Source organism: Sceloporus undulatus, chromosome 7, assembly GCF_019175285.1.
Source record: "Sceloporus undulatus isolate JIND9_A2432 ecotype Alabama chromosome 7, SceUnd_v1.1, whole genome shotgun sequence".
NCBI lineage: Eukaryota > Metazoa > Chordata > Lepidosauria > Squamata > Phrynosomatidae > Sceloporus > Sceloporus undulatus.
The window spans coordinates 24,712,021-24,854,899 of NC_056528.1; the positions used below are offsets into that span (position 1 = coordinate 24,712,021).

The 142,879-nt window shown below is 45.0% G+C and overlaps 5 protein-coding genes across 10 annotated transcripts in view; 3 read left to right on the forward strand and 2 right to left on the reverse strand.

The window, feature by feature from the left end:
* Positions 1 to 34,640, forward strand: part of LOC121937071 (nuclear receptor ROR-beta-like) — a 37,094-nt gene extending 2,454 nt beyond the window's left edge. The window contains exons 2-13 of one of the 2 annotated variants that reach the window (XM_042479947.1): positions 5,289 to 5,365; positions 12,450 to 12,546; positions 12,935 to 13,179; positions 28,760 to 28,845; positions 29,477 to 29,618; positions 30,228 to 30,641; positions 31,246 to 31,367; positions 31,754 to 31,886; positions 32,408 to 32,515; positions 32,839 to 32,949; positions 33,098 to 33,210; positions 34,066 to 34,640. In XM_042479947.1, the coding sequence (XP_042335881.1) occupies positions 13,173 to 13,179; positions 28,760 to 28,845; positions 29,477 to 29,618; positions 30,228 to 30,641; positions 31,246 to 31,367; positions 31,754 to 31,886; positions 32,408 to 32,515; positions 32,839 to 32,949; positions 33,098 to 33,210; positions 34,066 to 34,227 (1,398 nt within the window). In that variant the 5' untranslated portion in view covers positions 5,289 to 5,365; positions 12,450 to 12,546; positions 12,935 to 13,172 and the 3' untranslated portion in view covers positions 34,228 to 34,640. Of the gene's footprint in view, positions 1 to 5,288; positions 5,366 to 12,449; positions 12,547 to 12,776; positions 12,819 to 12,934; positions 13,180 to 28,759; positions 28,846 to 29,476; positions 29,619 to 30,227; positions 30,642 to 31,245; positions 31,368 to 31,753; positions 31,887 to 32,407; positions 32,516 to 32,838; positions 32,950 to 33,097; positions 33,211 to 34,065 lie in introns of those variants that run through there. The other variant, XM_042479948.1, reaches the window with a different exon arrangement.
* Positions 34,641 to 39,373: 4,733 nt separating this feature from the next.
* Positions 39,374 to 53,552, forward strand: SCAMP4 (secretory carrier membrane protein 4). 2 transcript variants are annotated; one of them, XM_042479983.1, is made up of 7 exons: positions 39,374 to 39,503; positions 42,944 to 42,996; positions 43,982 to 44,110; positions 44,758 to 44,914; positions 47,133 to 47,234; positions 48,322 to 48,439; positions 49,772 to 53,552. In XM_042479983.1, the coding sequence occupies exons 2-7, from the start codon at positions 42,990 to 42,992 to the stop codon at positions 49,946 to 49,948; spliced, it is 690 nt and encodes a 229-aa protein (XP_042335917.1). In that variant the 5' UTR covers positions 39,374 to 39,503; positions 42,944 to 42,989; the 3' UTR covers positions 49,949 to 53,552. The 2 variants fall into 2 exon arrangements, with proteins under 2 accessions (XP_042335917.1, XP_042335918.1); XM_042479984.1 differs by lacking the exon at positions 39,374 to 39,503 and adding an exon at positions 40,803 to 40,838.
* A 1,755-nt stretch (positions 53,553 to 55,307) lies between these two features.
* Positions 55,308 to 87,326, forward strand: CSNK1G2 (casein kinase 1 gamma 2). The gene is given in 14 exon segments (XM_042479954.1): positions 55,308 to 55,577; positions 70,595 to 71,177; positions 76,034 to 76,074; positions 77,273 to 77,342; positions 77,633 to 77,781; positions 77,918 to 78,152; positions 78,840 to 78,898; positions 78,900 to 78,926; positions 79,583 to 79,667; positions 80,342 to 80,490; positions 80,937 to 81,020; positions 82,810 to 82,917; positions 84,853 to 84,959; positions 85,601 to 87,326. Coding segments are annotated over 13 exon segments (1,356 nt in total). The 5' UTR covers positions 55,308 to 55,577; positions 70,595 to 70,990; the 3' UTR covers positions 85,656 to 87,326.
* A 4,462-nt stretch (positions 87,327 to 91,788) lies between these two features.
* BTBD2 (BTB domain containing 2) lies at positions 91,789 to 104,800 on the reverse strand. Its single transcript, XM_042479961.1, has 9 exons — positions 104,253 to 104,800; positions 100,090 to 100,209; positions 98,887 to 99,043; positions 97,862 to 97,967; positions 96,632 to 96,829; positions 95,718 to 95,910; positions 94,260 to 94,347; positions 93,552 to 93,698; positions 91,789 to 93,056 (listed from the first exon to the last, which is right to left on the reverse strand). Exons 2-9 carry the CDS (start codon positions 100,170 to 100,172, stop codon positions 92,895 to 92,897), a joined length of 1,134 nt encoding a protein of 377 aa, XP_042335895.1. The 5' UTR covers positions 100,173 to 100,209; positions 104,253 to 104,800; the 3' UTR covers positions 91,789 to 92,894.
* Positions 104,801 to 107,109: 2,309 nt separating this feature from the next.
* MKNK2 (MAPK interacting serine/threonine kinase 2) lies at positions 107,110 to 140,026 on the reverse strand. 4 transcript variants are annotated; one of them, XM_042479944.1, is made up of 15 exons: positions 139,844 to 140,026; positions 138,165 to 139,736; positions 134,488 to 134,672; positions 129,168 to 129,249; positions 128,853 to 128,954; positions 127,578 to 127,675; positions 122,658 to 122,737; positions 121,978 to 122,051; positions 121,777 to 121,881; positions 121,388 to 121,443; positions 120,660 to 120,755; positions 116,496 to 116,690; positions 116,220 to 116,384; positions 115,708 to 115,751; positions 107,110 to 114,787 (listed from the first exon to the last, which is right to left on the reverse strand). In XM_042479944.1, exons 3-15 carry the CDS (start codon positions 134,533 to 134,535, stop codon positions 114,529 to 114,531), a joined length of 1,404 nt encoding a protein of 467 aa, XP_042335878.1. In that variant the 5' UTR covers positions 134,536 to 134,672; positions 138,165 to 139,736; positions 139,844 to 140,026; the 3' UTR covers positions 107,110 to 114,528. The 4 variants fall into 4 exon arrangements, with proteins under 4 accessions (XP_042335878.1, XP_042335879.1, XP_042335880.1 ...); XM_042479945.1 differs by having other exon boundaries at positions 138,110 to 139,736; XM_042479946.1 differs by lacking the exon at positions 138,165 to 139,736.
* Positions 140,027 to 142,879: the final 2,853 nt, after the last annotated feature.

Genomic DNA, 142,879 nt, shown 5'->3' on the forward strand with positions numbered 1-142,879 from the left:
ATGTGACCCATTGCTCCTCCTTTTGCAGAGAACCCATGTTTCCCGCCATGTTCCTCATTCCCTCCTCGTCTTCATGAGACGAAGGAGGAAAAGAAGAGCGAAGGGTAGCGTTGGGGGTGGCATGCTTCCTTCTAGGAAGGTGGAGGAAAGGAAGGAAAAAGTAATTTCCCCCTCCTCCCACCCCCACCCCCCTTTCTTACACTGGAAAGCTCTTTGCTAGCGTCTCAGAGCCTAATGGAAAAGTCGTGTTGGATTAGCCCAGTCGCGATGAAGACCCATCTGCCCGGGTCCCACAGACGCTTAGGGCCTGGCCCCAGGGAAAGCATGAGAGTGGGCATCCATGTGGAATGGCAGATGTGGGCCAGTGTGCCAGCGCACAGCGAAACCCATGTTGCAGGAAGAAGAAGGGGGCCCGATCCAGCCAACATGGGCAAAAGCTCTTAAGAAAGAGGGAACGAGAAAGACAGAAAGAGATGGATAGATTCCTCCAATACAAAATTAAAACTACAGTCTTTCCATAGCCACTGATTCTTTTATCCACAGATTCAAACGTCTTCAGCTTGAAAATACTCCACACTCACACACACCCCAGTTCCAAAAAGGAAACCTTGATTTTGCTATTTTATATAAGGGACACCATTTTACTATGAACCAGCGTGGCACTGTGGTTTGAGTGTTGGACTCTGGAGACCAGGGCTCGATTCCTCGCTCAGCCATGAAGCCCATTGGGCAAGTCATACCTTCTCAGCCTCAGGGGAAGGCCATTGCAAACCTCCTCTGAACAAATCATGCCAACAAAACTCCATGATAAAGTCACCTTAAGACTTGAAGGCACACAACAGCAACAAATTTTACTAAGCCATTGTATTAAATGGGACTTGAACATCCATGGAGTTTGGTATCCACAAGGGGGGCCTGGAACCAAACCCCAGCAGATACCAAGAACCCATTATACCCATTTGTTGAAGGGCAGTGCAAATTGTAAAACTGAAGATAAAGTAATGCAGTGTCCATCCTCCACTGTATCCTCTTCCCGCTGCGACATGACGGAGATGAAAATGAGGACGGCCATGTGCATTTCTGTTTCCATAGCAAAGTTCCTTACACAAACATCCACCGACTGTGTGCACCGACATGTTGCCAAAGGCATTTCTCCACCAGCTGTGGATTGATCCTGTAAAACCTTGTCCTCTATGTGTGTGTGGCTGTATCCACAAACCAGAGTTTCCTATGAAATAAAAGATAACGTAGCAGACCAGATTTGGCAGAGCAACCCATAGGATTGTGTTGCCTGCGGCCGGGCCTCCTTCGAACACCCTGAGTCTCACTGTTTGGGAACTGGAAATCTGCCTACAAGGGTTGCATTTTGGCCTGTAACAGCATTGTGCTGGAGATTAACTAAGGATTGTTGCTTTTGTGTGCCATAAAGTTGGTTTTGATTTAAAGCAACCATAGAAGTGAGAGACTCCAGGAGATGTGGTTGGTGATTGATTGATGGGATTTATACTCCCAAAATGGAGTTCAAGGCAGCTTAACAGCCTGCTCAGGTCTTGCAAACTCAGGGCAGTCATTCCTTTTCTTATCATCCTTGCAATGGGTGGTAAACAAAATGGCTGCATTCACTGTAGCAACTGAGAGTGTAGCCCTACCCCATGTGGTCTCAGTTATGGAGAAGCCAAGTTATGCTAAGCAACAGGAAATGTGGACGGAAAGTAGGCCAAAGCCCAGAGGGATCTGTAGCATTGAAGCTGGAGCGTTTACATGTACTTGGCAAGGTTCAGTGCCACCACCAAACTGCCTGAATGTTGAGGTTTGAACATGACGACCGATCCATCAGCCACATCCAAAGATGGCTAAGAAAGACTGTTCTTGAGATAAATTGCAGTAAATTCAAGCTGGACATTGGTTGCCTATTTTCCTACCCTCTTCTCACTTTGCCACTTGCTGAGGCTTCTGTGGTCTTGCAGAAAATTTGTGCAAACTTATGGAGGATAAAGGGACAACTGCAGAGGGTATGCAAAGCCATTTTGGCACGGATTTTAAAAAAAAAATCTGTGTCTCTATATATCCTGAAACAACTTTGTGCAAGGACTGAGGATACCCCCCCAACCATTTGATTTGGCAAGGACAGCTCTGATTGATCCTCTGCTGTCCCACTTTCTCATTTGCTTTTAAAATGTCCTGGTTCTTCTCTCCTCTTCTCCCTTTGTTTTCAGCTCACTTTAGTTGCTGCAAACTGAGTTCAAAGTGCAAAAGTACAGTAGTTTATGAACTCAGCAGGGAAAATAGGAGAGGAAGGGCAGAATCTTACTCTTCCCACTTGGCTCAGGCAGAAGCAAACCGCTGCAGCATCTCCTAGCTTATGTGTTCTTCCTCATTCCTAACTTTTGCCTTCTTGCCCACATTGTTTTCTTTCTTGAAATGCTGGAGGGTATGCTTTCTGATGCTGCAATGTGCACAAAGTTTGTTTTGTGCACAAAATTATTACAAAGGTGCTACAAGATCCCTTTGCAGACGGTTGTTAATCTTGTTTGCTGACCTTTTTTTTTAATTTAAAAAAAGAAATCCCTTGGCTCTCTGATTTAATTGACCTGCCTCTGCAATTTTATATCTTTACTTTCTGTTTTAATTGCCTGTTAGATTTTATTGCTGAGGTGTTGTTGCTTTTTAAATTGCTTGTTTAAATGTGTCATTTGATCATTTTTGATGCTGTAAGTTATCCAGAGCAGCTTTGTTACAGAGAGGGACAGGAATAAGGTAAGTAAATAAGCCTGACAGACAGCAAGGTCTAGTGGTCTGAGCATTGATCTACGGAGACCAGGGTTTGAGTCCCAGCTTGGCCATGGAAACCCCCTGGGATACCATAGGCAAGTCACACTCTCTCAGCCTCAGGGGAAAGCGGTGGCAAACCTCTCCTTAGCAAATCTTATGAAGAAAACCCATGATAGGGTCACCATAAGAAATGACTTGGAGGCACACAACACATACACACAAGTAAAATGAAGAAATCCTGAGAGACAATACCACGTAGTGGTTTGAGTGTTTGACAACTCCTCCAGGAGACCAGGATTCGAACCCCTGCTCAGCCTTTTGACCCTGGGAAGGCCACACTCTCTCAGCCTCAGAGGAATGCAATGGTGGCAAACCTCATCTGAATAAATCTGGCCAAGAAAACCCTGCTAAAAGTTGGAATCAACTTGCAGACACATAACTACAAACCTCTAAAATCAGTTCAGCACATTGGACAGCTCCTTTTAAAATCTGGAATAAAACCAAAGGGAGATTTGCCTCATCCCTGGCCTGGAAGGCATTAGCTGCTCTCTGCCACTAGGAAAGGTACTATAGCCCAGTGGGTAGAGCAGATATCTTGTCCTGAAAAGGCTGATAAGCCCCTGAGGATGTTCCCAGTTTTAACTGGCATCAGTTTTACTTTGTTTTTTTCCTTTCTCAGCCCTGTTTTATCCATGCACAACTCTGGCTGATGTGATGGGGAGAGACAAAAAGGAATGCAAAATGGTAGATAGCCAAGTCTAAAATTATAAATGAATGATTCCCAAACTTTGGTACTTCGAATATTTTGGATTTCAGCTCCCAGAAGCTCCAGTCTGGGAACCACAGTGCTAAAGGAACAGAAGTACAGCAGCCATTTTCTCACTGTTATTGTTGTGTGCCTCCAAGTCATTTCTGACTTATAGCAACCCTAAGGTGACCCTATCATAGGGTTTTCTTGGCAGGTTTCTTCAGAGGGGGTTTGCCATTGGGTTTTTATGCTTGAGCGGGATACTGAACCCTGATCTCCAGAGTAATAGCCCAACAGTCAAACCCATTTCCACTTCCTAAAGCAGCTTGGGAATAGGTTCTCCTGTTTTTGGTCTCAATTTTCCATCTTTGCTGAGCATCCTCTCCTGCCTTGTGGTTTATTTTGGGTGGGAAGAGACTCTGTCCAGGCATCAGAAGTTAGGAAAGAAAGAAGTGCCAAGTTTCACAAGCTGCTTAACAGGCAACCGTTCAATTTTGCTGACCCACTAACCCAGAAACAGCGATCCCGAAACTCAATGGGGTCAGCTTGGAGCACGTGATGCCTTGCGGAGAGCAAGGATTGGGCCTGGCTGGTTGTGCAACCTTCCCTGGCTTGTTGGGGTCTCTGTGTGTGTGTCTGTGTGTCTTTGTATGTGTGCACTGAGAGATGGGAAGATAGATGAACCAGTTAAGTAACTGCATGTGTAATCACCCATCTCTCTGATTCTTCTTGGCCTTTCTGAATTCAGAGTGACATATTTCTCTGCAGCAAGTGACTTTCCAGAATTGCAATCATGTTTGGACTGAAAGATGGATGAAAGGAAGGAAGGAAGGAAGGGGGAAGGAAAAGGGGGAAGGAAGTCAGGCAGGCTTGGAGGGAAGGAGGGAAGAAGGAAAGGAAAGGAAATTAAAGGAGGAAGGCAGGCAGGTAGACAGGCTTGGAGGGAAAGAGGGAAGGAAAGGAAAGAGGAAGGGGAGAGGAATGAAAGAAAAAACGAACAAAGGGAGGGAGGGAGGAAGGAAGGAAGGAACAAACCTAGGCCTAATTTGCAGCTTGACACTAGCTCAGTGCTCTGAGGTTAAGGAATTGTAGTTTTGTGAAATATTTAGCCTTCTCTGTCAGAGTGCCTCTCCAAACTACAAATCCCAGAATCCCACAGGATGGAGCCAGGAGAGTTAAAGGTGATTTTGTTTGCTGAGGAATCTGTCGTAATGGGATGGTGTCTCAGAGCATGCCCAGAGTGCCTTTTCTGTATACTTGGAGCAAAGCGTGGTGACACATTTTTCTTGGCGTCTCCAAAACATACAGCCTGTGGTTATTTGCCTTGCATTCTCCAAAGCTGCGAATGGCCTTGAATATCCTGTAGATGGGAAATCCAAATATTGTCCCATGGAAAAATCAGAATCCAAATTAAAACAGAGCAAATATCTCTCCCATCCCACTTATACTCTAATTTCCCCCCCTTTTCTTTTTTTAAACGATGCAGCCACAGTTAAGGTAAATTTTAAGGTCATGTTTTATTGGTATTGAACATTGCACTCGGAGCCCATAAAAGCCAGAATTATATGCAGGTTTTACAAGGAGAAGCAAAATGCAGACATCCTTCAAAATCCTACTTTTGCAACCAAGCAGGGAGAATGAGTGAGCGAGCAAATGAAATCCAGAGTTTGTACTATGAAAGGTCAGGATTGTATGTAAGAAAGTGTACAAGGCTGCTTAGAAATAAGAAATAAAATAATAGTTGCAGCCACTCACTTTCTAACTTCAGGGACTCCTTCTGATCTACGAAAAGAGCATCTGGATCAATCAAACCATGCCTCTCAGAAGCAAATGAGAAGAAAATATGTGAGTGGATGTATCCCCTTCCCCTCTACTGCTGTTCAAAGGTAAACTGCTCTTGCATAGGGAGGTTTTAGTGAACAAACATGACACACAGCAAAACAACAACAACTCTTTAAAGGGGGCATTGCTGGCTGGCTGGCACTGAATATTCTGCAAATGGGGCATTGCTAATTGGCTGGAATGGAGAACCCTGGAAGAGGGCATTGCTAATTGGCTGGCAGCAGTCTAAAATCCCTTTCATTGCATCATTGCTGGAGCCCTGGTTAAGATGGCATCCTTTGTCATCTTCTTTGGCCAACTTTTATTTGCTGGCATATTTTATTTACTTATATCTTGCTCCTCCAGCCATAGGCCTGGTACTTAGTGATTGGAAAGCGGGGAGGAAGCGTCCATTTGGCTTTCAAGGCCCAGCTCAGCAGGTGAGCAGCAAGCGGAGGGTTTGGCTATATCTGCCGCTGCTAAGCCTTGGTGTGCTGTCTTTCCAGCGGTCTGGCCAAGGGGCTTACCAGGCCTAGGATAGCTCTCCCGGGAAGCTTCAATTAGAAAAGCTCAGTGGAGCAGTGTGCTAAGACACCGTCCCTTTCACCCTTCCCAAAGAGGGATTAACCTGGACTAAGGTCATCTAAGAAGCGGGTGCGAATGCAGTGGATGGGGAGGAAAATGTCAGCGTTTCACTGCTGTCGGTGGTGGGCTTTTATGGTGACCTTCTCATTGGGTTTCCTTGGCAGGATTACCCCTGCCAACATTTCACAGGGACACACATGGCCAAGCAATCTCTGACTGCTGTCAAGATGGCAAATAAGGAAGAACTGACAAGTTAGGAGAGGCTGAAGCAGTTTGCTTTTGCCTAAGCCTCCTGGGAAGGGCAAGATTCTTCCCTTGCCTCTCTTTACTTTGCAAGTGAGTTAACTGAGTGAAAACCACTTTTGCATTCTGAGCTTAGCGGAAGTAAACTGGGGAGAAGGGGGTAATGTGGGAAAAAGTGAAAGAAACCAGGACATTTTAAAAGCAGCTGGAAAAATGAGATGCCCGGTGATTAATCCCAACTGCCCCTACCAGTTGGGGATGGACAAAGGGCATGCAGATGCAAGATTCATTCAGAGCTTTGCCACTGCCTTGCTCAAAGGCTGAGAGAGTGTGACTTGCCCCAGTTCACCCAGTTGGGAGAGAGATGGTTTTTGTGGGTGTGCTCCGCAAGTTCCTTTCCCTCTCTGTTGGGTATAGCCCAGTAACTGCTTTGCACCTGATGAACCAGTGCCACTTTTATATTGTATGGTGTTGGTTGTTGTTGTTGTTGTTGTTGTTGTTTTAAATATACCCAAACTATTTTTGGTCCCTGGTATTAGCAGCTCAGCGGGATTATGTCCTCATAATGCCCAGGTCAGCCTCTCTGTTCAGAACATGCAGGTAAGAACGTCGCAAACATACAAATGGACAGAAAGGAGACGAAAGGAGGGGTTTAATACTCTGGTAATTGTAAACCTTTGGAAGGGAATTATAAGTCCATTCTCTTTCTTTCCCCAAACCTTATAAATGTGATTTATTTTTCCACACTGATTTGTCATTTCTGATATATGGCAACACTGAGGTGGACCTATCATGGGGTTTTCTTGGCAATATTTATTCAGAGGAGGTTTGCCATTGCCTTCTACTGAGTCTGAAAGCATGTGACTCACCCAAGATCCTCCAGTGGGCTTTCATGGCCAAGCCAAGATTCGAACCCTGATCTCCAGAGTCATATTCCAACGTTCAAACCACTACACACACTGGCTCACAACAACTGTGCACAAAACTAAAAAGTTATTTTTTAAAAAGCTGCCAAAGTTGGCTTTGGGTTAGTAGCTTCTTTCTTAGACTCAGTGCACCTCACCTGTAAAATGGGACTATTTGTTGGTTGCCTTTATAGTCTTCATTTTTATGCTCATCTGTAATAACTGAGAGGTAGATTGGGATCTTAATACACGCCCAAAGTTACTTTGGGGGGACATTGTAATCCAGAAAAAAGTACCATTACCTAGCTCTTCCCCTCCTCCCAACCTGCTCCTTTTCATTTTGCTCAAGAGAAGAAGTGATAGCCTTGTTTAGATAGCGGAGAAAGCCATGTAAGGCAGAGATGGCGAATTACGTAAACGCCTAATAGGCTTATAAACACAAGCTGGTGTTTGCATTCTTATTACTGTCCTCCGTTGCTGTTGCTTTGGCTCCAGAACCAGGGCAGGATGAGAAAGTACATCGTAAAAGTCTTATTTTAAAGCTTTCCACAGGGACAGCAAATAGTGTTAATTTTCTTTTTTCCAATTGGAGTGAGCAGCTGTTGCAAAAGAGGCTTCTCTGCTGGACCAAAACAACACCTTTTATGAGATTTCATTTAGGGTACACCTGCCCACCTGACCAGATGTTTCCCAGAGTTATCTATGTATTTCTTTTGCTGCTATCCTATACCTTTGCTGATAAAGTTGGTTTTTCCCCCCTTATAAGCCTTTGACCCCAACTCACAGCAAACCTACTTGGGATTTTTGGGTCAAGATTTATTCAGGGGAGGATTGACATTGCCTTCCTTTAAGGCTAAGAAGAGTGTGAAATGTCCCAGGTTCACCCAGTGCAGGTCCTCCTTTTCCAGGACATGTCCTCCATTCCAACCATCTGTCCAGGAGGAATGTCTAGGACTAGGAGTAGAGGAGAACAGAGTTCGAATCCCTTCTCACGCCTTGGTTTTGGTGCAATCTATGGCTAGAAGAAAACCAATTTTTCCACCTGCAATGGATTCTTATGATCTTCCTAATTCTAAGTACTGTACTGTATTTGGTAGAGAGCCAGAATGGTGTAGAGGTTTGAGTGTTGGACTACAACTCTGGAGACCAGGGTTCAAATCCCAGCTGGGTCATAAGTCAGAAATTACTTGAAGGCACACAGCTCGGGCATATAAACTCACTGGGTGATCTTGGCAAGTCACACTCTCTCAGCCTCATAGGATGGCCATGGCAAACCCTCTCTGAAGAACCCTGCCAAGAAAACCCCATGATAGGGTTGCCGTTGAAAATACCCAACAACATATTTGGCGGTTTTTGTCTTGAGTGGGCAAGACCCATTAGCTTTACAAAAGAGGAACAGAGATGAAAACAGCAAGGAATCATTGCTTTGTTTTACAATACAGGTCCAACACAATTTCCTGCATTTTTAAAGAACTCTCTCCAGGGGATATTGTTTAAGGAATATCATAATGAGAGCCTGTATTCAAATAAATATTTATTACTTAACACCACTGGTCCTAAGCCAGCCTACACAATGTGTACGTGTGACAGAGGCAATTTCACCCCCCATTTCTGCTATATATAGGCACCCTCCCTACCCACCGAGCTGCTAAGCGGAGTAGGAGGGTGGAATTCAAAGTTGAAAGAAGATTAAGGAATACATCGCTGAGGACAGGATTAAAAGGTTGGAGGACAGCCAGAGAGGCAGTAATTCCCTGAGCTGTGTGCTTGGCAAAGGGGAAAGGGAAGAGCGGAGAGGAGGGAATAACTACATATCATACATACATACATGTTGTTGTTGTTGTTGTTGTTGTTGTTGTTGTTGTGTGCCTTCAAGTTGTTTCTGATTTATGGTGACCCTAAGGCGAACTTACCATGGGGTTTTCTTGGCAGGATTTGTTTGCCTTCCCCTGAGGCTGATAATGTGTGACTTGCTGAAAGTCAAGCTGACAAAGTCTAGGGGCAACCACCAAAGAGTCCCTGCTTTGCATTGCCATTATATTTGTGAAAATGGTAGGGTTCAAAGCCTAAATGTTCCTTTCCTTTTCTTAAATTTCTCAGGGTCAACTTGCAAACCAATTCCAACTTTCAACCGGATCCTCACACTAGCCTCTTTTTGCAGCTGTTTTCACAAGCCCGGCTCTCTATCGTGAAAATTAAGCTGCCTGTTCTACTTTTCTTTCAGACAAGCCCCCTGAACCATTAAACTTCATTCTTCACATCCTGTAATAGAGAAACAACTCCCTTCCCTGCCATGTACCAAGCAGATGTGGATCTGACGGACAGATGTCAGCGTATCATCCTTACCCAAACCTGATCTCTGTTCTGTCTGGCTTTCTTTCCCCCCACTACTTTCCCCCACTGGCTTTTTTGCAATGAATGCAGCATCTGCCATAGAAAGTGCTATCTCGGTGCTCTTAACCGCGATTATGCTCAAAGTAGGTTAGTGGGCCAGGATGCTAGGAAACCATCGGCGGATCTATTGTCCCAGTCTTTATTTTCACTCCTGCAGGGCTCAGCCAGGACTTGTTATCCACCTCTTTTTCCCCATCTCACCCCCCTGCTGGCTTTGCTTTCCGCTCCAGGGCCCACCACCTCCTTCGCCTTTCGAATCCGTGGCCTGCGTCAACTTGGAAGGTTCTTCTTGTATGAAAAGGACACTGTCCAAGGCACACAGGCGAAGCTTCACACCAGGATGCACCATGCCCTGAAACCTAGGCCTAGGCAAGAAAAAATTGTCCATATTCTGTTTCTTAACCCACAGGGCTGGCCCTACCCTTGGGCACACAGTTGCCAGATTTCAGGGCCTGAGTTATAGCACGATGCCATTATAGTGCAGTAGTTGTGTGCAAACACGATTTGAACTCTGAACTCAGGTTTGCAGCAATGAAGCAAGCAGTGAACGAAGAGGGGGAAAGTGGTAAGAGGGGAGAGAAACCGGGACATTTTAAAAGAAGATGAGAAAGTGGGAGAGCAGAGGATGAATCGAAGCTGCCCTGCTGGATCGGAACAGTTGGAAGGTTTGCAACTCCATGAGGTTAAGAACAATACTAGGGATTGATCATCATTGAGGGGAGTAACAACAACAGCAACAGAAATCGGAATTATCTAGTAGTTCTGAATACAGTGTTGGATTTCTTGGGTTTCTCACTGTGCCATTGGATTCTTAACTAAGCCACATGCGTATGTGGAGTAGATGTGTCAGACCGCATCTCCAGGCCTACCCACGCAAAGAAGTACTTCCCTCTCCCTCAAAGAAGAAGAAGAAGAACAAGAAGGAGTGAATGGGAAAGGAGTGGAAAAGAGGAGGACTCCCTGCCAGCAAACACCCGGGTACTGGAGTCAGCAAAATTTCACCAGACAGCCCCAAACGCCTGGGGCTCCCATTCATCTCCTGCCAGTCACGCACACGACTTGTGCATTTCCAAGGATTTTTATGTGCCTGGAGGGGCTCACCACCCTCCAAACACGCTCACATCCATCCCTTGGATGCCTTCAAGGCACTTGTCCCCCTCCTTGCTGCCTTTCATGCCACGTTTGCAGATTTTACCAACCTCGGCAACGCCTTCAGATTGGACAAAAGAGTATTTTTGGAAGGAAAGGATGATACAGAGTATGTCAGCTAGAGCAGAGAGAGAGCCAGCACAGTGTACTGTAAATGGCTTTGAATCCTGGTTCAACCATGGAAACCCACTGGGTGACCTTGTGCAGGTCACACTCTCTCAGCCCCAGAGGATAGCAAGGGCAAACCCCCTCTGCACAAATCTTGCCAAGAAAACCCTATGATAGGTTTGCCTTCGGATCACTATAAGCTGGAAATGTCTTGAAGGCACACAACAAGAAGATAAAACCTAACATAAGTCACAGTCCTAAGTAATAGAGGGGCACATATTGTGTGTCTCTGTGTGCACTTTTTTGCTGGTTGTATGATCAATGGCTAGCCAAGATAGTGGGAAACATTAACCTTGTCAACTTAGATAGATACAACTACCAAAGTTTTTGTGCTCTCCTCCCACCAATAGGGGGCAGTGTTGAAGTTCAAAAGACATGCCTGAAAAAAAACAGGTAGTTCTCTTCAACAGAGATTGTATTACCCCTACACTAAGCCCAGTCAACCTGCAAGGTGCTAGTCCTCATTGAGGAGCAGCCCCCAATGGAGTTCCACTCTTTGGTTCAATTCCCATCCCTTGTTCAACCTGAGTAGCAAAAACCTTCTTTGAAAGCATCCTTCTGCACCTCAAACATTTTTAGTGAAGGCATAAAAATCATAGAACCATGCTCTCTCAGCCTCAGAAGAAGGCAAAAGCAACCCCCCCCCTTCTGAACATCTTCACCTCTAAGATACAGATCAATAACCGATAGATAGAGAGATAGAGCTCCATGACAGATAGATAGCTAGAGAACAAAGAGGGATAATATGGATTGATTGTTCAAAGAAGGAAATTAATGACAAATAATAGATAGATAGATAGATAGATAGATAGATAATGAGAAAGAATCATGGTAGATAATCAAAGAGATATAAACGGATCAATGAGCAAGACTGAGAAGCGATGAGAGAGAGAGAGAGAGACAGAAATAGATTGATAGATAGAGAAGTGATAAGGGACAGCCAGATAGACAGAGAAGCGATGAGAGATGGACAGACAGATGATAGATCAAAGATAGATGCAGATAGATCAATGATAGACATATAGATACAGATAGATGGATTTAGATCAGTGGTCCCCAAACTTTGGTCCTCCAGATGTTTTGGGCTTTAGCTCCCAGAATTCCTGACTGTTGGTCAAGTTGGCTGGGGCTTCTGGGAACTGATGTCCAAAAACCTGGAAGACTTAAGTTTAGGCATCACTGATCAATGACAGAGATAGATTAATGAAAGACAGACAGATAGATAAACTGATCAGTAATGACTAGGTAGATAAATCTAGATAGGTCAATAGAGAGAAATAGGTCAACAGACAGAGAAATATCAACAATCTAGATAAATACAGACCAATGAGAGAGTAGGATTAGAGGTAGACAGGCCAATAAACAGACACACACGCGGCTGCATCTATACTGTTGAAATAATGCAGCTTGATCCCACTATGGCTCCATCATAGGGAATCCTGGGATCTGTAGCTTTGCAGCACTCTTTGGCCGAGGAGGCAAAAGACCTTGTAAAATTACCAAAGCCCAGGACTCCATAGGATGGAGAGTCAGCACTTAAAGCGGGGGTCAAAGTGCATTATTTCGACAATGCAGACGCACCCAGAGAGAGAGAGACTTCCTATTTATTGCTATAGGAAAGCAAGGGGGTATTTAATATACAAATATTTGCTTTTTTCCAAAAGGAAAAGGAAAAAGTGGAGAGAGGAGGGAAATGGTGTTCCTGTGTCCAGGAAAGGAGAAGGTGGAGAGCTCAGCTCCAAATTCTATCACGCTGGAAAAGTAAGAATGACTTGGATGGAAGGAAAGATGCAAAAAAAAGGATGGAGAGGAAGGGGGCGGGACTAGGCCTGGGGAAAGGGGCGGGGCCTGTGTCAGAATTGACAGGTGGTGGGCGGGGCTCCAGGCAGGCAGATTTGTCATGTGAATTTCCTCATGGCTGTAGCAACCAGTCTTTTGCAGAAAGTAGGTTAGCAGTTTTTCCAAGAGCGCTTGGCACAGAGAGAGAGAGAGAAAGAGAGGGAAGGAGAAAGCAAGAAAGAAAAGCAAGCAAGGTGTGTGTGTGTGTATGTGTGCGTGTGTGGAAAGACTTCAGGAGCAGGAATTATTACCCCTAATAATAATAAATATTAGATTATTAAATTATTATTATTGTTATTATTATTATTAGGCCAGCAAAACTCCAGAAGCCAGGAGGAAGCCCAGAAGATCCTCCAGCTGGAAACTTTTAATATCCAGAAATACCTATTATTATTATTCCGCCTCCTTCCTCCCAAGGAATTTGGAGTTGTTGTCGTTGTGTTTTTTTGCTCCTTCTTGCTGAATTTTTCATGCTGTTCTCAGAAGAGGCATAAAAAAGAAGAAGAAGAAGAAGAAGAAGAAGGGGGAAAGAAAGGAGATCTGCCAAAATGCGAGGTAAGGAGATTTTCTTTCATTCTTTAATTTTTCTGCAATGAAGTCAGAACTGGATCCAGTTTTATTTTATGGTGGGAAAGGGGTACATTGGAAGTTAATTCTCCCAATCCCTTTCCTTGGACTCAAAGGAGACTTTTGGAAGAAAGTCCAAGCCTAGGCAGGTCTACTTGGAAATAAATCCCCTTGTAAACCTTGCGAGAAAGCTTATGCTCTAATATCCCTTTGCGTATTGCAAGGTTGTTGTTTTGATTTACTCAAAAATAGATCCCACAGTAGCCAATGGGGCTTACTCCCAATGCAATTGCAGAAAGAAAAAAGCCCTCCATTTGAACTGGGTCTTCTTCTTTCTAATAGTATCTAGCAAGCCCTCTTTAGAGGTGAACATCCTGCGGAAAAAAATAAGATTTAAAAAATTCAGAAGACAGCTTTCTCTGCTTGAATTAAGGCTGAAAATTGTGACCTATGCTATAAGGGAGTCAAATCACTCTCTTTTCATTTTGCATTTTCAATTACTTTCCTCCTCCATGTATTTGCAACCATAGATCAAAAGGGTTACTTTCTTATTTTGTTATTTTGTCAAAAGCAAGACTAAATATATGGGTTGGTTCATGGGGACAAACCAAACCAAACCAAAAAGGAAAGTAACTTATATTTGAGATAAGAGTGCAAATAATAGCAACAGGGACAATGGATTGTTGGTTATGCAAAGAATGGACTCAAAACCTCTAAAGGAACTGAGGTTTTTCCTTTTGTTTTGAAGATCTGTCCTATGCAAACCGTATGCTGTCAGTTGTGTGTCATAACAAAAGACCCAACAGAAGGCAACAATAATAACTTCCACTACAAGTATGTCTGAATAGATTGAATTTTTCCTACTAAAGTACTGCCCATGATCCGTTTATAGTTATGGATCAAATTCTGTCTCTTTCTTGGTTTTAAAACAATTGTTTATATTGATATTTTCTTACTAATTTTTAAACAGATTGAATGAGTCCTCCCCCCCCCCCCATTTCACCAGAAAACCTCTCAAGGCGACACTTACTAAATGAGTAAACCCCACTAACCGCAACTTACATCTGAGTAAATAGGTTGCAGGGTTGCATGGCAAAATGTTATTTTTCCTCTCCCGCCTCCCTCCGCCCTTGTTATGTCACTGGTGGCATAATCTGATAGCATTTGAAGGCTTTTGTTGTTGTTGCTGCTTGGCATTTAAAAGAAGAAAACTAGATTGGAGAAATGATCCGCTCTGCGTTATTTTTATTTGCGTGCGCAGGAACGAAGGCGCAGGTACGTTGCTTCCAGAAATAAAACCAGAGAAGGAAAAGGGTTTGCACACTTGTCTGAGGATTATGCCACAACATCCCTCTTCTCTTCAGTAGTTATTAATGGGTACTCTGCACATGCTCAAGGGCACTCTTGTCTACTACTGCAGCCTCTAAAGGACATGGGTTTCTGGCTTATGTAGTGAACTGAGATGATTTCGAGTGAAATAATTGACGTGTCTCATATTTTTGAATGCCCTTTTTGGCTAAGGTGCCATTTTCCTCTTTGGTTTGTTGGTTGTTCTTGTTCTGCTTGTCCCCTTTGGGTTTTCCATCTTAAAAGATGGCGGATTAAATATGGAAGCAGGAAAGAGGGAGGGATGGTGGAGGAGCAGGGAAAGGATGCAGAAGCAGAGGAAAGGAACCCGCCCGGAATATAAAATTGGGGTGAAACAGGAGAAAATGGGAGATTAAATGCCAAAGAAATCAGAATTCTCATTTTGAGAAAAGTTTGTTGCTTGCGTGCAAGTTTCCAGAGAGATATTTTGGCAACCAGACCTCCAGGAGAAAAGGAGTTCAGCATATGCTGCATCCATGAAGGCAGAAATGGTTGCCCTCCTCAGTGCCAAAATCCTATCTACACACACACACACAAACTATGGAAAGGATGGGGTTGTTTCACCCCTCCTGATAAACTATATTGTTGTAATCCTGCCTCAATCCACAGGGAGAGCCGGGAAATATAAATAAAAATTATTATTATTATTATTATTATTATTATTATTATTATTATTATTAGGTCTCCAGATTAAACAAAAACATTGTGAGTGATACTCTAAAAAAATCCAAATCTGTTGCCACCTTCTAGAGTCTAGAACCTGAGGGAGGAGAACCCAGAACAAGCTCACATTAATGACATTCAAGTATGATGCGGCAATCTGCTGAAACCTTTCCACTGGCCTGGTGTGACCGGTTCCTAGCCATGGCTCCTCTGCCATCCCTTTGGACAATGGGCCGCCCTGGATCCATTCTTGTTCTGTGGGGCAGACCCCCATTTTGGACCACAAAGGCACCCACATGCCCTTCTGAAAGGCCTGCCATCACTTTCCCCACCCTTCCAATGAATCACACTCCCGGAGTCAAAACCTGTGGCTGAGAATGCTGCATTTATTTTATGTTCCATGTTCCTTCCGTGGCATCAGCTGGCCCATTTTTTAAGGGGTCATGACTTTCGATTGCCAACCAAAAGAAGGGAAAAAGATGCATCTTAAATCATGTTTTACAGGACTCGTATTTTTTACTGTCAAGATGTGGGAGAGGTTTCCTTCCACTCTTTCCAAGCATATCCCCCTGAGCTCAATGGAGGAAAGATGCTTAGACCCGCCATTCAATATCCACAAAAACAGCAAGATCTTTATGGAGCCAACCAAAATGCACATTATGCATGTCGCAACCATGCAGTGTTGAGGCCAAACTAACATCCGTTGAAGCCATTCCTCTGTCTTTTAAAAATGGGAGTGATGCAGGGCTTAATGCGCTCTTGAGGAATGTTTCTCTAACCCCCAAACCTATGTAATTGCTAACCCTCTTTGTGTGTCAGGATGGAAAGGGATCTTGCAGCGCCTTTGAGACATAACTGAAAGAGTGGTGTTGGTTGCATGAGCTTTCGTGGACTTGAGTCTACATCCTCAGATGCATTTGTGTCATTTATAATACTGTCTTGACTGTCTGGCGTCACATAGTTTGCTATCATCTGTTGCTTTGCTTAATCTTGGGGCATAAAGAGAAATGGGTGTTTCAGCTAGTGTCTCTGTCCAGGTTAATGCTGTGCTAATGGACTATGAAAAGGAGATCTGTCCACACTTGAGCTCTGGATGCTTTTCTTCCAAAGGGATCCTTTCTCCATCCTCCAAAACAAGGTTTTCTTTTTAGTGTTTCCTCCATACCTTGTCTAAATTATTTATCCTCCGCCATCTGCCTGAGCATTGCATTGCAATTGCAAATCTCTTTCCGTTCGCATCATCTGTGCCGTTTCAGGTGTAAAGCAAAACTAGGCCATGTTAAGGTTGGGGGGGGGGGGGGTGTCAGGTTTGGCCTTTCCAGTCTACGTATGGAGGAGGTTTCAAACCCCTTGCTTCATCCTCTGAACCGGGTTGTGGCTCTTTTGAGCCATTCACCGATTCTCCGCCATCTTTTGCCTCCTTGGCAGCCATTTTGATCTGCATGCGCAGCTCCTTTGCAGCTGGAAACCTTCAAACATGGCTGCGGCAAAGCGGAAATGGGTTGGGTGGACACTGAGGTGTAAGGATGCCGAAAGAGATGAATGAAAAGGGTCGCATGATAGATTTGTGGATGATGGAGTCTCGGGGGGGGGGGGTGTTGCACACATTAATCTCTGATGTTAAGAAGTCTGGTCTGCAGAAACGGAGGAGTATAATCCAACTTTCACCACAAATGAAGTCAGGCTGTATTTGGTGCTACAAAGGAGGGAGAACCATTGAACATCCTATGCATCCTCCATGCTCTTTCCCCATTTGTATTAGCCACAGCTCCCTTCATTTCCTAAAACAGCCACTTTTTATCCTCTCCTAGCTTCTAGCACAATATCCAAACCATTTTCTTGCAAACAGATACAGCAAAATCACGTCCTGTTCAGGTTTCCGGCTCCTGCCAGCAGGTGGTTGTTTTTTGTATCTGAACAAGGTGGTTTCTCCTTAGCCCCAGTGCTTTTAAAATTGTCCCAGCAAATGCGTACAGCAATGTCAAAACTGCATTCAGTGACAGATGGAAAGTATGCCTCTGACCACATCTGGCTAAAATTTGCTGCAGAAAAATGGACAAACTGGTTAGGTCCATAAGGATGCTTTTGTGTTTGTCTGTTCACATATTGTTTTTGTTGCATGCCTTCAAGTATTTTCGGACTTATGACGACCCTATCATGGGGTTTTATTGACAAGATTTGTTCAGAGGAGATTTGCCATTGCCTTCCTCTGAGGCTGAGAGAGTGTGACTTGTCTAAGCTTACCCAGTAGGTCTCAAGAGCTGGGCAGGGATTTGAACCCTGGTCTCTTGGTGTCCAGTGTGGCAAAGTGGTTTGAGTGTTGGGAACGTCTCTGGAGACTAGGGTTTGATTCCCCACTTGGCCATGAAACCCACCTTGGGCAGATCAGACTCTCTCAGCCTCAGGGGAAGGTCTCTGAACAAATCTTGCCAAGAAAACTCCTTGATAGGGTCTTCTTAGGGTTGCCATAAGTCAGAAACAACTTGAAGGCATAGTACAACTCTCAGTGTCCTAGGCCTATGCTCAGACCCCTATGCCCCATCCCAATTGGGAGTTTTAGAGGCCAACTCCCATGATCACTGACCTAGGGCATGCTGGTTGAGAATGATGGGAGCTGTAGTCCAAAAGACCAGGAAGGTATGGGGTTGGATGTATAAACCTGAAAACTAACTGCTTCGTGAACACAACCGGCCTTCGAATGTTTCAAGAAGATGTTCTTTGGCAGTCTAACAGTATTTTTGTTTTAACTTTTTCCTGCTCAGAGAGTATTGGCGAGGCAGAAATCTCCCTGCGTAAGAAACCAAACATCTGGTCTAGACTCCAGACATTTTAATTTCCTTCTGGACATTCCTCTCTCTCTCTCTCTTTCTCTTTTTCTCTCCCTCCCCACATCATTTTCTGCCTCCCTGCCAGCTTTGGCTGCTTTGCTAGGCTCAGTTATTATCCAAGTGACTGGCTTGCCTTGGAGCTTCCCAGAGTTTGCAAAACTTTTGGAGGAGACAGACAGATAGATCTTCATATCATAAATCAGGCATCATGATTATTAAACCAAATACCAGGACCATTAAATATAACTGCAAAAAATATAGACACAAAACCAAGGTTTTGATGGAGCGAAATTTGTTAAAGCATCCCATACGGTTCCAGAAATTATCATCTCATCTCACTTTTCCGCTTTCTTTATGAAACAGTGCGGTCCAGTGGTTTGAATGCTGGATGACAACGACTCTGGAGACCAGGGTTCGAGTCAGCTTGGTTGAAGAAACCTACTGGGTGGCCTTGGGCAAGTCACATACTCTCAGCCTCAAATGCAAACCCCTTCGCTCTGAACAAATCTAGCCAGGAAAACCCCAGGATAGGTTAGCTATAAGTTGGAAATGGCTTAAAGACATACAACAACAAATGTAGCACGTAATGTAACCTGCTGCCTGTCTATACATACATTTGTATTTTAGCTGATTTTACTTATATGGATTAGCATGTTTGTAGGATTGTTTTTACTAGTCAGTACTAGTACATCAGGACCATTGTGACATTTAGACAACATCTAATGGATGCTGAGTTACTACAACCCCGCCTCCAAATAAGTAACTTTTCCAGTCTGTAAACGAAACTCCTTCTCCTCATTGGCATGTTTTGTAAGGGTAAGAAAAATGTGTGGCATTTAAATAAATAAATAAAAATCTCCAAACCACACAGTTGTGGGTTTGGCAAGCGTTTGTCGCTGTCCCAGTGACCCAGATCTGTCAGTGGGAAGGGGGCTTGAAAGAAAACCCAGAAAGGGCTGGAAAGAGACTGGCAGAAGGAAGGAAGAGACAGACAGACAGGGGGAAAAAAGATATATTCAATATCAGAGTTTAAATTTACACTAGAATTGGCAGCCAGGCAGAGACAAATAGGAGAGAGTTCCAAGAAAGAGATTTTTTTCGCAGGGGATGTCCTGTTGTTGCTGCTGCTGTTGTTTTTAAGGTCTCTCCTGAGCCTAAAAAGGTTCCCCAAATGCCACATTTGGGACAATTTTTTAACAATTCAAAACACTTTGGAAGCTTATGAGGAAGGTTTTTGCTGCACTTTCCAGTGTGGTGGTTTTGTCATCTCCATTGTCGCCATCAACAACAGCAACAATAATGACAAATAATGATTAACTGCATGGTGTAGTGCTTCGAGCATCAGACTATGATTCTAGAGACCAGGGTTCGAATCCGCACTCCAGCCATGGAAACCTACTGGGGGATCTTGGGCAAGTCACACACTCTCAGCCTCAGAGGATGACAATGGCAAGCCTCCTCTGTAGAGACTTGCCACGAAAATCCCATAATAGGATCGCCTTAGAGTCGCCACAAGCCAAAAGTGATTTTAAGGCCTTCCTCTGAGGCTGAGAGAGTGTGGCTTGCCCAAAGTCAAGCCTCTGCTGTTGCATTTGGAAAACTTTTAGATAGGTAAAACACGCCAAATGCAGCCCCAATTAAAAAACCTTTTACTGTTGTTGGAGGTAAAAACCTCAAAGAATTAAATTCTAGTCCCTTAGATTAGAGCAATTGGTTTGGGATTTAGGAAGTTTAGTTTCTAGTCCTCACTGATTTATGAATGATTTGAATTTTCTCTTTAAAGTAACTAAAAAGGAAAGGCCAGTAACTGTGCTGCGGTTACCCTGACACACTACAAGAATTGTTTTTTCAGCAAGTGATGACAGGTTGCTCTTTGAATGCCATACGAAATAACAGGGACAAATTACTGTTAGAAAAATAACTTTTCAGAGACTGAGCCATGCATTGCTCAGCAAGACTTTTTTCTCCTTTTCCTTCAAGGTGGCCACTTGACTCAGCACCAAAGTAACCTCTCAGCATTAAAAACAGGAGCTTGTACGCAAGCAAACCAGTGGAACAACTTGCCTTTGAATCATTTCTGACTTATGGTGACCCATCGTTGGGCTTTCTTGGCAAGATCTTGGCATTTTGGCCCTTGCGTGAACAAAAACCGGCTGTATTGGTCCCCGAATCTTTCTCCAGTACAGGTGGAACAGACTCTCTTGAAGATGGTGAACTCTCATTCACTTGAGGGTTTTAAATGCCTACCTGTCGGGGATGTTTTAGTGATTCTTGCATGGCAGGGGGTTGGAATAGATGACCCTTGGGATCTCACCTAGCTCAATGAGTCTGTGCAAACCACAAAACCTGGAGGGAGCAAAAGACAGACTGTTTTGTGGCAAATTTAAAAAGAGAAAGCACTAGGCTAGACTTAATTGTTTCTGATATGTTTCGGAAAGAAAAAGAAGCTGACTTGAGGCATAAAATATGGCTATTGGTTCAGAGAACTGCCAGAAAATAGTCTGCCAAAGCAGAAATGTTTTTTGGATATATTTTTAAGAAACATCTTGACCACCAGAGTGCCAAATAGTGCAACCTCTGGACATATCAGCTTCTCGAGGAACCGGCTGTTCCTTCATCTCCCATCTTCTGCCATCCCCTTTGGAGTTTTGTCCTCCTAAATCCCCGCTGGTTCCCTCCTCCTGTGGAAACCCAGGAATCCAGGTCCATAATTGCCATTTGCAGCTTCCTTCCCTTCCCTGGGGATGCCCTCCTTCCACCGCATTGATCTGACTGCTCCTCACACATTTTCTTTTTGCAAAGCATTCTAGGTGAAACATTGCCTGGGCTGTGGGATCACTTGGAAAAGAATAGCTATGTATCTTTCTAACTCCATGTAATAGTCTGAGTTTGCTAGAGAAATGCTGTAGGGCCTCAATGCCTTGAAGGCACCAGATCCCATCTGATCTCGGAAGTTAAGCAAGACCAGGCCTGCTTAGTACTTGGATGAGAAACCACCGAGGAATACCAGTAGGCTCTATTTCAGAGGAAGTAACTGGTCCAACTGCCTCTTGAGTCTTCCTTACCTAAGAAAACCCTATAAAATTGATGGGGTTGCCATAAGTCTACAGGCGCCTTGAAGGCACCAATGAAGACCTCTTCTGCATCACCTGCGGATGATCTGAACATTGCCAAAAAGATTCATGGCACTCCCTAAACCAAGGTTGGAGAGTGTAGGATCCTCCAGATGATTCTGGAGTGCAGATCCCATCATTCTTATTCACCCTTGGGCTGTATTTCAGAGGAAGGAACTGGCTAAACCACCTATGAGTCTTCTAGGCCTAAGAAAACCCTCTGAAATTTATAAGGTCGCCATAAGCCAACAGATGACTTGAAGGCACACAACTAATATACTCCTATCTTGGAAACTAAGCCGGGTCAGCCCTGGCTAGCACTTGGATGGGAGACCACAGGAGCCGGAGGCTCTATTTAAGAGGAAGCAACCATCCAAAACACTTCCGAGTCTTCCTTGCCTAAGAAAACTCAACAAAATTCACTTTAAATCAATAGGTGACTTGAAGGCCTATGTTGTGGTGCGCCTTCAAGTTGTTTCCCACTTATGGGTTTCCCTTCCTCTATGGATCTGCCCAAGTTTTAAGACCCTGGGGGGGGGGCGGTTGTAGTGAACAATTATGTGCAAATTTTGTGCATAATAAGTCCTGAATGGCAAAAATTCTCATCAGTCTAGCATTCTTCTCATTGGATTCTCATGGCACTTGGAAAACATGCTTTTCTGACATCTTCACCAAGTATGTTCAAAGATCCTTCCCAGCCCTACTCAAACTTCCCTTTCTCTTTCTTTCTCTGTTTCTCTGCATGACCCACCTCGCAGGTTTGTTGTGTAGCTGAAAGTAAGGAGGAGAGTAACTGGATATATCAAACTGAGTTCCCTGAAGGAACTTGGCAAGACATAAATGTTAACTAAGAAAGAAACAGGAAGCATGCTGTGCTATCAGTTCTGAGTTTCAGGGCTTGGACCTTGTGGGGAAAGGAGGATGTAATTGACTAATTCCATTATTTTGGTTGCAAATTAAAACTGGCTGCACGCTTTCCCTCTTGACACATGCCAAACGTAAATCCTCTTAAGTTGCAAGTGTGCGGAAAGTGCAGCTCATTGTCCATATCTTGCCTCAAAAGGCCTCTTTTGTGCAGAATCCCCAGCAGTTTCTTTTGCAAGCATCCTCTCCTCTCCTCTCGGTGAATTAACTGAGTGCAAACTTCTTTTTAGCTCTTTGAACTCCATTTGTCGCCATTAACAAAAACTGAGGACAAAGCGGGAAGAGGAGAAAGCAAGCAGGACATTTTAAAAGCAGCTGGGAAAGTGGGATTATAGTGGACCCTTGGTATCTGCTGGTTTTTGGTGCCAGGAGCACCTGTACATACCAAAATCTCTGGATGCTCAAATCCCATTAAATACAATGGGGTATTATTATTATTATTATTATTATTATCATCATCATCATCATCAGAGTGGGCCCCTGCTATCTGCTGGGGTTTGGTTCCAGGACCCCGCATGGAATCCAAAATTCATGGATACTCTGAAACTTGTTACATACAAATTACTACTACTACTACTACATTGGGTCCTTGGTATCTGCTGGGTTTTGGTTCCAGGACTCCACATAGATAAAAAAAATCTGTGTATGCTCAAGTCCGATTAAATACAATGGATATTAAAAGGGTGTCCCTAATGCAAAATAGCAAAAACAAAGTTTTCTTTTTGGAATATATATATATATATATATATATATATATATTCAAGCCATGGATGGTTGAATCTGTGCCTACAGGGGCCAACTGTACCTGGGACCTCCCTTGCCAAATTGGGACAGTCAGAGGACATGGAAACCATCCCGCCATGCCAATATGCAATGATGCCCAGCATCCATGGGTACGAAGATCAAAAGCCCAGGTTGAGAAGAGAATCCGGCTTCCTAAAAAAAGAGCTCAAAGTTGGTAGCACGTGGGTGCTGATGCCCAGGGGGTTTCGGAGGAGCAGGTGACGCCCTTACCCAGGCAAAGCCTTGGCATCATCCGTGGCAGGCTGGGCCGCATTCCGGCATGAGCAGCCAAGGGCGTGCCCACCGCCAGCTCATCCTCTCCAAAGCACTTTTCTCATCCCTGCTTCCTCCTTACCCACCATCTCTTTCTGCAACAGCCAAATGGATCTTCTGCCGCTGTCCTTCAGATACTGCAAAAAACAAAACAGGGTGGGAGGCCTATGGCACAGCCAGACCACTGGGCAATTGGGATGTGGACACTCACTTTGGGGTTTTGCTCAGGTGGAAAGACCCCAGGAGGCTGAGTTGTGAGGGCAAGAGCAGTAGCAAGTACATTTCTATGCTGCTTATAAGTGAACTCAGCACTCTCTAGGTGTGTAGAGAGATCTTGTAGCACCTTTGAGACTAACTTAAATAAAGAAGTTGGCAGCAGGAGCATTCCTAGACTTCAGTCTACATTTTCAGATGCATATGCCGGCTAAATCAGGAGAGTTGGAAGGTTTGATTTATTGGTCTTTTTTAGCCCTAGACCTCTCCTTCAGCACCACATTTCAAATGAGTTGAGTTTCTTCACTGTCCATTTTTCACACCCATGTATAAAAATCCCTTTTAGGTTGCTTGGAAAAGTTATTCCTTTTTGTTGTATCACAACTCTGAAAAACTCCTCAGAGAGCAGGATTCTGGAAACCATCATCCAGGAAAGTTACATTTCCAAACTCTTGTTTGTTTGGGATTTTTTTGGGGGGGGAGGGAATGTAATTTGCATCCTTTCCAAGCTATGAAAGCATTTCAGTCTGCCTTATTCTCAATCTCTCTGTTTCTCATTCTCTTTCTCTCAGTTTCTGGTTCACAATCTCCCCATTTCTCATTCTAAAGCCATCCATTTCCCATTCTGCAAAACAAATTAAGGAAAAACGATGATAACTTCACTTCCGAGGAAGCAAGCCAAGTCGAGGAAAACTTCTGCTACACCTTCTTTTGCAGCTTTAGTGCCACAGGATCCCTTGGCTTGCTGATATTTTCTTGGCTAACCTGACCCTATCTCTGAATCCATCTTTCTCTTTGTGTTCCTGTGTGGAAGGAAGGGTTAAATTCAGCTCATGCCCCTGTTACACAAGCGCCTTGTTAAGTTATATTAGAAGGCCTCAGAAAAGTGTGTCAGTAGGACAACATGACTTCACCTGATCTTGACCGACAGGCCTGTCCACTAACGGCACCCGCGGGTGACTCAATGGAGGCCCAATGGGCAAAGGAGCCGGCCGGCCTCCGGATCCCGGTGGTACGTCAGCAATGTGTTTAGCAGATGGTGGTTATATAACCCAGTGTGGTTTGTGTATCAGCCAGCAACGACAACAAGGAGGCGAAGGAGGAATGCTTAGGGGTGAGATTGGCCAAGAGAGAGCAGTCCAAGTGGGAAGGCAGGGAAATTTTGCAGAGGTCATCTTTAATTGCAGAGTTTCGCCTTCTCTCTCTCTCATTCTTGTCTCCTACAGATTTAGATGCAATTCCGCATCTGGTATCTGCATTCTGATGCAAATCAGCATCAGAACATTTTGTGGTCGCTTCCAACTCGAGGATTCTGCGATTCTGTGAGAAATATTGCCGGACGTTTCCGCAGCATCTTCATGCTATACAATTATATAGCAATGGTGGGAGCGTTAAACTGTGACTCCAGAGACTAGGGTTCAAATCCCAGTTTAGCCATGGAAACCCACTGGGTGACCTTGGGCAAGTCACACTCTCTCAGCCTCAGAGAAACTCACTGAGAAAACCCTTAGGGTCACAATAAGTTGGATACTACATGAAGGCACACAACAAAAATAACAACAACGTCCCACTTTAACTGCCCTGGCTAACTTCTATAGGATTTTAGGATTTGTAATTTGATTCCATAGTGTGCGGTAGATAAAGTGGAATTGTAGTGCTATCGTTGTGTAGCATGAATGGTCCCTTCCAAACTACAAATCCTAGCCTACCTCACAGGGTTGTTGAAAGGCTGAGAACCCCGTCAGCCATGTCGAGGGCACTGAGGATATGCAGAATATCTACAATATAGACACTGATGTTTCTAGATGGAGAGGATATAGGTGGCTGAGAGAGTGTAGTCCCTGAAGGATCTAAGAACATTTCCATCTTTTCCCATCCATTCAATGTTGTTGTTGTTGTTGTTGTTGTTGTTGTGTGCCTTCAAGTCATTTTCAACTTTTGGTGACTTTAAGGTGAAACTTCCACAGAGTTTTCTTGGCAAGCTTCTTCAAAGGGGGTTTACCATGGCCATCCTCTGAGGCTGAGAGTGTGTGACTTGCTCAGGGTCACCCAGTGGGCTTCCATGGCCAAACTGAGATTCGAACCCTGGTCTGTGGAGTCATAGTCCAACGCTCAAACCACTACACCATGATGGCTTACTGCCATTTTGTTTGGCTCCATCTTGGGCAAATCTGACTCTCTTTCCAGCCCCCTCAGTTGCAAATTGGGCGTGAGTGTGTTTTGGTATGAATAGCCTACCTCTCTGGCTTGTTGTATGGCAAAGAGGGCAATTATGATACAATACATATAAATTATGCAGCTGTTACACAACACATTTTGTAATAATTGCCACCTCTGCCGCACAGGGTGCGGCGTTCGGATTGTCGTCGTTCAGCAAGACCTTTGCAGGATTGCTGTAGGCTCACTTCCTTGGGGGAGGAAGAACAACCCCAATCTGTCAAAAAAGAAGGGACACACAAATATGACCAAGAGATGGTTGTCGAAACTCTATAAATTATTGAATTGGAAGGAAGGCATTTTTAGGGAAGAACATAGAAAGCTGCCCTCAAAAATGTTCCTTTTTTGTATGTTGTTAACTGTACTGTTTTTAAATATTGTAACCTGCCCTGAGTCCTAGTTTTGGGGAAAAGGAGGGATATAAATAAATATAATAAACAATAATAAATAATTGTATTTCTAGCTCAGGTTTGCTGATTGGCAGCCTTGTGTTGTGTGTTGTGTGCCTTCGTTTCCAACTTACAGTGACCCTAAGGCGAAGATATCATGGGGCTTTCTTGGCAAGATTTGCTCAGAGGAGGTTTGCCATTACCATCCTCTGAGGCTGAGAGAGTGTGGCTTTCCTTCCAAGGATTTTTATGCTCAAGTGAGGAATCAAACCCGGAGTCATATTCCAACACACAAACCATTATGTCATGCTGACTTTCCAAAAAGTCCGACTAATGCTGTGCTTATACTAGGTATAGGGATGTGTTGTTGTGTGCCTTCAAGTCTGCATGTCTGTGTACTAATTGTGTGTCTGTGCATGTCTATATCTCCTCCTGGGAGCCCATTTCGAAGGAACAAGGACAGGCTCTGTTGCAACCTCTGTGGTGCTGCCTGTCAAATGGGCACAATGCTTCCCAAACGCCTATAAAAATGCCTGGCTGTGTCCTGTAATGGAAAAGCTTTCTTTGCAGAGGCGGAGAAGGAAGAGGAGGCCATTTAAAATGGAAGAAATAATCTCTCCGCTTCCTTCTTGGGGTGAATCACCCGCGCTTGACAACAACAAGGCACACCTGAGTGGAAAGTATTTCTTGCAAAGTGGAGGCTGCAATCCTCACTGCTGCTGCTGCTGTTGTTAGTGAAGCTGACTGAAGGGAGACTATCATACTTTGGACATATCACAAAGGGATGCAACTCATTGCAAAGTGGAAGGCAGTTAGAAAAGAGGACTACAACTTCCTCAAGGAAGCCCCATTTGCTTGGATTCTGCAGTTGATGACCGGGAGATATTTAGCCTTCCCTGGGTGCATCTGCACTGCAGAAATAACCCAGTCTGACACCGTTTTAACTGCCAATGCTCAATAATGATATGGAATCCCAGGAGCTGCAATTTGCTGAGATATTTTGCCTCCTCTGTCAGAGAGCTCTGGGGCCACCACAAACTACAAATTCCAGGATGCCAAAGCATGGAGCCATGGCAGCTAACACAGGGTCAAGCTGCATTATTTCTCCAGTGCAGATGCATCGCTGTTTTTAAGCCTAAGTAATGAGAAAATGAGGTCCAGCCTGCCATAGTGAGTGTTGGGCTACCCCTCTGGAGACCAGGGTTCGATGCCCAGCTGAGCCATAAAACCCACTGGGCAAGTCACACTCTCTCAGCCTCCAAGGATGGCAATGGCACCCCACCCCACCCTAATGATCAAACTTGCCAAGAAAACCCCACAATGGGTTCACTGCCTTAGGGTCACCATGAGTTGGAAATCACTTGAAGGTACATCATAACAACAAATAGAAAAATATCTTATATAAACCTGCTTTGCAAGGCAGTGTGTTTGCCCTGAGATTCCTTCCTTCACTCTGAAAACTGGAGAAAGGAGTACCTTGCAGCTTGCCAAAATGCAAAATTTCCCCCCTTCTGTGCCATAGGATGCTGTTCAAATGCAGTGGAAATGAGTTCCACAAGCTCTGAACCATGTTGTTGTTGTGTACCTTCAGGTCATTTCTGACTTATGGCGACCTTAATGCAAACCTATCAGAGGGTTTTCTTGGCAAGATTTGTTCACGGTGGGGAGAGTGTGACTTCTCTAAGGTGGGTTGCCACGGCCGAGTGAGGATTCGAACCCTGAGCAGCAAAACTTTTGTCAGGTTGAAGAATGCAACCTCTTCTTGGGCTTCGTCAAGGCAAAACTGGGCCGGCCCATAATTGTTGCACAGGTGGTTGTGAGTCACTGGGTGAAACGGTCACACTCTTGTGGAATGGGGTCACCATCAGGATGGACACAACCCTTCCACAATGGAAAGATTTGCAGATCTCTGCCACATCAAAGGCAGAGGCTGGTTTTGGTTGTGATGATGATGATGATGATGATGATGATGATGATGATGATGATGATGCTAAGATGACGGGCCACAGAAGAACGTGGCAGGGATGTGGAGGGATGGGTACCTCCATCTCTCTGCACCCCCCCCCATAACAAAAAGCCACAAAACATATCACTATCTTCTAATATATATTTTTCTATCCTTCCTATACTTGTGTCAAACTAAGGCAAGATAACTTGATTTTTAAAAGTAGCAGAGTGCCCTCTCCTGGACTTGGATGGAGCTGCAATATCCATTATTTGTTGAGCACCTTCGTTTCTAACTTATGGCAACCCTAAGGTGAACCTATCATGGGGTTTCCTGGGGCTGAGAGAGTGTGGCTCGCCCAGGGTCACCCACTGGGTTTCCATTTTCAAACAGAGAATCGAACCCTGGTCTCCAGAGTCATAGTCCAACATTCAGACCTAGTGGACTATGACTCTGGAGACCAGGGAGCGATTCTCTGTTTGAAAATGGAAACCCAGTGGGTGACCCTGGGTAAGTCACACTGGCTCATGGCTCCTTTACCTATGACTATTATATAATAACCTGATTATATCATAACTTATAATAACTTGATTTTAAATGTTGTTGTGTGCCTTCAACTCATTTGCAACTTATGGCGAATTTATCACAGGGTTTTCTTGGCAGGGTTTGTTCAAAGGGGGGTTTGCCATTGCTTTTAAGTTCGAAAGGCCTCTAACTCTCTTGCATCTCTGCAAAACTGCAAACGTTTTCATGATTGCTTTTAAGTTCTAAAGGCAAAGGTTTAACAGTATGCTCTTTTCTTCTCTTCCTTCCTTTTCTTCTTCCCCCTTCCCTCCCGTCGGCTTCCTGCAGCACAAATCGAGGTGATTCCTTGCAAGATATGTGGGGATAAATCTTCCGGGATCCACTACGGGGTGATCACCTGCGAAGGATGCAAAGTGAGTTGTGAGAAGGAGAAACTCATTTGAAAAAGGGTAAAGGGAGCAGATGAGTCTTGGAGCAAAGTTGCAATCGCTTGTACAGTCCTGTCCGAAGACACAGAAATAATCCAGTTTGACATCACTAACTGTCATAGCTCAATACTATGGAGTTCTGGAAATGTAGTTTGTTGTGGCACCAGAACTCACTGACAGAGAAGGCTAAACGCCTCACAAAGCTACAGTTCCCAGAATTTCATTCTGAGCTAAGGCAGTTAAAGTGGTGTCAAACTGGATTATTTCTGCAGTGTAGATGTAGCCATGGCACCTGCAATCCTAATCCTAGGGCCAGACAACAAGAAAGATCTATCTTGTGTCCCTATTTCCTACCTTCATGGCCTTTTGTGAGCCATATCATTGCATTAGAAGAGACTTTATGTCACCCCCAACCACCATTGTGGTCAGTATTCTCCTTTTTTATTTATTCTGGGTTGTTCCTTTTGGAGGGGGAAGTTCTGGTAAATTCAGGTAAATTGTTGCTTTCCTGATCACAGATGCATTTTTAGAGGAATCATTCTTGCAATGCAAAATATTTTGTGGGCGATCTCATTTGTTTTCTCCCTATCTTGTTCCCCACTACCCTTCCATGCAGGGTTTCTTCCGCAGAAGTCAACAGAATAATGCTACTTACTCTTGCTCACGGCAGAGGAACTGCCTCATCGACAGAACCAACCGGAACCGGTGTCAGCATTGCCGCTTGCAAAAGTGTTTGGCACTGGGCATGTCCCGGGACGGTGAGTTTCGTTGGAGTTAGCAAGACCTTTGCCTGAGACACTTTTAACTAACTAACTAAACAAATAAATCAAACTTAGGGTCTATCACCATTGTAGCCATGAATAAAACTACTTTTAAATACCTTCCAAAGACGACTAAGAGTGCATCTCTATGGTAAAAATAATGATTTTTCCTATGGAATCCTGAGATCTGCAGCTTTATCAGGTCTTTAGCCTTCTCTGCCAAAGGGTACTACAAAGCTACAAATCCTTGGATTCCATAGGATGGAGCTACAGCCCTTAAAATTGGTCTCAAACTGCACTATTTCTACAGTGTAGATGCACCCTTTTGTCTTATTTGTAAAAGTAGTTTTACTCACAACTACATTGTCTTCTTTGTAAGGTATTCAAATGTAGTTTTAAATACCGAGGGACCACTATAATAATAATGTGTTGTTGTTTTGTGCCTTCAAGTGGTTTCCAACTTATGGTGACCCTAAGGCCTGACATGGGGTTTTCTTGGCAAGATTCTTCAGAGGGGGTTTGCCCTTGCCTTCCTCTGAGTCTGAGAGAGTGTGACTTGCCCAAGGTAGCAACAAGCGAATCCCCTGGGTTTTGTTCTTCTTGCAGCGGTCAAGTTTGGCCGGATGTCGAAGAAGCAACGGGACAGCCTTTATGCCGAGGTGCAGAAGCACCAACAGAACCAAGAGCAAGGCGGTGGGGCCAAGGATGACCCGGAGACCCACTCACGGGTCTACACCACCAGCGTCAGCAGCGGCCTCTCCGACCTGGACGACATCTCCATGCTCTCCGACGGTTTCCTCTTCGACTTCCCCTTGACCCCCGAAGGGAACAGCACATACTACAACCTCGACCTCCTGACCTCGGCCCAGCCCTCCCCAGACCAGTCCAGCCTTGACCTCAGCGACGCCAAACACATCAAGCAGGAATCCCTCTACGAACTGATGCTGGAGCCCTCCCTCTTCCCCCATGGCCCCCTCGAAAACGGTCCCTTGGCCTCGGACGTTTCCATGATGGAGATCGGTGAGTACCCATCAGCATCCTCTCCAACCATCTCAGTTTGGTGGGGACAGTCCCTATTAATCTTCTGCAGTCCTGCATTTTCAGCCGCATTTGCAATGTCCTGGTTTTCTCTCCCCACCTCCATTTTGTCCTCAGTTTAATTGCTGCAAACTGAGTTCAGAGAATGAAAATGGTTTCGGTGCAGGGACTATCTACCTGCACACTTCTTCTGATGTCTTGTTTTGGCCATGTTCAGGTGCTTTTAGTCCTGGCTTCTGCTGGAACATGGCCTTTCCAAATTAGAACTCAGCTCCCAGGCTGATAAAAGCTTCCCCACCTAACTGATCAAGGGCAAAACATTATCAGCTATGGGACTAGACACATAGAAGACCACAACCAGTCAGAGATAAAGTCAGCATTTGCCTCTGTATCAGCTATATAAGGGGTGAGAGCTGGGTATCCTCTTTTGCCTGAGTTTCTGGTTCAAGTTCTGACATATCACCCTTCCAAGGTTATCGTGTAACATGGTTATTGTCTTATGGCAGATCAGGCCTGGAAAGAGAATTTTAGATTTGATGATGATAAGAAAAATGTCCTAAAAGAGTCTGTATGTTATATTCACTAGAGCGCCTAGCCCAGAATGTGGTCAAGTCACACTTGGAGACCTCACAATACACCAGCGAAGAGCTGAAGAGGCTAGCCTGGACACTTTACTCGCAGGAAGAAATTAGAAACATGCAGAACAAGGTGGGTTTTTGTCATCTGCTGGAAACACAAGACTGCCAGAAAGCCCTTGTTGGATGGGACCAAAGAGCCAGCTGGGTCTGGCGTCGCTGCAAATTATGAAGTTGTGGTCAGTCTTGGTTCTATGGGGAAGGAAAGATGCCTTCATTTCTTCCCCCTACAAGCCTAGACCTGCAAGTAGGATAGCAAAGAAAGAATATTTAAAAATATTCAGTGAGAGATTGAAAAACATATTTCTTGCATGCCGGGAAGCACTGTTGGGAAGAATCCTGAACTGATGAGAAACTTTGTAATTTGGGACTCATTCTGTACAAAATTCACATGTAGTTGTTTTGCTTTTCTGCCCAGAAAATGAGGTTGTTGATGCCTTTTCCACCTTTTCTCCACAGAGCTGTGAGGCCATGTGGCAGGAATGTGCTATCCAGATCTCTAATGCCATCCAGTATGTCGTGGAGTTTGCCAAACGGATCGACGGCTTCATGGAGCTCAGTCAGAATGACCAAATCATTCTCCTCAAAGCAGGTGAGAAGAGAGAAAAACACGGAGGATCCTTCTCCCAGTGGGTTTCCATGGCCAACCAGAGATTTGGGGATTCTGGGAGGTATCATCCAGAAAACAGAACTTCTCCAAACTTGGTGCAGACAATGTGTGAGTAGTTGGGATGTAGTGAGACCTAAATGCATCAGCTCTCTACATCCAACTCCTTCTCAAACAAACCCTCCTGCAAAATTAGCTAGTAACAAATTTCCTGAAAAAGATGAAAACAAAAGAGTTCAGTTTGGTTTCTAGACAGTTCTAGTCTGAATGGCCAAACGAAGGAAGACCATTTCGTTGAAACCCTGCTCACGCATGGCATCATGGGCCCTTCCAGGTGTTACTGGACTGTAGTCCCCCTCATCCATAACCAGCATCGCCAGTAGCAAGGAATGTTGGGCATTGCAGCCCAAACATCTGGAAAGGTCCATGGTCTTGAATCCCTGAAGTAATTTTATATTTTTAAACTTTTGTTAACACACTGTCCTTCCTCTTTTTGTCTGCATCAGGCTGCCTGGAAGTTCTCCTCATCCGGATGATCCGCACCTTCAACCCTTTGAACAACATGATGCTTTTTGCAGGAAAGTACGGCGGGATGCAAATGTTTAAGGCTCTGGGTAAGAAATTCAACCAGTCCAAAAGGCATACACAATGACATCTTACCGTATATGATATTAACTTATTAATTTCTTGCAAGTAGAAATTGTACCAAATTACCAAATAGGGTTGCTGTACCATTAGGATCAATCCAGGCCTGAGATTTTTCAGCCCAAAACTAAGACTTAGGAATGGTCCTTGGTGATTCATTTAAGCATCATGCATTAAGTACTAACCACAGTTACCCACAGTTTATCATTCAAGCTGTAGGATCGCAATGGCTGTTTTAGTTGCTGTATCATATTGTTGACCTCCACCGTCTCCATTTTTCCTCTTCCTTTAGGCTGCGACGACCTCATCAATTCCATCTTTGAGCTGGGGAAGAACCTTTGTCGGCTACAGCTCTCAGACGAGGAGATGGCGCTTTTCACAGCCGCAGTCCTGCTCTCCCCAGGTTTGTGATAAGCTGCAAGAGAAAAGATGGCTGGCATCTGCCCAGAATCCCCTGTCCAGCATGTCAATTAGTGGATTCTGGGAGCTGTAGTCCCCAAACACCTTCCAGGCTCCAACACCAACACTGAGCATGGGATGTTCTTTTACAGATCGCCCCTGGCTTTCTGAACCGAAGAAGGTGCAGAAACTCCAGGATAAGATCTATTTGGCTTTGCAGCACGAGATCCAGAAGAAAAATGCCAATGAAGACAGACTTTCCAAGGTAAACAATAGATGATAGGCCACAGAGCAGGCTTGGTGGCTGACTGTGGAAGAGTCAAAAAGGGGGTTGATGTGGAAAGAAATTAAGCATCCTCCTGGGCATAGGTGGATGAATTTAAATGGATCTGAAAAAGTGGGATGATAAAGGATTAATTGGGATTATCTCTGCCAAATTAGGAGAGGTGGACGGTATGCTTTAGGCATTCACATATTCAGGATCTCACCTTCTAACTATCCTGGCTAGACAAGGACAGTCCCAATTAATCCTCTCTCATCTCACTTTTTCAACTGCTTTTAAAATGTCCTGGTTTCTCTCTCTTCCTCCCATTTTCATCTTACTACAGTTACTGCAAACTGAGTTCATACTCTCCATCCCAGTTTGGCAGGGATAGTCCCAGTTAACCCTCTGCCATCCCACTTTTTCAGCTGCTTTTAAAATGCCCCAGTTGTCCTTTCTCCTTCTCCCACTTTCCCCCTTTGTCCTAAGTTCCCTTCAGTTGCTGCAAATGGAGTTCAAAGTACAAAAGTAGTTTGCATTACATTAACTCATCAGCAGACAGTGTCTTGCCCTTTCCAGCAGGCCCAGGCAAAACCAAACTACTGCAACCTGTTTATTCATCTTCATTAATACCATTAATTACATTTGCCATCTTGACCACGTATGGCTTGGGTACCTGTGTCCCACTTTTCTTTCCCCAAATAATCAACGTTATGCTAAACTGTATTTCTAAATGTGCAAGAAATTTTAAGGACTAAAGGAAAACTTCATGATTCGAGCAGAATTCATATTTGGGGAGTCAGTTATTTGCAACCGCCCCTGTCCTTTCTTTAACCTGGCTTTCTTCCGTGTCTCCAGATTGTCTCCAAACTTCCCCTGATGAAGACCATTTGCAACCTTCACCTGGACAAGTTGGAATTTTTCCGCCTGGTCCATCCGGAGACGGCGACGAACTTCCCACCCCTTTACAAGGAGGTCTTCAACTCCGAGCTTCACTACAGTGACCACCGAGAAAGCTAAGGCATGGCCTGAATTCAGAGAAAGAGGGACCAAATTTGGCAAGGCTTATAGGGCCAAGGAGTTGAGGGGAGGCTGAACAATTGGGACCAAAAGGCCCTGTTGCTTCCAGAAGAGGTTTTATTTGGAACAAGGGGACCTTCCTGTCTGCCACTGAATGTAAACGCACCTTTGGAAGACCTAAAAGATTTTAAAACCTGGACTCTTCTTGCCGTACCGGTGAATGTGAAAAGCCCTCCGGTCGCGAGGATGCTGCCACTAAGTCGCAGCGTTGCAAGCCTGTTCCGATGGCACACTTGCTTTCTTTCCACTTGTCCATCTCATCGCCATGCTTGTGTACCACTTGCCGAATCTATGGGACCAACGTCTGACCCTTGTGTGTCCCACAGACCCTTACTAAACCCTCCTCTACCTGCCTCATGCGACACGTTTGTATGCTTTGGGGAAAGAGGAAGATCTCCAAATTGTTAACTCTGGTGTATTTCAGCAACACAACGCTGGATGTGTGAGTGTGCAACCAGGGTGTGTGCAAGTCAAAGGTGGGAAGACAATGTGGGACAAGTCATTTAGGAGAGGAAGCCAGAGCAGAGGAGCATATATGGAACAATGCCATTTTGAATTTAATAATATTATTATTATTTTGCAAGTGTAGAAGGCAGCAGGAGATTTAAAGCTGGGGGGCTGGACCCTCCAATGAAAGAGAAAGAAGAAGAAACTGGTTAGGCTCACGAATGCATTTCTGTCTGAGAAATAATGCTGCTAACTTGAGAAGGAGAAAGACGACTCTCCATTTAGGGACCAAGACAGGATGGAAAACGATCCTCTGATTGGACTCCATCTCCCACCATCCCCATTCCGGATGGGGCCGATGGCTACTGAGATCTGTCAGTATTTGGACTGGGGTGCGGGTTGTTCTAGATTTTTTTTTTCTGTGTTGTGGGTAGAATAATCCAGTCCTTCTCAGCGCAATGCTGGAGCGACATCCACTGCCCTTTGAAGAGAGAGAGATGGATCATGCTACAAATCCATGTTCGGCCAAGGGCACAAAATGTGTGTGAGCTTTGGAGATGATGGCCAGATCTTTTGATTGCAAAAAGTGTGCAAGCTTTGGAGAGAAAGGGAGACAAATCTCTTTAATCACAAAAGTGTAGATGCTTTGGAGGTAGCCAGATCACTTCATCGCAAAAGTGTGCAAGCTTTGGAGATAGTCGGATCTCTCCACTGCAGAAGTGAAGCAAACTGTGGAGGTAGCCACATCTCTTCATTGCAAAAGTGTGCAAGCTTTGGAGATAGCCAGATGTCTTTGCTGTCTTTCTCTTTTTTACACACGTGCACCTATGTACACACACACACACACACACACACACACACACACACTGCAAGTAAATTTTATTGGCTGCCAGGGATGTAAACTCTTCACTTAGTCCACTTCCCATATGCAAGAATGAATCATTTCAAACGTTTGCTGCACACATTGGGTGAAATTACAAAAGGTTTCACTCATTTGTGAGTGATTTTTGCCCCTCAGGATATATTTTATTCATGAAACATTCCTTTGTACCAATTTTTCACACACAAAAAAGCTACATTTTCTACAAAAAAGAACCAGGTCCGCTTTCACACTACTCAGCTATTGCAGTATGAAACCACTTGAACTGCTGTGGCATGGAATCCTGGGATTTGTAGTTTTAAAAGGTCTTTATCCATCTCTACTAAGAGTGCTGGTGCCTCTCACCAAACTACAAATCCCAAGATTTCTGGAGACGGGAGCCATGGTAGTTAAAATGGTGTCAAACTGCATTATTTCTAAAGTGTAGATGCACTCTGTGCCACCAATTGAATTCTCCTCTCCTTGTAAATTGCACTTTATTCCTCTGATCTAGTCAAATGGATCCGGGTTTAATCCTAACTCCAAAAACAGCACTGCTACCGATGAGTCGTATTTGACAATCTCCAATTTTTAATAATAATAATAATAATAATAATAATAATAATAATAATAATTTGTAAATATCCGCCAAATAACTTGGTTGAAAAATGTCTTGGATGCGTTAATTCCCCGTGTTAATTCCTCTAAGGCCACACACTGCTAATAACTACTTGTGCACTTTTCCTTTCTAAAGATATATGCTTGTTTGTTTTTAAATTAAAAGAATGCCGAATACTTGACATTTCCTAAGGATGCTCCTACATATCCTTCAGATTTGTCCCAATTAATCCTCTGCCGTCCCACTTTTTCATCTGTTTCCAAAATTTCCTGCTTTTCCTCCCCTCCTCCCCGTCGTTCTCAGTTTACTTTAATTGCTGCAAACTGCATTCAAAGTAGTTTGCACTCAGTTAACTCAGCGGGAGAAAAAGGAGAGGAGGTTCCCCCCCAAATCTTTCCCTTTTCTAGTTGTGTTTTCCACTAGATAATTCATGATGTCTGTGCCAAACTGCTAGGATTTTCTGGAGACAGATATGCTGACAACAAAGCCAGTATATTGTATAGGTTTGTAGAAGAGAAACACCTTTTGAGGTTTCAAACATCGCCCCAAACAAGAGAGTGATCCTGAGGAGTAAAGCGAAGAGTAGGGAAGGGATTGCACCCCATGAACATTCAAATATCCAATCTACACCCCACAAATATTCAATTTTAACTCTTGACTATTCAGTCTGCAGTCTGCACTCCAGAGGCTGGAGGGCCATCTGTCAATGGGGATGCTTTGATAGTGAATTCCTGTATGGACAAATGGGGTTGGACTGGATGGACCTTGGGGTCTCTTCCAACTCTACAGTTCTATGAAATATTCAATCTGAACTCCATGAATATACAATATTCAGTCTAAACCCCATGAATGTCGAATCTGCACCCTACAAATATTCAGTCTTAACCCAATGAATAGTCAGTCTGCAATCTGTACCCCACAAATATTCAAACTGAACCCCTTGGATATCCAGTCTTCAAATATTCCCTACAAATTTTCAATCTTAACCCAATGAATAGTCAGTCTGTAATCTGCACCCTACAAATTTTGAATCTCAACCCAATGAATAGTCAAATTTCAGTTTTAACCCCATGAATATTTGCAATATTTCAGTTTGTACTCTACAAATGTTCAATGCAAACCTCTCAAATATCCAATCTGCAATCTGCACCCTACAGATATTTAGTCTGAACCCCACAAATATCCAGTCTGCAATTGCACCCTATAAATATTCAATCTGAACCCTATTAATCATCCAGTCTGTACCCCACAAACTTCCAATCTGAACCTCATGACTATCCAGTCTGCAATCTGAACCCTACGATTATTCAATCTGGACTCTATTAATATTCCAGTCTGTACCATACAAACATTGAGTCTGAACCGCACAAATATCCAGTCTGCATTTGGCACCTTGCGAAGATCCAATCTGAACCCCACGAATATTCGGTCTGCAACCTGACACACAACTCTGCCTTTTCCTGGCTTTCCAGTGTTCAGAAAAGAAAACCCTCATAGGTTTCTCGCCCTCATGGCTCAGGAGAAAGAATATGGAGGAACACATGTTTTCCCCCATAATGTTAAGTCTAGCAGAGAGATTTTAGGTGTCTCTGGAAGGAGCGCGGATTCATCTTTTCCCCCTCAACTGACACACATACTTTCATTCTTTCTCTCTCTCCGTATGAACCCAGACATATATGTCTATATATATTTTTAATATATATATAAGTAATGGAAGCTTAAATGGATATTTATCACCTCTCGAACCCTCGCACTGTGTACAAAAAAGAGGACAAAAACAAAGTCGGTTAATATAGTTATTCTTGTGAATGTCGGTGCAAATGAGAAAACCCATAAAGTCGCAGCCTGCTTTTCTTTCTTTCTTTCTTTCGTTCTTTCTTTTAACAAACGAAAACGCTTTTGTGTTTTGAACAAAGCAGAGGAAAGATACCGGAAATGTTTGTGAAACACTGAAACACACCCGCAACACACACACACACAAACACACCCGCAACACAAAACACACACTTGTTTAAGGTTACGGACAGGTGTTTTGTCCCCCCCCCCCCCGAAAGGAAATGCATTTTAGCGTTAGAAATTAATGGACCGCTTCTATTCGCATTGAATGTCTTGTTTGTGCAAAATTGTAATTTCTATTTTTTTAAATGAAGAAGAAGAATAAAAAGAAGGAGAAAAAGAAGAAGGAGAACAAAGAGGTTAAAAAGGACAGGTTTGGTTTTAAAAAACTTGGAACAAAAAGGGAAAAGGTGGGTGGGAAAGGTTTTATTTAAACGGGACGGACTTTGCGGGTTGGTTTCGTTTGGGTTTGTTTTTCCGTACAAATTTCAAAGTAATATAATGATGTATTTAATAAAAGCAAAAGGCAAAGCGAGACAAAAGAAACGTTGGAATCGGATGTATCCTATAGAGAGATAATCTGTATATTGCACAAGAAGACCCTTAACGAGTCGGAAATAATGATTAAAAAGTGTTTTTTTCAGGGCGAATAAAATAAAAAAATTGAGTTTTGGTGTCTTTTTAAATCGTTTCGCCTCTTTTTGCGCCGAAACACACTGGAGAAATAATCCGGTTTGAGACCGCTTTAACTCTTTCTGGCTCAAGGCTATGCAATTCTGGGAGTTGGAGTTTGTTGCTCCGCTCTGGTCCCCACAACAAACTCCAACTCCCAGAATTCCATAGCAAAGAGTCAGACAAAGAGTTAAAGCGGTCTCAAACTGGATTATTTCTCCAGTGTGGATGCAGCCTCAAATGGCCATGGAATCCTGGGATTTATAGTTTGGTGAGGCATCAGAGAAGGCTCAAGGGGCCTGTTACAACTACCAACCCCATAGGTTCCATAGATATGGCACTTAAAGCGGTATCAAACTGCATTTGTCTCTCCAGTGTGGATGCCCCCTCCCTCCCTGAAAGAGGAAGGCCCAAACTGAACCCGAAAGTAGGCGCCTATGTGGCACTCTATACGAAAAAAAGCCCAAGCTCTACGTTAAACTAAACCCGCAAGTAGGCTCCTCCGTGGCACTCTATTCGAAAAAAGGACCAAGCTTTACGTTGAACCCGCTCCGTTATCCAATCACGCGCTCTCTGCTGTCACGTGACCAAAAGGCGGCGCTAAGGCCGCGGAGCACGCCGGGAATGGTAGTCCAGTGTCCCATAGGGCCCTAGAGAAAGGAGTGGCTGGAGAACTACGACTCCCAGCGGCGCCCCGCGGTGCCAGCCTGAGGGCGGCCTCAAAAGAGCAAAGGCCGGCGGCGGTGGAAGAGGCAGATGTTGGGAGCGGAGGCGGCGGCTGAGGTAAAGCAGAGGGCGTTTCTCTTGGCGGGGAGAAGCCTCGTCTCCTTCGGGGCTTCTAACTCGGGGAAGAGCGGGGCTTGGAGGGCTTCGGAGGGAGAAGGGGCGGGGCTTGCACGAGGAGGGGCGGAACCAGCGCAAGGAGGGGCGGGGCTTGCACGAGGGGCTTTAGTGATAATAAACAGTGGTGCTATGAGGCACTTGTGATACACAGTGACACACTTTTCCTGGCTACAAAGCGATAGGGTGCAAGGGATGATGGTGATAGGAGTGATAACCTAAACCCAGGTGCAGAGAGAGAGAGGACGCTTGTGGCAGCCATAATACATGTGACAACGTTAACTCACTTTTCCTGATTGCAGAGTGACGAGACACTTGTGACAGTGGTGACACTTGTGATAGCAATAACCGTTTCCCCCTAATTGCAAAGCGATAGCACACCTGTGATAGGATATAATTGTGATCAGACGCTGACTTGTGACAGGACACTTGCAGTAGCCATTATACATGTGATAACAATAACCACTTTTCCTAACTGCAGAGCGATAGGGCATCTTTGTGATAGGGTTCTTGTCTTAGGACGCTTGTGATGGGACACTTGTGGTAGGGATAGCAATAACCATTTCCCCCTGATTGCAAAGCGATTGGACACTTGTGACAGCGGTAACAGTTGTGATAACACTAACCATTTCCCTAATTGCAGAGCGATAGGACACTTGTGATAACAATAACTCCTTTTCCTGATTACGAAGCGACAGGACACTTGCGATAGTGGTAACACTTGTGATAACAACAACCCACTTTTCCTAACTATAAAGCAATAGGACTCTAGTGATAGTGATAACATTTGTGATAACCAGGGATTTTGGAGCATTTATATATACATAATGAGATGCGTTGTGTGCCTTCAAGTCATTTCCTAACTTATGGCGATCCTATCATGGGGTTTTCTTGGCCAGATTCATTCAGAGGAGGCTTTGCCATTGCCATCCTCTGAGGCTGATCCAGATGTTGCTGCACTGCAACTCCCATCAGCACTGGCCAACCTTGGGGCTAGTGAGAGCTGATGGAAGCTGCAGCCCCACAATGTCACAAGCCACACGCTCTTGAGGCTTGCACTGGAGGCGGTGGTGCGAGAGCCAGGAAGACAAAGTCCTTTTCATGCTGAAGAGGGGAAAAACCAAAGCTGAGATGATGCAAGAGAAAATCTGAGCCGGCAGGGATTCAGGGAAGCAGGAAACAGGATGCTGGGCTAGATAGTCCTCTGGTTTGACCAGGCCCCTGTTTCCTGTTGTTCTCAGATTGCTTGCAGCCATCCTCTGGGTCCAGTTTGATGCTGTGAGTAACATATAATTTGAGTTTCTCCAGTATTTTTCTTCCAGGGAACTGTTTTTTTAAAGATGGTTTGAGCTCATCCTTGGAAGAAAAACATATCCCTCTCTCTGATTTTTCTGATTTACTTGTATTTGAAGCAACATTTATATCTTGTTTAGATCATATGTTCAGACCACAGAGATCATGTGCAGGGATCATGCTCAGACCAAAGAGAAAGGAAGGAGAGAAGAGAAAGAGAAAGGGAGAAGGAAAAAAGGCTGTTGGAAAGAGATATAAAGAGAGAAGTAGACAACAGATGGATGGAACATCATTTGGGCTGCATCCGCACTGCAGAAATAACCCAGTTTGATGCCACTTAAACTGCCATGGCTTCATGCTATGGAGCATTGATTTGCCGTTCGTTGTGGCACCAGGGCTCTCTGACAGAGAAGGCTAAATAGCTCACCGAACTACAAATCCCATAGCATTGAGCCACGGTCGCCTTAGGGTCACCGTAAGTTGGAGGCACACAACAACAACAAATACACTTTATATACACATAGCCAATGTATACAACTTATACACATATTGTAATTTTATACAATATTTTAAAAATAATTTTGTTGCACGAAACATAAGTTTCTGTACCTTGAACCGTCGGAAAGCAAAGGAGCCACTCTTTGCAGCCACCCAAATTGTGGGGTTTGGAGTATTTTGGGATTCTGCTTGACAGCCTGCTTTTCAACCATCGCATGAAGGAGGCTTACAGAACAGAAAAAGATATCCATATTATAATTGTTGTTATTGTTATTTTATTTATTTCTATCCCGCCTTCCCTCCCAGTATAGGGACTCAAAAGTGGCTAGCAAAATTTAAAATGGCACAACCACCCACATCAAAAATTGTGATTGAAGGTCTTAGGATGCACAAAATCCCCCAATTCGTTTACAAAACCGTAGAGACAACATTTGGCTTGGATTTTGTTGTCGTTTCAAGAGCGAACCCTCTCAGTCGTCTCAAATTTGCCTGCTCCTGCTTTTTTGGCAAACGTAGCCGAAGCCAGAGCAAACACTTGCCTCTTTGTGTTAACCTCAATATTTGGGGGAGGAGAGAGTGGTTTTCTTGCCTCTTTGCACAAGAGAGGTTCTGTCTAGTCGCTGGAAAGACTGCTGAAACTGCTTCGGGGCGGATCAGGCATAATAAACTATGCAAATTGTGCAGCTTCTGGGAAGGGGAGATGTGTTACAAAGCTGAGGTCAGTCACTGATAGTCCTGTGTTCAAATTGTTACCATGCACCCTTCTCTCTCCAGAAGAAACTTATACAGTGGGTCTTAAGTATCTGCTGGGGTTTGTTCCAGGATCCCCTATGGATACCTTGGATGCTCAAGTCCCATTATATACAGTGGTGGAGTGAAATGGTGTCCCTTATATAAAATGGTAACATTAAGGTTTTCTTATTGGAAAATATATATATTGCATATTTTCAAGCCATGGTTGGTTGAATCCATGGACAAGGAATATGTGGATATGGAGGTCCAAGTGTGCAGGTACATCTCCGTTAACAAAGCAGACGCTTCCTTGATCATTAGTAAATTTGATGCCAGAGGCGGAAAATAAGAAAGGATGGGGATCGGTTCTTACACCGCAAAAACACAAGCGCAATTCAACACGTCCCAGCAAGCTTTTCATTCAAAAGTAATAGCAGACGCACTTGTGAAATGCAACAACGAGGTCTGGCATGAGTAAACGGAAATATTTTGACATTTCTCTTGAAAGTGTCTCCTACAACGCACCCAGGAATGATTTCCCCTCTTCTTACACCAGCTTCCGTTTTTCTTATGATTTATAGATTGAATGGTAATAGCTGGTAAGACAAGCTTATCTGCTTTCCCATTTCCCCTCTCATGCTCAGAAAGCTTGTCTTTGTTTCTTGCCCATTGCTTTGAAATCTCCAGATATAAGCAGTTTATAAACGTTCAGAAACACTTATGTGCAGCTTGTCCACTTTCTCCTACGGATATCGAATATATTTTAGCATACTGTGTGTGTATATTCCTTTTTATATATTCTCATGATTCCTTGCTTTGTAATGAAGGAGCTCTGCTTCTTTGTGTCATCTCTCTTTCAGGTACAACTCTGTGTGACTTTAAACTCTGCAGAAACTTGAAGAAGGAATGGCAGGTGAGGAGGAAAAACATAAGTAGCTTAATTCTCTGCTGTCCAAAGTGTTAAATTAAGGTTTGCATCAGGTGCCTTTTTGACATCTTCTTCAGACAGAGTTGGATCCTCTGACTAGGATTAGGAAAAGTGGTTTTTTTCAGACAGCTGAGTCGGGGAGATCTGGGATTCTGGGAGTCGCAGTCTGAAAAAACCAGCTTTACCCAGTTCTGCTGTTGGCTCCCTCCATTGAGTTCTGCCTCTCATAGACATGGGGTTTGTGCTCACAAATTCCCCATTATCTGGTCAGGATAAATACGCCTCTTTCTCAATGTCTTTGTGCGTCACGCACGAGAACTGTCAAAAACAAACCCTAGGCAGCTCTGTGTTTCCTGTGTGGATGACTGTCTTCTTCTCGGTTTCCTGTCCCTTTTGTGTTCACTCAGCATTCTCTTTAGACTATTTTATTCTTACAGTTCACCTCTATCCGTTTTGGTAACCTATTGTTCCAAAGCCAGGGTAGGGAACCTCAGGTCCTGGGGTGGAATCCAGTCTTCCTGAGGTCGCATTCAGGTTTCTCCAGATAGCTACACCTTCCTTTGCTATTATACCATCTTCCGGTATTCTGTATCCCCACCCTCCAAAATAAATGTTTCCAAACACTTAAAAGAGTCAGATGCTTCTCCCCTTAAGCTTTGGTTAATGACACTAAAATCCTTACACTAAAACATACATTGCCTGGTAAAGGCATGGAAGACAGATGTTGACCACAGAGTTACACTGGAGGGCCTAGAGATTCCTAGAGAGGTGTGTTCCCAGGTAAAAACATAGTGTTTTTGTTATATGCTGTTTTTCCACATTCACGGGGGTCCTGTGCCCCTAAACCCAGCGAATGTGGAGGGATGAGTGTATTGTACTATATGACTATATATGTGTACACACACACACACATATAGTTTCCACCATTATCCTCCATTCCACTATTATCCTTCTGGTTCTCTCTCCACAGAGAAAGTGAACAATTTCCCACCGCTTCCAAAGTTCATCCCGTTAAAACCGTGTTTCTACCAGAACTTTGCCGATGAGATCCCCATCGATCACCAGAATCTGGTCAAACGGATCTATCACTTGTGGATGTGTAAGTTCAAAGTAGAAAAGGAACTTCTTGTGATGGTAAGAGGGGTTGGGCAATAGAGTCAATTGGCCTGAGAGCTGCTGGGGTTGTCTTCTGTAGATGTCTTCCAAAAAGAGCCTGGACAGCTCCCTTCTAAGGGAACTTTAGTTGGAGATCAAGCACTGAGCCGAGGGTTGAACTTGATGGCCGCTGGGGTTCCCTTCCAAATCTGTAAATCCCATATGAGCCTCCTTATTCTGTAAAACCTTCAGGGGATGGTTTTTCTCTCAGTCTCACCACCTTTGCAGACATCTATAGTGGGAACACTTATTATTTTACAAGGCAAGGGCCTTTTAATGGTGCTGTACTGCTTATATTCTTTGAAAACAATATCTTGAAGTGTTTAAAATGTGTTGTTTGTTTCACGCTGTTTTAATCTTAGCTCTCTGTAGGTTTTTACTGTATGCGTCTCAATTGAAACATTTTCTCTTTTGTAAGCCAGCTCGAGTTCCAATACAGGGAAAAGATGGGGTGTAAATGAAGAAAGGGACAGATGGATATCTAATCTTTTGGCAGTAGCATATTATGTATAAAATATATATTCACATGCATATATATATATATTTATACACACACGTACGTAATGTGATGATGCTCTCTCTTGTCCACAGTTTACTGCATCACTTTAGGAGTGAACCTCATCGCTTGCCTGGCCTGGTGGATTGGGGGCGGTTCTGGTGTCAACTTCGGCTTGGCCATCCTCTGGATCATCCTCTTCAGCCCCTGCAGTTATGTCTGCTGGTTCCGGCCGGTCTACAAAGCATTTCGGTAAATGACACTCTGTGCGCACCCTGCGTCTCCCCTTTCTCCAAAATTCCACCTGTTGCAGGCCCTGGGTCAACATGGCTTTCAAACTCTGGGCCAAATTATGTCTGGTCCCCCCCCCCCCCCGCACTGGAAATGAGTACAGAACCTGCTGAAACTGTAATTTTTGTGGGGGTTTTTTGGGGGGGCTATGTGGCCATGTTCTAGAAGGGTTTATTCCTGACGTTTCACCAGCATCTGTGGCTGGCATCTTCACATAGGCTTCACATAGTCCAAAAAACACACAAAAAACTATGGATGCCAGCCATGAAAGCCTTCGACTTCACGTGCTGAAACTACTTGCACACACAGCCATTTTCAGTACCCCCATTCACCCAAGGCACCAACACCCATGAAAAAGAGTTGAAATTAGCCAAGAATGCGTAGACAATTATTGCTGGAAGTCACATTGCGTCATTTTCATTGCTCCCCACTGGGGAAAGGGCTATCTTGAGACAAAGATTTGCCCCAACTTCTCATGCACATACTCACCCTTGTCTTACAATGAACAATTCACATGAGCCTCAATCATCAATTTGAAGGCACTTATGGCCCACCAGTCTTACAAAATCATAGAACTGGAAGGGGCCCCAAGGGCCATATAGTCCAGCCTCCTGCCATGCATGAAGACGCAACTAAAGCACCCTTAAGAGATGCTTGTGCAACCTCTGTTTAAGGACCCCCAAAGACCACCTTCTGAAGTAGTCCATTCCACTGTCGAATAGCATTTGCAGTAAAAAAGTTCTCCCTCATATTTAGGTGGAGAAGGAGACAGGTTAGGAAGCCTATGCCCAGGACACCAACTTCATCTCCCCAGCAAACGCTGTCAGCTAGGGTTCAGGATCCCGTTTCTTGCCCCATTCAGAAAATATACCTTGTCCTGCAAAAAATGTTGAGGACTCTCATCTATTCCTCTCTCAAACTCCATCTCCTCCTCCTCCTTTGTGTATCCCTCTCCCCAGTTGATTTTTCCACTCCCCCTTCTTATTTTCAATTGGTCCCCAAAGCTGTTCAGGGACGTGGCTTTGAGGAGCTATTTTCCCTGCTAATCCACCTCCCAGAGCCGGATAAGCTGTCAGCTCATCCCTTTAGCTCTATGTGTGTGGTGTGTGTTTGCGATGACGACAATTAAGAAGGGAAGGTTTGCATCCTCTGGGGAAGGATTGCGTCGAGTGTGTGTCTGGGCAGACTTGTGGCTCACACTGGCCTTGCTGCGGACATAGAAGGGCTGTTTTTACCAGTTATGTATGTACGTGGGGGTTGGATTTTTATATATGCTTATAAAGAAGGGAAGGGAGGTAAGAAAGAAAAAGTGGAGAAAGGTGAGGAGTGTGGAGAAAATAAACACAGGCTTGTTGTTGTTGTTGGTTTTATGAAACTTTATTGTGAAACAAACATCCAATTACTACTTATGCATATGCAAACATTAATGAACACATATTAACAAGTACATAATAAACACACTAATAATATACACAATAAAAGACTTCCAACTTTCTTCTGCCGCAGTTAACTGAACCTTCCACATTTCCTCTTATTGTATAAGGCTAAACAACTAAATAAAATCTACCTTAACTAATGTAATCCACTAACTGTGATCTTAGCTTACAACTAACAAACAGTTGTTACCTTTCTGTATTTTAACATCAACTATTGAGACCTATTATCATGGTACAGTATTATCTAGTAATAGGCTTGTTGTTATTATACGCCTCAAGTTAAAGGATAGAGGACTCCCTCCAACCTTTCCTTTGCCACCACTGCCTTCCTCTGAGGCTGAGAGAGGGTGACCAACCCAAGTCTACCCTGTGCGTTTCCATGGCTGAGGGAGGATTCGAACCCTGGTTTCCCAGAGCCCTAGCTAATACAGGCCTCAAGCTGCAAATCAGGCCTCACATGCCAAACTTCTTTATGTGCCTGCTAGTCGACTCTTAGGAGATATTCTCCTAGAGTCTCTTTGGCTGGATTTCTTTGGAGGAGGTTAGCCGCTATTGCCTTCCTCTGAAGCTGAGAGAAGGTGACTTGTCCTCAGTCAGCCAGCAGAAAAGTCACTTTCTCTCAGCCTCAGAGGGAAGGTACTGCACACAGTTGTACTGTTCTGTACTGTTTCCTTCAATTGCCTGCTTATCATCCATTTCTGAACATAACTGAATGTCTTTTCCTCTCCTTTTCCCCTCCGCAGGTCAGACAGCTCTTTTAACTTCATGGTCTTTTTCTTCGTCTTCTCTGCTCAGTTTGTTCTGGCTGTCATCCAAGCGATTGGCATCAGCGGCTGGGGAGCATGGTAAGTAGAAGAGGCTCTTCACGCCCTCTAAACCATCCTAGGATTTTTAAAAAAATATTTGAATGGAAGTGCTTACAACAAATAAAGATTAAGGGTACAGGCATACCTCAGTTAACAAAGTTAATGTGTTCCTGGGCATGACCTCCTTAACTGAAAATTAGATTCTGGCGGCAGAAGCAGCATGGACAGAATAGGGATACATTAATGTTGTTGTGTGCTTTCAAGTCAGCTCCAATTAATGGGGACCTAAAGCAAACCTATTGCAGGTTTTTCTTGGCAAGATTTGTTCTGAGGGGCTTTGCTTTTGCCTTCATCTGATTCTGAGAGAGTGGGACTTGCCCAACATCATCCAGTAGGTTTCTATGGCTGATCAGGGACTCAAACCCTGTTCGTAGCCAAGCGCTCTTAGGGATAGGTTCCTCCACCACAAAGAAAGAAGATCACTTCAACATGTTTCAGCAAACTTTTAATGCAAAGATTTAACAATATGCACATGCAAAATGAAACAGCCAAGTAAAGTAAGCCTTGTGTAAGTCAACAAAAACATTTTGACCCTTCTAGAGACCTCTTGAAGGCTTCTCCCAAAATGCATCCTTCCACCAGTCTCTACATTTCTTTTGATTTCCATTTTGGTGGCCAACAGATACATCTTTGGGTTTTTTTAAAAAGCATACTGGGGGTAACTGGTGAAGTAGGCTTGTCTGCTTTCCTCCCTTATCTCTGTTTTGCTGTTCAGATATGCTCTGTAAGGGATTTGAAGGCAGTTCAAACTTTATATTGTATTATTTGCACAGGGCTGTAACCCAACACCAGACGTTTATCTTTTTTCAGCCCTACTTCCCCATCTGCTCAAGGCTCGTGCTGTTAAAAACACTGTTCAGGTAAAGAGAGGATGAGGAAGAAAAGGGTTATGGGAGCATATGTCTTTGTACAAATGAGGTTTACTATTGAAAGCTTTGTTAAGTGAGATGTGCCTGTATCAACAACCACAAAAAAAAAGTATGCGGTTGCAGAATGACAAAGTTGGAAGGGACCTCAAAGGCCACCTATTCTGACTCTTAATCTCCCTCTTTATTCTCTTTCTCAGTGGGTGGCTGGCTGCCGTGACATTCTTCAGCACCAACGTTGGGGCTGCCGTGATCATGCTGTTCCCTGCCATCATGTTCACCATGTCAGCTCTGGCGATGTTCGTTTGTCTCCTCCGAGTAAGGAGTGCTTCTCTCTGGGGCTTGGGAAGTGGGTAGATGTTGAGGGCTTCGTTGCATCCTTTGATCAGTGAGGAATGCTGTATGGGGCACCAGCTCTGGGTGCCTTTCTCAGTCATCGGAATTTATCACTCCAGGCTGTTCTCCTAAAATCATTTTATTTTCAAAGGTGCTATGTGATCAGGTCTGTAGCACCCATGTGGCGTAATGGAGTGTTGGGCTGCGACTCTGGAGACCAGGGTTTGATTCCCAGCTTGGCCATGAAACCCACTGGGTAACCTAGGGCACATCACACTGTCTCAGCCTCGGAAACACAATGGCAAACTTCCCCTGAACAAAGGAAACCCCAGGACAGATTCGCCGTAGAGTTCCCATAAGTCTGAAATGATTTGAAGGCCCCAAACAACAACAAATTGGAACTACGCTCTTCTTTACCGCATCTTCAGCATGTTTCTGGTATTATAGCCTTTCACGCTAATATTTTATCACTCACAGCAGTTGGCAGTGTCCACCCAGTACCAACCAGTGTGCGCACACACATAGATGCCTTCCCCCCCCCCCCACATAAATATAAATTAAGAAAAAGGCAGGGTATAGTTTGAATGAATAAATCATGTAACTATCAGTAGAATTAAAAGTGGGTAAAAGCATGACCATGAAAAAGAAAAACAACAGATAGAGACAATACAGCACAGCTTTCTCCACAAGCAATCAGTCCTCCAAGTTCTACTGACATAAAACAGTCTTCACCTGCCTTTAGAAGGACACCATGGAGCTTAGCCTCCCTAGGAATGGAGTTTTGGAGCCTGGGGGCTGCGACTGAGAAGGCCCTGTGTCCCTTGTTCCCCCTAGATCAGTGGCTCTCAATCTTCCTAATACCTCAACACTTTAATACAGTTCCTCATGTTGTGGAGATCCCCAACTATAAAATTGCAGGGTCTCGGTTCCTAAGACCATCGGAAATATGGGTTTTCCGATGGTCTTAGACAACTCCTATCAAAGGGTCATTTGACCCCGAAAGTGATTGCGACCCACAGGTTGAGAACTGCTGCCCTAGATATTGCTGTGAAGGTGCTGGAACAGAGAGAAGGGCCTCCCCTGAAGATCTCATGACATACACAGACTCACATAGGCAGTGTACGGTTTTTCAGAAAACCTGGACCTGAGGTACAATCCATTTGGAAGGTCAAGAAGAGGTAGGAATGGCAGAGGAAGGTATTCATTCTTAGGGTGGAAGAATAGAGCGGACATCAAGCAAGAGTGAGTGGGAGAGAGTTGTGGGGAGGCAGAAACACCATTCACCGTATTCCCTTCTTCTGTCCCTCTTGCCAGGTCCACCGGCTTTACCGTGGCGGAGGCGGAAGCTTTCAGAAAGCTCAGACTGAGTGGCAGAGCGGCTTGTGGAAGAACCCTCCGACCCGGGAGGCTCAGTTCAATAACTTCTCGGGAAACAGCCTCCCCGAGTACCCCACCGTCCCCAACTACCCAGGCGGAAACCGATGGCCTTGATCTCCCTCCTCGGACTGACTGCCCAGATGGGTTCTTTTGGGTTGTTTTGGGAGGAGGGGAGGGGGATGTCTCATTTCTCGTTCCTTACTGGTTCATTTTGGGGTGGGCATGCAAGAGGATTGATGTACATTTTCCCGTGTGCCTTCTCCCTCGTTGCCAATCCTTGTTTTGTTTTGTTTAAATCTGTTCTCCCCTCTTGATGATCACAGATGATGTGAAATCCTCTAGTCTTGTCCATCGAGACAGCAGGGGACATTGCGGTTGCCAATAGCTTCCTTCTTCTGCGTGGAGGGATTGTGGGGGATGTCTTCCCCTTTATTTGTCGGGGCCTCTGCCCCACTTCTTCTCCCTTTTGCCACTAGATGCACAAGAAGGGAGAGTTTTTGTACCTTCCTTGGTTGATCTAGTAGGTTTGTCTAGAACAGCACTTCACTGCCATATGTGTCTGTAGGGTTTTTGGGGGATAACCCTTTACATTCACCTACTACTTTTGTTCATATGTGCTCGTTCTGGAACATCATAGGATCTTCAGATTGTTGCAAGTAGAGGCAGAAAGTGACCAACACGTGCTGTTCCTGAGCCCCATGACTTTAGACTGCGATTGAAGCCCAGGGTTTACCCTTTGTTACGGGAGAAATCACTTTGTTCCCCCATAACAAAGTGCCTTGAAGTTAGTGTGTCAGGTTAACGGGTTCAAACTTAGCCTGATCTCTGAGATGGGTCACTTTCCGGGTCCCAAGAATGCGTTGCAAGGAGAAACTATCCAATATATTGCTCCATCCCAAAAGCAAAATGAGAGCTGTTTCCTGAAAGTGTGGGTCTGTTGAGGAAGTAGTTCTTTGTTTCAAGTGCATATTTTGGGGTTTTCCTGAGACCTGCTAGGAAAAGCGAAATGTTGGAAATTCCCACAGTCTGTTTTAGAAAGCCTCCGCTAGGTCTGTGCCTATCTGTCTTTAAAACGTACCCAAAGACCTTTTCTTTTGTGTATTTTTAAGGGAGTTTTTTTTTTTTCCTTTCCGGTACTGGACTTTTGAAGTCATTTCATCTCAGTGGGATTGTGTAGAATCCCAACACTGTGAGGCTGGATTTGGTCCTACCATCTCCTCTTGTGTGTCGCTTTCTCTGGGGGCACATGATAAGAGGGATTGAAGTTTACTACAAATAAGGATACTTGGGGTGGGAGGGTTCCCCCCCCCCTTGACTTAAGCAGTGCTAAACTGGAACCATCTCTCCAAATCTCTCTGCTCAAACATCATGGTAATTGTGATCTCCATTCCCCACACTTGTGGGGTGACACTTCCAAAGCAGTGGGGAGGGGACAGGTGAGACTTTCATTTTCCCAATGCCAGTTTTAATCTCCCTTTCTTTCCCACCTGCCCCAGGTGTGAGCTTACTTCTTCTTTCCATTTGGCTTGTAGCAGAAAAAGAAACCTTACCAGAAATATGGCCCGCACCTCGAGGTTTCCTGATCTGGAAGTTCTTCACTGCGTTCGTAAGGCCCAAAGTTTTTTTCCTGGTGAAGTCGGAGTGAGCGGTTGAGGTTTTTAACCACAGTTTACTGTTCAATTGTGGGGTCTTTCGGACAGCCCCCCGCCCTCCATACAACAGTGTCCTATAACACCATTTGCTTTCCCCCCTTATTCTGATTCATGCTCCCTTGAGGAGCAAAAATCCCATCGTCTTTTGGGGAATGTATTACTTGCAGGAAACATTCTCTCTTTCTGTCTGTTTTTGGAGGTTCCCAGAGTTTGATTTGGGAGGAAAACCAATAATGTGACGAAAAGGGTGGGTAAAAGAATATATGTATGGAATGAACAGTCATAATGATCTGTGCCTTAATGGATTGTCAATCTCTCCCCGCTGTACTTAGTCCCTGTGGGTTGCTACACACAAACACACACAAACACATTCCTTTCCCATATTTTTGTTTACAATGAAGGGGTTTCTCCTATTACCTATTTAGAGACCAACATCTTGTAAATATAAAGTGCAATTCGGCACCTCTCTTTCTTTTTTTCTCGGGAACTTCATTTACTGCGTTAACAGATGAGCCAGAAAGGAAGGAAAAAAGCTCTTTTAACATCCTACAAGTTGTAACTTTCTTTAAATGTCCTTTTCAGAAAAGATTCATAGGATTGGGACTTTTCTTTCTCCCTTTCTCCTACGTCATAAATCCAGTCAGTTTACCAGCTTCCTGAGATCTCTCTCAACAAGACCCAGACAGAAATGTTTTTGTAATGTTCACTCTTACACCTAGAGAACCGTTCTGAAACCACCTGGTGAGATTCGGTACCATTGCATCCCTCATTTGCTTTGGCACCATTGCCTTTTTGCCATAAATTGAGGAGCCCCCCCCCCCATTTCCCACTAGTTCTTTAAAAACTAAGCTATAGGCAGATTTTGAGGTGTCCAAATATCCCTCGAACTGCTTTCCAACAACGTAGGGTTGGAACATCACTTACTCTTTTTTGGCGAGCTGGTCAGCAACTAGGCAGCCGGGGCATTCTTTGGTCTATAGGTGGAAACTCTGGTTTGTTGGGGAAATATTTCAGTGGCAGAGAGAGGGACGAGAAAGACCCCTTTCCACCAGTTTCCTTAGGGTTTCCCCTTCCCCATTTGTGACCAAATTGTCTAGGGGCAGCAAATCCGTTGTTTGTTTCCTCCCAGGGTTGGAAGGAACCGTTCACGGTGCCGAAACCCTGTTTGTAATACAGTTCCAGTCTTTTGGGTGGAACTGCTTTAAAACCCAAGATAAAACTGATAGCGGATCCACTGTTTCCTTGACGCAGAAGCCAATTTTAGCGCCAAGATACATAAAACACACTCACTGCTAGAAGCCTCTGCCAATTTTTGTTCACCTCGGACATTTTGGCGACCAAGAAGGGGGACACTTAACAGGTTTTATTTCATTTTAGGAAGGAGCCGAGGGAAGGGAGGGTTCTCAATTTCGCCCGTTGCCAAACTCCTTGTGTCAAGCCAACTCCCGAGGTTTCCTAACAAACACTAAAAGAGCACTTTCTGGTTCGATTTGGGGCATAGATAGAAGGGGACAGGGATCATTTTTGGATAATTCAGCAGCAGCCCCCAAGAGAGAAGCAAGGCATAAGGTTGGTCTGAGCCTCCATAAAACCAAATTATTGGAATAGGTGAATATAATAAGTGAAAGGGCTTGGTAGAAGTTTAGGAAGGGATTCCTTATTTCTGTGCCATGGTTGCGTTGTCCAAAAACTCCTTAAGTCTTTTGCCGCAAGTCTTTTTTAGGAGCTCTTAGGAAAAAACGACAACCACAGCAACCCAGCCATCCCTCTGTGTAACGCCTGGAAGCCTTCCTCCGGCGTACGGTACTCTTCCACCATTTGTCTTAATGTAATATACGTATACTGACGCAATGTTTACACACTAAGGTTTCCCCAGGGAACTAGTAGTAACTAACATTACTGCTAACACTACTACTGCTCTGGGCCAACGTTTTATTCTGCATCATGTTGTGGATTTCCTCTCTCTCTCTCTCTCTCTCTCTTTCTCATTGCAGTGTGATTTTGTTCTGCATTTTTTTTGTTTGTTGGTTTGTTTAAAATAAATCAGGTCTGCGTACTGGAAAAGACCTTTTCGGGTTGGTTTCTTTGGTGGCAAAACGGGTTCAATTTTCCTCTGGCTGGTTTAACAAGGCGACCCAATTGTAGGTTGGATATATAATGTAGGTATAACTATAAAAGCCAAACAGACCGGATGTGTTACGGGTCTCAATACGATCCACCTTCAGTTCAGGCTCACTTTTGTTTTATTTTATGCAATTTGAGCTGAAAGTTTTTTCTTATTTGTTGTATTTATTTATTTACAAGATTTATATCCCGCCTTTCTGCCGCATTGGGATTCACGGCGGTTACTATTAATTGCTTATTAATTGCACTATTAAGCCGCCTTGATAGCCTTGGCTGAAGAGCGGGGTATAAATAAATATTATTTATTATTATTATTTAAGTTCTGTTGGTTTGTCCGACAGAGATCTTTTTAATATTGGTTCTTATATTTAAATATAGATACAGATTGTATGGAAATATAGATAGCAAGCACTTCTTTAAGAGGCTTTGAAAACACAGGGCCGAATGAATGCCGTGTCGGTGGGGCGGCGGATCCATTCCAGGTTTTCAATCATTGCGGAATAAGGTCCAAAACACACTGTGGAAATAACCCAGTTTGAGACCGGTTTAACTGCCCTGGCTCACTGCCAGGGAATCCTGGGAATTGTAGTTTATTGTGTCCCCCAGAGCTCTCTCTTGACAGAAAGGCTCGGTGTCTCACAAAACTACAGTTCCCAGAATTCCCTAGGGCAGTTAAAAAGGTCTCAAACTGGGTTATTTTCTCCAGTGTAGATGCACCCATTGAAACCACAAATGATGTAAATAAATGTCTCCTCTCCTCCAGTAAATAAAATAGCTTTATTATGGTGGGTTTAAAAAAAAACACCTGGATAAGAAAGAGTTAAAAAGGGCCTGCCGTAAAGCGCGGAAACTGTCGCAAAGCCTCCTCCCCTCGCCGTCGCAAAGCCAGCCTTCCCGCCAAGCTCCTCCCACTCCTGGAGGCGGAGCTTTACGGCTCCTTTTCTTCGTTTGGAACCAAAGCCAAAGGGGCTCAAAGCGAACCAAGCAACCCGAACATTCCGGATCCCACTGGGAGCTCCGAGCCATTGTTTCCATTTTACAAAACCTGTTTGACAATCTCTCTTTCTAAAAAAGCCTATAGGCAGACTGAAATTAAAGCAGTTTGATCCCACTTTAACTGCCAGGACCCTCTGCTACAAGGATGATGGGATTTGCAGTTGGGTGAGGCCTCAGTTGCATAAAGCATAATATATATATATATATATATATATATATATATAAATGGCAGGAGCTTAACTTTATGCAAATTTATTCATTAGATAGATATACAGTTGTAAATTCTATATTCTTTAACTGCAGAGATATAGATATAGTTCAAATTTATTATTTAACAGATAGATGTATAGTTGCATATTTATTTTTAACTATAGGGAGATAGATACATAGTTCCAAATGTATTCTTTATCTAGATAGATAGATAGATATGAATACAAATAAACAGATATAGAAACATATACTGTAGTTTTATTCTTTAACTATATATATATATATATGGATAGATATATAGTTGCAAATTTATTCCTTATCCAGATAGATATATATAGGGTTGAAATTCTCCACTCAATAAACCGATGGAGAACCGGACTCCTCTTTTGTTTTGGGCCCCATTTCGCCCTTTCCTCTTTACCCTCTTTGGCCCCGCCCCCTGCTCCTCTTCCGGCCTCCTTTCCCGCGCATGCGCAGCCGAACCCCCTCGACGGGAGGCCCAGACATAGAGAGGCGGCGAGCGTCGCTCTTACGCTGACGGAGCGGAGGCTGCGATTCGCGGAGCGGGTTGCGCCGGCGGCGTGACGTCAGCGCCATAGGGCGCCGTAGGGCGCTACGCCGTTTGCGTAGCTCCCCCTCCTTCCCTCCCTCCATCTCCCTGCCTGGGAGGAAGGAGAGAGAAAAGAGGTTTAAAGAGACAACAGCAAATGGAGGAAGTTTGGGGGCCAAGGATGGAGGGACCCCCATTTTGAGGAGCCCAGGTGAGCCCTGGTTGCATAGCATTAAGGCAGGGGCTTCATTTTGGGGGGAAGAGGGAGAGGAAGGAGGTTAGGGCAACAATTGCATTGCCCCAGTTTTGGGGGGCAGGCTTTGGGGTGTATTAGATATACTGTGTGTGTGTGTGTGTGTATATACTGTATATATATATATATATTTGCAACAAGGGCTGCCTTTTCCCCTCGTGTGTGTGTATATATATATATATATATATCTTGAGGACGGCGAAGTTGTCACTTGTGGGCGATAGAGATATATATATATATATATATATTTTCCCTTCATATATATATATATATATATATATATATATAGTTTATGTCTCTCTCTTGAGGAAGGAGAAGTTTCACTTTTGGGTGGGTACCTTTATATATATACACACACACACACACACACAGTGACATACCTACTGTGTGTGTGTATATATATATATATATATCTTTCCCTTCTTCAAAATGCCCCTCCCAAAATGTAAAAGGCCTGATTTTAGATGGAGAGCCTCTCCCTCACAATTTTATAGGAAATAATGGAGAAATAAGGAGGAGAAATAAGAGATTTAAGGGTTTGGAAGAAGAAGAGAGAGGCCTTGCCCTGTTGCTTCCCATATATACATATAGATAGATAGATAGATAGATAGATGTAGTTATCCCTATTTCCCCCTCCCTATTTATTCCCTATTTTCCTAAATATTCTTTTGTTTCCACATCCCAAGCTTTCTTATTTGTTTTCCTTTTAAATTTAGGATGTTTATATCTATATATACAGTATAAACATACACACACATATAAAGTGTGTGTATGTTTATATACACACACACATATATACATGTCTATATACATGTGTATATATATATGTGTGTGTGTGTGTGTGTGATATATATGTGTGTGTGTATACATATGTGTGTATATATATATGTGTGTGTAATATACACATGTATGTATGTATGTATGTGATATATAGATATATAGATATATATATATATATATATGGGCAAAAACCATCCTTCCTTTGGGTTTCCAACCTCTAAAACCAGGCCGTTCTTTTGAATTGGATGTTGGGGGCCTTGCTTGGAGCTGCCTGGGAAGAAGGGAGAAGAGACCCCCTTCTTGTCTCCTTCTCTTCCCAAGGAGAGAAGGGCCTGCCTTTTGCTCTTTCGGTTTCTTCTGTGTTTCCAGTTGCTTCCCCATTAACTTTCTTATTCTGCAGCCCTTTGAACCCTGTTTCTTTGCTGTGCCCCCCCCCCCCCCCCCCCCCCAATGTATATGTATATGGATTTGTTTGGTCTGGGTTTTATTAATCCTTATCTTGCCAAAATCCAAAAAGGGTAGCCATTTCCATCATAAGATGGCTGTGTTTATGGAAATGGGAGAAAGAGTGAGGCAGATGGAAAATAAGAAGAGGCCAGAAATGGCATTTTGGGAGGGGGACATCTGCCAACATTGCCCCCCAGTTGGGTTCATTTGAAGAAACAGGTGAAGGAGGAAAAGGACTAAAGAGACAGATGCTGCTTTCTTGGCCTCTTCCATTTGTCTCCTTCCTCTGCTTTGTTTGCTAGGACTTTGGATCCAGAGGAACCAGGCCTTAGCATTTTCTTTTCCCCCTTCTTTATCTAGATAACCTCAATCTTCTCTCTCTCTTCCCTATTGCAGGGCTGTTTGGGGCTTACACCTTTCCTAAAAGGAAACTGTATATATACATGTGTGTATGTATTATATACAATCTCAGCCCCAGGAAACCATTGGAGGTTTATTTGGGGTTCACTAACCAACTGTTGCAATGTTGATTCCTGAAGAAATATCCCCCCCCCCAAAAAAAACCCATCCTTATATGTATTTGTATTCCGCTCTTTCCCCCAGAACTGGGGCTCTTGCAATAAAACAATAGAGAAACAAAGGAAGAACAAATGGAGGGAGAAATGTTTCCCCCAAATCAACATTGCAACAGTTGGTTAGTAAACCCCAAATAACCCTCCAATGGTTTCCTGGGGATGAGAGACAGATAGAATGTATGTATGTATGTATGTATCACGGACATATATACGCATATATGTATCACACACACACATATCACAAACATATATACACTTATACACACACATATACACAGAATATATATATCACAAACATACACACACATATGTATCACAAACATACACACACACATATATATCACAAACATATATACACACACACATATATATATATACACACACACACATATACACATATATATGCCCACACATATACATAGAATATATAAATATACACACACACACATATACATATTATAAATATATGTACACACACACACATATATACGCACACATACATATATACAGACATATATATATATGCCCACACATATACATAGAATATATAAATATACACACACACACACACGTATACATATAATAAATATATGTACACACACATATATACAGACATATGTATGCACACACATATACTGTACATAGAATATATATATACACACATCTCTGAAGATGCCAGCCACAGATGCTGGTGAAATGTCAGGAAGAAACTTTTCTGGGACATGGCCACATAGCCCCCAAAACCCACAAAAACTACACACACACACACACACACACACAGAGAGAGAGAGAAAATAGAGAGAGAGAGACATATATACATATATAAAAGGAAGGAAGAATAAAATAGCTGAGAGATATAGCTTGAAGACCCATGGCCCTTTTCCCTTCCTTTTTCCCAATCAATCTTTCATATGATTTGGCCTTGCAAAAAATAAATGTGCAAACGGTGCTTAAGAAGTGGATCAGGAATTAATTAATAATGCCCGTCGTATTATTATTATTATTATTATCCTTTTTGGTCGGAACAAACACGGTTTCCCCTTCTCCTTTTTGTTTAAAGATAACATAAATGCCTTGCATTCAATCCTTTCTGCCTCCTCCGCATCCTCCTCTCTAAGGAGCCTCTGTGTCCTTTTATCTAGATGACATGTTTTTAATTTCTGATCATTAATTTGGCCCTTGTTGGGGAGCATTGCCTGGGTTTGCGGCGGATAATAAAGCCATCTGATATAATGCGCTGGGCTGTGACATTCTGTCTGCTTGTATATTGCTTTATCAATGCGTTTCTGGAGCTAGTTTTATGGGTTTGTCTTTCGTGTGTGTCATATTTTATTGTTCCGTTGAGCGGAGAGATGAAGCTGGGGCTCCATGGACCAAGAGAACAACCCTCCAGGAAGTCCATAAGGAACAAGCCTCCAAGAGAATAGCTTTGAAAGTAAAGACAGGGAGCGGAAGAAGTTTAGAAACGGAGGAAAAAGAATATGTGGGAGCCCTCTTCTTCGGTCAGAAAGGAACTTGAAAGCTAAGTTTAGAAACTTGGCAAGATTTGTTCAGAGGAGGTTTGCCATTGCCTTCCACTGAGGCTGAGAGAGTGTGGCTCATTTAAGGTCACCCAATGGGTTTCCATGGCCGAGCAAAGATTCGAACCCTGGTCTCCAGGGTCCGACACCATGCCGCCATATTGTATTTTCCTCTTCCCCCTCTTTTTCTCCTTCCAAACTTGTCGTCGCCGCAACCAAAAAACACGCATCGTCACCTCCGAGATCTTTTCCTCTGTCCTCCGAAGAACCCTGTGAGGTAGGCTTAGGCTGAGAGTTAGCGACTCTGTCCAAACGTGGCTTTCCTTAACAATGCTGGGTTTGTAGTGTTAAAACCATCTCCTAGTTTTAGCTAAGAGAGCCAACATGGTGTAATGGTTTGAGTTTTGGACTAGGAGACCAGGGTTCGAATCTCAGCTCGGCCATGAAACCCACTGAGTGACCCGGGGCAAGTCACACTCTCTCAGCCTCAGGGGAATTCAGTGAATAACTCCGAACAAATCTTGCCAAGACAACCCTGTAATTATGGTTCCTTAAGGTTGCCGTAAGTCGGAAACAGCTTGAAGGCACACAACAACAACAACTACTACTACTTTAGCTTTGAAACACTTTGGCCTATGAGATAGCAAATGCTTTTCTAACATTGCGTAGGCATTTTGAACCCAGGTCCAAAGGGGCACTCATAGCCGTTGTCACGCGTCAAGAGTTTTTATGTCTGCTTTTCAGGGGGGGAAGTTTTTTTAATGACTAGGCAGGCCTGTGTTTCTATGGGAAAGGCTTTCCCCCATGTATATAGTGTGGAAATCGCACAAAAAGTGTGACATGAAAGCGCATGGATGGTTGTATCGTCTCTGGGGTTTCTCTAGGAATTATCACAAGTCTCTGTTGTTGCTGTTGTTGTTGCCTCTATTAGAAGTCAAGGTTCTTAAGGGAAGGGCTTTTAAGAGGGTGATGCGTTGGTTTAAACTGTTCTTGTTGTGCACCTTCAAGTTATGTGACATCAAGTTGTGTGACATCAAGTTACGATGTACCCCTTTGGACTTATGGCAATCTTAAGACCATAAGCCATGGGGTTTTCTTGGCAAGGTTTGCCATTGCCTTCCCTTGAGGCTGAGAGTGTGTCACTTGCCCAGGGTCACCCAGTGGGTTTCATGTCCGAAGGGGGATTCGAACCCTGGTCTTGTGTGTGTGTGTGTGTGTGTGTGTGTGTGTGTGTGTGTACTGTCACTCAATAACTACCTTTCCAATGTCACGGCAAGGTGATACATATATTTTTCAAGTAGTTTCCAGCTTTCTTTTTCATGCGCAGCCACGGCGAGCGCCCTGTTCTGGCAGAACGACTACACAACAAGCCTCCTCTGGTGCCGGAGCAAACTACAAATCCCTGAATGCTGCCATGGCAGTTAAAGCGGTGTCAAACTGGGTTATAATTCTGCTGTGCGGATGCAGCCTCCGTGGGTTTCCATGGGATTTGAACCCTGGCCTCCAGAATCGTACTCCAATGCTCAAACCACTCAGTACTCATATTAATAATCATATTGTGAGGATCGTAGAGGAGGCCTTTGGTTTGGCCGGGTGGCCGCCAGTTGCTAACCATTTCCAGCTTCTTACTTATTCAGTTTCAATTTTAATCTTCTTTTTAATAAAAGGTACAGAAAAGGAAAGCTTCCATGCGAGAGTTTTGGAGGAAAACGCAGCTCTTGCCCTTATCCTTGCAACCTTTTGTCACTCGGTCAGTTGGTTAGAAAAGGCTCCTTCTGTTCCTGGGGCCTGGGTTCCGGTCTCGACTCCCACACAAGAGGAGGCTTGCGATTGTCGTCACTGGAGCGAATAAAGGAGTGACTCAGTGCCTCCTTGGAAATGCCAGGGAGGCCTGAGCTGTTCCTGACCCCGCTCTGGATTAAATAAGGCAGAGACGGTTGGGATACTCTAACATCCATCATGCCTGGTCCTCTTGGGCACTGAGGCCCAGCCACACATTCGCTGGCGTGGCCAATTTTCTATGAGGCCTTTGGTATCCGCTGGGTTTTGCTTCCACGAAACACGCGGAATGCTATAAAATGGCCAAAAACAAGGTTTGCTTTGGGAATTCATATTATTCTTTGAGTATTTTCAAGCTGAAAGCATGGATAAAAAAAGTCTGGGTACAGAGAGCTGACTGCATCTATATTTTAATGCACCCGATCCTCCGTATCCACGGATTTGGCATCCAAGGATTCAACCGTCCGTGGCTTAAAAACATTCAGAATATTCAGAAATAATATAAATTGCCAAAGCAAACCTTGTTTTTGGCCATTTTTCTATAATGGATGCCATTGTATTCAATGGGACTTGAGCATCCATGGGTTTTGGTGTCCATGGAGCGTCCTGGAACTGAACCCCAGCAGATACCAAGGCCCCACTGTAATAAAAGCTCAAAGGTGCCATTGTCTGTCTGATCTTGGAAGCTAAGCAGGGTCAGCCCTGGTTAGTGCTTGGATGGGAGGCCACTGACAAATACCAAGTGGAGGAGGCTCTGTTTCAGAGGAAGGGAACTGGCAAAACCGCCTCTGAGAACTCCTGTGAAATTCATGGGGGTTGTTGTCATGAGACGCACAATTCGCACGCACACGCAATTCAAAGCCAGGTAGTTCCAGCTGTTCCTAAACAACCAGAGCTTTAAAATCCTGCTCCGATCCTCCAGATGCTTTGGACTTCAGCTCCCAGAATCCTAGACTGTTGGCTCAAGATGGCTGGGGCTTCTGGGAGCTAAAGTCCAAAACGCTTGGAGGACTAAAGTTTGAGCATCATCTAAATCAGCCCAAACTTTGGTCCTCCCATTTACTTTTGGACTCTATGGTCAACATCCACCAGAAGTTGACCATAGAGTTGCGCTACAAATGCCTAGAGGGATGTTTTCTCTAGGGATTCCTAGGCCAGTGTTTCCCAAACTTTGGTCCTCCAGATGCTTTGGACTTCAACTCCCAGAATCCCTTGCAGTTGGCCAAACTGGCTGAGGCTTCTAGAGTTGGAAGTCCAAAATACCCAGAGGACCAAAGTTTGGGAATCACTGCTCTAGGCCCTCCAGACACAACTCTTATGGTCAACACCCACCAGACGCTGACCATAGAACTGCACTCTAAATGCCTAGAGGGGTGTTTCTTCTAGGAATCTCTAGGTCCTCCAACAGGACTCTATGGTCAACTTCTCTCTTAAGGACCTAGAGATTTCTAGGGAGAACCTATTAAGTGGTACCCCGGGTTACGAAAATAATTCGTTCCGCCGCCGCGTTCGTAACCCGAAATGCTTCGTAAGCCGAAAAAGCCATAGGCGCTAATGGGGAAAAGCCGCGCTTTCGTGCGAAATAGCGCCGAAAAGCACCAAAAAATTTTTCGTAACCCGAAAAAACCTTCGTAACCCGGAACAGTTTTTTCCTATTGATTTTTTTCGTAACCCGGAAATTTCGTAAGGCGGCGCATTCGTATCCCGGGGTACCACTGTAAGTAATCGAAGATGCAGATGAACAAAGCCACAAAAGTCAAAGCTGCAAATGTGGAGGGCTGAGCGTACAATTATTATTGTTGTCATTGTTGACGTTGTTGTTGTCCTTCTTGTTGTACTTCTTGTCGTTCTTTGCTGTTGTTATTCTTGTTGTTTTTCTTATTGTTGTCGTTCATCTAACTGTTATCATTATTCTTATTGTTGTGGTCATTATTATTGTTTTTCCTATTATCATTCTCATCCTTGTTGTCATTATTATTGTTGTTCTTATTACTGTCATTCTTGTTCTTGTTGTCATTATTGTTATTATTATTATCATTCTCATTCTTGTTATCGTTTTTGTTCTTATTATCTGTCTCATTCTTGTTATCGTTTTTGTTCTTATTATCTTTCTCGTTCTTGTTATTGTTGTTTGTATTATTATTATTATCATTCTCGTTCTTGGTGGTGTTGTTCTTATTGTTAGGTCTGCTTTGGCCGGGTCTCAGCGTTGCAACTATTCCTGGCCGTTGCAGCGATTCTCATATATATTTGTGTTTGCGAGGGAGTGTGAGGAGACACAGGCCCGATTGTGAGTCCGAGGCAGGAGCGGCGGAGTGTGTATCAATCGCCTCCATTCACAGCTGCCCGTCTGTCCGTCCATATTTCTCGTGCCAAACGGCGGGCGCGGCGTTTCTCCCGTGGCGCGTGGCTTCAGAAACAGCTGGGCCACACCAGGGCCGTCATGGCAGACGAGTCTCGCTGGGCGGAAAGCCAACCGCGACTGGGTTTTGTGTATCTTTCGACAACACAGTTTCCAACACACGCACATACATGGATATAGAGTCTCTTCACAATGATAAGCAGCGCTTCTACTCTCAAGGCGTCTGTAGCATCTTGGGATCTGTAGTACAACAAGGCACTTGGCCTTCTCTGCCAGGGAGTTTGTGCTTCAAAGGAACGCATTAGATTTTGCTGTTGTTGTTGTGCGCCTTGGAGTCGCTTCCAGCGTATGGCGAGCCTATTGTGGAGTTGTTCCAGGAGGTTTGCCCTTGCCTTCCTCCAAAGCTGAGAGAATGTCACTTCATGGGTTTCATGGCCAAGCCAGGATTCGAACCCTGGACTCCAGAGTCGTAGTCCAAGATTCAAATCACAACACCACACTGGCTGTTGTTTGTTGTGTGTCTTCAAGTTGTTTGCGACTTATGGAGACCCTATGATGGGCTTTTCTTGGCAAGCTTCCTCAGAAGGGGTTTGCCGTTGCTTTCTTGCAACTATAAACCGCTCTCTTCTCAATTCTCATTTTCCTTTTGAAATTTGCTGGGAAATGTTATTCGTTACAGACTATAAACCCAATTATTTTGCTTTTGAAATTTGTTAGGAAATGCTGTTTGCTACAATTATAAACCACAAATGTTCCCAGTTCTTCTTTGGCATTTGAAATTTACTAGTAAGCGTTATTCCTTGCAACTACTGTATAAACCACTCTGTTTCCAGTTCCTACGTTGCTTTTGAAATCCATATCCTATTGCTATTGGAAATGGCTACAGGCATTTATTTGGAGCTTCAAAATCTGGGTTTTCCCGTTTTTGGAAACATTTTTGGACCCATTTTTGGGGGGGTGCAATGGAGAGGGGCGACTGTGTTCTCTCTCAAGTTGCTGTTGTTGTTGGGTGCCTTACTGACTTTCGGCAAAAGAAAGGCAAATCTATCATGGGGTTTTCTTGGTTTGTCCAGAGGTTTGCCATTGCCTTCCCTTGAGGCTGAGAGAGTGTGACTTGCCCTAGGTCACCCAGTGGGTTTCATGGTCGAGCTGGGAATCGAACCCAGGTCTCCAGAGTCACAATCCAGCACTCAAAGCACTGTGCCACACTGGCACTATTGCACTATTTTCATGGTAAGATTTGTTCTGAGGAGGCTTGGCATTGCCTTCCTTTCTGAGGCTGAGAGAGTGTGACTTGGCCAAGGTCAAGGGGTTTCCCTTAGGATTGCTGTATGTCAGAAATGACTTGAAGGCACACAACAACACTACACACAAATCCTGTCTCTCTCTCTCAGTCACACACAAATACTTTTTCTTTGCTTGGTTTTGGCACGCAAGTGGTTTGAATATTGGATTACAACTCTGGAGACCAGGCTTTGAATCCTCACTTCGTTGAGTCTGGCTGACCTTGGGCAAGTCACACTTTCTCAGCCTCAGAGGACAGCAAGGACAAATCCCCTCTGAACAAATCTTGCCAAGAAAACCCTATGATAGGGTTGTCATAAGTTGGAAATGACTGAAAGTACACAACACACACATACATCTCCTGTTATGTTTGGCACGAAACCTCAAGTCACGCTCTCTCAGCCTCAGAGGATGGCCATGGCAAACCTCTTCCGAAGAAATCTTGCAAGGAAAACCCCAGGATAGATCTGCTTTAGGGTCGCCATAAGTCAGAAATGACTTGAAGGCAACCCAAAGAAAGGACCTAGGAATCTTGAAACATTGCACAGGTTTTTATGCCTCACTTAATTTGCACAGATTTTTGTGTCTCGATCAAACAAAGCCATTCCCAAAATTTCAGATATTGGAGGGTTGGTTTTCTAGCCAGCCAGGTTACATGCCTTGTAGGTTGTTGCTTTTCTGGAAAGAGAGCTGGCTTTGGTTTCAACAGCGGAGTTGTTTTACTGCTCTCCGGAGGCCAGAACAAGCAGAGACGGTTAGAGAGCCGTGTTCGAAAGATGGCCTTTTACTCCAGGGAAGGAAACCCGAAACCCTACGGAGAGATTATTTGGGCCGGGAGGGATTCCCTGACACATAATCCCCAGCTACAGATTGGTGAGAAAATCCTTCAAGATCACTTTGGATAACCCTTGATCACTTCCGTACTTGCTTTCCCTGCCTTTTTTTGGATCCGTCTTTGCAGGGTTTTACAGTATTTGATTTGCATGAGTGTGTGTTGTGTGTGTGTGTGTGTGTGTGAGAGGCAGACGGTTGTCTCATGTTCATGAGTATGTTTCATTATTTTTAGAACTTTTCCTGCCTTTCGGTTCCCGTGCTAAATAATATTTGTTCCATTGCAAGACCTTCGGTTCCCTTTGGTATCGCGTGGCATATAATCCAGGTTGCCAGCTCAGGATTGCTCCAGGATCCAAACCTAGGACCTGGTGATGGCCTTAAGCATCGTACACCAAGTACCAACCACAGTTGTGGCGTTGTGGTTTGAGTGTTGGACTACAGCTCTGGAGACCAGGATTCGAATCCTCGCTCAGCCATAGAAAACCCCACTTGGACAAGTAAGTCACACTCTTTCAGCCTCCGGGGAAGGGACTGGCAAACCCCTTCTGAGCAAATTGTGACAAGAAAACCCCATGATAGGTTCGCCTTAGGGTTGCCATAGGTCAGAAATGACTTTGAAGGCACACAACAATGACAACAGTCATTGAAATTGGACTGCTGTAACCTTCACAACCTGGGGCTTCCCTTGGAGACTTTCTGGAAGTTATAGGAGTTGGAGAATGGATTAAAGCTGGGAAACAGCTCCTACCATCAAGACGTTTTTCCTAAATACTTCTTACCATATCTGAAACCCACCAAAAATGGAAGGACCACCACCTTCTGAGCCCATCTATTCATTGTGAAACAGTTCTACCATCAAGAAGTTCTTCCTAATATTTAGGTGGGATCTCATATCTTGTGTCATTTCCATCCATTAGCTCCCTAACTTTGGTCCTTGGGGTATATTGGACTTCCATCTCCCAGGTTGGCCCAACAGTCAGGAATACTGGGAGTTGAAGTCCAAAACATCTGGAAGACCAAAGGTAGGGAACCACTGGATGATAATGACACAAGAGATGAGATCCCACAAAAGTATTAGGAAGACCTTCTTGATGGTAGGAACTGTTTCGTGTTGAGTAGATGGCCTTAGAAAGTGGTGGACTCCCCATCTTTGGAGGGTTTGGGACATGATCAGCAATGTTTAATCTTTACATCCTCATCTCCTGCTTGGAGATGACTCACAAAAACTAGGAAAGTCAGAGCCAGCCTTGAAATTTGGCATTTCCTCTCCCCCTCTATTCCCCTTGAAAGAAGAAACCCAAAAATTATGGACGGTGGGAGGCCGATCCTGCCTTATTTTAGCCGTCTGGGAAAACAGAGGCGGCATTCATGCACCATGTATTCCTGGATTGTGAGCCAGGAAAGTGTTGAGGTAGGTGTTGGCTTGCTAAGGTGTGCGCTCTTTCCAAAAATTGGTTGGTTGTGTGGTTTGGGGCGGGTGAGTCCCGAATAAAGGGTGACACACTTTTCTTGTGGGCAAAAAACCACAATCGATCCCTCCTCCTTTTGCATATGTCGCTCTTGAACTGTCCCAGTTCTGCCAGCAGAATTGTGCTTCCTTTTGCATTTCTGGGTTTGTGTATATGTTTGTGTGCGTGTGTGTTTTTCTTTCCCACAAAGCTTTGGAGGGGTGGGGGGGGGGGGGTTGTTTTTCAGTTGATCTCCTGCCAAAATTTGGGCTTTTTGGTGAAAGGGGTGTATATACATATATATATATGGCTGGAAGAAGGGAGTGAGTTTAGTCTTGTGTTAGACACAACAGCCTCTGGGGAGGAAACCAGCGAAGTCAACACACACCAGCGTTTGAATTGGAACTGGAAAAAGATCAACTATGCTAAAGGGAACTAAAAAGGGTTTTTTTCCTCCCCTTGTTGTTGTTGCTAACCAATCTGGGATTATATTTCCAGACGTGGCAGAGAGGCTGGTTGCCTTCTGAACGTTTTCCAGGGAGAGAAGGAAAAGCGCATTATCCTGGTGGTTTTATTCCTATTAATGGTTGAATCTCCATCACCCAAAAAATCCCCATTTTCTCCCAACAGTCCTCCAGTGTTTGGGCTACAATTCCCATCATGTGGGGACCAGGTTGGCAGCAGCACCCACCATCCTTCACCATTGACTAGGCAGGCTGGGGCTGACAGGAGCTGCAGTACAACTAGAAGGATATACTTTGTCTACTTCTGCTAGTCTTCCTTTAAACCTTGCAAACGTGACTCACATCTCTCTGTAAAATCTCCTTGACAAAAGGCATGCTCTCGGGGCCTGAATTCGGGTTCACCCACCCAGCTGCCCTTTGACTTGTCCCTGACATGACACTTTCTTCTCTCTGCTTTGCTTCTGAGCCTTGCATCTTTCCAGAACATTTCGTTCCTCTCCTGGGATCAACCGCCTTTTGTTTCGTCTCCCGAAAAAAACACCGTTTGCAAGAACCCTCTAAGCCTATCTTTGATGCTTTAAACAAAAACCGTACAAGGACGGAAAACAGATACTTTGACCCATGGCCCTCTCTTGTTCTCGCTGGGTTTTAAGAGGCTCTCCTGGTCTTGCAAAGTCAGACTTAGCTTGGGGTTGCTTCCAAGCAGAGTCCTTTGCAAGAAAGTGCTGCTGAGTGACCTACAAAGCCCTCTAAGGCCAAGGTCCAGTCTGTCCAGTGCGCCACATCTCCCCAGATAAGCCTTTGTGGACACTCAGACCCACAGGTTTTTGCGGCTTTTTGATTATCCATGGATTTGATTAATATGTTCTCTCTAGGAATATCTAGGTCCTCCAGCGCAACTGGTCAGCCTTAACCAAAAATTGCACTGAAGGACCTAGATATTCCTAGAGAGAACACTCCACTAGGCATTTGTAGCTCCTCCAGTGCATCTCTATGGTCAGTGTCTGCCAGATGTTGACCACAGAGTTGCACTGGAGGACCTAGAGATACCTCTTAGGTAGGATTTTTGGTATTTGTGGTTTTCCCACATTCACGGGGGTCCTGTGCCCCAACCTCAGCGAATGTGGAGAGATGGGTGTAGTAAATGATGCAATGATTTGGGGTTACAGAGAGCCAGCATGGCATAGTGGTTTGACTCTGGAGTCCAGGGTTCGAATCCCAGTGCAGCCATGGAACCTCACTGGGCAAGTCACACTCTCTCAGCCTCTGAGGAACCTGGCCTGCTTCCTCAGAGACATGGAGCATAAGACTTGGGTAATTTGCAAAAATTTGCTTGCTGAATCAGGCCGAGAGGGGACTAGAATTAAAGCTGGAAGGGTCGAGACCTCTGGAGATATCAGCTCTGGCTGATTTTGGGGATGGCTCTGGAGTCTGCAAATCTGGAGGAATCCTTGTTATTTTCTTGAGCCCTTGTTTTGCGTTTTTGGCAAAGTTGCAAGAAACAGAACCCACAAGTCTTGTCAGGGAGGGAGGAAGACAAGCCTCCCTTCTTTCCAGCCACGGAGGACTTTTTAGCTCTTCTATTTATTTTCACAGCCAGCTTCCATACACACGCATGCAGCACGCTTACACAAAGTACTTTTTGGTGCATAAATGTTTGGTTGTATTTTGGGGGGGTCCCCCCCCCCCCCCGTGTATGTCTGTGGCCAGACTTGATCCGCAGATCTGGGAATTGGAGGTTTGGACTTCTCACTTGCTGAAACCCCCTTCATAAAAGCTTATAGCCTCCTTTCCCCGTCGTCCCCTGTTTTATCCTCGGGTTTAAAGAAGCTTTTAAATAAGGAACCCTTTAAAATATTTTGTGTATTTCTGCTTGTGAGGTATTGAGGCGAATAAGGGGGCTTTCAGTTTCCCTTCGCTGCCACCCTGGATGCTGTTGCATTTAAAGGGTTTAGGGCACAATTTGGGAGGGACCCCTAAGGGCCATATAGCCAAACCCCGCTGCTGAAGACAACCATTGCTACCCAACCGTTTCCCAAAGTATCGCCTTGTAATTATTATTTTAATCCAAGATTCATCAAGCCTTTCTCTCAGTAAAAAGGAGGGTTAGTAGGGAGGAGAGGTAATTCTACGATTCCACACATGCAGAGAGAGGTTTTTGAAGGAAGGCACACGTCCGTTAATCTGGATTAAGAAAAGGCATCTCTCGGAAGAGTTGAGAGAGGAAAAAGCAGTCGGTTCCTGAAGGATTATCACGGAGTCGTGGGAGGGAAAACCTGATCATCTTTCAGAATTAAAGGGAGAACAAGGGAGCAAACAGTGTAGATGACGCTGGAGGGGGGGAAAGGAGAGATTGAATGATGGTTTTGCATTTTAAGATCAAGAGGGGGAATGAAACCCCATCCTGTATATAGAATAGATGGGAAAACCTGGGGATAAAGCAAGGAAATTCCTATTTACCGCCTTCCTACTCAGTAAGGAGTACCATCCTTTCTTTCGCCTAACAACATACGATGTAGACCATCATTCTTTATACATAATTTATACTTTAATTATTTTTATATCCCTGTCTTTGCAGGCAGCAGTTATAGAGTATGATAATGCCAGGTCTCTGTCCCAAGACAGGGAAACGAAGGGGAGACGGAATATCTGAAAGAATAAAATACACAGTTATTGCATACCTTAAAGCCAGCATATCTGGTGTGTTAATTCTGACGTTAAAAAATAATCCAGGGAGGAGACCCTCCTTCCTCAATGGATTGATCATTTTAACCAATTAATTGGTTACCGATTTGATCTGCCCTTTATGAAAACCCTTTCAACATGCTTTGTCGGAGGGATTGCGTTTTGACCACAACATGGGGGTCCTGAGGCCACAAAAGCGTGATCCAAGGTCCTGCCATAACCACACACTTCCCCAGGTTGCAATCCCATTGTTTTAACTGCTTTTTTCAAATGGTTGCAAATCAGTGTTTTGATATAACTGTTCACTGAAGTCTTTTTCAACTGTGCTGAAACTCATATAAGCCGCTTTCAGGTCTCATATTGGGGGAAATACCCCAATCAATTAGTTTAATCAGGACGTCAGGCACTCCCCGATGCTAATGGTGTCTCATGTGCCCCTCATACTTCTATCTGTCCTTCTGCCACCATTTTCTCCCCTGACTTATTTCATAAAATCGTAGATTCTTAGAGTTGGAAAGGACCCCAAAGCCATCTAATCCAACCCCAACAGGCAGGAATACAGTTACAGCAATCCTAAAAGATGCCCATCCAAAAAATGGAAAGTCCACCAGTCTTGAACACCTCTTATGGTAAAAGAAAAGTTCTTCCTAACATTTGCCAAGAAAACCCTATGAAAGATTCGTCTCAGGGTTGCAATAGGTCAGAAATGGCTTGAAAGTACACAACGTCTAATTGGGATTTTTTTTCATATAATTTGAATTCGTGCAATATAATCGCTCTCTTTTCTTCCTCCTCAGCGCTATTCCTCAGTTTGGAAGTGACAACGGTCCACCGTGGGACAGGGTCTTCTCTCTGCCATGATGACGTCTCCATCGTGTGACCGGTTGGATGTCCCGACTGGAGTCCCAGCAGATGCAGCGCGAGGGCTACCGTTCCACTAGCCTGGCTCATGCGGGTGGAGACTCACCCCGTATTCGCGATGGTTTATTGACGCCCGGGATGGTTTATTAACCGAGACGATTCCTGCTTTGGGGTCTCCTCCTTGGTTCTTTTCCTCCCCTGCCCCCTAATCCTCCCCCGCCCTCCCCAGGACCCTTCGCCCCGCCCCTTCCCTCCCCAGCCAAACGTTTCATCCGTCTTGGGATTTGCATGGCAGCGGCGTAACCGTGGAGAGGCCGGGGTATCACAAACTTATGGATTTTGATAAGAGAGGAGGGAAAGGGGACAACGAGGAAGGCCGAAGGATGTCTAAAACGGGCGGGGGACGGAGCACGCACGGGGGACGGACGGCAGGGACCAACTCAGGAGTCTTAATGGTCGGACCCAACTTCCGAGTCGGGAAGAAGATCGGGTGCGGGAACTTCGGGGAGCTTCGGCTAGGTGAGTCGGGCGGCGCCGAAATCTCCCGTTTTTACAATTAGTCGGTTTAATCTGATTTGGTTTCAAGGAAACGCCAATGGTCTGATTTACAAAAAACAAACACCCTGCAATTGATAAGTGACTGTTGATTATCATCAGGAAAATAAGGTTGTCTGATGAACTCTCAACACATATTTGTATTTATCTTTATTATACGCATTTATAATATTGTATACGCAGGTTGGGGCAAAAGTCACGAGACAGTTATCGATGATGGATATCCATTGAAAAGCTGGGATAACATACCTATCAATTAATGCATAGGCATCAATTTCTTCATCTGGTGTGACCACAGAACAATAATCTGGCAATCCTGAGAATCTCTTTCCCACCACCTTAATACATTAATAAATACTTATTTTTATTTATTTACTTCAAGGATTTATATCCCGCCTTTCTCCCACAATGGGGTTCAATAAAAATACAGAATAATTTAAAAAGTAAAAAGTAAAAAATGTTAATTACAAATGTTTAATAATCAATAATGCGTTAATAAATACATCTAATTGTCAAGTGACTTTTGCCCCCCCCCTCGCTCTGGAGACCAGGGTTTGGACCATCGCTCCGTTGTGGAAACCCACTTTGGGCAAGTCACACTCTCTCAGCCTCAGAGGAAGGCAGTGGCAACCCTCCTCTGAATAAATCATGAGAGCCAGCATAGTGGCATAGTGTTTTGATTGTTGAACTACGACTCTGGAGACCAGGGTTTGAATCCCCGCTCAGCCATAGAAACCCATTGTGGGACCTTGGGTGAGTCGCACTCTCTCAGCCCCAGAGGAAAGCAATAGCAAACTGCCTCTGAACAAACCTTGCCAAGAAAACCCCTGTGATAGATTTGCAGCAATGCAGAAATAAGGCCCTTTCAGCAGAAAATGCTTGTTCCATCCAAAGTCAGCTGCTGCCTTCTCTTCCTTTGGCAGCCTTTTGAGATTTGGGTGGTGGGTGAAGAGGAACGTTTGGCTAAATCCTGTCATTCGAATCAACAGGCCTTGGGTACCCAGGCGTTTCTTGACGCTGTGGGTTGAGGGCAGTTGGGATTTAGCCGCTGGATGTGTGCCAAATTAACCTTGCTCTGAGAGGCTGGGCCTAGCGCTTTGCAGCAGGGGATTCAGCTTAATCCATTTTGTGCCTGGATGCAGCCAGTTGCTTCAGTCTCTCTGCAGTTGGTGTTTTGGGGCTTTGTCGGATGCTTGGTTTTCCGTGCGTTTTTCGCAAGGGGACGGGATCCAAACTGGATCTTAGTAGGCTTATTCTTTCTCTCTCGGCCTCAGTGTTCCTCCTCTGTGAAATGGGTGGTGTTTGATCGAGTCTTTTGGCCCATTTGGACAGAAAGTCACAAATGACAAGTTACGTTCTTCCAGGAATTATTTGGGATGAGTTGCATTTCAAGGGGTAGCCATGTTTAGACATTTATAGCAAAGTATAACAACATGCAAAATCCATAAAAACTTTATTGTGCCAACCAGAAATGCACAAAATAGATGATGCAAGCTTTTGAAGCTCCACTAGCTTCTTCATCAGACAAAGTTGTTAAAAAATCATACAGGAGAAGGTGAGGGAAGACAATGTTAGAATCACAGGCCTACATTTTGTCAAGATGTTGTTGTTGTTAGTTGAGATGGTCTGGAGGCCATGACAACGAGTCATAAAAACCAGGCAATAAAATGTCAAGCTCCATTAGCAACAGAAAAAGTAACTAGCCCTTGAAATCCAGGCTCTTTCTGTCTCAGGTGAGGTGTTGTTGTTGCTGTTGTTGTGGTGCGCCTTCAAGTTGTATGCGATCATGAAGTTTTCTTTGCAAGATTTGTTCAGTGAAGGTTTGCCATTCCCTTCCTTTGAGGCCAAGAGTGTGTGACTTGCCCAAGGTTTCCATGGCCGGGCTGGGATTTGAACCAGGGTCTCCCAGTGTCCTGCTCCAATACTGAAACCATTTTGCCATTTTATGCACTACAATTTTGACACTATTGTGTAAGTGAAGCAATGTTTGTGTACACTGAACCATCAGGAAGCGAAGGTGTCACTTAATCTCAGCCACCAGAGAACCTTCCATTTTTCCTTAGCGCCAACTCCGCTTTGAAAAGCCTTAAAAGTCTAGAAACTTGGGTTTTGAAGGAAAATGGCATGAAGCAAGGATTGGAGGAAATAAAAAGAAAAAAAGGAATTTACCCAGGAGGGGGGGCAGCGGAAGACCCCCAGTGAGAAGGGGTCAGTGGAAATGCAGGGCAGCGTGTGATGCGCCTGTCTGTATATTTGCCTGACTGACCGTCCTGCGTTTGTGCCCCATTGCTGTGCGGGGAGGGAAGAGGATAATCCCTGGTATTTGAGAGGATGGAGAAGCAGCCTCTTAATACGCAGAAAGAGCGCATGGCGGGATGGCCAAGCGCACGCCTGCACTCTGGACACACAGACAGATGCTACTGGGAGGAACTGGGAACTCTGGAGCTGCGCAACAACACCAGTTTGCCTCCAGTGAGAGGTTTTTTGGGGGGGACTGCTGGGAGCATCGCACAACGGTGGCCCAAAGGAGGTGTAGCATCACCCTGACATAAATCCCCTTCCTCTTCACAGTTTTATTGGCCAGGGAGACTTGGGGCTGTGGGTCTCTTCCATGCCCCCAAAGAACTCATGGAAAGGGTGCCCAACATTTAGCAACAGATTTGGGATCATGTGCAATGAGGCCACGTCTCTTTCTCTTACAGTGGTGTCGCTCAAGTTATTCATGATTTAAGGCTATTTTTGATTTATTATGGGGTTTTCATGCCAAGATTTATTCAGAAGGGGTTTGCCAGCACCGTCCTCTGGGGCTGAAAGAGTTTGGCTTACTTGTCCAAGTGGGGTTTTCTATGGTTGAGCGGGCATTTGAACCCTGGTCTACAGAATCGTAGTCTTAAGACTCAAACTGCTGTGCCACGCTGGCTCTCAGATATGTGTGTGTGTGTGTATATATATATATATATATACACACACACACACACACACACACACACACACATACATATACATATATATACACACACACACTGTATATAATATATTCCTCAGGCTGCTAAGGAGTCGGGCAGAGCTTGAGGACGCCCAAACCTTGGAGAGCTGTCCATCAGAGGACACCCAACCCTTGTGTCCACCGGCTGAATCCTTGAAGTTCAAATCCATGTCTTCTATTCCCGTTACTTTCCTTATTTATTTATTTCTAAATGGAATACTTGGGAGTCTTTAGATGAAGAAGGTCACAGAGTGAGCCTGCCTGATGCATGGAAGCAGGTGTTGAGGAAAGCTTTGCGCTTGCTTACGGATCCGCAAGGACAAATTATTGGAGGGTGAGAGAAGAGAAAGCAAAGGGCCGCGTGATGACCGCATACATTCCTCTTTCCAGTCTCTGGGGGCTCCACATCCCAGGGTTTGCACGAAATCATGGAGGAACTGATATATTTAGGCAGTGAAATCTAGATTCCCCCTTCTCTTTTCTTCCGCCAGCAAACCACAGCATGACCCCTGGGTCCACGGGGCTGGTCATGGCGATTTCACTTATACACATCCAGGGGGGAAAGAGTCTCTCTAGGCATCTGGAGGTCCTCCAGCGCAAGTTTTCTTGTTCAGGGAGGAGGATTTGCCTTTGCCTTCCTCTGAGGCTGAGAGAGTGGGATTTGCCCCAGGTCACCATCTCCAGAATCATATTCGAACACTCATAGAATTTCAAAGTTGGAAGAGATGCCAAGGGTCTTCCAGTCCCAACCCTTTCTGCCATGCAGGAATGCATAGAATCCTAGAGATGGAAGGGACCCAAGGGTCTTCCAGCCCAACCCCCCCGATGGACATTCCTCCTGTTTAAAAACTTCCAGAGAAGGAGAGACTCAATCCACTACACCTTATTTCAAACTAAGAGTAAGGTTACGGGTTGAAGCTTGTTTGCAGAAGTGAGATTGTCCAACCAGGGATGAGGAAGTGGGTTCTCTTGGCGTGCGGTTTGTCCGGATCATCGCTTTGGATGGTCTCACTTTTGTTCTCTTACTTCTCTTTGTTTTCCTTCCTTTTCTACATCTTTGTGGCTACATTGGGGTCTCTTTCCTTTTTTAAGCAAAATACCGGTGAAATGACAATAAAGGAAACTGTTGTGTTTCCTCCCTTTCGATTCAGTGGAAAAGAGGGGGAAATAGAAACCAATCTGGTTAAGAAAAAACACACTGGAGCAAACCCATCACCTTCAGAACTTGATTTTTACCTAGCTTCATTTGAGAAAAAATGATGATGATGGAGCTTGGCGTTTGGATTACAACTTCCCAGAGTCCTCTAAGCAACCTGACTGCTATTTGGACCCAAGACTTGGAAAGGCATATTACTAAATACCAAATTCAGAATTATTCCAGGTCATATCATTTTCCATTTTCTGTGTATGGTTAGATGTTGAAGAAAGCTGATAGGAAATAGATCAACACGCTGGAAATGTGGTGCTGGGCAAAAGTTTTACGGATCCCATGGACTTCCCGAAAGACAAATAAATGGCTCCTAGAGTGAATTGAGCCCAAACTCTCTCAAAAAGCCCAAATGATTAAACAGAGGCTCTTGTAGTTTGAATATATCATGAGATGAGATGACACACTGGACAAGACAATATCTTATTTCAGATATTTCTATATCGCCTCCCAGCCCACAAGGGCTCCTGAGGCGCTGAATAAATAAAGTGAATTAGGACAGTACAAAGATAAAATGTTTAAAGACTCTTTAAGAACTTCTAAAAACCATCACAAAATGCAAACACAATACAGCTTCTCTTTTTTAGCTTAGTGTCTTTATCTTTTCTTCCTTTTCTTTTCCCGCAGGGAAGAACCTCTACACGAACGAATACGTAGCAATCAAGTTGGTAAGCTCCGTTCTCAGAAACTTCCGTCTTTGCATTTTGGAAATGCCCCTTTTTCTCCCTCTCTCCTTTCATCCAGTTGCGGGATGAGCTTGAAAACAGACATCCGAAGCCACCTTGGATTGGGTATATGGGGCAGCAGTGAAAAGGGAGGACTTTGTGTGTGTATTTTAACATTTGACCAGTCCTCAGACCAAGACCGGCATTCCTTCCAACATTTCACAGATAGAAACTGGGACACTTGCGGTCAAGTAATATCAGAATGCAGTCAAGATGGCAAAAGTTATGATTTATGAGAAAGAACAGACAAGCTAGGAGAGGCTGCAGCAGTTTGCTTTTGCCTAAACTGACTGGGAAGAGCACAATTCTGCTCCCTCCCAGTGCTGATTCGGTTAAAGGCAAACTACTTCTTGTACTTTAAACTTAGTTTGCAGCAAGTGAAGTAAGCTGAGGACAAAGCAGGAGGAGGAGAGAGAAGCTGGGACATTTTCAAAGAAATTGGAAAACAGGGAAGGGAAAGGATAACAAAATCTGGAATGACCTGCCAGATGAGATCCGCCGTATAACATCTTTGGAGGCCTTTAAGAAGGCAATAAAAATGGATCTCTTCCGGCAGGCCTTCCCAAACTGATCTCCTCAGAAATTCCACTCTCCATTTGTTTAGCTGTACCCACCGGACTTTAATCTCGATCTATTTTATTAACCATTCTATTGGGAATTGTTTTTAATGGTATTTTAGGGTGGGAGAGAGATAAGGGAACTAGGATCTAATATGTCCTGTTATGCTTTTATCTATTGAGATTCGTGTTTGGTTTTATTGTTCTTGTTTGCCGTTATCCACCTTGATCCAATACAGGGAGAGGTGGGATACAAATTATTACTATTATTATTATTATTATTATTATTATTATTATTATTATTATTATTATTCCCAGTTCATGCTTTTTGTGCTGTTTGCGACAAAACGTTGTTGCAGCTGCACAACAAAAGCCTGTGTTCCTCCATCCTCCCAGTGCCAATGTTGCTAACAAACATCCTTGATGGAGGACAGGGAAGAAAGGAGCCAGGCAATAAACACCTTTGTAAAAAGCTGTTGCTTTGTCAGAGGCTTGGTTAACTGAGCTATGGCTGTATTGGTGAGATTTTGTGATTCATTGATCGTTTGACTTACTTCTGCATTCGTTTTGCCTCTTCTCCCCAGGAACCTATCAAATCCAGAGCGCCTCAGCTGCACTTGGAGTACCGATTCTACAAACAGCTTGGCAATGCAGGTGAGTGGTGACACACTGGCACAGGAGCATCTGGTAGGATCTGGGGCATGAGACTCCCTCCAGGCATGCTGGGATTTGTAGTTTTGAGAAATATTGAGCCTTCTCCATTAGAGAGTTTTAGGGCCACAACAAAGGGCAGATCCTTGGATTCCACAGCATGGAGCCATGGCAGTCCAAGCAGTGTCAAACTACATTAATTCTGCAGTGCAGATGGAGCCTGGGTCTGTAGTTGTGGAGGAGCTGGAGCTCAACCTCTTACGCATTTCCCCCCCTTTTCCCCCCCCTTCCAGAAGGGATTCCTCAGGTGTATTACTTTGGCCCGTGTGGGAAGTACAATGCCATGGTCTTGGAGCTGCTGGGCCCCAGCTTGGAAGACCTCTTCGACCTCTGCGACCGGACGTTCACGCTCAAGACAGTCCTCATGATCGCCATCCAACTGGTGAGGAGCCCTTCTTTGGATGGCCGTGCTCGGCTGCCATCTTCCCAACCGGTGGCCTACTGGTTTTTTTAAATAAGTTTTTAGGAATGAATGCATGCTTTAAGAAATCCATGATGCCTCCCTCCCTCCCTCTCAGATCACGCGGATGGAGTACGTTCACACCAAAAGCCTGATCTACCGCGACGTCAAGCCAGAGAACTTCCTGGTGGGGCGGCCCGGGAGCAAGCGCCAACACACCATCCACATCATCGACTTCGGCCTGGCCAAAGAGTACATCGACCCAGAGACCAAAAAACACATCCCATACCGAGAGCACAAGAGCCTGACGGGGACAGCGCGGTACATGAGCATCAACACGCACCTGGGGAAAGGTAAGCCAGAGGCACCTCTGGAAACTTTCCTTGCAGGTGCTGAGGCAAAGATGTATTTAAAGGCAAAGTATGGCCATCTGTCAGGGATGCTTTGATTTGGATTTCCTGCATGGCAGGGGGTTGGACTGGATGGCCCTTGCGGTCTCTTCCAACTCTATGATTCTATAATACCTTTCCCAGCATAGTCTAAGACCCATTTGGGAGAAAAGTGGAATATAAATGAAATAAATAAGTAAACTCTGCTACATATCCCTGGTTGCCACCCCTGGGACTCATGGTTTTGCTATGGAAGGCCTCCTAAATGGCCATTCTGTGGCTGGTGGAGAGTGGAAGATTGGAGAAGTGTCTGGTTATGCTGCAGAACCAGGTGTAGATTGAGAGCATCATCCACCAAGACTTGCATGGCAATGTCATCAGTCTGCGTCTGGCTACAGGAGCATAGACAGATGCTTCTTCAATCCCCATGGCTGTATGTAGACTAGAGGGAGGAAGATGATATCCGCCTCTGCAGGCACCCAAAACAAAGTAATATGCAAGTGTAAGATGGATTTAACACTTGAATGTGTCACCAAGAGGATGTCAGCCTGTGTGTGCCCCCAGTTAGGCGCCGCATTAATTGAAGCTGTCAATGGTTAATGAGGTGACGGTGGGTTCAATTTCACCATCTCTCTTCTGTCTCCTGTGCAGAACAAAGCCGCAGAGATGACCTGGAAGCACTCGGTCACATGTTCATGTACTTCCTCCGGGGGGAGCTTGCCCTGGCAAGGTCTCAAGGTGAGTTTCTTTTCTGCAAAAAGGGTGGAAATTTTAAGCACGCCCTGCTCCTCCTCCTAGTGCTGGGAGGAGATAGCGAGGAAGCACAGCCTTCTGGGGGCCTTGCTCAGGACTGACTTTCTCTTCAAATCTGCTTCTTGGGGGCTAGAAACTTAGATACATATATGATTTTGTTCTGTAAAGAAGAGTGGGCTCCCAGGTCTCTGAACTCAGCATCTGCTAGGGATTTTTCCCACACAGCGTGGCTGTGAAACCCACACCAGACCTGCTTGTATCTCAGGCCCGGTTTCCATGCCACAAGGTTATTGGTATGTGTCTGCTGCTCACATTTTCAGCTATGTGATGCTAGCTTTGACATACCCTAGGCTCAGGGCACATGTCTCCAGGAGGACGTTGCACGTTCCTTGAAGTCGCAGCAAGCCAGACAGTAATGGAAGCAGTAGAAGGACCTTGGGACTGTATTTCCCCTCTTGGGGAGGAAAATATTATTAAACCTTCTGTATGTCAGAGCAAGCCATGAAAAGGGGAGAGGACCTCTCTGGCAGACAGAATTTTAGGTGGTGATAGTCCTTCTCCCAGAAGCCATTTCCTAGTGAATTTATTTATTTGAAACGGATTGCACTTTTTTCCTTCTCCCCACCCTCTTTGTCTTCTAGGCGGATACGCTGAAGGAGCGGTATCAGAAAATTGGGGACACCAAAAGGGCAACGCCAGTCGAAGTGCTGTGTGAAAACTTCCCCGGTAAGAATGGCCATGAGTTGATGGCTTAAATGCGCTTAAGACAAGGGGAGGGATTCGAACTCTGGTCTCTCTCCTAAACCAACTCTGATACAGGCTCCATAGATAGGTAGACAAGCTTGGTGTATAGTACTTTGGTTTGACTCTGACTTATGCCAACACTGTCCTGAAGTTTTCTTGGCAAGATTTGTTCTCAGGAGATTTGCCATGGCCTTCCTCTGAGGCTGAGAAAGTGTGACTTCTGAAAGGCCATCCATTGGGTTTTCAAGGCAGAGCAGTCTAACCACTAAACGATGACACTCAAACCACTAAGCTATGCTGGTTCTCAGATTTGTAGTGATTCTTTCATGGGGTTTTCTTGGTCAGCCTTTTTCAGGGGTGTACTACTTGCTCCTTTGAAGGCTGAGAGCATGTGACCTGGGTAAGTGGGTTTCAGTGGCTGAGCCAAGAATTCGAATCCTGGTCTCCCAGTGTCCTAGTCTAATGCTGGCTCTCACTATCTGGCTTAGCCCATTGCTTTTTAGATAGTCATGTAGGGCTTTATAGGTCATAACCGGCACTTCGAAGATGTAGTCAGTTGTCTTCAAAGAAAATAGCAGAACTTAGCACCGTTACAAGAAACATGAATATAGGTGTGTTTTGATCAGCAGACGGTACCCTTTTCTGTCTCTCTACAGAGGAGATGGCGACGTACCTCCGTTACGTGCGGCGTCTGGACTTCTTTGAGAAGCCAGACTACGACTATCTGAGGAAACTCTTCACCGACCTGTTTGACCGGAATGGCTTCATCTTCGATTACGAATACGACTGGGCCGGAAAGCCCTTAGTAAGCGTGTGCTTGAGTGTGTGCCTACAAGCCACCTGTTGACTTATGGTGACCCTGTAGAATGCATAGGGTTTTCTTAAGCCAGGAATCCTGTGGTTGTTTCCTGCTCCTTCTACTGAAATAGAGCCTACAGCACCTGGTATTTGTTAGCAGTCTCCCATCCAAGTCCTAACCATGGTTAACCCTGCTTAGATTCCAAGATCTCATGCCTTGAGAGTATTTAGACCCTGCCTTAGTGCTTAGAAGTGTCAGAGATGCAGGGCTGAGATGTCACAGACATACACATACTTGTGCAGAGACCAGGTCAGCTCTTGCAGGACCAGTGTTACTAGATCTCTAAAATACTCAATAGATAGCCATCTGGCTGCTGCATTTTGCACTCACTGCAATTTCCGAACACATTACGGGAGCCTGATCTTTGTGCCTGTGTTTTCCTCTTCTTTCAGCCAACCCCCATTGGCACAATCCAGAGCGACGTACAAGTCCAGGCTCCGAACCGGGAGAAAGCACAGCAGTACATCAAACAGCAGGTACGTCTTGGATTTTGAGGGGGGGAGTTTGAGGGTGGAAGAACACATCCCAAAATGAGCCAATGCGCAGGTGCGGAAGAGAGGTACATTAGACCTGAGGACCAGGATGCAACTCCTGTGAAGAGGAGGTGCACTCACAGTTGTGAGCAGTGGAGATCTAGCAAAACCAGGGTCAAAATTGCAAGACTTGTGGATGAACAGGGACTATAGCACCCATCTGCCAGTCATTACGGAAGCTCTTGTTCCGCCTCCAAATTTAGCTGCAATGCCACAGTAGCAGGACGGGAAATGTATTGTTATGACCTATATTCCTGTTGCACTCCAAAGAATTTGGGCCTTGAGTTCTAAGACCCATGAACTTTATACAAAGTCCTCTCTGGGCAGAGATGAAAACTGCTAGAGGTTATTTGAGATCATCACAGCCATCCACCTTTTGGGTTTGCCTTGTGGAGTGGGGTATAAAGACAGTCCTGTGCCCCCAAATATATCACTGGGGGGGGGGGGCAGCAGAGGCGGAAAAAGCCTGTGGCATCTCAGAAGCATAGACATTGCTCACAAGTAGAGGATATCTAGGAGGCGAAAATGCCTGCAACTCCAAATCACTGACTTTGCTAGCTTGTTATTTATCAACACCACTATTGATTTTATACTAATTTGGTAGCAAATCTGCAGACAGACCTAGAAGCCATATATATATATATGGACTTGGGGTGTCCCTCCATGGGAAACCTAGGGTCATGTGGAACTGGGAAGAAAATAGAAAACTTTCTTAGAACGCATCCAGCTAAACAGCCAGTGGCCTAATACCAACTTACGGTGCATGCTTCCAAACTCAAGAAATGACTGAATAAATCTAGGGTGGGGGGACAAAAGTGCATGGATGGATGCTGCCCCCTTTTCCCCTTCTTGGCAGTGCCTGTTACTTTCTAGGGAGCTGTGCAGCCACCTTCCCTAACCTGGCATGGCCATCCAGATGTGCGAGGTTATGCCTCATCTGGGAGTCCTTGGTATGCAGCTGTGATGGATTCGGGGACCCAATTTCTGCCCCTGGGCCCTCCAGAGGCTAAATAGACTGCCAGTCCCTCCCCCACTGTGGCCACCTTTCAAGACGAATGGCTACTCCTAGCAGCTTTTAGAAGAAGGCCCTTCAAAAGGAAGGTTGGGTTGCTCTGGACTCCTGCTTGTTGTCCCTACACAACAGGAGGGCCCCAGGCGGTGGAACGCTGCTGTATACAATTGCATTCTGGCCTGTTTTTATATTATTTTGGCTCTTGCATGTCTTTTTTTTTTCTTCCTCTTTTCTTCCTTTCCCGTCTCCCCCTTTCACTTGTCATTTCATTCACCTCTGGAACTCCTCTCCCTCTTTCCTTTCTCCTTTCCTCTCTTTTCGTTTTCCTTTCCTTTCCTTTCTGCCTACCTCTTTCTCTCCTATCTTCTCATTTCTTTGATTCTTTTTCTTCAATTTTCTTTTTCCTTCCTTTTCCTTTTCTTCTCAACTTTCCCCCTTCTCCTCCTTCCTTTTCCTTCTTTCCTTTTTCTTCCTTCTTTCTTCTCTCCTTTTATTTTCCTTTTTCCTTTTATTTCTTCCTTTTTTCTTCCCTTTTCCCTTTCGTTTTGTCTTCCACCTTCTTCTATTCTTCCTTTTACTTTTCTCAACTTTTCCCTCCTTCTCCTCTTCCTTTTGCCTTCTTTCCCTTTTCCCTTTCTTCTCTTTTTTCCCTTCTTCTCTTTTCATTCCCTTCTTTCTTTTCCTTCCTTCCTTCCTCCCTGCCTCCGTCTTCTTTGTTAGCAATCACCCGAGGGGACGGAGTTATGGGACCCCCAGCCTGGCCAGCAGCCGGCTGAGGAAGCTCTGGGGACTCACCTGGCAACCAGCCGGCTTGGGGGTTCTGTCCAGGTACACAAGTGGGACGGGCGCGGGGGGCGGATGGGTGCGCGGGGGGCTTGCCAGCTGCTCCCCAAACCCCAGCAGCTCTGTGGGACACCCTTTCCCTCTCTGCCTGCTGTCTGTAGAGCCACATCTGCACTTATCTGCTTTCAAAGCCCTCCTGTTCCAATCTCACTGGAGCTTGGAAAGTTAATGTGTTTTTTAGCAATTCATTCCCTTTACGTGTTGTCGTGCTTGGAAAGTGATTTGTTGGCATTGGTTACGTTTTACATCACAAGTTATGTTTGGGGGAGCGTCGTCCCTTAGGAATAGCATAAAAATGGGGATCGTGCAGCCCTCCAAATGTTGGGGGGTTGCTGGGAGGTGTACTTTGCCACATGAGACCGGGCATAAAGCTGTAGAAACTGCTGTCAAAATGCTGTTTCATGCCTTCTAGTCCACTCCAGCCAAATCCTGGCAAAGCTTAAGCAGGGTCCCAAATTGGAAAACCACTCCTTTTTGCCACTCTGTGATGGAGTGTGTGACTTACTCAAGGTGAGTTTCCATCAAATGGTAGACCTCCTAGAGTCCAACACTTGTACTACACCGTGGTGGCTCTCAAATGAAGTGATGTCTGTGGTATACTGTATATATGTATTCTGCATCCAGCAGAACCCTATCATACTTAGGGGCCAGGAGTAGAAACTTTGGGATTTATAATCTAAATGGTATTGGCAGGATTTCAATTTTATTTGTACACTGATTTGCAAGGTTCGTTGGGCATTTCTTGTGTCTGTGTGTGTTTGTGCACACGCTGAAAACTTTTGGCAACTTTTCTGTTACTGCAGGTCTGTGTTTCTATCATGTTTATGAACCAGAGAGCTAAAATTTGGACTTCTGTGAAGTTGAAGGCTTTCATGGCCAGAATCCATAGTTTATCGTGGGCTATGTGGCCATGTTCTGGAAGAGTTTATTCCTGATGTTTCGCCAGCAGCATCTGTGGCCAAGAGATGCTGGCGAAACATCGGGAATAAACTCTTAAAGAACACAATGACATAGTCTGAAAATCCCACAAAAAACGTTGAACTTTTATTTGAATGAAGACATGGAATTTGAGAGTGTTGTTTTCTTTTCATTTAATACAGTTGCAACGCAGTATTAAATAGTCTCAGGCTGGTTTACATCCACGAACTAGAAGCAGGCAGTCTGCATCCCATCTTTTTAAAAGGGCAGATAAAACTAGCACCAAGGAAACTTGGCAACAAATTACATTTAAAAGCTGAGGTCTTTAAACGTAGCCGGCATATTCTTCCCCGAAAGAGGGAGCATAAAATTTCACTCATGGTATTGTGTCAGATTTTTCCATCTCAAATCAAGCTTCCCAGCTAGGGCTACTGTGCTTGGCTTTGTTGTGTTTCAGTGCACTTCCACCTCCAAACACCATCATGTGCTGCTTTCGAATTTTCCGCCTATGCGCTTGACCATGGTTAATGCAAAGTGGCTTGTCCTCTTGCGCCTGCAATGGGAACCATGGTTTGAAGTGGGGTTTGCAAACCATGATTTGTGGGGGCACCCAGTTTTGCATTGGCACAGAATCATGGTTTAGCATCCCAAGAGAGATGGGGGAAGAGAAGGGAAAATGTATTTAGGGGAAAAGAGAACATTTACTTGTTTTGAACAGATAATTTTCAGGGAAGCTAGTATCAAGGATGCAAGATTTTAAAACACCATATGATTGAAGTGAGGAGACTGAACCTCAAACTGTAAACTTCCTTTTAGTTTAGTTTAACAAATTCTGGATTCATCTCAGAGCAAGTGATGGCCCAGCAACTGGGGCAGGAGATTGCGGTTGGGGGGGGGGGGGGGGGGGCCCCCAAAACCCCCCAAACCCTTGTTCTGTGTCTTCTTTCCTTTCCTTTCCTTTCTCCCTTGCTCATCCGCCCGGCTACCTTTCTTCTTTCTTAGGTCATGAGTTCTACCAACGGGGAGCTGAACACGGACGACCCCACTGCCGGCCACTCCAACGCCCCCATCACCGCCCCTGCCGAAGTCGAGGTGGCAGACGACACAAAGTGAGTAGCCTCTCCCACCGCAACACCGTTGGGCTTTCTATTTGCTATCTAGCTGGAGTCTCCCATTTGCAATCTTCGCATTCCCTTGGTCTCTTTGCCTGTTTTTTCATTGGGATGCCCAAACTCTACTTCTGAATTCTCAAATCAGGTTGTAAATTGCTGTGGTGCCAGAAATGTATGGTCAGAAGGAGAACACCACAGGGCATGGCATAATACTTATTTGGGAGGCAATACCTTCATTTTTCTCTTTCACACACATACAGCTACACTTCTGCTCCTGGGGCTTTTCAGTCAGCCATCATCCTGGTTTATCACTGACTGTTGTTGTTGTTGTGTGCCTTCAAGTCATTTCCAATTTATGGAGACCCTATGGCAAACTTATCATGGGGTTTTCTTGGCAAGATTTGTTCAGAGGAGGCTTACCTTTACTTTTCTGAGGCTGAGAGGGGGACTTGCCCAAGATCACCCAGTGGATTTCATGGCCAAGCCCTGGTCTCCAGCATCATAGTCCCAACACTCAAGCCACTGTGTCATACCAGTTCTCACTGCTGTCTGAACTGAAATGCAGCCATTTTCTTTATCAACTCTTTAATTTCCGTGAGAATTGATATATGTATATGTTTATTTCGGTCCTTCTGTAGGTGCTGCTGTTTCTTCAAGAGGAGGAAGAGGAAAACCAGCCAGCGCCACAAGTGAAATGAAACTCCCCGGCAGCTGTCACGAACAGCCAGGATCCAGTCGGGACTGCGTTATTGTTTTCCCCTTTTACTTCCTGGCTGTGGATAATGGATTTTGACTCCTCGACTGGATGGGGAAAAGAGGCTTTTCCACCGGCTCCCTGGCAGCCCCCTTTTTCCTGGAGGGTAGAGGTCAAAGCTGCTTTGACTCGGTCGACAGACTCACCCGGACGGCGGCTTTTTCTCTGCCCTTCCTCTTGAGAGACGTAAATGGGGTTGGGGGGTGCATGGGTTGCCACTGGGGGGGACATACTCTGGACTTCTTGCGGAAGGTGCCCATGTCCTTGTGGTCACCCGGTCTGGAGCAGGGAGGGAAGCATTAACTATTTATGCAGCAGTTCTCCCCGACATGTAAGTCTCCTCTTCCTCCTCCTCTTCTCCATTTCGTTTCGGTGAATAGTTTCCGGAAGAAAAACAGAAAACTGGGAATCAAGTTTACGCATTTACAGAAGAAGCAAAGGTGATGATTCTAAGTGCGGCGGCTGCAAAAGATCCCCCCCCCCCCCCCCGACACATTTCTGTTTGTCTCTTTAAGTTAATTTTAATATTGCAGCTTAGCCCTTGTGCCTAAACAGTTGGGTAGTCTCTTCTTTTCTTTTGGTTTTTTTGGGTCTCCTTTCCTCCTTTTTTTGTAGCAATGGCAAACATCTTGGCTTTATTATTATTATTATTTTTCTCCTAAAAGAATGCACCTGTGGGTCCCCTCTTGTTGGTTCCTCCTAAACCACTCTCCCCTGCCAAATTGTGTATGGCACCTGGTTTTTGGGAGGCAACAGTCAGAAAGTCCAGTTGGAGACAAAGGTGGCGGGGGAACGCGTGTGTGTATGTATGTATGTCCGTGGGGTGGGGTGGGGTTTGGCTCATTTACACCCTCCCGGCCCCCAATTTCTCAATGCACTTTTTGTAGCAATACACGCAGCATCTGTGTCTTGAAATCATCCGGTTTTAGATTGTGTGTGTGTATGTATAATGAGTAAAATAAGACCTACTTCCAGGGAGGGGTGGGTGGGATTGAAGGGGAGGGGGATGAAAATTCTCGGATCTCAGGAACGGCTGCCAGCCAAAACATTACCCCAAAAGCCAACTTCCACTGTTGAGGCCACTGCAACTTGGGGTGTGTGTTTGTGTGCCTGCCACAACCAAAGTGAAACCTCACAGCTATCTGATGATGCCCAAGAGCAATGCGGGACGTCGATGGTAACTTTGGGGGACAACCCAATGGTTTTCAACCCCTTCCCAAGCCAATTTCCTTACAGTGTTCAACTGAAACAAACTGGGAGCAAGGAAGGCATGAGCCTCTATTGAGGGGAGACAAGCCCCCCCGAAAACCCTTCCAACCTCCAGGAGGCAACAACCTTCAGTGGAAACTGGCGTTAAGAATGGAAATGTGGGGGGAGAGTTTAGGTAAAAGTCTTAATAATAATATGGTAGAACAGACTCACTGCCTGTTCCTCACTTTCTGCCTCGGCGGGAGAAGAAGCAGGGTCACCCCTCATTGTGGGTGAAATGTGTAGGTGAACATTTCTGGCCTAGTGTGGTGTTGTTTTTTTAAACCACCACCTCTAAAACAAAAAAAGTGCAGGAAAATGGGTGTCAACCACCTTAACTCACGTTTTGAGGTCCATCCCGTTCTCAGTCTCCGTCTGCTGAACTGCCACAGTGTCAGTCGGCGGCAGCTGAATGCTTCTTGATAGATAAGTATATTTTTATACAAAGGGATATGGGTGGGGATGGCTCTTCCCCACACTCACACATGTAACATTACACACATCTCACACACACCTTTCCCCCTTGCCTCCACACCGGTGTTGTAAACATGGCACTTCTTTGCTGAGGGACCAGGGTGGGGAAGGGAGGTTGTGAGGGAACGGTGCTTGGGAGTGGGGGGCACTTCGGTCTGCAAAAGACCAGAAATTTGTCTCTAAGAAGACATGTCACACACACACACAACACCACAACCACCACCACCAGTGCTAAACCATCTCTACTAGGCTTCACTCAGCCCCCATCTTCGTGGGATAGTGGCCTCTTCCCCCCGAACACACACACAAAAGTGCCACCTCTAAAGAAACTTAACACAATCCTGACTTAACACACCAGACGTAACATAGTCCTGATCCCTTTCACTTTATGGGGCTGGATTCAAACCTAGGCTTCCCATAAATGGCCGATTTTAAGATTCTGAGCCTCCTGTGTTTAGGGTCGAGTGTCAGGGGTGAGGTTGCATTTGGGGATACAAGTTTTTCTTCCACTGCCTTCCCTCCGCCCCAAAAATATGGCTCTTATTCTTAAGCCTATGTGTTTTTTAAAAGGTGGGCAAGAGCTATTTTCCTCAAGTGGTTGTTCCCTGCTTAAGACTGTGGCTTGCTTTTTGTTTTCAATGGACATTTGAAGAGAGAGAAAAGAGGAGAGAAGGGACTTAATAGTCTTATTTTAAGTCTGTAAATCGTATAACAGCAGTGCCTCTGCCATGCTAGAGAGAACCAAGGGGAGGAAGAGGGGAAGACAAGGAAAAAGGAAGGAGGGAAGGAAACACGTCCTTGATTCTGGCGACTTCCATTAAAATAGGATTGCTTAGGTATGTGCAATGTTTGAGCTTGTTTCCCAAACAATGCAAAGAGAAAAAAATAATTAAAATACAGCCTTAAAAGTTTGGCCGGGGGGGGGGGGGGGGAAATGTAGCTCCAGTCCCAGGAAGGTATAAAAGAAATAAAAGATGATTAAAATGTTTATGTAAAGAGTGCATGAGTGTGCTTGGAGTACCGGTTGCAATGTGGGTTCTTTCGTTCGTTCTTTCTTTCTTTCAACGAAGCAGACTTGGAAAGTTTTCTAAGGGACAGCTATAAAGTGACAAGCTTGTCTGGCGTGCATCAAAAATGAATCTTGCAGACTTACTAGTGTGTTGTTGTTGTTTTTAAAAAAAAATTGTGTTAAGAAAAAAGGTAAAACTTTTTGAGGCTGAATAGAGATGAGATTTGTACTGGTGTAGCTCCAAAGCAGAAGAGAGCGTGCGAGAGAGAGAGAGCGCGCGCAAGCAAGAAAGAAAGAGAAGAGAGACTGTTGCATTGTGAGTTTAGTTTCTGCTTTAAGAAAAGAAGTGTACACAGGGAATGGTTTATAAGTTTCTCTGAAGCTTCCTTGAAGCCATAGAAATTAGGGGCTTTTTTTAAAAAAAAAATTCAAAGAGGAGAAAAAAACTCAAAATACACAAAAATTAAAAAAACTTTAAAATAATCCATTCTGCAAGGATTTTTCTTGTTGGGGGGGTTCTTTGGTTTCAGGAGGGAGGGGAAAGGTGGAAGGTTTCTGAGTAAAAGGAGAAAGTGGAAGAGGTCAAATGCTTTTCAGCAACCTACTTATTATTATTAACCTTTATTTATATAGCGCTGTAAATTTACACAGTGCTGTATATGGAAAACAATGCCCTCCTACCTTCACTGCAAAGGTCTCTCCATCCAGCCTCCTTCGTTTGCTCATCCAGGGACGCCAAGATGGCTACAAGAAAGTGCTGGGAGACCACATCCCTCACTGTTTTCAGCCCTGGTACGAAAAGGAAAAGTGCCTGCATATAGACCCCCCCCTTCCCCCATTAATTTACACTGCAGTGGTTCCCCAACATTTGTCCTCCAGATGTTTTGGACTTCAGCTCCCAGAATTCCTGACTGTTGGCCACGCTGGCTAGGGCTTCTGGGGGTCAAAGTCCAAAACACCTGGAGGACCAAAGTTTGGGAATCACTGCCCTAAAGCATGACAGCCAATCACCACATAAACATCTACAGTCTGGGCTTCTTTTGGGGTACAGGATTTCCTGGGTGGTGCCACCCCATGCTTTCCAACTGTCCAGCTTACTATGGTTCCCACAAACTCAGTTCTAAGTAGAGGCCACCAACCAACGCCAGATGCTTGTAGGCTCATATAAGAAAGGAAGAAATGAGCACAACCATCTCTGAGTATTCCTTGCCTACCAGACCACTCTCTCTGACCACAAAGGCACACTTGCTTAAACATGAACCTGGCTGCCTTTATTCAACCCCTATTTACAAATCTAGAAGTGAAGAAAGAAAGATGTGAATGCCAAATAAAGGATCGGATACATTCATAATCGGATAGCATAGCACATGCCCCCTGCACCACCTCGCCAAAACGTAATTTTTTCCCCTCCCAGGTAAAAGAGGATCACCTAAAGCAGTGGTTCCCAAACTCTGGTCCTTTAGATGTTTTGGACTTCAACTCCCAGAAGACTGAGCCATCTTGGCCAATGGTATAGGATTTTGGAAGTTGAAGACCAAAACACCTGGAAGGCAAGAGTTTGGGAATCACTGACTTAAAGGCAGGGGCACCTATGACTAAATTGCAAGTGCCAGGATTTGCATCAGGCTCCAAAAACTTTGTTCAATTTACTCTTAAGTTGATAATATTTTAATAACTCCCCCCCCCCCCGCCGCCCCAATACAAAGCACATACTGTATTCAAAAAGGAGATAAGGTAAGCTTGCGAAGGATGTGATGGGCTAGCAATGATATAAGCCACTTACAAATCTCTTTGGAATTTATTCAGCAATTATATTTCATTCACTTACCATGGGGGGCAAGGGGGGTGAAGAAGGAAATATGTAGCTAGCAAAACATACATCTCCAGTAAATAGAAGGAACTGGGATGGAAAGAGAGAAAGAGGAGGCTGAGAATCCCTCGGAGATTTAGCCAGAAAGCGAATTATCATATATACTCGACTATAAGTCAACTATAAGTCAACCAAAATTAAGGATTTTGCTATCACCCGTGGATAAGTCGAGGGTAAAATTTAGGGGCACGTAACAAAAGACCTAAAGGATGAAGCAAAGGAAAACAATGTCAAAGAACCTGCAAAATTCCAGCAGACATGCTTAGTCTTAAGGCTGGCTGGATGAGAGAATACAGAGGAGAAGTGCTTCCAGAACAGATGATACTCTTGCTTTTCACCAGGGGATGGTTCCGTCTTTTAAGTAAGAGTTAAGATACAGTACTTACATTGACCTGTGGATAAGTCGACTCAGGTTTTTTGGTTCAATTTTTTGACCTAAATTTCAAGACTTATGCATGAGTTTATACAGTATCCATCAGGTTGGTTGAAATCACTGCCCCACAAAGCTTTCAGTTCACATCTAAGGAATGACTCATTACTCATACTGGCCATATTGAGAAGCATGAGCACGTACCCAGATGACACACAAAGACACAGACGCACTTTTGGGAGTAATTTAGCCTTCACACATTCGGAGGCAAGGGTGAGTCCCACAGGACAAGTTCACAGGTGAGGACCTATTCCTGGGAGACTCAACCAAGGGCAACGGTACCTCAATTTTTGATCAGAGCCTGGGCAACAAAGAACGCACACTGAATCCATAACTGAGTCAATCGCACACGGATATCAACAGACGGGCAATTTCTTGGTATGAACGTGAGGGGTCTGGCTTGGCAAATTGGCACTGGTTAATTGTGCCACTTGGCAACGAGTTGCAGAAACAATGACACTGATAAATGCTACACAACAAGAGACAAATTCATCATTGTCATCTGTGAAATTCCCACAATGCTGTAGCACAACCTGGCAGGTTTTCCAGTTAGGAGAGGATCAATGTCACATCTAAAAGCCTATGGACAAAACCTATGAATATTCCCTAGGTTGGACTGCCTCTTTCGGATCGCTGCCATACCCATCCCAAAAGCGGCAGGAAAACACATCTTAACAGCACATCTGACAACTCAGATGTGACACAGGAATGGGGAGGAGGGGATGTTCTTGAGGCATGAAATGAGTAAGAATAAAAACTCTTTAAGAGGCGCATTCAGGGGCCTAAGTATCATGTGTGTGGAATGTCATAGATGGCCCAAAGGAAGCCCAACTATCCAAGGGGAAAAGGGCAACACACTATGGAGAGGAAAAGGTCTGAAACCAGAACAATGGTGAGTCTCATGTTACTCTCCATCCATGTTGAGAACGCTCTTATTTCGTTACACTCCAAAGCAACCATGTTAATTTGTAACCCAGGAGCACACAAGCCAAAAAGGGCCATTTTGCACAGGGAGGGATACCACACACCTAGACGCATGGATGCTTTTTAAAACTGCTCCATTTGGGAGTTCGGCCTTTACGCTTTACAGCCCAGGGAATTTATTCATGGTTTGAAACAACAAGAACAACAACAATCACTGCCCACCAAACAATCAACAACTCACAGCATTTGCCTTGTTAATGACAACGAGGGTGTGGGGGGGGGGCAGGGGGGGGGAACAGTGGAAGAGTAAAATGCATTGTTAAGTTGCACTATATTAGCAGCAGCAGAAATGTACTGAGAATCAGTCCAGGGTCTTCAGATATTTCTCCTACCCACAACAATTGAGTCTGCATGTCTAAGAGTCAGTCACCTCTTGGCAAATAGGAGGCAGCCTCCTCACAAGAAATGGTCCCCCTGCTTCGGAGCACCCATGAAATCCCACCCAACAGCAAGGCAGCAAAACCTTTGGGGCTAAGCAGTAGGTAGGCTCTTGGAAACTAGCTGGGTGGAGAGGTTTCACCTTTACTCCATGCTGCCATCCCCTCAGTGTTCAGGATTGTCGTCAAACGCTGCTTTTATCATGCAAAGAATCTACCCTCAACAGCAGGGAGAAAACAGATTTACTTTCAAAAGTACAACTTTTCCCTGCCAGAGCACACACAGAAAGGGAGTCAAAGCCTTAGCTAACACCTAGACCAGACTTAGCATCTTAGGCCTCCATCTCTCCCTGTTCAGCCTCCAACCTGACAGTCAGCAGTGGGGGAGAGGTTCTCTTTGGTGGAAAAAGACTCCTATCGGGAAAGCGGCTTACACACAACCCCAACCGCCGCCACCACCACTAGAACAGCCAGACGTAAAAGCAGCTACATTCAGTGCAATGAAAGGACCACCAGGCCAGACCACTGGAACCAGCGGAAGAGGCGAGAAGCTGCCCAGGCTAACCTGAAGGCAGGCTGGGCAGCGTCGGCCACACACAGCAAATGCGATCTCGGACTGTTCGTCCAGCCTGAAGTCCTCTGGCTAACAGCCCTCCCATGGGGCAGGGCAGAACGCAAGCCAGCGATGTTCAGCTTGGGAGGGCACATGAAGGAGGCGGGAGGAGAAGCTGCAGCGGGGTGGCCTGTCCGTCCACCTGATGGCAAGTTCCCAGTGGTGCCCCCCACTTATGTGTAGAAGATTATCTCAGGGATCTGCCCATCCTCCACAGAGGTGCCGTTGTTGTTGCCAGCTGCGTAACAGAAAGTAAAACAGGTCTTGGTCCCAGTTGTCGGCGACTCGTGGATGACTTTGCGTAGGCCTTTGGTTCCATAGTGAGAATCGGGGCCCTGTGGCAAAGAGAGCAAGACAGCTGAAGTGACAAAAGAGGTGCCATAAAGCTTTTACAGAGCTGTGATTCTAGGATCACTGACAAACTTGAGGGTAGAGGTTGCTAGGAGCCTCCCAATCAGCCTCATGTTCTGTGGCAAACAAACAACAACAGATCACCCATCCAGCTCAGGAGGCTACTTACCTGGGACTACAACACTGATCGCCCAAGGTGGCACAAAATGGCCAGGAGGCTACTAGAAAAGGATCTCAACCACATGGACTTGATCCCCTTCCCCACTGCCATTCCCCTTCTCCCCTTTTGTGCCATGTCTTTGTAGACTGTAAGCTTGAGGGCAAGGAACTATCCAATTAACAATTTGTAAGCAGCTCTGAGAGCATTTCAAAAGACTGGGGTATAAATACAATAAATAAATACATCATCAGCATCCGCATCTTTTCCCCCATGGCTCCATCACCTCCCTCCTCCCTTCCTCCATCCCGGTTTACAACACCTTCAAAGTCGCACAAGCAGTGTAGCTGACGGTTGGCAGGATCTCCACAGGTTCCTTAAACATCACCCGGAACGTGTTGGAAGAGCCGTCGCAGCTAAAGCCTGTGTCATTCTGGCCCAGGATTGTGTTGCTGTCTGTGTGAATGATCTGAAGACGGAAGGAAGGAGAGGCTGAGATTGCACCCAACACCTCACCCAACAATATAAATACAGATGGAGCTCTTCTACATGGGTTTATTCTGTTTATTTCATTGAAATGTGTACCCTCCCCTTCTGCCTGCTCATCCCAGACTGGGACCTAGGAAGAAACATGTACGGTTCAAGCCATGGTTGATGGAATCCATGTATATGGCTGGCTTTCCATATCCATCCATGGCTTTAAAATATTCAAAATAATAAATTTCCAAAAGCAAACCTTAATTTTGTCATTTTGTATAAGGGACACCATTTTACTACACTGCTGTATATAATGGGACTTGAACAACCAACCCCATATCTTGGTATCCACAGGGGGTTCTGGAATGAAACTCCTACAGATACGAAGGACCCTCTGTAATAGTTTCCTGTTTATCAGAAATGGCCCAGTTCCCTCGCCACCGCCCTTTTGAAAATGAGGATGCAAGATTTAGCAAAAGCCATTCTGTATCGGGTGTTCAGTATCATATTCTACCCTTCACCCTCACCCATCGACAGGAAGGAAGTCCTCTACCTGTATATTTACTTGATAATCCGTTGGGCCATGGATGGATCCGTACAGCCCAAATCCAACAATGAATATCCTCTTGTTGACTGAGAACCTGCAGAGTTTGAGAAAAGGGGACAAAATTAAATACACAGAACAGACAGTTCCTAAAAGCAAGTAAGAAAAAACAGAAGGGCTGAATGTGCTGGATGGGTAAGCAAGAAGTTCTGCCAGCTACAGAGCCTCCTCACTTCCCACTGTCCTTTCAGACAACACCAGCATTCTGAACAGCTGCAAAGCTTAATTCTGTAGATTGTTTTATTATTGTTGTTGTTGTAGACTGTTGTTGATTTGGAAAACTGTTGCTAGTCCAAGGCCGCAGGACAGAAGGGCACTCAATGGTTTCTATGTCCAAGTGGGGATTTGAACCTGGGACTGCACAGTCAGCTGAGCCAGTGGGGTATGAGTATTGGACTATGATTCTGGAGTCTAGAGTTTGAATCGCCGCAAGGCCATGGAAACCCACCGGGAGACTTTGGGCAAGCCACACTCCTTCAGCCCCAGAAGGAAGGCAAAGGTGAACCCTCTGGCCAAGAAAATCCCATGATAGGGTCGCCATGGGGCAGAGATGACTTGAAGGCACACAACAACGCAACAACGTCCCAGTCTCCCCCACACCCAGTCTGGTTCCTCTCAATATCATAGAATCAAAGAATCATAGAATTGGAAGAGACCAGAAGGGCCATTCAGTCCAACCCCCTGCCATGCAGGAAATCCAAATCAAAGCATCCCTGACAGATGGCCATCCAGCCTCTGCTTAAAGACCTCCAAGGAAGGAGATTCCACCATCCTCCATTGAGAGAGTTTGTTCCACTGTCAAACAGCCCTTACTATCAGGAAGTTCCTCCTAATGTTGAGGTGGAATCTCTTTTCCTGCACCTTGCATCCATTGCTCTGGGTCCTAGTCTCTGGAGCAGCAGAAAATAAGCTTGCTCCCTCCTCAATATGACATCCCTTCAAATATTTAAACAAGGCTATCATATCACCTCTTAACTTTCTCTTCTCCAGACTAAACATCCCCAGCTTCCTAAGTCGTTCCTCATAGGGCTTCATGGTTTCCAGAACCTTCACCATTTTAGTCGCCTTCCTTTGGACACGCTCCAGTTTCTCAACACTTTTTTGAATTGTAGTGCCCAGAACTGGACACAATATTCCAGGTGGGGCCTGACCAAAGCAGAATACAGTGGCACTATTGCTTCTCTTGATCTAGACATTATACTTTTATTGATGCAACCTAAAATTGCATTGGCCTTTTTAGCTGCCGCAATATGGAATGGACTACATCTCCCAGCATTCCCAAGCCAGCATGTCTCTAATCACGATGTCACATCGGGATGTCCAGGAATCTCTTAACTCCCAAACCCAGACAGGTGAACGCCAGAGCCTCTACTGACTCGGTTAGCAAAGAAGTGCTGGGAAGTTCACCTGATCCGGTCACTGGTCCCGCTGTAGCCCCAGCGGCTCTCCACCTGCTGGAAACGGTTAATGCTGCATTCTTTCCCCCTCAGGCAACAGCGGGGGCGGTCAATGAACTCCACCCGGGGCTTGGGGTTGACAGTAAAGTGGAGGAAGAGGCTGACGACTTCACGGTCTGTGAGGATCCCCGACTGAGCCGGACCTGGAGAAGGCAGAAAAAGACAAGAGCTCAGGAATCATAGCCAGCTCTTGTGGGTACATTAGGCTACTGCAGTGGTTCCTAGCCATTGGTCCTCCAGAAGTTTTGGACTTCAGCTCCCATAATTCCTGACTCTTGGCTAAGTTGGCTGGGGCTTCTGACGAAACAAATGGGAGGACCAAAGATTGGGGACCACTGGGCTAGCATAACAATGTTATACTACACCTAGGTTGCACAGTGACCATGAAGGAAAAAAGGTGTATTATGGGCTTCTTCAGGAAAAAAAGACAGCTGGGGTATCAAGTAACCTATTTCTCCAGTGCCAGCTTTTTCCTCTGGAGTGTGTTCTGCCTGGAGCAAAAAAGGCTCTGGGAAGGACAGCTTGACAAATCATGGGATCGGTAATTTTGCAAGCCAGCTTTTCAAAGTGCTTTTAGTTTTGCAGCCTCCCCTGGAAAGATCAAAGAAAAAGGCCAAATGGAACTGGAAGACTTTCACTTCCCAACAATAAACATGACAAATCCACGTTCCATCATGACTTCTGTGCTCACAGCCTTTTTACTGTTGCACACCTCCCTTGTTGTGATGCCAGGGAGAACCTCAACCTTTATTGTTAAATGCATGTGTGCATACACAATCCACCAGGGGATTTTACCTCAACTGGTTAGTTATGTGTGCCCTCTCAGATTTGAAAGCCTGTTTGGAATGGGGCGTTCCCATTTACCTGCAGCAAACTCCTCAATTGTCATCAAGGGGAAGCGGATGAGTGAGAGGGCTTTGCCAAGGGCCTTCCGCTTATTCTCAGGAACCACTTGCAACTGCTGCCTCTGGCATTCGGCCTCTGACCACCGGACCACAGCGTTGAAGAGGCGCACTTCGCGGATGCCCAGAGTGTCCCGTTCCAGGACAGCCACCAGAGTGTCTGCCAAGCAAAGACAGTCACGTTAGCAGACGCATCCCTCATTCACTGCTTTTTTTCAGAAGGCAAATGGGGAGTGAAGAGCGAGTGTCGCTTTCACGCCTCTTTACTCCTCACCCAGGGGGGAAAAAGGAATGTTTTAATACTAATACTACCGTATATATTCATGTACAAGTGGACCTCATGTATAAGTCGAGGGAAGGTCTCAGGGTAAAAATCATGGATGAGTTTAAAACTTAGGGGGCTGTAACTAAGGTTGCAAAGGGGAAAACACGACTTCCCTCCTTCTCCTCTGGACCTCCTCTGACCAGCCAACACTACTTCCCTGGTGCTGGATGACAAGTTTTAACATTGGATTGGGAAGGGACAGAAGTGGAGCTAAATGAGGGGGTTTCTTTGATGGGAAGAGAAGACTTTCACATCGGATGGAAACCTCTTTCTCTCTCTCTCTCTCTCTCTCTCTCTCACACACACACACACACACACACCTGCCTCAAGGCACAAAGAGTGGGGCATCAGGTGGTGCTTGTTTTAGGACCTTTCTAAGCAGTATTAGCAAACTGGCCTGTATCTAAGTTGACCCAGGATTTTAGGGTCAATTTTAGGGCATAAATTTCCTGACTTGTCGAGTATATATGGAAATAATAATGACAACGACTGCAAAAGCAAGGGAAGGACATGGTAAAATAATTGCCATACCACAAATTCTGCTACTGAAGTTAAACAAACCGAACAGCCCTGCATATCTTAGTCTGTATAACTTATCGTGATCATGAGGGAAAGAAAAGGAAGTATGCAGGAGTTTTTCAGATTTTGACTCACTGTAGATATACTTTGCAGCCATAATGACTTACGACTATTTTTCCCCCATGGAAATGTTCAAGGAGTTGTCTATGTTCCTGCACACTACATATATGCAGCTGCCAGTTCCAGAATCTCAAACAGCCAGAACCCAAGCAGGCTAAAGAAATATAAAGTCAAAGGGAAACTGCAGGCAGCACCACGACTCCTGCCAAATATATACAAGGAACATACCCAGATCAATATCTGTGAAGCCTTCGGCATTGATGGCGTCGGACGTGTTCTTATCTATGTTTTCCAGGCAAAGGCTTGCCAGCTGGGGCTCATCAAAAAGTCTTGCCTAAAACAGAGACATCAGCCAGCAAGGAAAATTAATTCTGCAATGGGTTCTACACTCCCACGATGTCCACTTTATGCAGAGTAGCACACAAAACACTCTAGTCTTTAGTAGACCTTTTGAGCACTGACAGACCTTAATACAGGCTGGGTCTCCCTCATCTGGAATTCCAAAATCCAAAACTGTCCACATTGGTGGCTGAGACACTGACACCTTTGCTTTCTAGTGGCTCAGTACACACACTTTGTTTCATGCACAAAATTACTAAAAATATTATGTAGAAAATTACCTTCTGACTGTGTATAAGGTGTATATGAAACATAAATGAATTTAATGTTTAGCTTTGGGTCTCATTTCCAAGAGCTCTCATTATGTATACGCAAGTATTCCAAATCCCCCAAAAATCCAAAATCCGAAACACTTCTGTTCCCAAACTTTTCGGATAAAGGAGACTCAACCTGTAACATGTTGCACTATCTATATACTTTTTTAAAAAAAATTGGAATGTTTGCAATTGCTTTTAATTCTATTGATAGTTTAATTATCTTAAGTTTTGCATGATGTGTTTATATTGTGTGCCTTCGTACATTTTAAGTTTTATAAGCCACTTCAAGTCCTAGGAGTGGGAAAAAGGTGGGATGTGTGTGGTGTAGTAGTTTGAGTGTTGGACTAGGACTCTGGAGATCAGGGTTCAATTCCCAGCTTGGCCATGAAACCCACGAGGTGAGAGCATGAGCAAGTCACACGCTCTCAGCCTCAGGCAATGCTAAGCCTCCTCTGAACAAATCTTGACAGGAAAACACAACAATAGGGTTGCCTTAGAGTCTCCATAAGTCGGAAACAACAACAACAATAAAATAGACAGGCAGACAAGCAATTAAGCTCTGCAATTAAGAACAAGGGCTTCCAAACATACTGGTACCTGTGTTAGAAGCATGAAAGCGTTATCTGCTCTCAGGTTTTTCTTCAGGAACTCCACGCAGTGTGCTTCCAGAGCAGGAACTGCATACTTCTTTGCTGTGTAAAGAGTCGTCATGACAGTCTCTGGCCCAATCTGAACTTCATCTGAATAGAGAAACCTGGAAACAAGAAATGGAGAAGGGGCCTTTTAACCTAAACACAACGCACGTTGAAATGAAATAAGTTAGCTGTGGTGTAACAAAGACCTTTCCATCCACATAAAAAGGAGGCAATTCTCTATTCTGCAACTGATTCAAGACCACCTGAAGCCCAAAGGCAGCCTAGCTAACCCTTCTAGCCCAATAAAACTATCACTATTTTATGGATTTTGAATATCATATTTTGTTATGTGGCTAAGACGCCTACCCCTGGATATGTTTACGAGTATATATGGCAATACAAGTAGAGCATACAAGCTCCCCTCCGCATCCCAAGCTCAAGACCCCAATTCTTGAAATTGTAACATTGGATATAGGGATTGGAGCCTGGAAGGAGAGTAAAAGAGCAACCGCAAGCACAATCCTTGCCTTCATCTTTTAAAGTTCTCCACAATGTATATTTAGAGCATGTTTAGAAGGCAACTCCACAATGTGATGTCAAAAGTAATTCATTACTGTGAAGCCTTCGACTTCACAGTAATTCATTTGCTCAAGAACCGGAGAGAGGCTGAAGGTGAAAGTTTGTTCTCTGTTGTCCTAGACCTAGAGGGTAGGACTAGGTCTAATGATTTTAAGTTACAGGGCAGATAGATTTTGGCTGAACTTTGGAAGGAATCTCTTGAAGTTAAGAGCAATTGGGCAATGGAGCCAATGACTTCTTAGAGAATTAGTGGGGTCTCGGGTTTTGGGACTTCTTCAAAAAGAGGTTAGACCTACTAAAGTTCTGCACTGAGCAGGAGATTTGGGAATTGGGGTCCCCTTTCCAACTCTAGGATTATATGATATTTGAAAGACTGGAAAATAAAGTTAAGGGTTTGCAGTCAGAATTATGGAACAGCACAGAGCTCTGAAAAGACAGGCTTGGAAAAACACAGCCATGAGTGGCAGAACCTTTTATATCTACATCTGTGTCGACTTGTGACTGCTCCACTCTTAAACCAACCCTCACTATGAGACACTGGCTGCAATTTCTTCAGGGAGATTCATTCTGCAGAAGTGAAGCTTACTTCAGCAAAGCTAAGAAAGCGGCCGGTTCCACGTCAGGGAGCTCTATCTCTGTGGACGTTGTCGCCATCCCACCGTTGAACATTGCATCGAATACCGCACTGCCCACCGCCAGCACAAACCTGACATTTTGAACAAGGAGAAGAAGAAGAAGAAAATATTCATTTTGGACTCCACTTACAATCCCATTTTTACGTGAAACGTTCTGAGCATTTAAACCTTCAAAGTCACCATTCTAAATAGTAGCCTTGTGAGCTTAAAGTGAGGGTGCCAAACTGAATCCCACAAATCCCAATCCCATTGTAGGAGAAAGGCAGGATATGAATCCTTGAAAATAATAATAACAGATCTTTCATTTGACCATTCACTAACCCTAGCTCTAAACAGGTATCAGCAATGACACGCAGGCCTGAATTTCATTCCCAAGTAGCACAGAGGCTCTATTTAGCAGCAACAAACAGATAGGATTTAATGGTTTACAGCAACCTGTTTGCCTGTGTACCTGACCCATGCTGAAATTAATCCACATTACCCAGATGTCCGTTTGACAGTTATCCCAAGTCCCAGGGCTGAGAACAGCCACCGCAGCCTTGTACATCAAAGAACACAAATGTTTTTTAAAACACATATAATACAGAGCAAGCAGGGCTGCAGCCCAAACAAGCCCAAAGAAGTCTAGCTGTGCCCCCCTCAAAAAACAGAAAGTGCAGTTTTTCTAAGCCCTGTCTAGAATGGCTAGACCTTATTTGTGGTTCCCAAGAGAGTCAGACAGCCACAACATCTTACGACCTCTGATTTGCTATGACTAGAGCACACTCTCTCAGCTCTGTCTCTAACCCTGAAGCCTTTACACTCTTTTACAGCATAGGAAAAAACTGAATAGCCACAACCATGGCAGGGTTGGAAACATCCCTCTGTGACTTCCAGGCCTCACTCCACTATCACATCGAGAAACCTGGCACTGACATCCACACTGGGGAAATGACCCAATCTGACACCGTTTTAAACTGTCTTGGCCCAATGCTATGGCACCCAAGGGTTTGTGGTGGCACCAGAGCTCTCTGACAGTGAAGACTGGACATCTCACAGAAGTACAAATCCCAGAATCCCATAGCATTGAGCCATGGCAGCTGTGTCAAACTGCAGTACAGATGCAGCTTAGATGACGCACGCTGGTTTTCGAACCCTGGCCTCCCAGAGGCCTAGGCCAGCACTCAAACCATGGCTCTCATTGGCCAGATGTACTCACAAGGGGGTTAACCTGGCCTTCCTCTGAGGCTGAGAGAGTGTGACCTGCCCAAGGTCACCCAGTGGGTCTCCATGGCCAAGGGGAGATTCAAACCTTGGTCTCCCAGAGTCCTACCTGTTGTGGTGTGCCTTCAAGTTGTTTCTGACTTAGGGCAACCCTAAGGTATCATGGGGTTTTCTTGGCAAGTTTCTTCAGAGGGAGGTTGCCATTACCATCCTCAAAGGCTGAGAGAGTGTGACTTGACCAAGATTCGTGGCCAAGGAGAGATTCAAACCTTGGTTTCCCAGAGTCCTAGGCCAATGCTGAAATCCCTACACCATTCTGGGTCTCTTTCACCCATAATATATACAACAGGTCCCCTTTCAGCCCTACAAACACACACACACACTTACTTTTCTCCACACAACCTGTACCCACACCATGCTACCTCCTTCATATTTGCTCCATCTCCCTGATACACAGACCATATACACAATTATTTCCCCACCACACACACACACACACACACACACACACACACACACCTATACATGCACACATTACTGACACATTTCCCTTGTCCAGATACCAGCACTTTTTCCCCCAGGTGATTGAGAGACTGACACCTTTGCTTTGGTGTATACACACTTTGCTTCATGTGCAAACATTGCTTAAAATATTGTGTATCAGGTTGTTTGTATAAGGTGTAAATGAGACATAATTTTGTGTTTAGAAATTGGGACTCGTCTCCAAGATATCTCATAACGTACATATGCGCAAATACACTTGTCCTTCCCTATTTGCTAGGGTTAGGGGCACAAGACCCCTGTGAATATGGAAAAGACACCTCTCTAGGAATCTCTAGGTCCTCCAGGGCAACTCTGTGGTCAACGTCCGACAGATACTGACCATAGAATTGCAATGGAGGAGCTTCAAAGGCCTAGTAGAGTGTCCTCTCTAGGAATCTCTAGGTCTTTCAGTGCAACTTTTAGTTAAAGCTGACCATAGAGTTGCACTGGAGGACCTAGATATTCCTAGAGAGAACATATTAATCAAATCCATGAATAATCAATTCTGCAAATATCAAAGCCACAAATATGGAGGGATGAATGAACATGTATTCTGAAATCCAAAGAAATCCAAAACCCTAAACACTTCTGGTCCCAAGTATTTGGGAGAAGGCAGACTCAACCTATACTAACTATCCTATATTAGCCATAAACCCCCCAACTGCTCCCCTGACAACCCACCTTACACCTGCCACCCTCCCTCCCTCACCTGCAGGATTTACACACACATTATGGTTACGTTTACCTTTACAACATAAACATTTATACATATGCACATGTATCAAATGCATTTTCCTCCTCTCACAACCAGCACCCACCCAGGTTTGTGTGTATATGTGTGCACCATGTGTCTGTGTAACACACACACACACACACACACACACACACATATGTATGTATATATGGGAAAAGGAGGTGATGCAGATTATGGGGCATAAGGATACACACATGTACACAACCAACCCCCCCATGTTTGTGTGCATATGTATGCACTGTATCTGTGTGTCTATATATACACTAACACAGAGAAATATATAATACACACACACACACACACACACACACACACGGAGGAAAGTGATGGAGATAGTTTGTATTATGAGGTGAGGCATATAGGGATGGATACACACACACACACACTTTCTGCCCCTCACAACCAACCTCTCATCATGCTTGTATGTATTCATATATATAGTGTGTATGTGTATCCATACAAACACACATATATATGGGGAAAGGAGGTGATGGAAATATACATGCACACGGACTTCCTAGTGTATATATATGCATATTCACACACACACACAATATATATATATACACACACACACAAGCACAGACCTCCCCTCATAACGTCACCCCCCCAGCTGTATTTCATCCCCTGGTGCATGTATGTGCATATGCAAACACAGGTATGTGTTTATGTATGGGTGTGAGGGGCACACACACACATATACATACACATGCCCACACACATACACCTCCCCTCATAACCTAATCCCCCAACCATGTTTCCTACCTGGTGTATCTATATACAAACACATGCACACACACACACACACACATATATGGGTGCGAGGGTCACAAACATGCACACACACACACATATATATATATATACACACACCTGCACAAATACACACCTCCCCTCACAACCTCATCCCGCAACTCTGTTTCCCCCTGGTGTATGTATGGGTGTGAGGGGCACAAACACATACATACCTCCCCTCAAAGCGTATCTGTTTATGGGCATGAGGGACACACGCACACGCATAACCACACACCTCTCCACAACTTCACCCCCTGGTATATGTATGCATGTGTGTATACGAACACACATAGGTATGTGTTTATGGGGGTGAGGGACACAACGACACACACACACACACAAACTATACATATATATATATAGCGAGAGAGAGAGAGAGAGACATACACACACACACACTTTCTATATATATATATATACACACACACATACTCACACTATATATATAGACACATAGACACTATACTATATATACACACACACAATATATAAACATATAGACGCATATAGACGCATACACACTATATAGAGACACACATACACACACTATTTATATAGACACAGACACTATACACACACACACACACACTATATATATATATATATATATATATATATATATATATATATACACACACACACACACACACACATACACAAGCACACACCTCCCACCCCTTCCCGCCCCCGAGCCCTGTGTCCTCCTCCTCCTTCCTGCCGTGTGTCGATGCATGTCCACAAACGCAACCCCCCCATGAGCCGTGTCGTGTCGGTGTGTGTCCCTCCTTGTGTGTTGTGTGTTGTGTTGTGTCTTTCTACCTGTGAGCGGGGACCGGGTGTCCCCCGGGGCGTCCCTTGTGTCCTCCGACGACGAAGTGGACGTCGCTGAGGACCTCGTTGTTGAAGAGGAAGGCGAAGCGCTCCTGCACCGTCGGCTTCGTCGCCTGCCAGTTGTACGAAGGCTCCCGCCCCAGCGCCAAGGCCGACGCCGACGGAGGAGCAGGAGGCACCGGGCCGGACGGAGAAGACGCCGGGGAAGGAGAAGAAGAAGGGACAAGGGCCGGGGGGGGCGTTGGTGGCGTCGGCCAAGGGCAGGAGAGGGTTGCCTCCGGCCCCGGCGGCGGCGGCGGCGTGGTGGTTGTGCGTAGGCCCCGCGAGGTTGGAGCAAGGCGGCGGAGGAGGCGGAGGCGGAGGGGAGGATAATAACGGGGCAGGAGGCGGAGGGGCCCCGCTGTTGGCCTGAGGCGGCGGAGGCGCCGAGGAGAAGTTGAGGCCCGCTCCCGCTCCTCCTCCGCCGCCGCCGCCGAAGGCCCCGGCCGCCATTTTGTGGCGAGGAGGAGCGACGCCGCTGAGGAGGAGGAGGAGGACGGGCCTGGCTCGGCCCAGCAGCAGGCGGCACCAGGAGGAGCAGCACCAGCGGCACCCGCCCGCCCCCGGGCCCATCAGGAGCGAGAAGAGAAGACTAGCCCGCCGCTCCCAGGCCGCTTCGGACGCCCTTGGCGCAAGGCGAGGGGACGCCGGGAAGGGGAGTTTCGCGAGGCGCCGAGGCCGGCCTCTCTCCAGGCGCTCTGGGGCCGCCATAAACTACCACTCCCATGGTGCCCCCCGCTGAGGCCAAGCAAGGCCTCGAAGTGGACCGATCGCTCCTTCGGGGTTTGGGGCCATGGAGCCTTCCTCAGAGTGCCAGTGCCCTCAATAAACTACAACTCCCATGATTCCCCCAGCGCTGTGGCGAAGCAAAGCGGACCAATTATTCACTGTGTTTGCGGCCATTGAGCCTTCTCTGTGAGAGAATCCCAGTGCCCGCAATAAACTACAACTCCCATGATTCCCTATCGCTGAGGCAAACGGCCACAACGTGCATCGTTTCTTCAGTTTTAGGCCATTGAGCCTTCCTCGGCCAGAGTGCCAAGGCTCACAAACTACAACTCCCATGAGTCAAAGCGAATAAGTTCTTCGGCGTTTTGCGCCATTGAGCCTTCTGTCAGTTCCAGTGCTCACAATAAACTACAGTTCCCATGATGCCCCGGCGCTGAGGAGGCAGCTGGGTTATTTCTTCAATTTGTTTTGGGCCATTGAGCCTTCCTCTGCTTGCCAATGCTCACAATAAACTACAACTCCCATGATTCAAAGCGAATTTCTTCAGCATTAAGCCTTCTGTCAGTTCCAGTGCTCACAATAAACTACAGTTCCCATAATGCCCCGGCGCTGAGGAGAGGCAGCTGGGTTATTTTATCAGTGTGTTTTGGGCCATTGAGCCTTCTCTGCCTGTGTTCCAGTGCCACAATAAACTACAACTCCCATGATTCCCCGGCGCTGAGGCAAAGCAAGCAGCCTCAGAGTGCATCATTTCTTCAGTGTGTTTTGGTGCAAGGAAAAAGAGACACCTTTTAGGGCAGTGCTTTCCAAACTGTGCCCTTTAAGGGACCTAGGACTTCGGCTCCCAGAATCCCAGACTATTGGCCAACATGGTTGAGGCTTCTGGGAGTTGAAGTCCAAGAGGTTAAATATAACCTATACTAGTACTGTATAAGATATGTGATATAAACTATCCTATAAGCGCTCTCTCTCTCTCTCTCTATATATATATATATATATATGTATCTTACATATCTTTCTTTAAAATCTCATATATCCATCTCATCTATATTTTATATATCTTGCATTCCTCTCATATCTATATCTATCCCTTATATTTCTTATACAGTATATCTATCTCCTTTATCTGTACCTATTATGTTATCTTCTTGCGTGTCCCTAAATCGATCATACAGTTTTCTTGACCAGATTTGTTCAGAGGTGGTTTGTCATGACCTTCCTTTGAGGCTGAGAGAGTGTGACTTACAGGTCACCCAATGGGTTTATGTGGCCGAGCCAGGATTCGAACCCTGGTCCTCCAGAGTCTTAGTCCAGCATTCAGAGGACTGCCAGAGATTTCATTGCACCTTAAGAAGGAAAACCCAGACTTTCCAGCCCAATGGCTGCGATGAACCAACCAACGCTAGAGGTTGCTGCAGACCACGAATGCTGGATGCAGCTGGAGCTCCCTTGCAATCATCTGATTAGCAACACATTTCTTCTCCATTTCATCCCTAGAACAAAATGGGGGACCTGCGCACACTAAGAACAAGGAAAAGGGTTAAAAACTGAGAGAACGAAGGCCTAAAATCTAAGAAACAGAAGTGTTATCAGACATGTTCATACAAGAATTTGTCCAAATATATACATAGTGTTGAAGGAGACCAAGGTTCAAATCCCTTCTGTCATGGACCTTGGGCAAGCAAGTCACAGCGGTGCTCTGGAAGATTTATGTTACTTTATGTTATGATATACTTGTTTATTTGTATATGTATGCTTGTATGTATGTATTTGTGTACGCATGTTTATTTTTACTGTAATAATACAATAGCATGTTTCATTATATCCCAAACCCTCCCATCCACAATACAATTAAATTACTGGACTGTTGTTGAAAGCTTTGGAGCAGCGGTTCCCAAATATCCAGATGTTTTGGACTCCATCTCCCAGCATCCTTGACCCTTGGCCAAGCTGGCTGAGGCTTCTGGGAGTCGAAGTCCAAAACACCCGGAGGACCAAAGTTTGGGAAATCCGGCTTTTTGGAGGAAATCTGAGCAGTCAACACAACAACAACAACAACAACAACAGAAGGAATCCATGTGTTTCAATGCATTTATTAAATCCTTACAAAACAGAATACAAAAAATTCTGGCATCAACAAGGTTGTTACAAAGGAAACAGTTCCATCAAGCTGTATCAGTTCACCTGATACATAATAAAGTGCTTGTTTTTTATTTGTTTTTGTTTCTTTTTTTAAGGTTTTTTTATTTTTGTTTTTAAAGTTGTTGTTATTTCTCCCTCCCTTCCTCGCTTCCAAAACCAGCCTCTTTTGCGGAGGATTCTTCCGCCCCTGAAAAGATGACTTTTCGCGTCACAAAAACACAAAACCCTTTGGCAGTCCTTTTCTTCTTCTTCTTCTGGACTGATTTTATCCCCCCATTTTTTTTTTCTCCTTTTTTCTTTTAAAAAGAAAACAAAATAAAACGTTTCACAGTCAAAAACAACGTTACTAACCAGTTCTAATCGGACTTTTAAACTGAGGAAAGGAAGAGAGGAGGAGGGCGTCGAATCGAAGCGGCGTCGAGACGTTCATTCCCCAAATCCTTCCCTGAACTTGCAGCTAATAAAAACTTGTGGAGGTAAATTAAAAATGAAAGAGAGCATATTCCAAGACAGGCAATGTTTTCATAAGGAGGAATAAAAGGAAGAACTTTGGCAAGGGTTAATGTTTCAAAGAAATATCGGGTGGCTAAATAAACCAATCCAAAGATGGAAAGCTATCTTGAGAGAGAGAGAGAAAGAGAGAGAGAGTCTGATAAGATGCCAAAGGTCTGTGTTCGAGGAGTTCCCACCTCATCCAGAGAATCAGGACTAGTAACTTGAAACTGAGTTTAATTCCCCCCCAGTTTCCAAACTGGAGGAATTGTGTGTAACAAGGGCACTAGTTTGCAATTCTCCAACACGGAGGATTCGCACACATATTCGTGAAAAGGTTGTAAGTCTAGACAATCCTCGGCTATGGAAGATACTTGGAGAAAAAGAAATTAATTAAAGAAAGTAGGTTTCTTCTCTATATCCAGAGGTGGGTAATCTAAGCACCGCTACATTTTGGTCTCTCACACACACAAAAATATAGGTTTAGGGGGCAGGAAAAGGAAAAAATTCAAGGGCCGCACGGAGGAAATATCCTACTCACGTCCCGGGAATCAAAGCGTTTTCAATACGCATACACACACACACACACAAAACTGGATCACTGAGATACATCCCTGAAGGCTAAATACTGCAAACCCAGGATCTGAAAGAAGGGAGAATCGCCATCAGTTGAAACAAACCCGTCGCTTTCAATGGGATTTACAAGCCAAGATGTCGGGTTTTCACAGTACTAGAGTTCATCCCTTCCCCAAGAGCAGGATCCCATTTCTCAAGGGCTCAGAAAAAGTAACATTTTTGGACCACAAGTCCCGGCGTTTCCCATGCTGGCCATGGGATTCTGGGACTTGTAGCACAAGGACATTTTTGGAAAGCTCTCTCCATTTTTGCCTGAATTGGACTTTGAGGTTTTGGGAGGGGAAGCATCCCTAAGGTGGCTTTCTCCATCACACTGTCCCTCTTCAACCTACACAAGCCATAAAAATGGCAAGATCATGAGTCTCTCAACTAATTCTCCACCAAAATTGATACACCAGGTTGCTGTGTATTTTCTTTAAAAGAAACCCAAATTCACTGATTTTTGGAGGCCATGGTCCTGACACGCTGTATCCACATCCAACCGAATAGCGTCGGACAGTGGAAAGAGGATAAAAGCGACTTTGGAGCAAGATCTTCATGTGCTAAAATCATGCCGACAGGAATTCTTCTTTGGGAAGAAGACCCGAAAAGCAGATTAGCATCTCTTACTGACCATTCAATGCAGAAACAAACAAAAAAAAACAACCATGCCCATGGGGAGTCTACAACCAAAGGCATAGGATCAAGAAGGAACCAGAACAACATGCAGTCCTTCCCTTTCCCAAAATTAGATGGCAAACCCAAGGTGGAAGGAAAGAAGAAAATCCCAAAGAAGACCATCTCCTCCTTTGGCAATACAGCACTGGGCTCCCAGTGACCTTCCATTGCTGAAACGATTCACAGAACTTGTTTCTGTGGCAGACTCAGCAGCAAAAGGAAAGCAGGTTTTCCTATCTATCTGCAGCTGTCAAACTTCCCATTCCCACCCCCTCAAATGTGTGGGCTATTTTTTAAAAATGCAGACACCTGACCCCCAAAAATGCAGGCACAAGCCAACCAATCGATGCAATATCTTGAGAATTATTAAATCATTTCCCGACCCAGGTTACTTACCCTGGGATCCCAATCTAGCACTCCCATGAGGTCTGAAATTCAAGTTCTGTGCTTTGGGAGAACCCCAAATTGAATAGGTTTCTCCGTTTTTTCAAACCAATGGCAGCGACCAGACGCTGCAAACAGTAGTCCACGCCTGACATCAAAACTGGGTCTAGAGGCTTTCACTTCTTGATCAAAAACAATCAGAGGTGTCCCCAACAAACCAAAAAAGCAAAAGTGATTTAAAAGCTGTAACCTGCAGCTTTCCCTGACAGAAAGGCATCCCGATTCAACAGTACGTAGTTCAAGTATTTCTTCCCATAAGACTACGGTCTATATCTGATAACTAAATGCATTACACAAAGTTCTCTTAATAGAAAAACAACCTCTTTAGTGATTCAGACCATTCCACTTCGAGGTGCTCTCGGATTCACAGACCGCTCTGCACCTCCCAAAGTTCAGTCCGCACCCCTTGCCCTGCAAAAAAGGGCATTTGATGGGTAAAATTGCATGGATATACAAAAGAAACAGACAACAGACCGATTGGGGGAGGAACCCAGCTGTCGGCGGGGGCACAAAATTATCCAAAGTAGAAAAAGGTGAGGGTTTAAGCACAGCCAAACTACTTTACAGCCCCCTTACTTTATCAGAATGGCCTCACACAGCCATTAAGATATCCGAAAACGTTATATGCAATATTGCCACCCCAAACAGCTATTGCATAGTACTAATCTTTTCTCAGAGAAAAGAATGGTTCTCGAAATCACAAAACAACAGTTCAAGATGTGCAAAGGAGGTTTTGCCTCCCAGTCGGAAAGCCCTTGTGGCTGCAATCCCCTCCAAAGGCCTCGGGAAATTCTTCGGAGAAGATCCGAAAGAGAAAACAAGAACAATGCCCAGGATGCCAAAAGGAGAACAGATCCACGGAAAAAAATGTGCAGTCGACCTAGGCATTACCGTCTAGTAAGTTCAGCACTTCAGATATGCACCGCAAACCACCTCAAGTTTGAAAATTGCCTCCCTAACCAGTCTGGGATACACGTAAAGTCCTCCTTCAAAGCTACTCCGTCTCAGGTTTACTCAGAAGTAAGACCAATAGTTTCAGCAAGATTCCTCTATCCATGTCAACAAATCTGCAGAGATACAGCGCATATATTTATCAAGAAGAAACGGGGACCACAGCATGAAAAGAAGGGTACAAAGAGCAGAAACAAGGCAACAAAATAAGAACATTTCAGAAGAACAGAGATGTCCTTATTCTGTTTTCCTCCACTCCATTTTGAGGACTGCGCTAAAGGCAAACGGGGGAGCAATAAGGGGCCAATTGTGCCAGGAAAGTGGTCTGCTAAAATCCACCTCACCAATGGCTACTGTCAACCGATCTCAAGCTATGCTGCCCTGACACCATGGTCAGGTATGCGTGTGCACAACCTCTGGCCAAAAATCAATTTCCAGCAACTACTGCGATGCTAGATTGGCTATTCCATGTTGCACGGCACACACCTCCATCCTGCGCATATGCAGCAGAGTTAATGTGACCAAGGTCCAGGCAGAAAGAGACAGGACACGCTGCAACACACACAAAGCAAACTAGATGCCTGTGCCGTCCATGTTGTGAGATTATTGTGATGGGTGCTTTTTATAGTTAAGGGAACAGTTTGAAATCTTCAGTATGATTCAGAAAGTTTCCATTTCAAATGGGAACCAGCGAACAAGGGACAGCTGGCAGCCATTTTAATATCTCACAGTGCGTTCGATATCCCTGACACATAACTTCCTCCTCCAAAGCTACTCAGGAGTAAGCCCAACGGATTCAGCAAAATCCATGCCATGGCATATTTGATTTACCCAAATGTTGTTCCATGGCAGTGTAGGACGTTACATTTTAAAGCTCCAAATCCTACCTGCCCAGTATTTGTAGGGAAACTTTGGGGGAGAAGCAAGGAAACTGCATTCGAAATGGGCATTTTTGGGACTACAAGGGAGACTGCATGCCCACACTGTTCCTAGGCTATGGCTTAAAGGGACTGAGAAAAACCACTGAGAACAAGCCAAGATTATCTCAAAACAACCTAGCCCTGAGCCACATTCAACTTCACTTCTCTTGCTTAAATCTTTGGGGGCTAGTCTTCTTCTTATTGCACCATCAGTAAAAACCACAACCAAAACCAGTTTCATTTATGTCAGCTCAGGGGCGAGCATAGTCCAGCCTTTCCAACGCTCTTGGACTGCAACTCCCATCTTCAATCCAAGCCAATGATAAGGACTGCTCGGATTGACAGTCCAACAATATCAGAAGCGTCCAACGATTTACACCGGCGCTCTTTCAGTTCCTCAAGCTCTGGCACCATCTTGCCTCCTCTTTCGTTTCGGATTTTGCATTTTGGAAAGAAATTAGGACTACGTTGTCCCTGCATTGGTAAAAAACCGATCCAGGGGTCCTTCCGCACAACAGAGTTGTAGCACTATGATTCCTGGGATTTGCAGTTTAGGGAGGGGTATATTAAAATTCTCAGCCCAAGAGATCTAGCGTCTCAACAAACTACAAATCCTGGGATGCCACAAACGGCAGCTGCAGCAGTTAAAGTGGAACAACAGCGCTATAAAACTGTGTGGTGTGAAAGGGATCCCAGTTTATCACCGCAAAAATACTAAATGCATCCAGTTTAACAACTTGCCTATCTCTCCTTTTCCAGCGTTTTAACTTCTTAAGAAAGTTTTTCCGATCTCTTCCACACAACTAAAGGATCCTGTGCCATTTCAGATAAATTCCCCCGCTTCTTGTAAATATTGTTTCTCAAGCCTTCGGCACCTTTAACTTCAAACTAACTTCACTGTCGTTTTTAAAAAATATTTTCAGCGCGTGTGTTGGAGGGATAAACATGATCCACAACACCATTTTTGTTGGTGTCCTTTCTTTTTAAACTCAATTCAAAACGAAATTAAAACGCCAAGTTAGAAACCTTTTTCTAATTTGTTGCTCAACTCTTATTAAAGGACTTCCAGCCCTGAAACAGACACACGTAACACCGCAGTACATTCTAGATCTGCAACTCAACCGAGTAATGTTGCATGGTCCTTTTCGATTCCTTTCCCTCTTCTTACATAACGCCCTGCCGAGAATCGCTTTGTGGTATATTTTCCCTATTAAAAACTAGGGAATTTATTGCAGGAAGGTACTCAAACTAGCATGAAGCTCTCAGGCCACTGTTTGGTTTCAGCTCTCAGCAGAATGCTGGGATTTACAGTCTGATCAGATACAGGACTCCCGCCTTTGCTTTTGAGTAGACCTCCCTCATAACCATCCTGCAAAAGAAGAACTGGATTTTATTTGACCATTCCCTATGCAGAACCTTTTTTAAACAACAAAATTAAGTCCGCTATAAAATCCCACTTTAGATCGGGACAAATATCGATTAAACAGGAGCTTGGGGAGATAGGATTTCCACATCCTTCCTACACAGAGTCCTTAGCAAGAAACTGAGTTACAGATCCAAGAACCAATCTGCTAACAAAAGTGCTGTAACATTGTAGAATAGAAGGGAAAGGGAGGGGGAAAAGATACCCAACCCGTCTTATACCTTCAGGATGTGTCCTGGATTCCAAAGGTATCTCAAATGCTCATTTTTGGTTTAGAGGCTGGTGCCACACCGTAGAATTAATGCAGTTTGACACCGCTCTAACTGTCATGGCTCCATCCTATGGAATCCTGGGATTTGAATTGGTGCCACAACACTCTGACAGAGGCTAAAAATATCTCACAAAACTACAAACCCCAGAATTCCCTATGGCCGTTAAATTGGTGTCAAACTGCATTAATTCTGCAGTGTGGATGCAGCCACAGAATCCACACCAAGTTAGAAAAGAGTGCACATGAAGGGATGGGAAACATGGAGTTTCTGTGGACGTATTTGTGCCCCAAATGCACTCCAAGAAGTGTTGGGGAACAATTTTACACCAACTTTAGGCCTTGTCCTCCCCAAAAAAGGACCCAACCAAGGGCCTTTTCAGGTTACAGGGGGATTTAGCTATTGAAAATCCCCCCCGGAGGCCAAGTTGACCTCATCGCAACACCCAACAGTTGCCCACCATCCCTACTCTAATGCTTTCTTCTCCCCTGCAGACCCCCAGTGCTCCCAACCCAAAACGTTAGGGATCGGAAAGAGACGAAATAAATCCGCACCATACTCTCAAAACCGCACTAACGCTGTCATTTCCCATTGCAGAATCTGCAGGTATAGAAATATTAAAGAAGGAAACGAAAGGGCAAAATCAAGAAGGAAAACTGCAATCAGAAAAATGGAACGACAGATCCTGAACATTAGAATGCTACATTAGAAAGAAAGAAAGAAAGAAAGAAAGATAATTGCAGACTTCCCTCTCCCTGCCATTTTTTCACAGTACAAAGAGGAACTGACAGGAATAGAGAGAAAAAGAAAAGGAGCCTATTATTTAAACCAGGGATAGGCAAACACAAAAGTTAGAGGGGCACACCAGCCCCCCAGGAGAAATTTGGAGGGCCACCCAGATGCCCACATCCAATTTTTTGGCCCCTAAATGCCTTCCATGGGGGTATGGATGGCCTTTTTACCATTTGCAGCTTTTTTAGCAACAGAAAATGAGTGGAAGTCACTTCCCGTTTCAAAAAAGACCTCTCTTGCACTTAAATTATACCAGAAAGGCTAAAAGCGTCACAAAATCCCCCCATAAACACCCAAAGAGGACATTTAGGGTTAAAAAATTGCATTTTTAAACAAAAATCTGGGTTACAGAAACACCCCTCAGAACCCTTCCTTCAATGAGAAAGGGAGGTGCGACCCATTTTATGTGAGGGGAAAAAATCAAAATTTAAATTCTCTCTTTTCTTTTTAAAACAAAACAAGTAGAAGGTAGAAGAACCCAGTTCAAATAACTGGCACTTTTTTTAACCTAAAAATAAAATAAAATAAAAAACAGGGGAGGGGGAGACAGCCAGTGTTTAAAACAAGATCAGGAAACGGACGTAGAAAGAAACCTTGGAAACCAGCCAACGTGAAAAGGGGGGGGTCGTTCTGATCTTTTTTTTCCTTTTCTTTTCTTCCTAGCTATTCAAATATAGCTTTTGTTTGAATATTGAAAAAGGAAAAAGGGAGTGAAAAAGAAAGGGAGGAAATGGAAGAAACGAATGGATGTGTACGCGGAGAAGGAAGAGTCACAGGAGTTCCCCGACGAGGACCAAAGGGGTCGTAACCAGGTGCTGGTTGGCGTCTGCTTTTGCCATGCTGGCTTTCTGCCGCCGCTTTGCCAGCTTGGACTCCGACGGTGGAGAGAGCTGCATGGAGCGTGAGGTAGCTTTGATGATGATGGGTTGTTGAGTCTCCTCGGCAGCCGCCTCCTCGTCTTCCATCAGCTGGCGGTTGACGGCAATGGCTTCGGCAGCGAAGGACGTCAGCTCTTTGGCACTGCTATTCCTGCAGCGACGGAAGAGAGGGTGAGTTTATTCCACCTGTGCATTTATTTATTTCGTTTATACCCCGCCATTCTCCCCAGTGGAACCAAGGCAGCTCACAGAGAAAACCTTTACAATTACACTCACCCCTCCAGATTTGCGGCTTTGGTTATTCATGGATTTGATTAATATGTTCTCTCTAGGAATATCTATGTCCTCCAGTGCAACTCTATGGTCAACTTTAACTAAAGGTTGCACTGAAAGACCTAGAGATTCCTAGAGAGAATACTCCACTAGACCTTTGTAGCTCCTCCAGTGTAGGTCTATGGTCAGTGTCTGTTGGACATTCACCACAGAGTTGCACTGGAGGACCTAGAGATTCCTAGAGAGAATACTCTACTAGTCATTTGTAGCTTCTCCAACACAACTCTATGGTCAGTATCTGTTGGATGTTGACCAGAGTTGCACTGGAGGACCCAGAGATTCCTAGAGAGGTGTCCTCTCAAGTACAAACATGGTGTTTTTGTTATTTGCGGTTTTTCCATATTCACGGAAATATATAGTTAAAAACAGACTAAAAACCGACCTTGCTCCATAAAATCACTATTCACTAACCCCCCTCTCTGGCTGCATCCGCACTGCAGAAATGACCCTATTTGACAATCTTTTAACTACCATGGCTCAAGGTTATGGAAATTGTAGGAATTACAGTATTTGTGGGACGTTTGGCTGTCTCTCTGAGAGCGCCTTGGTGCCACAACAAGGTACAGTTCCCAGAACAGCACAGCATTGAGTTACGGCAGTTAGAATGGTGTCAAACTGGATTGGTTCTGAGTGCAAACGCAGCCTCGCACATACACACACGGGGCTAGAATGCAGAGACATTACATTATTCTGCAAGGGAGCCCTGGACGGTGAAAGTTTGCAAGGATTTCCACTCACCTTTGTAGGATGATAGGAGTCGGAAGGGTGTTGTCCGGAGCACACTGGGGAGATAAAAAAGAAACCCAAAAGGGCAAGAATTAACCTCAAGTTCTTCTCTCCTGGGGTCTTTGCCCACTACACATTTGTAGCGGTGCAATTCCACTTTAACAGCCAAGGCCATTTTTTAAAGAAATGGTTGCTAGGGCTGCAAATGCAGAATTAATGTGATACCACCTGCAAGTGGCCCAGCATGGCATAGTGATTTGGTGCTGGACTATGACTCTGGAGGCCAAGATTCAATCACCAGTGTGGTCATGAAACCCAATGTGTTGAGTAAATCTTAATCTCTTAGCCTCAGAGGGCCAAAATGGCAAGCTTCTGAACAAATATTGCCAATAAAACCCATTATAAGTTTGCCCTAAGTCAGAAATGACTTGAAGATTCACAATAATAATTTGGATTTCTCAGCCAGACAGCTCCAGTGCCTCGCCAAAGTACAAATCCTCCTTCCCTGGTTGAAAGACACTCACCCCTTGCACCCAAGGGTGCTTCAGGACTTCAGCTGCACTCAGGCGCTTCTTGGCGTCCCTCACAAGGAGTTTCGAAATGAGATCTTTGGCTCCAAAAGAGATGTGAGCCCAGTCTTTGTCCGGGAATTCGTACTTCCCTTCCTGGATGCTTTCAAACAACATGTTCTGAAGGAGGAGAGATTGAGAGAATGCAGGTTAGGATATAGCAATAGGTCTGTGTGCAGGAACTGAGGTACACCCATATTCCTAACCCACAGATCAAGGCCTACGACGCACCTGGCAGGCAGGACATGCTTCACCACGGTCCCAGCCGCAGTCCGTCCCGCAGTGCCCCACAAAAGGGGGGTAGCCACTTAACATGATGTAGAGAATGACCCCCAAGCTCCACAAGTCGCACCGTTTGTCGTAGATGGAAGCTTCTTCGTTGAACGCTTCCACGACTTCCGGGGCCATGTATTCAGCCGAACCGCACTGCATGGGAAGGAAGGAAGGAAGGAAAAGAGCAAAGGGCCATTAAGACAGAGGCACAAGTTTTGGTTTCTAGGGGTGAATCTTTATGGTGTGTCATGTGCCTTCAAGTCAGTTCCAACTCATGGGGTTTTTTTTTGGCAAGCTTTGTTCAGAGGGGGTTTGCCATTGCCATCCTCTGAAGCTAAAAGTGTGTGACTTGCCCAGGGTCACCCTCTGGATTTTATGGCCGAGTGGCGACTCGAACCCTGTTCACTAGAGTCATAGTCCAACTCTCAAGCCACCACACCACATTGGCTCTCCCTTCGGTGAATCTACACACCATAGAAATAATACGGCTTGATACCGCTTTAAATACTGTCACTTCATCCTATGGAATCCTGGGATTTGTGAGAGATTTGAGATTTGTGGTCTGACTGCTGTCTGAAACAGGAGACAGGGTGAGACGGGTAAACTGTGATCACATACACACACACACACACACATTGCAACCCAGGGTTCACCCGGCATAAATATAGCTATACCGCCTTCCACATACAAATTCTTTCCCATAAGCAATCTGGCCAAGGAGGGAAACCAGCCAGAGAGCTATAAAGAGACCCACCGTTTCCTGGAACAAAAGAGTCACAGAGTCAAATCAGCTCCAGATTTTAAATGATAAGAATATGTTTCTAAAGATCTTAAGATCTGGGTTGTTGTTTTTTTCAAGAAGAAACCAAAGCTTAAGATCTTTAGACAAATAGTCTTATTACAGGCAGAGTCTTTCTTATCCAAAATATTCCAAAATGGTTTACATGGGTGGCTGAGAGAGTGACACCTTTGCTTTCTGACGATGGTTCAGCACCAAATTATTCAAAAGATTGTGTGTAAAATTGTTTTTAGGCTTTGTGTCTAAGGTGTATACGAAACATAAATGAATTTCATGTTTAGTCTTGGGTCCCATCTTCACGATCTCTCGCTGTTATGTGCCTTCAAGCTGTTTTCAACTCTAAAGCAAAACTATCATGGAGTTTTCTTGGCAAGATTTGTTCATAGGGAGTTTGCCATTGCCTTTCTTGGAGGCTGAGAGAATGTCACTTGCTCAAGGGCACGCAGTGGGTTTCCACGATCGAGCGGGGATTCAAACCCTTGCCTCCAAAGTCAAACCACTATACCACCCTGGCTCTCATGTTGTTACGTACACGCACATATTTCAAAATCCAAAAAGGTCCAAAATCTGAAACACTTCCGGTACCAAGCATTTTGGAGAAGGCAGACTATCTGTATTAACATTGGCTGAGATGGTACCTCAACCCACACTGCAGAATTAAACAAGCTTGGAGACTTTAAGTGGTGTGAATTTATCCTACAGACTCCTGGGTTTTGTAGTTTGGTGAGGTATTCAGCCCAGTCTGCCTGGTGCCTTTGCAAACTACAAATTCCACATCAAGGTTACAAATTCCACTGAGACCTAAAACCAGATTGCACCAGTGAAGTGTGTCAGGTCCTCGGATTGCATTGTGGTTGCATCAGCCATCGGAAGGAGAAATCAAACAAACAGTCACACATGGCCGAGACAAACAAAACCTGAACTATGGGGCAGGGCTCTTTAATCTGGAACTAAGCCAGTTTTGGGGAGACAAACTGGACTACATGGGGTGAGGCCACTGCCTGAAATAAGCCACTGGGACAAAGCGGAGGTCAGGAATCGAGAGGCAGGGAGGTTTTCTCGGATACTGCAAAGTTTCTTAAAACCATGGTTTTTATTCCATTCATGCAAAGATCCCAGGGTGTGCGTGAAAAACGGGGTGTATTTGCCTTCTCTTGAATAAGCAATACTGAAAGGGAGAGCACAGCTTAGAAAAATTGCTTTTTTTTTCAGATTACAGCTCCCAGGATCCCCTAAAAGCAGCAAAGATTGCACTGCCCAGAATCCCCCTGCCAAATACTGTTCTGGTAAGAAAACTCCTTCATGTTTTGGTTCTTTTAAAGGGCTTGCAAACAAGTTGTTTTTGGATTGGCTTGTGGTTCCAAATACAGACCTTTTCCCACCCCTGGCTCTTTTAAACCCAGCTCAAAGCACTGTTATTTTGGGACCACACCATGACAGCCAGATAGGTTGGGGGATTCTGGGCTTTACAAAGCCCTGCTTTGGAATTCTGGTGGTTGTAATCCAAAGAGAGCTGTGGCTCCAAGCTCTGCCGGGGGATTCCGGTTACTGTGATCCCAAAGAGCAATGCTGCTCTAGGCATTGTTGGGGGGATTCTGGGTGCTGCAATCCAAAAAGAGCCATGGTCTTTCAGAACAAGCTTTAAGCTTTCCTGGGGAATTCTGGGTATTGGCACTCCTGCAACTGCCATGGCGCCATGCTTTAGGATTCTGGGATTTGCAGTTGTATGAGCGAGTTCCTCTTTGTCGGCAAGGCCACCGCAAACTACACATTTCAGGATTTCAAAATGGTCAAAAACTGCATTAATTCTGCAAAGGCAGACAAACAGATGCAGCCACCAAACGTTGCAAAACGAGGATTGCGTCTGCTTATTTATTCATTTTGAAAGGAGAGTTTCTGTGGTTATTTTTAAACACAGGAAGGGAGAGGAGTGGGCCGGAAAAAGGGGGGAGGGAGGAAGCAGACACTTTCTCCCAGCAAACGCAAAGAGAAATGCGTTGCAAACGCGCCAGGCGTTTTTGCAAACCCAGATGCCACCAGGTGCAAATGCAAAATGAAAAGAAAGGCCAAACAATGTCCAGGGCTTTCCTTCCCTTCCAGCCCCACAGACAAGACTCGGTCTGACCCACTTCTGCCTCCTTCCCACGTCAAAGAGGGGCGGGAGCGTGCCCAATCCGCCAGCCAATCCCCTCCGCTGTTGCTAGGGTCGGTTTTTATTTTTCGGCATTCTTCCCAAAGAGGGGAGGAGGAGAAGGGGGAAGAGAGAAACAGCCGGGGTTGGGAAAACCAGCTGCTGCCTTTGGAAGGGAAACCACGGAAGGGAGGAAATTAAAAAGCATTATGTAACCCAAATGCAACTGCCATCCTGCTAGATCTCAGCAAGTTTTGGCCAGGGGGCGGGGGTAGTGTGCCAAACAAAGGAATTCAAGGATGTCTGTGTAAGGATCTTGCATGCCAGGGCTATGCTTCAATCCAGCACAGGGTGCATCTAAATTGCAGAAATAATGCCACTTTAAAGTGCGATTGTTCCATTTTATGGGAACCTGGGATTTGCAGCATTACAAGCTTTCTCTGCCAAAGAGTGCTAGGGCCTCGCCAATCTACAAACTCCAGGATTTTCTAAGATGGAGCCATGGCATTCAAGTGGGGATTTGGGGGCATCTACATTGTAGAGATTAAAGTGGTTTGGCAACACTTTAAGCGCTATAGCTCCATTTTATGGAATCCTGGGATTTGGGTGCATCTAGACTGTAGATATTAGTGCAGTTTGACACCACTTTAAGGGCTGTAGCTCCATTTGATCGAATCCTAGGATTTGGGTGCATCTACATAATGCAGTTTGACACCGCTTTAAGTGCTATAGCTCCATTTTATGGAATCCTGGGACTGTAAAAATTAGTGCAGTTTGACACCATTTTAAGAGCTGTAGTTCCATCCTATTGGAGTGCTGCAGTTTATTGTATTGCAAGGTCTTTAGCCTCCTCTGCCCAAGAGTTCAGGTGCCTCACCAAACTACAAATCCCAAGTTTCTGTAGGAGACAGCAATGACAGTTAAAGTGGTGTTGAAAGGCATTAGTTATCTAGTGCAGAGGAAGAAGAGAAGATCTTGGCTCTAGTAAACAAAGGCAGGGCTAGATTTTATGGTTTAAAGATAAAACATATGAAATGGACAAATGTGGCTCCGGGTAATTGGTTTAATTTGCTGTTGTTCCCCAACCCACCCGGATTCAAATAAACCTATTATTATTATTGTTGTTGTTGTTGTTGTTGTTGGATGAGACGAGTAAAAAATAAATATGATTATCCCCTGTTATGGGGCTTACCGGAGTGAGCAGCTCGGGGGTGGAGATGGGAGAACAGTCCCCATTGAGCTTGATCCCGCTTCCTAAATCGAAGTCACAGATTTTCACCGGGGAAACCTATCAATTGCAACCATGAGAGAGAAAAAGAGATAAAGACAAAGGTGGGAAAACCTGTTGATTTCTTTTAAAAAGAGCAAAAGAACCCAATATACTAGCAAAATTCGGACTAGTATCTGGAAGCATTTTCATTTACTTATAGATACTGATATCCCATTTTGCAGACACGGATATCACATTTTCCCTAGGCAAAGAGGGGAACTGTTCAAAGTGGCTTATAAAATGAAAGACATAATCATGAAATTCTATTTCCAGCCATTAAAAAACAGTAGGCAAATCAATAGAAACAAATCACACACACAAAGAGATCAATCAATAAAAATTAAGCAGTTTATTATTAGTGAGCCCCTTCCTTCCTAGATCTTGCAGCTCCCAAAGGGAATGCCTTCTTAAGACATAGTTAGGGAATCTCTTTCACCCGGAGAGGCGAATTCAATTTCAGAAACGTTCTCATTGGCTGTGTTGGAGGGCAGAGCCAGAGGCAAAAGGGGTGGGCCCAAAAGATGACCCATGTATTATATTAATTAAAGGGGGGGTGGCCATCACGCCTAAGGAAGCCAATTCAGACCCAGGTCCCTTTGCTTTAAGATATTTGGCTATTCAACCAGGGAAGCTCTTAAATCACATTTTACCTGATTAGTACTCTCACAGAGAATATTTTCCGGCTTTAAATCTCTATGTGCTATTCCTGTTAAAACAAATAAACAAACAAACCATATTTTAGAGTCAGCCCTCCGTATCCACAGATTCTGCATTCACAGCTCGAATTTTCTATTTTTCTAATTCCCAAAAGCAAACCTTGATTTTGCCGTTTTATATAAGGGACGCTATTTTATTACTCAACTGGACCTACTGGATATTGGGGGGCTAAAATTACTGGGAAATTCTACCGACAAGAGGCCAGATGCGAGCCCCAGTTTGTGTCCTAACCCTGAACAACTGGGCTGAATTGCTTGGTTGACTAATTGCTTGGTTGACTAATTGCCCCCCTAGCCCTAACCAGACTGCGTGTTTTACCCACCTTTGTTGTGCAAGAAATTAAGGGCACTGGCTATATCATGCACCACCATGCTGGCCTCCAGTTCATTGAAATGGCGCCGACGATGGATGTGAGTTAAGATGGAGCCTGGGGAGGAAGAACACAAAGGGAAAAGCCATGTTAATGAGAACCAAGCTGAGAGAAACAAAATACACAAACACAACCATTTCCTGCTCCACTTGCCTCCTCTCATCTTCTCAAACACGAGGTAGAAACGGTCCTCCTCTTCAAAGAACTCAATCAGTTCCAAGATGTTTCTAATGTCAGACACAAAGGAGAAAGAAGAAGAAAAGGCATTATAGTCAGCCCTCCACATTGGTGGTTTTGACTTCGATCATTCAGATTTGAATAATGTGTTCTCTCTAGGAATCTCTAGGTCCTCTGGTGCGACGCTGTGGTCAATATCCACCAGACGTTACACCGGAGGACCTATGAGTTCCAAGAGAGAACGCAAGGCATTTGTAGGTCCTCCAGCACAATTATATGGTCAACATCTCGCAGACATTGACTACAGACTTATGCTGGAGGCCCTGGAGATCCCTAGAGAGAACACTTCTCTAGGCATTTGTAGGTCCTTCAGCACAGTTCTATGGTCAATGTCTGGTAGGCATTGACTACAAGCTTGTCCTGTAGGACCTAGAGATTCCTAGGGAGAATACTTCTCTAAGGTAATTGTAGGTCCTCCAGAGCAATTCTATGGTCAATGTCTGGCAGACACTGACTACAGATTTGTGCTAAAGGACCTAGAGAAGTGTCCTCAGAGGTAAGAAAACCACAGTGTTTTGTTCTTTGTGATTTTTCCACTTCCACTCGCTTACCCAGCGCATGCCAAAATCTTGCCACTTTAATCCCCCCACCAATACCTATGTCCTTGGCACTGGTAGAGCATCTCCACTTCTCGGAAGACCCGGCTTCGGATATGTCCGAGACGCTTCTCAATTATCTTTGAAAAGGGGGGACAAAAAAGGAAGAGTGAAACAGTTAAAATCGGCAACGGGTTGTGTACACTGAGCCATCAGAAAGCAAAGGTGCCACTCTCTCTGCGACCCAGGTGGGCAATTTTGAAGTATTTCGGATAAGGGGGCGACAACCTGCATACCGAACAGTCTCTGTTTTGGAAAACTACTGAGACGCACACTAAATTTAGCACACTCAACAATCTAAGAGAAGCCAGCGTAGTCCAATGGTTTGAGCATTGGACTATGACTCTGGAGACCTGGGCTTGAATCCCAGCTCAACCACTGAAGCCCATTGGAAGGCTTAGGGTAAGTCACTCTCTCTCCAACTTAGAATTCATGCCATGCCATGTTACCATGGCAGTTAAAGCAGAATTATAGTGCTACAATTATGTGGTGTGAATGGGTCCCATCTGCAGAATGATTGTTTAAAAATATGGGGGGGGGGGGGTCAAATATTGAAACTTTGCAGGAAAAATACATGTTTCCACGCTGGGGAGTTTTCAGCAGAAAATCTCCTAACTTTTTTAGGCTGCCAAGTCTCTCTGGAGGCTGTTTCTCCACCCAATCTTGTTTTTGACCTCTTTTGTCCACCCCACATTTCTAAGATGTTTGGAACAAGACATTTCCAGTCTTGTCGGGGTAAGAGGAGTTCAAGCCTTTGAATCGGAGCAACCAGGCGACTGACTGCAAAAAACAGCCATAAATTTTGGATCGCAAAATTGTCCCCTCAACCTCTCCAAAAGTCCATGTTTCCTCCCACTCCAAGTCACAGAAAAACTATTGTCTCTTTGGGAATCAAGGAACAGTTGGTCTTTTTGCAGCTGTTCCTTTTCTCTTTCTTTAAACTGCAATTGGCACAGAGATTTTGGGACTTTTCCAGGACCGTCTCATTCGTTCACCCCGTAAACTCCGAGCAAGAATTAAGTTCAGACCCTAAGAAGCAAGTAGCAATAAAGAAATAAATGCATCCTTGTTTATCACAAAACAATGCCAACGCTTGCTTATGATCAATCAACCGATTATGGTCACAACTAGCACAACTCTTGCTTATCAGATGAGAGGTGTGTGGGAGAGAACCCGGTTTATGGATTTCCAGACAAGTTTTGTAGGGTGAAGAATTAAGATTATTTTCAGACACCCAGTCTCTTGTATTATGAGTTTATTTAGGAAAGGGCAAGCGATTCAGATTATTTTTTAAAAACCCAATCTCTTGTATATTGAGGTGTTTCGTTTTGCTTTTTTGCAAAGTTGGATTATTAGTTGGATAATTACATTTGTTCTGCCTCTTTAGCACATGGAATTTTTTTTTTTGCATGGGGTTGAGAATTAGATTTCCAGATCCCAAGTCTCTTGCACATGATTTTTCTGGACAGTGGATAATTCAATTTATGGAGCTCCAGACTCTCGTATGAGTGCTAGGGAGGAAGAGAAGCGAATTAGATTATCAGAGGCTTTAGATACCAGGTTTTTATTTTAACCCGTATAAAATGAGTAAGAACAGGAACAAAATCTGGGACTTTTCAATCTATCTGGATACCCCCCGACAGCCTACCCCAGAAAAGGGTTTTTGTAAGAGAATCTCTGCAAGAGGGGCAAGAACAGAGATTCTCTACAAAAACCCTTTTCTGGGGTAGGCTGTCGGGGGGTATCCAGATAGATGGAAAGTCCCAGATTTTGTTCCTGTTCTTACTCATTTATAAATTGTTAAAATAAAAACCTGGTCTCTAAAGCCTCTGATCCTACACCGGGAGCGGATGGAAAATATAATGAGATAAACCCCAGGCGTACGGATCGCAAAACAAAATGAGAACTGAATCTGGGTATTTTCTGGATGCACCCTTGAAGATGATTTGTGGCGCTCTGGGCTCCTTGTTGTGTTTTTTGAGTTGCCTCTTTTTCTTTGCAGCCCAAGACAAAAAGAAAGAACGTCTGTCTCCTTCAGTGGCTCTCCCCTTCTGCCAGTAATTTTTTTCTTCTGCAAAGTCCCTGGAGAGACGCCAAAAACAATGGGCCGAAGCAGCTGTTCCTCTCCTCCCTGCTGCCCACGGAGGTCACAACCTTGCCACCTCCGTTCTCATTGCCCCTCCCCTTGGCCGCCTGATTTCACAACCGTTTTTTTGGGGGGGGGTTGTTCCCCACAACACCACATCTGCGCAAAACAGATGCCGGAGAGGCTTCCAGGATCTTCCTGGGTTTGTGTGGCTGTTAGGACATGCTAGAAGGAACAGGGTTTCTTCTAAAAAAAATTAACCAAGGATCAAATTGGAAAGCTGAGGCCGCAAAGAATCTGCATGGCAAAAAGCGACAACAGTTTGGACTGCTCCATCACACCACGGCCTCCCTCTCGTATGTTTTGAGAACACATCTCAAGGGTTTTTAATGAGCTGCGTGCCCCTTATCCGAAATGCCCTGGGACCAGAAGTGTTCTGGATGCTTTCCCGGATTTTGGAACATTACATAATGAGATATCTTGGAGATGGGACTCAAGTCTAAACACGAAATGTCTCATGTACACCTTATACACATAGCCTGGAGATAAATTTATACACAATAATTTCGTGCACGAACAGAGTTTGTGGACATTGATCAGAAAAGCAAAGGTGCCACTATATTTCCCACCCATGTGGATATTTTGGATTTTGAAGTAATTCAAGATAAAGGAGACCCAACCTGTATTTTACTCCATTTTGCTCTCTTCACTAAGTTTGGGCCCCCCGGGAAAAGCTAGCATCTCAGGAAACGAGCTCGACTTGAGGGAAGCGTTTGTTGTCAAGTGTATTTGAGCATTCGAAATTGATTTCCGCCAGACGCGCACACAAAGCCACCCCAAAGCAGTACGCTCCATTCTGCAACACGCCTCCCATTTTGACACACTTCTCTATCAAGAAGTGTGAGCAGATGGGCAGCTATTGATCCATGCAAGACTGTGGGGCAGGCAGCCCAGTCCTGATTTAGAAGGAAGGAGTTAAAGCAGAAGAAACCAAACTTTAAAAAATAACCCTCAAGGAAACGAACTGAGACAGCGTTAGGTTCACCAGGTTCACGTAAAGAGTGAAAATTCACGCTCTATTTCCTGCCTCTCACTTCTCTAAATTCAGGTAGAGCTTGGGTTAAAGTCGAGAAGAGAGAACAGCCTCCACCCATGCGCCAAAAAGTCATGTTTTTCTATGATACCATTTGCAGCCATAGCAGTGAACCCACTGCACCTAATAGCAAGGTAATTCAACCAAGGCCTGTAAAAGGGAGTCAGTGGCCGGGCTGTATAGTTATTTTTATGCATTATGACCTTCTGACAACAACAGAAGCCACTCAGCAACCCTGCAAGGTAGGGCAGGAAGGATCACTGGGATGTCAAGGACCCAAACGCCATCCAATTCTCTTTGGCCTCAACTCTGTAACGCTAAAGACCTGGACCAAGAATAGAACATTTCCTCTACCCAACTGGGTTAAAACAAAAACGAAAAGGCACTCAAACCGCCACCCTCTTATCCTCATTTCCAGACTGCAAATGCAAGGCAGTCTAGAAAGACCGACCGGCTTATTTACAAAGATGGATTAAGGTCAGGATGAACAAGAGCGGAGATAAAACAAGAGGAAGACAACAGCCAGCCAGTTAGGGATGCCACTTCTCAAAACCCACTTGTGTTCACGGAGCAAACTTGACCCTCTTCCAACTCCACAAGACCGCTCTGCAATTGCCCAAGCAAGACCCCTTTGCAACGCCTCAGGGCTCCCAATTTGAGAGATCATGACTTAAAGGAAGAAAATCCTAGAGTTGGGAGAGACCCTCAAGGGACATCCAGTCCAAACCAAAAGATACCATCAAAGCACAACCAAAGAAAAGAAGAAGTGTGGGAAAGAGAGGAGAGGAGGAAAAGATAAAGAAAGCAGGCAGTATGCGCAGACAGCAAGAGAGACCTTGCCCAAGTCGCAAAGATTTTCACTGGCTTGTCAGCAGCCCAAAACCTGTCTAGAAATTGTTATCTGATGATCTCCCATACCAATCTTGGCCTACCACAAAACCATTCTTGCAGAGGCCATAAAAGCTGGGACTTTCCTCCCAGGCGCATAGTCTAACCTTTGGGTCTGCGGCTTTGCCGGAAACAAGAAACAGCCCCACGTTCCCAGGACAAATATACCGTATGTACACAACTATAAGTCGACTTCATATATAAGTCAAGGGCAAGTTTTGAGGCCAAAATCATGGATTTTGCTATGACCCATGGCAAGGGTAAAACTGAGGAGCATTTAGCAAATTATCTGAAGGATGAAGCAAAGCAAAACAACATCAAAGAACTTAACAAAATTCCAGCTTACTCTTAAGGCTGGATGGATGAGAGAGTAGAGGGAGTCAGTGCTTCAAGAACTGATTACACTCCTGTTTTTCACCAGGGGATGTTTCCTTCTTTTAAATAAGAGTTAAGATACACTACGTACTTTGACCCATGGATAAGTAGACTCAGGTTGTTTGGGTCATTTTTTTTGCCCTAAATTTCTAGACTTATACATGAGTATATACAGTATATATACAGTCAGCCCTTCTTATCCAGAGATTTCTTTTTTAATCCAAGGGTTCAAGCAACCATGGTTTGAAAATGCTTCAAAAATATATAAATTCCAGAAAGCAAATCTTGATTTTACCATTTTATATATTTTCTATGATATTGTACTGAATGGGACTTGAGAGCCTCAACGGATTTTGTTATCCACGGGGGGGGGGGGTGTCCAGGAACCAAACCCCAGCGGAAAACAAGGGCCCACGCACACAGAGAGGTATTTTGCTCTCCTTTTCAGATAGATGTTGCCACCTATCAACACACCTACCTTCACTGCATACTCCTTATTGGTAATGAGGTTAACACAGGCCTGGACTTTTGCGTGTGCTCCTTCGCCAAGGACTTCTTCTTTGAGCTGGTAAACATCTGAAGATCGGAGGGCAGAGAGAAAGAAAAATGGGAAGACCTCAGTAAAGGGAGCACAAGCTGATGGGTTCCTCTTATCCTTCTCTTCTGCACAGCAAACATTCACAGCTACCGAAGTCTCTCCTTGCAGGGCTTTATGGTTTCTGGACCCTTCCTCTGGACACACTCCATCCCTTGAAGGCTCTTTCCAAACTGCATTTTCCCTCTTTCTCCTTTCTGCAGTTTTACCTTTCAACATACGCTCAGTAAGGGATTCTGGAGGCAGCTGCTGTTTACCTTGCCTGTTGTAAGCAGCCACACACATCTGTAATAGGATCAGCTAGTGCCGACTCCTGTTCCTTCCCACCTCAAGCTTTAATTGCATTATTTACTGCAAACACTCTGCTGCAATAAAAAGCCTTGCGTTTCTCCATCCTTGCTTCCACATCCTCTGAATGCTGATGCTAAAAACCTCCCACTAGACAGAGGATGAGAAGGAAAACAGAGCTAGGGAAGCAAAGCTCTTGATCAGAAGCTTTTTTAACTGAGGTGTGTCTGGAGCGTATTTAGCTTTTTTTTGCCTAACTTCAGGAGCAAACTACAAAGCCAACTGTTTTAAAAAATAAATGTATTCAGGGGAGTCCTTTGGCAGGGCTTGGGAGGCACATGCAGCTAGCAAGCTTTGCTTATCCCTGTTTTATGGTGTTTAAGTTTCTAGTCATTATTTCAGAGGCAACCCAAAGCCTGGCTTACATGCAAACTAGAGGGTTAACCGAGTGGAAATCTTGTTACGAAGGGGCCTCTGCTAACCATCACCTCCTTCCAGGTAATGCATTGAAAACGGATTAAACAGACTTTTGGTTTTGGTCCGCTTTGGGACATTTATTGCTCTCTGTTCCTGAACCCCTTTGTGAGGATTTCATCACTGAGCCGCTGCCTGTTTGCTTTTATTGTTCTCTGGATCACTGAAAGGTTGCACTGTGCTTTGCAAAATGGGCTTTTGAAGTTAATATGTAAACATGTTTATAAACGGCTTTTTAAAAATATCCTTTTGCAACATCGTTCTCCGAAGGCTGCGGTCCAATCCAGTGCTTCGACTGAAATATTTTTTCCTGCATAGGGAAGGAGAGAAAGGCACAATCTCTCCTCTCCACCTCACATTGTGGACTAGCGACTTAAAAGACTGCTGCATCCTTACCTTCAAACCTTCCTGAAAAGCTATCTGTTGCCCTGCAGCGTTTTTTCTTCTTGTTTCTTCTCTTGGCATTGGGGATGTCGATGGGTTGACTTGAAGGCATGTCTGTCCATAGTAAAAAAATAAAAAGCAAAGTCATAGTAAGGCAGCATTGCAAACCCAGGACTGGTCCAAAGAAAAGTCTTTCTAGCACAAGCGTGGGATCCCAAACTTCACCTGTTTGGTTTGATTCCCCACAAGACTTAAATGCCTTACTGTCAATCTCCGTGTATAATAATAATAATAATAATAATAATAGAGATAAATTAAGGAGCTTACCGGGCCGAGATGAACATTCAAAGTTAAAGACAGACTCCAAGTGATTTGATTGGGAGAATTCCAGGTCGAATGGATTCTGGCCCTGGTAGGAAAATCAAAGCAAAAAGGAGTTACAGATAGGCATAAGCCAGGTTTGCTTGTTTTAAAAAATGTTGTTAAGGAATTTCTTTTGCCACCAGGCAGGTTTGGATGATAGCCTAGCGCTTCATTGTAATTTTAGCAGGGCATCACATACATTCCCATGTTTATCTTGCTGTATTCAAGTCCCATTTACACATCACATGAAACTATGGTTTGCATTAACCATTAACCATTCCTAGTCCTAGTGAGCATAACCAGTGTTAAGGGAATATTGCAGTCAATATTTGAAGGTGGCAAGATTCTAACTCCAATGATGATGATGATGATGGATAATTATTATTATTCCCTCCCTCGAGGTGGTCAGACTGTAATTCCCAACAGCCTTAGTAAGCAGTGTTAAGGGAATACTGGGAGTTGCAGTCCAAGAATATTTGAAGGTGGCAAGATTCCAACCCCTGTGATGATGATGGACAATGATGATGATGGTGATTTTAAAGCAGCAGAACCAGATTCCCTCCCAGTTTGCACCAGGGATAGGTGTGACTCCAAAAGAGGTCACAGAGGAGGGCTAAGTGACAGGGCAGAACAAGCCCAGAGCTTGTCGAACAAGCCTCGGCCGGAACGTAATTTGGGCCAGCTGGCCAGAGATCCAACTCATAATGTTTATTTGGGACGGCCCTGGAGAAGAAACACCCCCGCGTCTCCTCTGCTGGAAACCAGACCTTGGGAAAAGAAACCAAGGCCATTCAGATTCTCAAAATGCAGCATCCAGCAAAATCTATTCTGCAGAAACCCTCCCTGGAATATACAAGGTTACCCCAAATGCTTGGGTCCAGAAAGGTTTGGGATTTTGGAGTATCTACTTAAGATGGGTGGTTGTTGTTGTTTCCGACCAGGGAGACCCTAAAGCAAACCTATCATGGGGTCTTCTTGGCTACATTTGTTCAGAGGTTTGCCATATCTGTCCTCTAAGGCTGAGAGAGTGTCACTTGCCCAAGGGTCACCCAATATGGGTTTTGATGGCCGAGCCAGGATTCGAACCCTGGTCTCCAGAGCCCTAGTCCAGCACTCAAACACCACAATGGCTCTCATATGAAAAACGTAGCCTTCCAAATATTCTTGGCTGCCTCATTTCACAAGCTGTGCAACTGGGTTGTTATAAACTGTGCAAAAACACAATTGAAAGCAATTAAAACCCACATTGTTAAAACACAGTTCAGCTACTCTTCCTTGTTTGCAGGGCTGCAACCTATCATCCCTATCCTTTCTGCCTCTCGAACTCAATTCTCTGTTCTAATAGCCGGGGAACACATCTGCAGGAATTGCATCTTTATTCCAGACTTTTTTCTTCCCGCTCTTGCAATGCGATAGATGGCCTTTTTCTTTTTTGGAACCGCCACAACAGCAGCGCAGAGCCAAAAAATACGCTGCAAATTTTGCAAAAGGAGGGTTACATAACAAGCCTGGAATTCCCCTCCCAGCGGATCTCACCACCCGAACCACGAGGTGCAAGAGAAGTTGCATCACTCTTGCAAGCAAGTTGGAAGGGAAAGAGATATGTGAGAGGAGCAGCGAAGGGACTGAAAATACGCATTGCACGAGTCCCCCCCCAGAAGGAGCCACTATTCCATTTGATCCGCCCACTCAGCCTTCCTTCCCTTTCCCACTTGAGAGGGAAAAAATAAGAGCTTTAAATGCTGCACTGCTGGTTTGGTTCCTTGCCAGAAAGAAAATAAACCCAGGGCCTTTCAAGAAGCTGCAAGACCTCTGCAGCAAATAATGAGAATTATATATGTGTATATATACATTATATGTTTATGCACCCACACACTTGACATCTTGCATTGTCGGGTTTCGTATTTTATTTTGTTTGGGTTTTTTGTCCCCTGAATGGCGGAGGACGTTAATTTGAGATTACGAGGCAGTAATGCGCCCAAGTGTCTGAAACAATTACGGAGCGAGGCGGAAAAATACTGGCAGGAAACTCCAAGCGTCACAAGGGATGATGGGTGGACCGAGTGAGAAACCGTACACACAACACACTTTGGGTTTGGAAATGGAGGGGACGCATGGAGAGATTTGTGTTGAGGAGATGAGAGATAATGCAGTCTGGCACCACTTTGAGCACATTGGCTCCATCCGATGGGTTCCTGGGATGCATAGTTTGAACCTATGGGTTCCTGGGATTTGTAGTCTTTTGCCTGTCCAAGAGGTACGTTGCCTTGCAAAACTACAAGTCCCAGGCTTCAGGAGGACGGCATCAAACCACATTTGTTTCTGCAGCACAGACATGTTTTCTGCAGGGGAAATAAAATCCAAATTAACAGAGCTCTTCCATATTTGAAAGTTTGGGGGGAGCAAGGTTTGAATCCCCGCTCGGCCATGGAAACTCATCAGGGGACCTTGGGTATAAGTCACACTCTCTCAGCCTCAAGCGAGGGCAAGGGCAAACCTCCTCTGAACAAATCTTGCATGCAAGCACAATTTCAGCCACACTCACACAGCCCACCATTAGGCATCCAACCCCAAAGCCACCATAAACTCATGAAACGTCGGACGCCATAAATCTGATGGACTGGGACGACGGGAGCTGCAACTCCCAAAGCCAAACGCAAGCAGTGACAGCTTCTCTTTGGGAGTCAGGACTGGCCCAACCGGTCCCACAATGCGCTCCAACCCAAAACGCGTCATGCCATCATTAGGAGCGCCCATTAGAGGCCAACCGACGGGTCCGGAGGAGGAAAGAGGAGAAGCCACGCCAAAACACCCCACGGTAGAGTTTAATAAGCAGGGAGGATTGGGGCTTTGGACTCGGTTGCCCCACCTGCGCAATGGGAACAAGGCGGCCGGAGCAATGAGGAGCGCCTCTTCTCTTCAGGACATTTAAGAAGGGCAGGTTAGGTCTCCACTCCACATCCTTTATTACGACATCCAGCCCTCTGGGTCCACTCTGGGTTTAATCTGTGGATCCAAGCATCCGCGGCTCGAAAATAACCAAATATAAATTCCCAAAAGCAAACCTGGATTTTGCTACTTGATATATTAAGGGACGCCATTTAATCATGCCATGGTTTTTAATGGGACTTGGCCATCCATGGACGGTCCTGGAAGCAAACGCCAGCGGATACCAAGGGACCACTGTAGGAGTAATAAAAATAGTATATAATTGTGTATAATTGTATATAATGAGACTTGAGCATCCAGATTTTGATATCCATGGGAGTCTTGGAAGCAAAACTCAGTGGAAACCAAGGGCCCACTGTAGTAGAGGGTTTGCCATGGCCACCCTCTGAGGCTGAGAGAGTGTGACTTGCCCAAACTCACCCAGCGAGTTTATATAACAAGCAGGGATTTGAACTCGGGTCTCCCAGTCCAACGCTGAAACCAATACATGGTGTAGCAGTTTGAGCACTGGACTATGGCTCTGGAGACCAGGGTTAAAATCCCAGCTCAATCATGGAAACCCACTGGGTGATTCTGGACGAGAAGTGACACTTTCTCAGCCTCAGAGGAAGGCTATGGCAAACCCCCTCTGAAGAAACCTGCCAAGAAAACCCCACAAAAGGGTCGCCATAAGCCAGCAAGGACTAGACAGTGCGCAACAACAACAACAACCACATCCTTCCCTGCACTTTTGCAGAATTAGCCTGCTGTTCACATTGAATAAATGTGATTTTGTGCACATAACAAGGCAAATTTGGGAATCCCTGAGAGACGAAGGAGACTGTCCACACAAGCAGAGTTTCCTCTCTTCTCAATGTTGAGCCATGGGTTCAAAACGCCACTGGAAAGGGCTTTCCAAAAGCCACAGGTTGCGAGGGTTGTCCCCATACACATTTCCATCACAGCCCTGCGCCACAAATCCAAAATTGCACCCAGCCTCCTTTGACTTGTTCAATGCAAAAGCGGAAGCCAGCGCACCATGCTCACTCAGCAAAAATCAGTGCCACAACAAGAGTGCACACTCGCACTCTGTTCCCAAGCTGGCTTGTTTTGCAACCTACAAAGGGACGCCTGTGAGAGGCTGCACTTGGCATTAATGGAAGGCAGTGTTTAACAACAAGCACACAAACACACACCCATGTGCCTTTACAGCAATGCCACGAGGACTGTTGTTAACCACAATGACATCTTCCCATTTATGGTTTTCAAATTATAAACCCTATATGCCCACTGGGTGACCTTGGCAAGTCACACTCTCTCAGCCTCAGAGGATGGCCATGGCAAAAAACATCCTTGCCAAGGAAACTCCACAACAGATTTGCCATAAGTTGGAAACAACTTGAAGGCACACACCACAACAACATCATCATCATCATTATGGCTGCATCTGCACTGAAGAAATAATACACTTTTGACACCATGGTTGCTCAACGCTATGGGAATTGCAAGATTTCATGGCATTATTAAGCCAAGGCAGTTAAAGGGGTATCAAACTCCACTGATTCCACTGTGTAGATGCACCCAGGAAAGGCTAGATAAACTGCAAATCCCAGGACTTCATAGTACTATTGAAAGCAGTGCCAAACCGGATTCATTCTGCAGAGCTGCTTTGGAGGCTTTAAAACAGAAGCTGGATGGCCATCTGTCACAGGGAGGGCTTTGATTCTGTGTATTCCTGCATGGCAGGTTTCTATTATCTTGAAAGATATAGCTGGTAATTCATATTTATATCCTGCCTTTCCACCAAAGAGCTCAATGTAACCTCTACAGCTCTCCTCCTCCATGCTTTATTCCTCACAACAGCCCTGCAAGGTAGATCAGGCTCAGAAAACAAGCCTGTAATTAGTCCATTTTGCAGCAGGATGGAAACTAGGTTTCCCAAAACCCTGCAAGGTAGATGAAGCTGAGAAAATGAGCCTGTAACTAGTACAGTTTGCAGCAGGATGAAAAACTTGGTCTCCCAACAACCCTGCAAGGTAGACTGAGCTGGGAAACTATTCTACAGTATTATACAAGTGACGAATCCTTTGTCATTTCCCCTGATTTAACTCAGGGACATTTGCATGCACTTCGAAGAGAAAAACAAGAGTGTTGTGTGGTTTTTTAAGTTTCACAAGTAAATCAAAATCCTCCTCTCTTCTGATTTTACAACTCAGAATCCATGGATCCTTTTGTTACTAGACAGAAAGCGAAATCAACTCCTAAAGAAAGTACAGAGCCACCTGAAATCAGATCCAAAATTCATCCTTTTTAAAATAATAATAATAATAATAATAATATAACCTTTCTGCCTTACCTTAAAAGAACGATGAAAGCCTTTGAGCTCGGTTTTCTTCTGCACCATCTTGAGATTCTTAAAATGCCGGAAACTGAGTGTTCAAATGAAGAAGAAGAAGGGAATGGGGAAATGAAGGGAGAAAAGAAAAGAAAGGAGGAAGGTGGGGGAATTTAGATGGAGCTAATCCGGATCTGATGGAAACCCTGCAAAAGAAACGAGGGTACAAGGAGGGTGTCAGAAAACACTTTGGACTCACAACTTGGAAAACCGAACAAAGTGTGTTGTTGTGGCGGCCAGATTGCAAAGGCTCATAAGTTTTATTCTGCATGAAGCATTGCCCTGCAAAGGCCTAATTGATTCCAAGAAATAAAGGCAATGAAAATGATCACAACCAAGGAGACATTTTGGATCCAGGAATAGATTATTCCTTTTTAAAATACATTACAGTTTGCACACACATACAAAACAAGGCAAGGCACACTCCCCCTCCATCTCTTGAGGATACAAAGCACAAACACACAGACACACAAAGACAAGGGAGGAGGAGACAGATGTGGCCTGGAACAGAAAACCCTCTTTTTAAAAAGTACTCATTTTTTGGTTCTGTTTTAAAATACAATGCAGGGAGGCCTCCCATGGAAAAGAGTGTTCAAATTATTTTGTGCAGCAACGCAACCCATCATGCTTTATCTATATATAAGGGTTAAAGAGGCAGATTGGGTTCTTTTCACAATTCTTTTGTGCAGCAATGCAACTCAGCATGGTTTACTATCCTTTCAACTATATACAGATATATGAGAGTTATAGAGGAGGAAAGGATTCTTTTGAGCAGCAATGCAACCCAGCATGATATACCCTTTTAAAATTACACATATTTCTCTATCTATTTATTCATTTCCCATGTTTATTTGTGCACATTTTGGGTTTGGAAAGCCAGGGCATGAAAGCTCCTGCGCCAAAGGGGGTGTGCGAGCATCACGCTTCTTTTGCACAAGATAGGACTTGAAATCCCTATGTGTGTGTGTGTGTGAATGATACACAACTCTCTTCTTTCACCCCACAGCTTTTAATTTTGCAATTCAATTTAATCCTTCCCATCCTAGATGGGGACAAAAAGGGGGTACATAGGTTTACCCCACTTTGATGAAGTTCATTCTCATTTTGGGGGAGCACAACTTCAAGGGGAGAACTGAAACACCCCACAAAATATGGTTTTAGGAAGGCAAAAGGGAGGGGTTTAACCCCCCTCTGATCTCCAAGCCTTCCTCCAGATTGCAAGGAAATAAAGTAACCCCTCCAAAGGTCTTCCAAAGCCATGTCCCCCTTTTGCAAAAGATAAATAGATAGATAAAATGGTGTTGCAAATGTATGCTTTTCTTTTTGCAAAATATGTAGTTATTTTCCTCGTTACAGGCTCTGAATTTCTGGATATTATTTGGGGGGGGGTTTTTCTTTTAAACACCTCCCCCCAAAAAAAACCCCTCCAAGCCCCCCCTCCAACCTGCAAGGCAATAAACCAGCCTTTCCAAATGCATTTTCATTTGCAAAACGAATACAGATATTTCCCCCTCTCCCTTGCAAAATGGGAACCTTCTGGATCTTATTGGGGGGGGGAGAGGGGTTGATAATACCTTCCTGGCCCAGCCCCCTTTCCTCCTCCTCCTCCTCCTGCTGCTTGTCTTCCACACTGCAACACACACACACACAACACACCCCCTTCCCCCAAGGAACAACACCACAAAACCCCATTCCTTCTTTCCTGCACAGGGTAGTCCTTTGCAAGCATTCAAAGGCAATGCAACCAAGGAAGGGAAGGCAGGCAGGCAGGAAGGAAGGAGAGAGACTCCATGCATGACGAAGGGCTTTGGGGCTTGCCAGGTTTTGGACAAGGTTTCCATGGACTGAGCCCTTTCTTTGCAGGAATCTTTATCTAGATCTATCTATCTCTCTATCTATTCCCCTTGCAAAAGGGATGAGCTTGATTTGGGAGCGTCCTGGAAGGCGATGCAAAGGGGGACGCCTTGCAAAATCCCCCCTTTGCAGAGCTCCCTCCTTCCCTGCCCAAGGCCTGGCCTTACCTTTCGGGGCTCCTGCGGGGCGAGGGCCAGCTGCCCAGAGAGCGGCTCCTTCTCTCTCTCTCTCCTTCAGGGTCCGGGGAAGGAGGGCCCCGCGCCAGCCTTAAGAAGGAGCAGGGAGGGCAAGCCACGCCCCCCGCCATCAGCTGAGACGGACACGCCCCCCGGGGGAGGGAGCATGGGCAGAGGGACCAGGCACAGGAAAGGAGAGAGGAGTGTGCCTCTGGGCATGGGCAGAGGGCCCACTGGGACTCCAGGGAGAAAGCAGGCAGAGGGAAGGAGAAATGCAAGGGGAGGAGGGCCTCTGGGCATGGGCAGAGGGACCAGAGAAGAAGAGGCAGAGGAAAGAGGGTGAAAGGCAGGGGGGAGTGTGCCTCTGGGCATGGGCAGAGGGCCCACTGGGACTCCAGGGAGAAAGCAGGCAGAGGAGAGGACTGCGCCTCTGAGCATGGGCAGAGAGTTGAGTGGGGAAGCAGGGAGCAAGGAAGAGAAAGGGTGAGGGTGCCTCTGAGCATGGGCAGAGGAGCCATTGGGACTCCAGGGAGTAAGGAGGCAGAGGAAAGAGGGGAAAGGCAAGAAAGAGTGTGCCTCTGAGCATGGACAGAGGGCCAGGCAGAGGAGGGCAAGGAGAAAGAGGAGGGAGGGTATGCCTCTGAGCATGGGCAGGGAACAGGCATTCAAAGAGGAGAGACATAGAGCGGCTGCAGCCACAGCATCCCCTCTTCTAAAGGCTCAGTCATATTGCATCATCTCCTTGATTTCCTTTCTCCCCCTTTGGCCAGAGAAACCCCAAACAGCCCATTTCCTTTCCCTTGTCCTTCCTTGCTGGCTATGCCTCTCTGAGCACGTACAGAGTGATGCCTCCCCATGGTTTCTCATGCGCACATGTCCCCCGGTTGCCTTTCCCTGCATCTTTTCCATGGGCCGCAAAATCCTCCTTCAAATTCTTTTTCCTCTGCCCTTCCATCACCAAATCAAGACTGGGTTTTCTTTCTTATGCTATTCAACACATCTGGGAAAAGCTCTTTGGTGTTTTGGGGTTCATTGACAGTTTGAGCGCTGGACTACAACTCTGGAGAGCAGGGTTCGAATCCTCCCTTGGGCGAGCCACACTCTCTCAGCTTCAGAGGAAGGCAATGGCAAAAAAAAAACCCTCTGCAGAAACTTGCCAATAAAAGTTAGAAATGGCTTGGAGACACATAACAACAACTCCATCCTGCCTTTTCACCGCTCTTTTATGTTCTGTCATATTATTTTCTGCTGATCTTTCTCCGTTTGGTGTACTGTATCTCTTTGAACGTAAAAGTTGCTGGAAAGATTAAAATAAAATTTTAAAAGGTTAAAATAAAAATACCGGAGGCCAACTTTAGCAAGAGGTAAGTATGCAGAGTCCCTTCTCTGTTTAAATATTGCGTGTGCTTTCAAGTTGCTTGCAGACTTAGGAGAGGCCCATTAATTTTATAGGGTTTTCTCAGGCGAGGAAACCTCAGAGGTGGTTTTGCCAGTCCCTTCCTCTGAAATACAGCCTCCAGTATCCCTCATTGGTCTCCCATCCAAGTGCTTACCAAGGCCGACTCTGCTCAGACCCTTGTGGAGTGTAAAAGAGATGGCACTACATACCGGTGATGGTGCAGAGTGGCATCAGCCAACCTGGTCTGTGGGTTTTCCCCATGGCTTCACCCAGGGCATCCTTTATAGATGGTTTCTCATGCCAGTGCTGCTGCATGTGATTTGGAAACCATTCCAGTGCAGCAAGATTCTGGATCGGTGCAAAGAAGCAAGGTTACCCGGTCGGTCCGTAGCTCCCAGACTCAGGTGTGGCACCCAAGCCTCTTTGGCAGAGGAGCAGCTGGTGCGTCTGGCTGGCTCTCCTTCCATTTTATAGCCGGTTTCATTACCTTTGCCCTGGGCCTAAGTCACTTTCCCAGCCTGGCTGCCCAATGGGACGGTCCACCTGGACTGCCCCAAGGATGCCCAAAGCAAAAGGATGGGCGGATTGGCTCCACAGAGCAAACCTCATCGGTGGGTGACTGAAGAAGAGGATGGAAAGTTAGAGAAGGCAAGAAAGTTAGGAAAGTTAGAGAAGTAGCTTGTCTCTTCTTCCTCATTCATAACGTTTGCCATCTTGACCACACTCTGGTGTTGGACTGCAACTCACATCAACCCTCAGCATTGCTGATGCCATCTATGGAGAGATGATGGGTATTATAATCCCCAAATATCTGTGGGAAAGTATTGATTTTACACCTTGCATCACGTACATCTACCTACGAAGAGGGAAAACAAGGCAGGACCAAAGGGCTGTTTTGAAACAGGAGTGAAAGTTGACACTATCGGTCAGATATTGATGCTGCAGCAAAACAACTCCTCCCTTTGAGTATCTCTGTCGGCTTCTTTGCCTGCTCCTCTGTAAACCTTGGACTTTTGCCATATATTCGGCAACCGGTGTTATCAGCGCATAAACAGCAGTGAGCAGACCCAGTGGAGATGCCAAGCCTTGCCTAACCCAGAGGTTACCACAATACACAGGCTGAGAGTCTGCACCATGGTCCAAGTTGTGTACTTTACCAACCTTTAGTTACACCGCAGAGGTGCAAGGGAACCTTGATAGTGAATTGCCAAGATGCGTCTTGGAGTACTGGCACATTGGGCATGTTTGATGCACAGTATGCTCCTCCGATGCACACTAGGCACATCTGATCCACACTGGGCATCTGACTGGTTATCGTCCGATGCATACTGGGCTCTTCCAATGTGTACTTCTAATGCATTCTGGGGAGTTCCAAGGTGCACTGGGCTCTTCTGATGCACGCTAGGCACATCTGATGCACACTAGGCAATAGACTGATTATCTTCTGATGTGCACTGTGCTCTTCCAATGTGCACTGGGCATATCTGATGCACACCAGGCATCTGACTGGTTATCTTCCGAGGCAGACTGGGCTCTTCCAATGTACACTGGGGACTGCCAAGGTGCACTGAGCTCTTCTGATGCATACTGGGCACTTCTGGTGTGCATTGGACTATTCCAATGCATACTGGACACATCTGCCCTTCTTATACACACATTGGACATATCTGATTAATACTGGGAATCAGACTGGGCTCTTCCAGCTCAATTTGCAGCAATGGGAGTAAGCTGAGGACAACAGTGGAAAGTGGAAGAGACACACCAGGATGTTGTAAAAGCAGCTGGAAAAGTGAGACAGCAGAGGATTAGTTGGGATAGCTGAAACATATGCATTATTCTGCCTCGACTTCTTGCATAAATAATAATTATTCTAATACTTATTTCTTACCCGCCTCTCCCCATGGACCAAGGCGGGGAACAATAACAATTAACCGACACACCACATCATCTAGCAGTGGAACCCTGCCAGTAGTTGGCAACATTGCCATCTTGGCCTGTTGTTAGACTTGGAAATTCATCTCCAGTTTCAAGAGGCACGGCTGGACCCTTCGAAAGAATAGAGAAAATTGGTTCCAGACCTTCGTCTTCCAAGGGTTTTTCTCCTGGAGGTGGTGGAAAGATTCCCCAATGGAGAGAATTTCCCAAGTACTTCTGATTTTAAGCAAACAACCGCAAGGAGGAGACTCGGGGCTTTTGCTCATTGGCTCCTTCCCCTCCTGGCCCACAGACGCTACCCAGCCACAATCCGGCAAAACATGTTTTCGTGGAGAGCGAAGAGGGGAAGCGCATAGGCCATGAGACTGGGATGGGTTTCTGAGAAACACCAGAAGCCTGGAATAGAACTGAGCTCCCAAAAAGTGAACATGAAAGAGGAGATTTGCCTCTGCAGTCAATTTCCAAAAGCAGAGAGAGAGAGATGAGGTTGGCTTCTGTGTCCCTGTATGATGTACTGGTCCTTGGATGCTGCCCTGTTTCCATAATTTTGTTAAGGTTGGGGTATATTCTGTTGTTGTTTGGTATCTTCAAGTTGTTTCCACCTTATGGTGACCCTATCATGAGGTTTTCTTGGCAAGATTGGTTGAGGTGGCTTGCCATTGCCTTCCCTTGAGGCTGAGAGTGTGTGACTTGCCCAAGGTCACCCAGTGGCCAAGCAGGAATTGAACCCTGGTCTCCAGAGTCATAGGCTCAAACTGCTATGCCACAGTGGCTCTAATTATATTAGGATATCCCCAAAAACCTAATATATGGAAATACCCAATAAAGCCACTATGGCATAGTGGTATGAGCATTAGATTACAACTTTCTGGCGATCAGAGTTCAACATGGAAACCCAGTGGGTGACAATGAGCAAGTTGCACACTCTCAGCCCTGGAAAAACCCATGTTAGGGTTGCTATAAGTCAAAAATGACTTGAAGGCACACAACAACAATAACAACCTGACATGAACCACCAGTTGCTTGTACACAAGAAGCTTTGGAGAAACTTTGTTGTGTGCCTTCAAGTCACTTCTGACTTATGGCAACCCCAAGGTGAACCTATCATGGGTTTTTCTGGGGCTGAGAGTGTGTGATTCCATGGTCGAATCCTGATCTCCAAAGCCGTCGTCCAACACTCAAACGTCTACACCACGCCGGGTCTGGAAACGTTACCCCTTGATTCAGTGGCTTTATCCTAGTAGGGGCTGAGAAGAGACTGCGGTTTGCAAGGTTGCAATTTTCCACTGAGCATCCTCGATTCGCCCTAGGCGAGCAGACAAATGGCAGACCAGATAGCTCTGTGCAGAAATACACGCGCGCACTCCCTTATCTCTGCCCCCAACATGCACCCATGCACGCCTGCTTATCTCCCTCCTTGCAACAGCAAACAAAAACAAACCGTTTCCTACAGGCCATCTTTCTTTCCAAAATGTCCCCTCCCGTCCTTATTAGCCTGCAGTTCCCACAGCATTCCTCACTGCAAAGCATCTTGGAGTACTTGGAAGACTCGCCTGTCGACTATGGATCAAGTCAGAACTAGGAGAGAACTTGTTACGAACAATGAATTATTTTAATTGATTCCCCTTTTCCCACAGAAACCAAAGAGATGACTCAAGTTGCAGCCGCACTGCAGAATTAATGCAGCTCAGCTCTGCTTTAACTGCCATGGCTCCTTCCTGTGGAGTCCTGGGATTTGTAGTTTGTTGTGGCACCAGAGCTCTCTGACAAAGAAAGCTTAATATCTTTTTATTGTTATAGTGTATGCCTCCATGTCATTTCCAACCCTGAAGCAAACCTATCATGGGGTTTTCTTGGCAAGATTTGTTCAGAGGAGGTTTGCCATTGCCTTCCCCCTGAGGCTGAGAGAATGTGACTTGCCTAAGGTCACCCAATAGGTTTCATGGATGTGCAAGGAATTGAACCCTTGTCTCCAGAGTCACAATCTGACGCTCAAACCACTACACCATGTTGGCTCTCACAATATCTCACCAAACTGCAAATCCTGGAATCCTATCACACTGAGCCATGGCAGTTAAAGCAGCATTGAACTGCATTAATTCTGCCATCTGCATTACCCATTACTTCCCCCCTCCATTCATCCTCATCTAACTTCAGCTGCTGCAAACTGAGTTTAAACTTCTAAAGTACTGTAGTTTGCCTTCCATTAGTTCAGGAGCGGGGAAAGGAGAAGAAGGAGCAGAATTTTTGCTCAGGCAAAAGCAAGCTGGAGTCTTCTTCCTCCTTGAATAACATTTGCTATCTTGACCACTTTTGCTTGGCCAGATGTTTCCTGCTTTTTTGTTTTGTGAAACACTGGAGGGGACAAACTCCATGAGGTGTGCATGATGTGTAGTTGCACCACACGGAGCCAGAGGTGGATCACTTGGGCCACGGCCCAGGAGCGCAAGCGGTTTACGTCTGTACCTTTGTCCCCAGGCTTCTGATTTCGAGAGGAGGCCGCAATGCTACAACCAACATAGTCTTAGGACACCGGAGAGATCAACTCCACCCCTTTGGCTTGTGGCCGAGCCAAGAGGCCAAAGGGGGCACCCGTGGCACACAACCCACAAAGCACATGATCCGGTGTGGGGGGGAAAACAGAACGTCCCGAGGAAAAGACCACACCTCTGGGACCAAGGAGTGGACATCAGAAACGCTTCGGCCTCTTCCAAAACCTCTCACTTTGTGTCCTTAGCTTGCCACAAGCCCACACCCATGCAAGTATGTTCCTGTACCTGTTGTATACAATCACAAACACACACATTCTCCAGTGTGCAAGCAGGCCAGAGAATGTGCCTTTGACTTCGCAGTGACCTTTGCCGAATTGCAACAGCAGGGAGGGAAAGGCGCTTGGATTAGAGGAACTGAAATGGTTGATGTTGTCGTCCTCAACTGGGCGGTTGGGATTTGCAAAACAGAACGCGACACAGCCTTGGAAATCAGCCAA

Bases quoted from the DNA above. Each gene is read 5' to 3' on its own strand.
- SCAMP4 (XM_042479983.1), top strand. The intron at 44,111-44,757 runs GTAAGTTCAAAG...TCTTGTCCACAG, and splicing joins GATCTATCACTTGTGGATGT to TTTACTGCATCACTTTAGGA. The intron at 47,235-48,321 runs GTAAGTAGAAGA...TCTCTTTCTCAG, and splicing joins ATCAGCGGCTGGGGAGCATG to TGGGTGGCTGGCTGCCGTGA.
- BTBD2 (XM_042479961.1), bottom strand. From the start codon at position 100,172: ATGTTCAACGGTGGGATGGCGACAACGTCCACAGAGATAGAGCTCCCT. The intron at 96,830-97,861 runs GTATGTTCCTTG...TTTGCTTGGCAG, and splicing joins CTTCACAGATATTGATCTGG to ACACTCTGGTGGCTGTCCTG. The intron at 95,911-96,631 runs GTAAATGGGAAC...TGCCTTCTCCAG, and splicing joins AATTGAGGAGTTTGCTGCAG to GTCCGGCTCAGTCGGGGATC.
- MKNK2 (XM_042479946.1), bottom strand. From the start codon at position 134,535: ATGGTGCAGAAGAAAACCGAGCTCAAAGGCTTTCATCGTTCTTTTAAG. The intron at 127,676-128,852 runs GTAAGGATGCAG...TCCGATCTTCAG, and splicing joins CTTTTCAGGAAGGTTTGAAG to ATGTTTACCAGCTCAAAGAA. The intron at 121,444-121,776 runs GTGGGTAAAACA...TTGTTTTAACAG, and splicing joins TAATTTCTTGCACAACAAAG to GAATAGCACATAGAGATTTA.